The following is a 144,179-nucleotide window of genomic DNA, read 5'->3' as shown; positions in this document are numbered from 1 at the left end:
GAACAACTAAGGAATTACGTGTAGAATTACAACCACTCCTGCAAAAATATGAAGACCTTTTTCAGGAACCAACTGAGTTACCTCCCAGCAGACCATGTGATCACAGAAGTCCATTAGTGGAGGGAGCACAAGTAGTGAATCAGATACCTTATAGAATGCCCCATCACGAGAAGGAAATATTGGAGAAGATCATCAAAGAGTTGTTAAAGTTTTTAGTGATTAGGCCTAGTACTAGCCCTTTTTCCTTTCCTGTTTTGCTAGTCAAAAAGAAAGATGTATCTTGGAGATTGTGCACTGATTACAGGAAGCTGAACTTGATTACCAGCAAGAACAGGTACCCAATCCCATTTATAGAAGATTTATTGGACCAGCTAAAAGGAGCTAAGGTTTTATCCAAAATTAGTCTCAGAAATGGTTACCACCAGATCAGAATGGTAGAACAAGATATCTACAAAACATCTTTTGTTACTCATATGGGCTTGTTTGAGTATCTAGTCATGTCTTTTGGTCTTACCAATGGCCCTCCTAGCTTTCAAGCCCTAACGAATTTTCTCTTTGGCATGCCGAAATTTCTAGTGACATTCTTTGATGATATCCTGGTTTTCAGCAGCTCACTTGAAGAACATAAACAACGCTTGACTCAAGTGTTTGATATACTGCAAGAGAACAAGTTATATGCAAGATTGGGAAAATGTTCTTTTGGTCAAACTAAAGTTGAGTGTTTGTTCCACAATATTAATCAAGAAAGAGTGGCTACTGACCCATCTAAGATCAAGGCAATCCAGGACTGGCCAGCTCCTACCAACATTACTGAGTTGAGGAGTTTCTTGGGTCTGAGTGGCTATTACAACAGATTCATTCAGGGTTATGTCTTGATATGCAGACCCCTGTTTGATTGCTTAAAGAAGGATTCTTTCCATTGGGACAAGGATTAGGACAAGGCCTTTGCTGAAGAAAGGACAAGCTCACTCATTCTGAAGTCCTGACCTTACCTGGTTTCTCGAAACCATTTATATTGGAGGTTGATGCCTGTGGATATGGTTTGGGAGCTGTACCAATGCAAGAAGGAAGATCCATTTCTTATTTTCAGTAAAACAATTGGGCCTAGAGATGATGCCTTGTCCACCTATGATAAAGAAGCTATGGCAATCATTGAAGCTGTAAAAAAATGGAAGCATTTTCTCCTAGCCAGTTCTAGTTATTAGAGAAAATCAAGAGAGCCTGAAGTATATACAAGAGCAGAAACTCACAAAGGGAATTAATCACAAGTTGCTACTCAAGTTGTTGGGATACAATTTCACTATTGAATATAAGAAGGGCAATGAGAACAAAGCAAGAGATGCACTGTCCAGAGTGAAGCATTTAGCTTCCATGCTTATTGCTAGCAGTAATACTCCCACCTGGGTAGTAGAAGTGGTTAAAAGTTATAGCCAAGATGGAAATATTAAAGAGTTGATTGCTCAGTGCACTCTGAACAAGGATAACACTATGCCCTACTCCTACAGGAATGGTATCTTCAGGTTCAAGAACAAGGTGGTAGTGGGGAATGCAACTGCTCTAAGACAAGACCTATTGAAAACTTTACATAGCTCTGAGTTAGGTGGTCATTCTGGGGAAAGAGCTACTTATCAAAGGGTAAAGTTGGTGTTTCATTGGCTAGGATTGAAACAAGATGATATTTCATTTGTCAAAGTTTGCCCAGACTATCAAATAAAAAAGACTGAACACTGCCCTTATCCAAGCCTGCTGGAACCACTTCCTGTCCCTGACTTTGCTTGGGCTCATGTTAGTATGGTTTTTGTGGAAGGTCTTCCTATGTCCGAGAACAAGGATTTGATCTTGGTAGTTGTGGACAGATTTACAAAGTATGCTCACTTCATTTCCATGAAACATCCTATCATAGTGGAATCTGTGGCAAGGGCTTTCTGTGACACAGTTTTCAAGTTGCATGGTATGCCAATAGTAATTGTCACTGATAGAGACAAGATCTTTACTAGCAACTTATGGCAGCAACTGTTTAAATCCCTGAAGATTAAGCTGCACATGAGCACTAGTTATCGTCCCCAATCTGATGGGAAAACTGAGAGGGTGAACCAATGCCTGGAGAATTACCTGAGATGTATGTGCTTTCAGCCGCCAAAGAAGTGGCATGGATGGTTGGCTTTAGTTGAGTGGTGGTACAACACTAGCTTCCACACTTCCTTGCAGATGACACCTTTTCAGGCTCTTTATGGTGTTCCTCCTCCCATGGTAGCTGAGTCTGCATTACCTCATACTATTTCTATGGATACTGACAATTTACTCCAAAACAGGGAAGTAGCTTTGTAAGTGATTAAGCAAAACCTTATCAAGGCCCAGGCAAGGATGAAATGGTTGGCTGACAAGAAGAGAAAGGAAATATAGTTTTTGGTGGGAGATATGGTCTACTTGAAACTGCAGTCTTACACACACACTTCTCTCAGTCTCCACAAGCACTTGAAATTGCACTCCAAATTCATGGGCCCTTCAGAGTTCTTCAAAGAATTGGTCTTCATGCTTACAAGTTACTACTACCTGAGGATTGCAAGTTACACCATACATTTCATGTGAGTCAGTTGTAGAAGCACATTGCACCATCAGTTGTGCCTTCCAAGAACCATCCTTTAGTGCGTTCAGATGGGTTGATCAAGATGAAACCTCAGGCCATATTGGAGAGGAAATTAATTCCAAGAGTTCAGGGGGACATCATTGTTCCTGTGGTGAGATGGTTGATCAAATGGGTGAATATGCCAATGGAAGAAGCCACTTGGGAAGATTCAGCTTTTATACAAAAGGTTTTTCCTTCTTTTGCAGCTTGAGGGCAAGCTGCCGCTTGACAGGGGGAATTGTTAGGAACGCGAGGATCCTTTGTTCCAGCTTGACGGAAGTACCCTGGAGGGTAGATCGTCCATCCAATGGCCCAGGGAAGCTGATACTGATTCGCTGAAGAGGGAGTCGATGATCGTTGATCCTACATCCGACGGCTCTTCATCGCTCCCGCGTTGTTGTTTACTTTCCGACAAGCACTACTATATGTTTTACTCCTTTAGCTACTTTATGTGTGTTGGCTTATATAAGCCTCTCTTTCCAGTCCATTTGGACATGTAAAATATGTATGGTTAAAACCGTCGGTGACGTGCTATTGCTACTTTCTCCAATCTGAGAGCAATACAACTCGCATCTTAGCGAGATTCGATCTCTCAAATCAGCACAAATTAGCATTTCTTCTTTAGTTAGTCAGTTAGATCCTGACATGAGCTCCCGAGCGTGAGCGCGGCCATGGGACCAACAGCACCTGAATCGTTCAAAGCCATGGACCCACCCTGTGCACATAGCTCCACCGTCGGCGACTTCCATCAACATCGTTGACCAGGACCATCCTTCATGCTCCGTGACTTACCGCAGCGCCAGCTCCAGCCATCGTTGCATGTCGACGAGGCAACGACCGAGGACACAACAGCATGCCCATTGGCACCTCTCGGACCAGGCTGGCCCCCGTCTCGCCCCTCCCCTTCCTCGTGTTCTCTCTCTCCCTGAGGCTCTTTCTATTCCTCTTGTGTGTCCCGCAGGATCAGCTCCAAGAGCTCCCCACCACCTCCATGGAGGTCAAGGTTGGACCTCCCGCACACGGATCTGGAAGCCCCAACGCCCTATGCGCTGGCTCTGAAGGATCTTCCCATCCCCGTTCCATTGCCAACCACCACACGTCGTGCCAGCCCCGTCGTCCCGTTGCGCTGGCCATTCCCCTACATCACCATGGCCGCTGGCCTCTGATCCCCGCTGTGAGCCACGTACGTGAAGCTTCGCTTGTTTCTAGATCCGTTATTGCTGCACAAGTTAATTTGAACTGCCATTTGGTTTCCACAACAAATGCAGTAGCCGGAGTGGTTGTTCCATTTTGTTCTATCCACGAGGTCTATATTTCTATTCCCAGACGACACACAACTTTTGCACTGTTTCTTTCCTTTTTGCGTACACATTTACACCCCGCCGTTTAGGTGGTTCATCTAAACCGGATGTTATATTGTATATTACAGTACTGGAATTCAGTTATTTACCATCTGCCAGACCTTTGTCGTTTGCTGACTGATGGCAAAGTGAGTCTTTGCCGTCAGCTTTCACAAAGCGGAGGACAAAGAACTGGTTGATGGCATAGAACGTCTTTGCCATCAGTCACTTCTTTGCCGTCAGCCGCAGACGGCAAAGTGGCTCACAGCAGACGACAAAGCTACAGGTGGGGCTGTCCTGACTGCGGGGACATTAGGTCAAACTAGAATCTCTTCTTTGCCATCTGTCGCAGACAACAAAGAGCAGCCAGCAGACGGTAAAGAGCTAACGTTTGTAACGGCTCTTTGCCCCCACCCCGGCCCCTCTCTCTCACTCACTCACACACGCTCCACTCTTCCACTGCTCTCCCCAACGCACACCGCCGCCACCACCGTCCGTCGCGCCGCCGCCCCATCGCTCCCGACGCCGCCCCGGTGCCCCACAGCCCCGGCGCTGCTGCCCCACCGCCCCCTGTGCCCCACAGCCCCGGCGCCGCCCCGGCGCCCCGCCGCGCCCATGTCGCCCCCGTCGGTAAGCCCCCCCCACGCAATTTGTATGGTTAGGTAAGTTTTTCCTTATTTTTATTTATGTTAAATTAGTTAGGTTAGTCTTTTAGTTTATTAGATTTAGGTTAGTTAGTTAGCTTGTTAAATTAGTTAGGTTAGTTAGTTAGCTAGGTTAGTTAGTTAGTTAGCTAGGTTAGTTAGTTAGTTAGCTTAATAGAAAGAAGAGGAAGAAGAAGAAGAAGAGGAGGAGGAGAAGAGGAGAAGAGGAAGAGGAGGAGAAGAAGAAGAGGAGGAGGAGGAGAAGAAAAAAATAAGAAGGAGAAGAAGAAGAGAAGAAAAGAAGAAGAAGAGAAGAAGAGAAGAAGAGAATAAGAGAAGAAGAAGAAAAGAATAAGAGAAGAAGAAAAAAATAAGAAGGAGAAGAAGAGAAAAAAAGAAGAAAAGAAGAATAAGTAGAAGAAGAGGATAAAGAAAAATAGAAATAGAAATAAGAGGAAGAAGAAGAAGAAGAGGAGGAAGAAGAGGAGAAGAGGAGGAGGAGGAGAAGAAGAAGAAGAAGAGGAGAACAAATAGGAAAAATGAAAAGAAGGAAGAAGAAGAAGAAGAAGAGAAGAAGAAGGACAAGGAGGAGGAGGAGAAGGAGCCCTCCTTCTTCTCCTTCTTCTTCTCCTTCTTCTCTCCTTCTTCTCTCCTCCTCCTTCTCCTTCTTCTTGTCCTTCTTCTCTCCTCCTGGCAGTAGAAGAAGAAGAGAAAAAGAAGAAGAAGAAGAAGAAGAAGAAAATGAAGAAATGGAAGAAGAAGAAAAGGAAGAAGAGAAAAAAAAGCAGAGGAGGAAGAAGAAGAAAATGACACCCTGATACGATGCCCCGACGCCCAGACACGACATCCTGACACCCCAACACGAAACTCCACGCAACTATTTATACGCCGTATATTTGTGTTAGGTCGTATATTTTTTGATTTTATTAATGAACACATATTATTTGAGTTCATCGGGTGGATTTACATGTGACAGTTGTCTCGCCGCTGTGAGGTCTGCTGTGCGAGGACCTCCTCGTGCATTCTACGAGCTCCGCCCTTGCATTTGTGGGTTAGTACAAATTTCATCTCCTCCTCGCCCCTTCGTTTACCGTAGGTCGGTTTTCGGATGAAACTTGCTAGATGTAGGCAATTAAATTAATTTATCAGTATGCGTGACCAGTATGCGTCTCCTGTTCGAAAGGATTACATTTATAAATATGCATGCATTTGCTTATATTTATAACTGTGATTCTTTCGAATTGTCCATCGCCCGAGTATGTGTAGATTGGGTTTGTTTTCCCATATGCTTTGTTCCGGATCCGATGCATAATTTCGTCAGTGCCTCCCTGTTGTTCTTAGGATACACATCCTCTATGTTTATTGTGGAGACGTGTATCAGGAGAACAGTGGGGAGGTCGTGCCAAAATTTTGTGTTGGATCCGGAGCAGAGCATGGGAAAACGAACCCAATCTACACATACTCGTGTGGGATTAGGACTTATCTTTACCTATTAGCGTGTAGAATGCATGGACGTAATATAAATGGAAAACTTGATTAACTGATGAATAAATTATATTTAAATATATTTCTTGTGTGTTTAGTAGCTAGGCAAGATGAGTGATCGTGCGTGGATGTACACCGGTCACCCTTGTCAGAAAGAGATGACGAAAGAATGGTTTCTCAAAACCAAGGAATTTGTGAAAGCCACATTTACAAATGGCCAGGAAAGAAACTATTGCCCCTGTCCTGGATGCGACAATTATAAAAAGACGACAGAGGCTGTAATGATTAAACACCTGCAAAGGAGGGGTCTTAAGCCTAATTATACGGTGTGGACATTTCATGGTGAGTCTATACAACGCACCAGAGTTGTGGTGGTCCGTCGTCGCACCCACGAGCATGGTACCGGGATCGAAGATATGGTGCAAGACTTTGATGATGCTCGGGATTCGGAAGATGAGATGGAGGAATCTGCAAAGGCCTTCTATGAAATGTTGGAGTCTTCAAAACGTCCTCTCCATGAGCACACCAAGCTTTGTCAGCTGGATGCAATTGCACAAGTAATGGCTCTGAAGGCTAATTTCAACTTGGGAAGAGAATGCTACGACGTGATGATGACACTATTTGGACGCTTCATACCCAAAGGCCATGTCATGCCTGCAAACCTGTACCAGTCGGCCAAAATACTTCGTTTACTTAAGATGTCCTATGAGAAGATAGATGCATGTGAGAAAGGATGTGTCTTATTTAGGAAGGAGTATGCAAACTTGGATTATTGTCCCAATTGCAAGTCTTGCAGGTATCTTGTGGTAGACAACAATATGGGTGAGAAGAGGCAGACCAAAATCGCAGTTAGTGTTCTTCAGTATATGCCAATCGTACCAAGGCTTCAACGTCTTTTCATTGTCGAAGAGACGGCCAGACAGATGACATGGCACAAAATGGGCAAAAGAACCAAACTAGATGCGGATGGGAATAAGATGGCGGTACACACATCGGATGGGGAAGCATGGAAACATTTCGATGGATTGCATCAGGATAAAGCGGCAGATCGAAGGAATCCTCGAGTCTGCGCCACCACGGATGGTTTTAATCCCTTCGGCATGACGGCAACCCAATACAATTGTTGGCCTGTATTTGTCATTCCACTCAATCTCCCCCCAGGCAGATTATGCAAAGAAAGAACATATTTCTGACGTTGATAATTCCAGGGCCCAATTATCTAGGGAAGAATATGAATGTGTACCTGCAGCCGCTTAAGGATGAATTGTAAGAAGCTTGGGATGATGGGGTCAAGACATACGATGCTGCTAGAAAACAAAACTTCCAAATGCATGTGTGGTACATGTACTCTATGCATGACTTGCCGGCGTATGCGCTATTCTCTGGATGGTGTGTGCATGGAAGGTTCCCGTGCCCCCAATGCAAGGTAGCTCTTCAGTTTCATTGGTTGCAGGAGGGTCAGAAGTATTCTTGCTTTGACATGCATAGATAGTTCCTGGATCCTGACCATCAGTTCAGAAAAGACAAGAAGAACTTCACCAAAGGTAAAGTTGTAAAAAACATGGCACCACCTGCGTTGGCAGGCCAACAGATCTTGGATTAGTTAAACGCCCTCGAGCCTGATCGAGAGCGTCCAGGGTATTTCAATGGGTATAATTTAAAACACGCCTGGACTCACAAGCCACGCTTCTAGGATATGCCTTACTTGAAAGACCTCCTTCTTCCACATAATATCGACATGATGCACACTAAAAAGAATATCGGAGATGCTAATTTTGGTACATTGTTCGACATAGATGGGAAGACAAATGATATACTAAGGCTAGAATCGATCAACAGACACTATGTACATACCGTTACAAAACATGCGAGAAGTCAAAGGAAAGCAGAAGTGGTCAAAGCCAAAGGCCTGGTTCAATCTTGGAATGCCAGCTATGTGGGAAATTATCTTGTGGGTCAAAATGCACTTGATGTTCCCCGATGGGTTGCAGCAAATCTAAAGGGGGGAGAGAGTCTTGAAAAATTAAAAATCTTTGGTCTCAAGAGTCATGATTGGCACATATGGCTAGAGCGGGTAATGCTGGTGATGTTATGTGGCTTTATTCCTGAGGATGAATGGCTAGTACTGGCGGAGCTGAGCTATTTCTTCCATGTTCTTTGTGCGAAAGAATTGTCGCCTGGCGTGGTAGATGACATGGATGAGTTTGCACCGGAGTTTCTCTGCTAGTTAGACAAGATCTTTCCGCCGGGCTTCTTTAATCCAATGCAGCATTTGATTTTACATCTACCGACCGAGGCAAGATTGGGTGGGCCCATGCAAAATCGTTGGTGCTATGTAACTGAGAGGATGCAGAAGACGCTTTGAGCTAAATGTAAAAATAAGCGTATAATTAAAGCATCGATGGCTGAGGCATTCATTACTGAGGGGGTGGCAAACTTTGTGAGAGCACACTACGAAGCCAAAAATCATAATTTGAATAATCCGAAGCCTCGGCACAATGATGCAAACCCTAAAAAAGGTGGGTCCAAACTCAGCCTATTCAAAGGGAAGCTCGCACCAGCCGGTACTTCGAAACCAATAACGTTGGATGTCGAAGAATGGCGGAACATTTCGTTGTATATCTTCAACAACCTAACAGAAGTGCGTCCGTACATCGAGTAATTGCTCGGCACATTTTCCCGTATCTTCTAATTCCTTTGAACTGCTCTTATTCCTGGATATTTCATACGGCCGATACGTTGCCAAATTCTTAGATGGAACGCTGATTCAAAATGATTCCGTCGAAGAGTATGAGCTTCTAGCAAAGAGAGGAGGCGGCTATCCCGGTTTCATCTCTTGGTTCAAACAAACGGTAATTATCAATAATGGACCATTTCATTTCTTGGTCTAACTTGCGGCTAATGCAACAATCGTTTCGTATTAAACTTGTAGGCTAATTCAGAGTCTATGGACGTCGAATTGAGACACGCCGCTAATGGTTTTGAATATAAGGTCCGTTCATTTGAGAAATACAACATCAACGGGCATCTCTTTCGTACCTTTGGCAAAGAGCTATCTATGCCCGACCAGAAATCTACAAATTGTGGTGATTCTGCTGTCGGCGAAGGTGTTATCGAGTATTATGGAAGAGTTGAAGCAATTTATGAACTTCAATTCTATGATGAAAACCCACCGAACATCGTAGTCTTCAAATGTTATTGGTTCCAGCCGAAGGAGACTAGAAGGACTCATGAACATATAGGACTAGTCGAAATCAATCCAACACCCATTTAGATGTTCTCGATGTCTATATTACGGCTCAACACGCGACCCAAGTTTTCTATCTACTGTGGGCATGCCAAACTGATAAGAATCTGGAAGGTTGGTATGTTGATTATGATGTGCCGCCACGTGTTAGACCACCTCTCCCAAATGAACAGGATTATGAACCTCACATTAAACCACACACATATGATGGAGAATTATTCAAAGAAACACGTCTTTCCAAGAAACGTTTCAAGAACCACCGTGCTTCACCCCAGAACATGGAAGTAGACAGCAACAATGAATCCGACTTCACCCCTGAGCCGGAAGCAGGAGAGTTGGAACTAGAAGAGGTTAGTGATGTCGATAACCTGTCAATGCTTGACCTATTCCGGAAAGGCCTTCCACAACTTCATGCCATTGAACACGGTGAGCACGTCATTCATGAAGACATGCGTGATACTGATGATGATGATCCATTTATTGATGATGACTATTAGTTTGTAAGATTCCCAACTTAAATTATATATGTACATATTATTATTCATGTCAGTTATTCAATTTTTTTATGTTGTACTAATTTATTTTAATCTTTATCATGGCAGGTCAGCAGGTGTTAAAACATGGTGGGCGCGGGTCCAGATTGCTCGACAGGTTCTTCTTCGGCGGCCCGCACGAGGGGTGGTACTTCCATTCCACCCCTATCTCTCCGTAGAGCCTTGGAAGACAGTCTGACGACACCAACCGCGGGTGCTTCTTCGTCGGCAGCATTGCCCATTGGGAGAGGTGTTGGTCGGTTAGGGAAGAAGGGGAAGGGTACATGGAGAGGTGGTGGCCGCGGAAGAGGTAGGCGGACTGTTGCGCCGTCCTCGCCACCACCACCAGCTCATTCAGCCGAGCACAGGACTACTATGGTGGACCCGTTTGTGGAGGAGGCTACGGGGACTCCGGTCCAGGAGCCTCGGGTGGACAGGCACTCGACCCATGAGACTCCGGTCCAGGATCAGCCTCAGGTCAAGGTGCCTTCGGCCCACGAGACTCCGGTTCCTGAGGCTACGTCCCAGGAGACTCCTGCCACAAACGCTTCGGCCGACGTGGCGAGGTCCGGATGGGGTGCCTGGCTGGATCAGACCGAGGTGCCAGATTGGACCGAGGGTCCAGGTGGCTGTTTTGTTGATGAAGGGGATGAGTCTACGGATAGTGAGGGCGATGTGCAGGTGGACGGGGCCACCGTGTTCAAGCGTGGTAGTACACGTCTCCCGGTCGCGCCGGCTACCCGCGAGCAGAGGCCGGTGATTAAGCCTGAAGGGGATAGGTAAGTACATTTACTCTTTTTTAGCATCTGCCTTCAAGTTTCTTCAAATATCTAATGCATTGACCTTATCATACTGCAGGGTACGGAAACACCCTGGAGGAGTTCGCAAGCCGAACATCGTCCTTGGTGTGCTTTGTCAGACAAATTTCCCGGGGTTTGTCACGTTTCCTGGTGAGGGTCAGGTTCCTACACTAGGATTTACCTGGGAGCACTACCAGGATACGCAAGCCCCGCCGGAGGAGATTATAGGTGGTGTCTTGTGCCACACGAGGGCCGAGATGGTGATCAACAGCTTTTGGGTAAATTATCCTTTTACACAATCTAAAATTAACAATATAGCTAATTATTGTACTAATCAGTGTTGTCTCGTTTGATTGCAGACCTTCTATAGATGTGAGGAGGGATATGAGGAGGAGGCGGCCAAGGTTATCGAGGCCGAGTGTAGGCGGTTATTCTTGAACTTACGCCACGAGGCTCGGCCGCAGGCCTTTCCAGACTACTACACCATGCGTGGTATTAAGAAGTAGAAGAAGGAGTGCCGCGGAAAGTATCTGAAGAAGGAGCAGTACATAAAGGTAATTACCTATTCTTAAGGCCTTGTACGTTGTTTTCTTGATTTGATTCATAGGCATAGTACTCAAAATTCTTTCTAATAACTTATAGGTGCCCTCGAGATGGTGCGCGGATAAGATGGATTATTGGGAAGCGTTGTTGGATGAGAGGTGCACATGCAATTGGCAAGCTGCCCACAACAATGCGAAGGATCGACATAGCCAAATGGTTGGTGTGCCACACCATCAAGGCAGTGCCAACTTACTTCAGTTCGGACGAAACTGGGTATGTGGTTTTCTTCATGATTCAGGCAATTCATTCTTCATGCTAGCTTGACCCCTTACTAATAATTTGTTCCTCTCTTTTAGGCGCATCACAATAAGACGGAGATGCCAGAGTTGTATGACCTTTATGGCATGACCCATACCACCTCGTACAAGAAGGTGAAGGCATTCTCTAAGTCTGACATGGATGATCCAAATAACTTCACTAACATCTCATCCCACCACAAGCTCGTGAAATACAGGGACACGGGGAAGGCTTGGAAAGGGGAGGGCTTTAACCTGAGCCAGGAACCTTTGGATCCAAAGCTCGTGATGATATCTAGTGGCGGGAGGCCCCATAGCTCGATAGCCATTGGAGATGGGATAATACGTTGTCCACTCACTCTCCCGGAGATCAAGGCATGCCAGTCGAGCTCCTGTCCTGAGATAATGCCTCGTCCATGGCCAGTCGATCTTGCCATCGAGGTTAGTTGTACGGACTCAGAAAACTGTCATCCATTTCATTGTGTGTGTGGCCATCGATCATTACTGTGGTAACAAGGAATGGTATTGCAGCTTGCTCTTAAGAAAGAGAGAGCGGCAAATGAGGCATCTCTTGAGAAAGAGAGAGCGACAACCCAGGCTGCTCTTGAGAAAGAGAGAGCGGCAAGCCAGGCTACTCTTCAGGCTGCTCTTGAGGAGAGGGACCGGACCACGGCTCGGTTGATTGAGGAGGAGAGGGCTCGGAATGAGGCGGCTCACCTGGCCATGTAAGAGCTTATTGTGGTAAGTTTCTTTTTCACATTAGCCAAATCATGCGTGTAATGTTTGTTTCATTACTAACTAATACGACTGACTCTTCAAAACCGAATGTGCAGTCTATGTACGAGAAGACCGTTCAAGCCCCTCCGCCGATGCTCGTATTCTCTGTGATTGGCACGGTGAGTTTTATTTCAATGGTCATTATAAACTAGTATTAACAATTGTGTGTCATCATGCTAACTGAGACATTGCAAAATTTCTTTTCTATAGAATAATTCCCGAGTGGCATCGCACGACCCTTCTCTAGGGCAACCATCTCCAAACGAAGTCGACGCGAGCAACCCTAGTGTTTCTCCTCCTTGATGACCACTGTGGTAAGTTTTCTCTAGTTCATTTTGACATAATTAGCTAGTTTAGCTTAGTTAGGTAAAAACATCATAAGAACCTTGGTTAGCTCACAAGTTAGCTAATTTAGCTCCAAAATGACTTAGTTAGCCCATTTAGCTCCAAAAATACATAATTAGATAATTAGCTCCAAGAAGAGGAGAAGAAATAGGAAAAATGAAAAGAAGGAATAAGAAGAAGAAGAAGAAGAAGAGAAGAAGAAGAGAAGGAGAAGGAGGACTCGGAGAAGAAGGAGGAGGAGAAGAAGGAGCAGGAGGAGAAGACCTTCTCCTTCTCCTCCTTCTCCTCCTCCTCCTCCTTCTCCTCCTTCTTCTCCTTCTTCTTGATTTCTTCTTCTTATCCTCCTCCTCTTTCTTCTCCTCTTTTATATTGTCCGTACCTTATTTTCCCCAACAATGACATAATTAGCCCATTTAGCTTCAAAATGACATAATAAGCTCAAAATGGAATAAGAACCTTCGTTAGCTCGTGAATACTATATGCTTAGCTAATTTAGCTCCAAAATGACATAATTAGGCAATTTAGCTCCAAAAAGACATAATTAGAAAATTTAGCTCCAAGAATAGGAGAAGAGGAGAATAAATAGGAAAATGAAAAGAAGGAAGAAGAAGAATAAGAAGAGAAGGAGAAGGAGGAGGAGAAGAAGGAGGAGGAGAGGAGGAGGAGAAGAAGGAGAAGGATGAGAAGACCTTTTCCTTCTTCTCCTCCTTCTCCTCCTCCTCCTCCTTCTCCTTCTCCTTCTTCTTCTTCTTCTTCTTGATTTCTTCTCCTTCTCCTCCTCCACTTTCTTCTCCTCTTTCATATTCTACTTACCTTATTTTCCCCAACAATGACATAATTAAGCCATTTAGCTCCAAAATGACATAATTTGCCCATTTAGCTCCAAAAAGACATAATTAGATAATTTAGCTCCAAGAAGAGGAGAAGAGCAGAAGAAATAGGAAAATTGAAAAGAAGGAAGAAGAAGAAGAAGAAGAAGAGAAGAAGAAGAGAAGGAGGTGGAGAGGAGGAGGAGAAGAAGGAGAAGGAGGAGAAGACCTTTCCTTCTTCTCCTCCTTCTCCTCCTTCTCCTCCTTCTCATTCTTATTCTCCTTCTTCTTGATTTTTCTTCTTCTCCTCCTCCTCCACTTTCTTCTCCCCTTTCATATTCTCCTTACCTTATATTCCCCAACAATGACATAATTACCCCATTTAGCTCCAAAATGACATAATAAGCTCAAAATGGAGTAAGAACCTTGGTTAGCTCATGAATATTATGTACTTAGCATGTTTAGCTCCAAAATGACATAATTATCCCGTTTAGCTCCGAAAAGACATAATTAGACAATTTAGCTCCAAGAAGAGGAGAAGAGGAGAAGAAATAGGAAAAATGAAAAGAAGGAAGAAGAAGAAGAAGAAGAGAAGAACAAGAGACGGAGGAGGAGAAGAAGGAGAAGGAGGAGAAGACCTTTTCCTTCTTCTCCTCCTTCTCCTCCTTCTCCTCCTCCTCCTGCTTCTCCTTCTTCTTCTCCTTGTTCTTGATTTCTTCTTCTTGTCCTCCTCCCCCTCTTTCTTCTCATCTTTCATATTCTCCTTACCTTATTTTCCCCAACAATGACATAATTAGCCCATTTAGCTCCAAAATGACATAATAAGATCAAAATGGCATAAGAACCTTTGTTAGCTCATGAATATTATATACTTAGCCTGTTTAGCTCCAAAATGACATAATTAGCCCATTTAGCTCCAAAAAGACAAAATTAGATAATTTAGCTCCAAGAAGAGGAGAAGAGGATAAGAAATAGGAAAAATGAAAAGAAGGAAGAAGAAGAAGAAGAAAAAGAGAAGAAGACGTCAAAATGAGCTTGTACACCAAATTGGAGATTTGGTTGAGAAAATTTCCAATGTAGACTTGAAAACTCCTAGAAATAGGCATAAATGATTTTCTGAGGATAAAACAATGCAATTTAATTCCCACAAATGCACCACTTGGTGTGGTGACATTATTTAAGTACTAGAGCATGCTCAAAAAGTGTGGGATCAATTAAAGAAACATTTCAATGTAAAATTCCCCAATTCTAGTAATCAACACTGGTGGTTTTGAGGGTCCTCTGGCAAGTTCCTCTGTTCTCCTTGATGCACCACTTTGTGTGGATGCATTATTAGAGCGTTATAACATGTCTACAAAATTTGAGCACAATTGGAGATACTTGGCAATGTAGAGTTGCTCAAATTTGGATCTGAATAGATAGGGTTTTGGAATATTTAGGTGAACCAAATCAACTTGGAATGATATGAAACTTGGCAGGATAATCACATATAGCATGAGTGATATGCTAGAGTTTTACTGAAATTTATTAAGAATATTTCTTGTAGACATATTTCTAAAGTTTGACATAGGCAGGGAGGGCTTTGGAGGGTTTTGTCCAATATTTTGAACATGACCATGTCTTGAAAACTCTTATATATGGAATATATATGTCCACTGAGTTTTTCTAAATTTTCTCAAATATTTTGAAAGCAAAAGAAATAATCTTTCTATGTAAAAGAGCATTTTTTGCCTCAAAAAAGATATTTAAATAAAATAGGAAAATAACTTTTAAAATAAAGTTTTTGTGGTTTAGGGAAGTCTTTTTGATAATGGGATTTGAATAAAATGTTGGGTGCAAAACAACTTCTCTAGTTTGACGACTTGTAGCACAAATCCCAACTCACGGGTTTTTGAAAGATTAAATTAAATAAAAGCTTTTTGGTAAAAATAGTTTCTTTTCCTATACACATGGTATGGTCATTGGGCAAAGACTTTGGGCATGGCTGAGACTCTAAGAAGTAGTAGGAACTTTGTGATTTAAACACAAGCAAACAAGCAAGTAGGAAACAATCACATTGAGCATCACAAGCACTCACAAAAAATTTAACTCGTCCTGATTTTTTAGATAAGTTTATTTAGTCAAGAGAGCCAAAACAGAGGGTGTGATACGACCATACCCTGGGTGATGATAGAACTCGCATTGAGCGAGGGAGGTCGATGCCCGTCGTCCCTGTAAGTAAATTGTCAATTGGGGCTTGGCCTGCGGTCGTAGGATCGGTGTCCGAGTGAACCACTTCTCAGAGGAGGTGTCCAATTGTGAATCTGATCATCGTGCCTCCGATCTCATAGTGGCCTCTCGAAGGAGGAGGGTTTCTTCGGTGCCTTCCAGGTGCATGAGGGCTATGGGCCGACTGCATCGTGTCCGCCCGGATGGACTTGCTGTGAATACGGTGTTGCGATTGGGACATCGGACAGTTCTGGTGTAAGGCAGTCTTCAATAGAGCCTAAATCTACCGAATGCCCTCCCTAGCCGCGGAGTCACTCGCTTGAATAGATTCAACAATTCGAGTGGCCATGGCCAGGTTCTGCAGCGATGTATGCATCACATGTATGTTATGCTGGTGGTCGTTTGGGAACAACTACCTGCGGTCTCGACTATACCAGGGCTGATCTTCTACCACACGCTCGTCGAGTGACTTCTGGAGCCGCTTGAGATGCTCACGCTCAGTCATAGTGGCTTGATGCGCGTTCTCCAGTGTCATCTCCTCTCGGGTATTCCCGGTGATGAGGGTGAGAACGGTGTGTTCGTTCCTCCTCTTGACCTCCTCATGTTGCTCCTGAGTGAGCGGCTGGGGTATGTAGAGGTCGGAGTCGACATTGTGGTGATTGCCCACATTAGGCCCATGAGAATGAGCCACGGAGAAACCAAGAGCTCCTCCCCTGGTCGTGTCAACAATCAGGATCTCCATAGCATCTCGCAATCGGATTCGTCGAAACAGTCATCGCCCAAGGAAGGGAACAAGCTAAGGGTGGGCTTGCCGGAGTTGATCATGGCCACCTGTCCCATAGTGGCTTGAAGAGCCACTGCATGCTTCATCTAGCATTCTAGCCGTGAGGACCCAGAGCTCTTGCGAAGAACCACAGCAGGACGAGGGTGTGCTAAAAGGTGCAACACCGATGACTTCTCGAGAAGGAATCCTTGCATCACCGTGCTGAAGTGCATTGCCCCGTGTGCGGGCAATGCATTGGTATCTAGCGGTGCATCCTGCAGCGATGCCGAATCATCAGCGGTGAAGCTGAGGGAACTAAAGAGGATCTCGTCGCTGAATGTCAAGATGATGACCACTAGAATTGAATCTCCCACTGCGCCTAAATTTCCTAAACGCTCAGCCCCAAGGTGGGCGCCAACAGTCGAGGGACCGAGCTTGACAACAGTACCGGGGGTACGACTGAAAGGGTAAAGTCTAGCTATGGCATAGATGTAACACTCGGATGTACGAGTTGAGGCCCCACTTGGAAGTGGTGAAGACCCTACGTCTCGAGCCTAGATGCTTAGTGTTGCTTATGGGGTGTGTGAATACATAGGATGCTTAACCTGTGTCCGGCAGGTCAAGGCACGCTTATATAGAGTGCGCGTGGACCCACGACGTCCACTTCAAGGTCATTAAGTGACAAAAAGTATAGAAGTTACCTAAAACTACAGCTCTAACTGTGGCGTTACTAGTAATGTAAGACTTCACAACGCTTTATGTGAGAGGTCAAGTCCCTCGCCATTGTCGTCCCTTCGTCGTCCATGCCTCGCCTTAATATGAGTGCTCATGCACATCCGACTGACTGTAGGCTGTCCGAGTGACTCTGCATGTCTGAGTGAGACTTTGACTGCATCTGTAGCCGTGGGACTTTAATAATTATATGGGGCCCTAGGTGGGCCCTGGATAGCAGGTCCATGGCCCTACTACCCTTAGTAAATAACCCGATCATCGGGAGCTTGTGACCTTCGTGGTATGCGCCAACGAATTGGTTGCACAGATTTCCCACGGAGGAAATAGACCCCCCTGGCAAGTTCATTAGCCAACTACTCACGTTGGGCTTGAGCGCTAGTAGGAAGTAGTTGGCAAGCACTTTCTTGTCGCGCCCCTTGGCAACCTACACCTCTACGGACTAGATGCCAAGGAACTCCGATGGGATGATATTGTCGTGATATTTGTCCGGTAGCTCCGTCTTGAAGGCTCTCCTAGAAGGCCAGCAGACTTGCCACACCTCACGGACGAACGTCGGGCAACGAATCCAGTAAGGTACGATGGCATGGGCTCTCTATGCTGGCTCATCAATAGCTGGATCTGCATGACCATTCGATTGGCAACGCGTCTCTCGTCGCCTCTCGATGGTGCTGCGTCTGTCCTTCAAACCAGGCATTGGTCTTTCTTCCGCCACGGGTCCGTCGAGGCATGGGACATCTCATCCCGCGGGTAGGTTCTTGCTATTGTGGGGGCGACTGTACCATTGGTGCTCCACGTGCCCCGCATCCGGTGATGGGCCTCATCCGGCCGCCTAACGAGTCTGCGAAGGTTCTTTACATCTGGCATGTCGCAGTTTGCGAACCTCAGTAGGCTCTATATGGTCGCCCTCCAGTCCTGCATGTTTTGTGGCGTGGGCGGGAAATTCAGTTGCAGCAATGCCTATGCCAGGGCTTCTCTCTGGTTTTGGGCATGGAGCAATGCAATGCGTGGATGGCTCTCTTACTCCTGCCAATGCCAGAAGGAGCGCTTCCCCATGCCGTCACGTGCTATCCACTCTCACCAGGGGGTTGTTGATAATGTTGGGCCTGTGCGCCTTGTAATTGGTGCACAAGGGTCTTGTCCTCTTACCGGCCGGGGTCGTCTCACCCGGGGTGCTGATTGCAATTGTCTTGTCAACCAAATCACCCCTACCTAGAGTGCCAAAGATGTTAGGTAATCTCCCTACAATCGTCTATGGGACCGGCAAGGCCCCTTTGCGTGGTTCTACAGGTATTTTGGGTGCACCAAGGGCATCACTGGTAGCTGCATGAACGGGGGGTTAGCAAGTTCGGGCCTCTCGGAAGCGTAAAACCCTATGTCCTGTGTTTTGGTGGATTATGTGGTCTTCACAGTACAGGAGCGCTTGCCCGACAAGGATGCTCCAGGGCAACATCTACGCGCGTAGAGTGAACAGAGAGTCGATGTTTCTAAAGTTAACCCTGGACATCCTTTTATAGTCCAAGGGGTTACCATAGTGGCTGAATTGGTCTTTACATGGGAGAACAGTCCACACGATAGCTGCCAAGACTAGTGACAGAAGCTATAGTGGGAAATACGTAACTTTGGCATACTAAGACAGAACCTTAAATGCACTATGAGGTGGCGCGCTTGCGACGTTATTTAGCAAGGATTGCCTCTCCTTCTGTGTCGTTCGCCCAACTACCTTTTATTTACTTGACACGTCATGAGATGGGTGTCATTAAAGCTGTTGCATGTCTTTGACCGTTGTCAAAGGCCTCTCACTAGATCCACCTATCTGGCCGCCTGGTCAACACCTCACTTATGTTGACAATCAGCCTGATCTTCTTCCTCCCAACAACATGGCTTGTCGGGGCCTTGTTTCTGGCCTTTCCTTCATGTTGCTTGAAGTTTGATGTTAGTCGGCAGGGTCTTGTCAGTCTGGAGGTCACGGCTGCCTGTGTACAAGTCTAGTTCCTAAAGCCACCAAATTTTAGTACACCGACATGACCGTTACTCCAACCTTACATGTACAACCACTATACCCATTATAGGATGGGGATTTGTTGATTACTTTGCTTACTGCTAGCAGAGAGCCCGCATTACTTGTGGAGGGAGTGATGTGGTCACTATTGATATGGGGTCGTTCCTGACTGGACGACTATGATTGTTTTCAGATACACATGGCACATCATTGATCCCTCCAGAATGGTAATTGTGATGTACATAATGAGGGTTGGGAACCAACGAGTGGACTCTTTGTTTAGTGTTGCCAAGGGAAAGGCACTTTTCGGGTGCTTACCTCGGGTATGTAATATACCACGAGTTGTGGCTCGACACGAAAGTTCCCCGAGTCTTGTGGGTAAAGTGTGCAACCTGTGTAGAGTGTATAACTATTCGAATAGCCGTCTCCATAGTCAAGGACAGTTGGATGACTGCTCTTGGGATACGTCCATTGTTTACAAAACATAGTGTGTCGAGGGAGATACATGAGTTGAGTCGAATGACTTGATGTGATGATTAAAGTGGAGTTGTTCCAAACATTGTTCCTATTGACATCTGTAACCTGTTCATATGGATACTCGTGACCTCATGATGCATGTTTTCAGAAGATGATAGGATATGTCATTGCAATCAAAATTAGCTTTCTACAAAATTACGTACTTAGTGCTATATGATGCATTGTGGTACGTTGTTCCAAACATGGGTTACTTGTTCAAAGTATTCATTGGCTTGCCACTTGTTATTTAATTAGCTAGTGATGGAAGAATAAGAATATGATGAAGAGTACCTTGGTGACGATCATGTGAATTAGGACACTTCCCAGTCAGAATGCATGTAGGGTTAAGGCAGATGGCATGAGCCTACATTATCATTCATGATTACCAGTGCAAGTTTGTGTTTGAGGTTTGGCCTTTTGTGGCACTATCGATATAAGACTTGACCATAATGGTCATAATTTGTGTAAGACGGTATGTATGGATGTAAAACTCATGTTATTCAGCTTCTGTGTGTCCAGAGAGCATTGATCTCAGGGATCACTATACATGTGCATTCGGCGATCAGGACTTATGAGTCGGGGTCCCCGTGCGAAGAGAGAGAAGCAATTATCTAAGTACTAATTATGGACCCGTAGGTATATGGTGGACTACTCACACAATATCGTGGAGGCGGAAAGGTTGATGTAGATGGCCTTCTTGATCGATTCGCCCTTCGACAGGGCACCTGAAAAGGTCTCGAGATGGCCTCCCGTAGGAACAGAAACTGGGTGACTATAAAGGTTCTCTACAGGTATCTCCGAAGGTGTCCGTAGAATTAACATGGATCGAAACCGGGATTTGTCACTCCGTGTGACCAAGAGGTATCTCGGGGCCCACTCGGTAATACAACATCACAAACAAGTCTTGCAAGCGATGTGACTAAATTGTTAACCACAGGATCTTGTATTACGGAACGAGTAAAGAGACTTGCCGGTAACAAGATTGAAATAGGTATGGCGATACCGACGGTCGAATCTCGGGAAATAATACACCAAAGGACAAAGGGACTGATATACGGGATTGTGTGAATTCTTGACATAGAGGTTCAACCCATAAGATCTTCGTAGAATATATAGGATCCAATATGGACCTCCAGGTCCCGCTATTGGATATTGGCCGGAGAGTGTCTCGGTCATGTCTACATAGTTCTCAAACCCGCAGGGTCTGCACACTTAAGGTTCAATGACGTTTTCGGTATAGTTGAATTATTGATGTTGGTAACTAAATGTTGTTCGGAGTCCTATATGAGATCCCGGACGTCACGAGTGTCTCCGGAATGGTCCGAAAACGAAGACTGATATATAGGATTGTTGCATTTGGCTTCCGGAAATATTTCGGGCATTATCGGTAAAATATCGGGAGTGATGAATGGGTTCCGGGGTTTTACCGGGAGGGGTCACCCACCCGGGAGAGGACCTAATAGGCCCATGGGTGGCGCACCAGCCCTTACTGGGCTCGTGAGGCCATCCCAATAAGCCTATTTCGGCCAAAGCAAAAAAAGAAAAGAAAAAGGAAGGAGGTGCACAAGATGTTAAGGACTCCTCCACCAAACCGAACTGGAGGAGGAGACCTTCCTCCTTGGCTCGGCCAAGCCCTCCTACTTGGAGTAGGAGGCAAGGCAACCTCCCTCTTGGTCCTCCTATATAGAGTGGATGTTTGAGAGGGTTTTTGCACCTCAAGCCTTTGTGCAAACCTCTCTCCCTCTACTACTTCATGACACATCATAGCTAGATCGGTACGGCATGGCGAAGACCTGCCAGAGTAGCTCCACCATCACCACTGCCACGCCGTCGTGCTGCCGGAGAATTCATCTACCTCTTCGTCTCTCTTGCTGGATCAAGAAGGCGGAGATCTTGTTCGAGCTGTACGTGTGCTGAACGTGGTGGTGCCGTCTGTTCGGTGCTAGATCGGGACGGATCGTGGGACGGTGGCGATTTGGATCGCAAAGACGTTCCTGTTGGGGAAAAACAACACCTATGGGAAACTCGAGGAGTCCGAGATCGTTTAACGGGGAGAGGGGGGTATGGCATCCAGATCGGAACTAGCGATCAACACCGGCAAGGTTCCTTTACCCTGGTTCGGGCCGCTTGGCGCGTAAAACCCTACTCCTGCTTAGTTTGTATTGCGGGCTTACTCTGGTTGATTTTGCTACAGTAACTTAGTAGGTGATTAGGGAGTCTCTGATCCCCACAATATCAACCTCTAAGAATGAGCTTTGGGCCTTCTTTTATAGGCAAAGGGGTCACCAACAACATGCTCATAGGAGGTACAGTGAACAGTGTTCAGCGCTCTACTTCTTTGGTGGTGTCAAGGGCAGTAAATGCCTTGTCTGGCCTTTGACCTGCCGCAAGGTGGTTGCGACATGTACCCAGGTGAATCAACAACTGGGCCTTGAGCTGGCACACGAGGGGTGTGCTGGAGCGGTCGGATTGTGGTAGAAACTTGTGGGGACACCTAGCGAGCGAACAGGGACTTGCTGGCCTGGGGCCTCCTTCGGGTGACTTGGTCACCTCCCCGATAAGGAAGGCTTGCCGAAGGCCTTGAACACTTTCCCAGCAAGGAGGGTTTGTCGAGGGACTCGCCAGTCTATGCGAGTCTTCCCGGCAAGGGAAGCTTGTCGGGGCCTTGCTAATCTTCGGGTAGTCTTCCCGGCGAAGTGGTCTTGCCAGGGCCTTGGGAATCTTCCCGGCAAGGAGGGCTTGTCGGGGCCTTGCGTCTGGAGCCCTTGTATCCCACGCCCCTGGAAAGGGAAGGGCGTGGCCTTGGTGGGTCTTGGATTGCCTCCCTGTTGTTCTTCCCGGCACACTGCTGTCGGGGGCGTTGCCGATGCCCGTGCACAAGTCTGGGGCACAAGGTACCCCAGTCTCTAGTGCACCGACAGTTCCACTACATCAACCGCATTTCTTAACGCTTCCCGCTTAGCGATCTACAAGGGTATGTAGATCCGATCTCCCTCTCATAGATGATCATCACGATGATAGGGCTTCGTGTGCGTATGATTTTTTTTAGTTTCCCATGCAACTTTCCCCAAGAGTGGCATCATGAGCTAGGTTCTTGCGTAGATGATATCTCGAGTAGAACACAAAAGAGTTTGTGGGCGTTGTTGTTCAATTTGCTGCCCTCCTTAGTCTTTTCTTGATTCGGCGGTATTGTTGGATTGAAGCGGACAGGACCAACCATACTCGTACGCTTACGAGAGTCCGGTTTCATCGACTGACGTGCAACTTCTTGCATAAAGATGACTCACGGGTGTCCGTTTCTTCAACTTTAGTTGAATCGGATTTGCATATCCTTGGAGAATGTTAAATAGCAATTTGCATATCACCGTTGTGGCTTTGCATAAGTCAGATGTGATCGTACTAGATACCCATAGCAGCCACATAAAACATGCAACAACAAATTAGAGGGCGTCTAACTTGTTTTTCCACGGTATGCATGTGATGTGATATGGCCAAAGACATGATATGATATATTGGATGTATGATATTATCATGTTGTAATAGTTAAAATATCGACTTGTGTGTCGATGCAACGGCAACCGGCAGGAGCCATAGGGTTGTCTTTAAACTAACGTTTGTGCTTGCAGATGCGTTAGTTATATTTCTAGGTGGTAGCTTTAGTAGTAATAGCATAGATAGCACGACAACCTCGATGGCGGCACGATGATGGAGATCATGATGATGGATATCATGGTGCGACACCGGTGACGATGAAGATCATGCCGGTGCTTTGGTGATGGATATTAAGAAGCACAAGATCATGGCCATATCATGTCACTTATGATTTGCATGTGATGTTCATCCTTTTATGCACCTTATTTTTCTTAGAATGATGGTTGTATTATAAGGTGATCCCTCACTAAAATGTCAAGATAAAATTGGGTTCTCCCCGACTGTGCACCGTTGCGAAAGTTCGTCGTTTCGAGATACCACGTGATGATCGGGTGTGATAGACTCAACGTTCACATACAACGGGTGCAAAACAGTTGCACACGCGGAACACCCGGGTTAAACTTGACGAGCCTAGCATGCACAGACATGGCCTTGGAACACAAGAGACCAAAAGGTCGAGCATGAATCATATAGTTGATATGATCAACATGGAGATGTTCACCACTGAAACTATACTGTACACACATGATGATCAGACTTGAGTTAGTGAATTTGGATCATGCGACACTCGAATGACTAGAGGGATGTCTATTTTAGTGGGAGTTTATTAGTAATATGATTCGCTAAACTCAATTGTCTTGAACATAGTCTAAGTAATCTTTGCAAAATTTTATGTTGTAGATCAATGGCTCGCGCAATAGCAACCCTGAATTTTAATACGTTCCTAGAGAAAGCAAAGCTGGAAGATGATGGAAGCAACTTTGTTGATTGGGCTCAAAATCTGAGGCTTATCCTCACAGCTGGCCAAAAGCAATATGTGCTTGATGCTGCGCTAGGTAATGCACCACCCGCTACGGCAGAGCAAGATGTTTTGAACGCTTGGGAAGCACGTAAGGATGACTACTCACTAGTTCAATGTGCAGTTTTTTATGTCTTAGAACCGGGACTTCAAAGATGTTTTGAATGTCATGGAGCATATGAGATGTTCCAGGAGTTGAAGTTTATCTTTGAGAAGAATGCCCGGATCGAGAGGTATGAGACCTCCGATAAGTTCTATGCTAGCAAAATGGAGGAGAACTCGTTTGTCAGTGTACACGTGCTAAGAATGTCTGGGTACTCTAACCTTCTAGCTGAACTCGGGATTGAACTCCCGCAAGAAGCTATCACTGACAGAATTCTTCAGTCACTGCCGCCTAGCTATATGAGCTTCATGTTGAACTATAACATGCAACGGATGAATAAGTCACTCAGCGAGTTATTTGCGATGCTGAAAGTCGCTGAGTAGGAAATCCAGAAAGAACATCAAGTGTTGATGGTCAATAAGACCACTAGTTTCAAGAAAAACGACAAAGGCAAGAAGGGTAACTCCAAGAAGAGTGGCAAAGTTGTTGCCCCTCCGACGAAGAAACCCTAGGCTAGACCTAAGTTGGAAACTAAGTGCTATTATTGCAAGGGGACTGGTCATTGGGAGCGCAACTGCCCCAAGTAACTGGCTGATAAGAAGGCGGCCAACACCAAACAAGGTATATATGATATACATGTTATTGATGTGAACCTCACCAGCTCTCGTAGTAGTGCCTGGGTATTTGATGTCGGTTCTATTGCTCAAATTTGCAACTCGAAAAAGGAACTACGGAATAAACGAAGGCTGGCAAAGGATGAAGTCATGATGCGCGTGGGAAATGGTTCCATGGTTGATGCGATTGCCATCGACACAGTCTCACTTCAGTTACCATCGGGATTAGTAATGAACTTAAATAATTGTTATTTAGTGTCTGCGTTGAGCATGAACATTATATTTGGATCTTGTTTATTGTGAGATGGTTACTCATTTAAGTCAGAGAATAATGGTTGTTCTATTTATATGAGTAATAGCTTTTATGGTCATGCACCCAATATGAGGGGTTTGTTCATATTGAATCTCGATTGTGACGACACTCATATCCATAACATTGAGACCAAAATATGTAGAGTTAAAAATGATAGTGCCACTTTCTTGTGGCACTGCCAATAAGGTCATATTGTTGTTAAGCGCATGAAGAAACTCCATGCTGATGGACTTTTGGAGTCACTTGATTTTGAATCACTTGACACATGCGAACCATGTCTTATGGGCAAGATGACTAAGACTCCATTCTCTGGAACGATGGAGCGTGCAAGTGACTTGTTGGAGATCATACTACTGATGTGTGCGGGCTAATGAGCATAGAGGCGCGCAGCGGATATCGTTATTTTCTCACCTTCACTAACGATTTGAGTAGGTATGGCTATATCTACTTGATGAAGCACAAGTCTGAAATGTTTGAAAAGTTCAAACAATTTCAGAGTGAAGTTGAAAATCATCATAGCAAGAAGATCTAGTTCCTATGATCTGATCGAGGAGGTGAATATCTGAATTACAAGTTTGATTCTCATTTAAGACAATGTGGAATTGTTTCACAGTTGAGACATCCTAGAACACCACTGCGTAATGGTGTGTTCGAACGTCGTAATCGTACTTTGTTAGATATGGTGCGTTCTATGATGTCTCTTACCGATTTGCCATTATCATTTTGGGATATGCATTGGAGATAACTGCATTCACTTTAAATAGGGCACCATCAAAATCCGTTGAGACGACACCATATGAGTTGTGGTATGGCAAGAAGCGAAAGTTGTCGTTTCTTAAAGTTTGGGGATGTGATGCTTATGTCAAAAAGCTTCAACCTGAAAAGCTGGAACCCAAAGCGCTTCATAGGTTACCCAAAAGAGACAGTTAGGTATACCTTCTATCTCAGATCCGAGGGCAAAGTGTTTGTCGCTAAGAATGGAGCATTTTTTGAGAAAGAGTTTCTCTCGAAAGAATTAAGTGGGAAGAAGATAGAACTTGATGAGATTGTAGAACCTCAGCTTCAACAAGATGGTGGCGCAGGGCAGAAAGAAACTTCTGTCAAGGTAACACCAGTTGAAGAGGAAGCTAATGATAATGGTCATGCAGCTTCAGATCAAGCTACCATCGGACCTCGCAGGTCGACAAGAGCATGTACTGCTCCACAGTGGTACGGGAATCTTGTCTTGTCAATCATGTTGTTGGACAATAATGAGCCTGCGAGTTATGGAGAAGCAATGGTGGGCCCAGATTCCAACAGATGGTTAGAAGCCATGAAATTCGAGATAGGATCTATGTATGAAAACAAAGTATGGACTTTGGAAGTATTACCTGACGGTCGCAAGGCTATTCAGAACAAATGGATCTTTAAGAAGAAGACGGACGCAGACGGTAATGTGACCGTTTATAAAGCGCAACTTGTGGCAAAGGGTTTTTCACAAGTTCAAGGAGTTGACTATGATGAGACATTCTCACCCGTAGCGATGCTTAAGTCCGTCCGAATCATGTTAGCAATAGCTGCATTTTTCGATTATGAAATCTGGCAGATGGATGTCAAAACGGTGTTCCTTAACGAGTTTCTTAAGGAAGAGTTTTATATGATGTAACCCGAAGGTTTTGTCGAGCCAGAGAGTGCTGACAAAGTGTGCAAGCTCCAACAATCCATTTATGGATTGGTGCAAGCATCTCGGAGTTAGAATCAGCGCTTTGATGAGGTGATCAAGGCGTTTGGGTTTATACAAGTTTTTAGAGAAGCTTGTATTTACAAGAAAGTGAGTGGGAGTTCTATAGCGTTTCTAATATTATATGTGGATGACATATTGCTGATTGGAAACAATGTAGAGTTTTTGTAAAGCGTAAAGGATTACTTGAATAACAGTTTTTCAATGAAGGACCTAGGAGAAGCTGCTTGCATATTGGGCATAAAGATCTATAGAGATAGCTCGAGCCGCCTAATAGCTCTTTCACAAAGCACATACCTTGATAAAGTTTTGAAGAAGTTCTAAATGGAACAATCCAAGAAGGGGTTCTTGCCTATGTTACAAGGTATAAAGTTGCCTATGTCCAGTAACTGCAGAAGATAGAGAAAATATGAGTGGCGTCCCCTATGCTTCATCCATAGGGTCTATCATGTATGCAATGTTGTGCACAAGACTGGATGTCAGCCTGGCAATAAGTATGGCAGGCTGGTTTCAAAGTGATCCAGGAGTGGAACACTGGGCGGAGGTCAAGAATATTCTGAAGTACCTAAAAAGGACTAAGGAAATGTTTCTCGTTTATGGAAGTGACGAAGAGCTCGTCGTAAAGGGTTACGTCGATGCAAGCTTTGAAACTGATCCGGATGACTCTAAGTCTCAAACCGGATACATATTTATTCTTATCTGGGGTGCGGTAAGCTGGTGCAGTTCCAAGCAAATCGTCATAGTTGATTCTACATCCAAAGCGGAGTACATAGATGCCTGAGAGGCGGCTAAGGAGGGTGTGTGGATGAAGCAGTTCATGTCAGATCTTGGAGTAGTGCCAAGTGCACTAAATCCAATCAATCTGTTTTGTGACAACACTAGTGCCATTGCTCTAGCCAAGAAACCAAGGTTTCACAAGAGGACCAGACACATGAAACGACGCTTCAACGCCATCCTCGATTACATCAAGGAGGAGTATATAAATATTTGCAAAGTGCACACGGATCTGAATGTTGCAGATCCGCTGACTAGACCTCTTCCACGAGCAAAGCGTGATCAACACCAGAACTGTATGGGTGTTAGATTCATTACATTGTAAATCACATAGAGATGTGCGGCTAGATTATTGACTCTAGTGCAAGTGGGAGACTATTGGAAATATGCCCTAGAGACAATAATGAAATAGCTATTATTATATTTCATGTTCCAAGATAATCGTTTATTATCCATGCTATAATTGTATTGAATGGAAACATAAATGCATGTGTGGACAGATAGACAAAACAATGTCCCTAGTGAGCCTCTTTTTGACTAGCCTGTTGGTCAAGGATGGTTAAGGTTTCCTAGCCATAGAAAAGTGTTGTGATGGACAAGACCGAAACTATAAACGTAGCATTTGATCGTGTCATGTTGTTGCTATTGTTTTCTACATGTCAAGTATACATTCCTATGACCATCAGATCATGTAACTCACTGACACCGGAGGAATGCCTTGTGTGTATCAAATGTTGCAACATTACTGGGTGACTATAAAGGTGCTCTACAGGTATCTGCGAAGGTATCCGTTGAGTTAACATGGATCGAGACTGGGATTTGCCACTTCGTGTGACAGAGAGGTATCTCGGGGCCCACTCGGTAATACAACATCACAAACAAGCCTTGCAAGCAATGTGACTAAAGAGTTAGCCACCGGATCTTGTATTACGGAATGAGTAAAGAGACTTGCCAGCAACGAGATTGAAATAGGTATGGTGATATCGACGATCGAATCTCACGCAAGTAACATACCGAAGGACAAAGGGAATGATATACGGGATTGTGTGAATTCTTGACATAGAGGTTCAACTGACAAGATCTTCATAGAATATGTAGGATCCAATATGGACGTCCAGGTCCCGCTATTGGATATTGGCCAAAGAGTGTCTTGGTCATGTCTACATAGTTCTCGAACCCGCAGGGTCTGCACACTTAAGGTTCGGTGACGTTTTCAGTATAGTTGAATTATTGATGTTGGTAACCGAATGTTGATCGAAGTCCCGGATGAGATGCCGAACGTCAGGAATGTCTCTGGAATGGTATGGAAACAAAGATTGATATATAGGATTGTTGCATTTTCCTTCCGGAAAGATTTTGGGTACCAGAAAGATTTTGGGCATTACCAGTAAAGTACTCGGAGTGACGAATGGGATCCGGGTTTTACCGGGAGGGGCCACCTACCCCGGAGAGGACTTAATAGGCCCATGGGTCATGCACCAGCCCCTAGTGGTGTGGTGAGTTCATCACAATAAGCCTATTTTGGCCAAAGAAAATAAAGGAAAAACAGAAAATAAAAAAGATGGAAGGAGGTGGCCAAGGAGGACTCCTCCACCAAACCGAATTGGAGGAGGAGACCTTCCTCCTTGGCTCGGCCGAGCCCTCCTACTTGGAGTAGGAGGCAAGGCAGCCTCCCTATTGTTCCTTCTATATATAGTGGAGGTTTGAGAGGGGTTTTGCACCTCAAGCCTTTGTGCAAACCTCTCTCCATCCACTACTTCGTGACAAATCGTAGCTAGACCGGTACCACACGGTGAAGCCCTACCGGAGTAACTCCAGCATCATCAACGCCACACCGTCATGCTGCCGGCGAATTCAGCTACCTCTTCGTCTCTCTTGTTGGATCAAGAAGGCGGAGATCGTCATCGACTTGTACGTGTGCTGAACGAGGAGGTGCCATTCGTTCGGTGCAAGATCGGTATGGATCGTGGGACGGCGGTGATTTTGAACGCGAGGACGTTCCACTACATCAAACGCATTTTTTAACGCTTCCCTCTTAGCAATTTACAAGGGTATGTAGATCCGATCTCCCTGTCATAGATGATTATCACCATGATAGGTCTTTGTGTGCGTAGGAAATTTTCTGTATCCCATGCAACGTTCCCCAACAATGGTATATGGGTGGAAGAGAATATGGTGGCAGGGATCAAAAGGAGTCAAAGTGGAAAAGAAAGTCTCACATCAACTAGGCGTACCAACAGGCTATGGAGATGCCCATCAATCGTTATTAGTGTGAGGAGTAGGGATTGCCATGCAACGGATGCACTAGACCTACAAGTGTATGAAAGCTGAAGATAACCTAACTTGATGTGCAACCAACTTTCTTGGTCATGAAGACCTCGGGCATTCGAGAAAGCCCACCATCAGAACATACAAGCCAAGTTCTATAATGAAAATTCCCACTAGAATATGAAAATGACTACAAATGAGACTCTATATATGAAGAACACGGTGCTCCCTCTAAGCACAAGTGTGGAAAAAGATAGTAGCACTACCCCTTCTCTCTTTTCTCTCATTTTTATTTCTTTTTCCTTTCTTTCTTTTTTCCTTTTTAAATTTTTCGTCTGGAGTCTCATGCCGACTTGTGTGGTAATCATAGTATCCATCGTCCTTTCCTCACTAGGAAATTGCCCTAATTATGATGATCATCACACTTTTATTTACATACAACTATATATGATAAACTACTATACAAGGTGACTCTATATGAATACATTTGGCAGTGTACCAAGATGTCCAATGATATAGTGTAACATGTAGGTAATGATGAGTGGTGGCTTTTCCATAAATACTATGTGAGCTACATGATCATGCAAAGCAATATGATAATGAACACCCAAGTCATGTGACAGAACAGTGGAAGTTACATGGCAATATATCTCGGAATGGCTATCGAAATGCCATGATAGGTAGGCATGGTGGTTGTTTTCAGGAAGATATAACATGGATTATTGGTGATAGATCATATCATATCATGGGGTTTGGATGCACCAGCGAAGGTTGCACCAATCCTTGAGGTGACAATGGGTAATGCACATACCAAAGACGCTAGCAAATAGAAAAAGGTGAGTGTGTGCATATCCATGGATTCACATAAGTCATAAAGAAGTCATATACTTATTGCAAATCCTATTAGCTCTCTTTAAGCAAAGTATTACCACATACCCCTAGGAAGAAGGTTGGTAGCAGTTCACCATCGCATGCCTCCGAACCAAATAACACATAGGATTTCATTTAGACTAAGAACACTCACACATCATCATCATGCCATAACCAATATTTAGATGAATTAATAACATGCTGCAAAACTGATATTTCTACTAACGAATAATCATGTCTTAATTTCCTTTCATATTGCTACATCAATATAATTAAACCACAGTTCTCTTTTAGTGAGGTACATGGAAGTTTTATTATATCCTCTTTGAATACCTATCCTTTTTGGACTAGTCTTATAACCCATGCATATTTCTATTAGTATTCCAAATACTCTCAAAATGATTTAAGTGAAGTTTGAGAGTATAATTATTTCTATAAAATTTACACATTGTCATGCTCTAAAAGATATAATGAAGCACTAGAGCAACTGCCTAGCTCAAAATATATAAGTGAAACACATAGAGTATTCTAACAAATGCTGATGAACATGTGTCTCTCTCAAATAGGTGTGTCCAACAAACAATGATTGTGGAAAATTAAATAAAAGAAAATTATAATACACAATGCTCCAAGAAACACACATATCAAGTGAGGAATAAAAATATAGAACCAAGTGGCATACCGATAGAATGGAGATGAAAGAGGGGATGCCTTTCGGGGAATCCCCAAGCTTAGATGCTTGGGTCGTCATTGAATATTACCTTGGGGTGCCTTGGGGATCCCCAATCTTAGGGTTTTCTACTCCTTATTCCTCCATCCATCATTGTCTCACCCAAAACTTGAAAAATTATCACACAAAACTCAACAGAAACCTCATGAGATCCGTTACTATAAACTTAGGTACTATTCTAAATTGATTCATATTTAAATATTTCATACGGTATTGTATTATAACTTCTCCATGACTTATGCCCCCCCCCGCAATATAATCCATAGCATCATCCAAACAGGCAAACTATGCGAGCAAAAATAGAATCTAGCTAAAATAGAACAGTCTATAGTTGGTTAGCACTAAAACCGTACTTCTATAACTCTGAAAATTCTGAACAACTAGAACAACCTAGGAAATTTGTATATCAGTGTTGTGTAAAAATATCAGATTAAATAAAACTCCTAGTAAAATCATAGAAATTTTGCACTGCGCGTATACGTTTTTTTTACATAGGATCAATTCTTCTATCATCCAAATCATCCCAAAGGCTTTACATGGAAAAAATACTAATTAAATAAATGAAACACAATCATTAGAGTACAAATAATCATGTCAACACACTAAAACAGAAAGGTATTGGGTTGTTTCCCAACAAGTTCTTTCATTATAGCCATTAAGATAGGGTTGGGATAATGATGATGTTCACATAAAAGTCAAGAATTGAAGCACAAGGAGAGCATTATATAGCATGTGAAAAACATATATAAGTCTAACATACTTCCTATGCATAGGCATTTTATAGGCAAACAAATTATCAACACAAGCAATATCTATCATATGCAAAAAGTAAAAGTGAAGATTTAATATTTTTAACACAACAAGAGGTAATTTAGTGACATGAAGATTTCTATAACCATGTTTGCATCTCTCAAAGTAATTTGATGTAGGATCATAACCTAATTTAATAATATATCCATAACATAAAATAACCTCTTCATGATCCACATGCTAGCAAGTTTTATAATCTTCCAAGATAGTGGGATTAACATCAACTAAAGTCATGGCATCTCCAAATACACTTCTATGAAGAAAATAAGACTGATTATTCTCCAAATTATTGGTATCATTATTACCTAAAGTTGACGCCCTTACAAACCCACTTTTAGTAGTATTGCAAATATCATAATCAATAATAGAATCATCATGAATCTAAGAATTATCAAGATCGCAAGAAACAACATGATTATCACGCTAATAATTATCATTAGCACAATTGACATTCATACAACTTATATTAACAACAATAAAATTATGCTTTTCATTCAATAAATGTATGCCAACAGAATTTTCATTATTAGCGATTGGTTCATAATAATCAACAAGTTTAAAAACATTAGCAAGGGAATGAGGATCCATTTACCTTAAACTTTTGCTTAACTTCTTGTTTTGGTGTGACAAAGATAAAAATGATATAACTAAGCAAGTAGAACATGTGAATGATAATGTGTGTGTAGGTACTTGCTAAAAATTGGATGATATCTCGCCCGCAACGGCGCCAAAAATTATACCTGCTACTTGTAAACTACATTGTGATTTTCCCCAAAGAGTAGAGGAGACATATCACAGTACAAATAAGTATTTCCTCAATGAGAACCAAGGTTATCGAACAAATAGGCTGATCTTGCAAACTCTCGTCGTCATCACCTACACACACAAAATCAAATGCTTGCACTCAACACGGGCAAGAGAGTTGTCAAGCGCCTTGAACCCGTTACTTGCAAGGATTAAATACTGATAGATAGATAATACAAAAATAAAAATAAATGGCAACAATATTTTTGTGGTTTTAGTAATATAATTTGAGTAGATCCGGGGGGCACAGTTTTCGCCGTAGGCTTCTCTCTTGAAAATAGCATAGAGTGGGTAGATAAATTACTGTTGGGCAATTGACACACTAGCACATAGTTATGACATGTTATTCAAGGTAATGATCATGTATATACGCATCACGTGTGTAACCAAGTAGACCGACTCCTACCTGGATCTACTACTGTTACTCCAGTCATCGACCACTATCGAGCATGCATCTAGAGTATTAAGTATGAAGCAACGTAATGATCACAGCAAGATGACAAGATGTAGACAAAATAAACTCAAGAAATATGGATAAACCCCATTGTTTATCCTTAATGGCAGAAATATAATTACGTGACATGTCCCTTTTTGTCACTGGACTAGTGCAATGACGTGCTATACAAACGGTTTTAACCTCTTTCCATGACGAATGTTTAAACCATCGCCTTGCATGTGTGGGCGGTAGGGGGGCCCATCCCAAATGACACAGGAAAATCATCGGTGATGATGAACAATGAACAAAGACAATCTACCAAACATAATTGCATGTAGTGCAAGAACATATCGCACACACTATTTTCTGGGTGTACATGTGGGATTTGGGATCAATCACACACGTCTATCAAGAGTCAACCGCATCAAATTGCTCATGGAAAACAAACGGTGGTTGACCTTTTACCACTTGTGAAACATTATCTGATCCACACGAGCCATGGTAGAAAGTGTGTGAGATATATTCATCATCGCACACGAGATTTCCTACCCAATAGTCTGCCTTGAATGATATCATCACACACGTTTCCCGAAGAATTTACACATGGGGTCATCTTGTCATCAGGCATGGTTTTCGTATGGCTCACCTATGAGAAAAGGCGCTATCGCAAATGAGCGAGCAGCTCCTACGCACACACGTACAAGTGATGCAAATCATGTGCGATTTCTTATGTATCACCAATGTTTCATTTTATATCTTGTGTGCTTTTCCTGTAGATCACAGGCGGTTGCACTATGAGTTGCATGTGCTTTACATTATGGATCGCACATGATTAGTTGTTTGAATCATATGCGCTGAAATGATGAGGTTATTGTAAAATATCGCATTTGAATCACCCTACAAATATTAAATTCGCCACGGCATGCAATCAAACAAATAGTGTCCACATGAAGAACATTCATCGTAATTCACCACAATATGCAATTGAATAAACACTGTCCATGGGAAAAACATTCATCATAATTCGCGACAATATGCAATTGAGCAAATGCTAGATAAATTCCACAAATGTATGGACATGTGAAGTACCTAATTATATTGTGGAAATACGAAGACATGATCATAAGGGAAACAATGCATCTATGTGTATATGTGTAGCTGATAACACCATATGAATGCATATTTATTCTTGGGAGATATGAATGTTGAAATCTTCATAGGATGTACTGGGCTTGATATAGTGTTTCACAAAGAAGGCGTTGATAAATTTCGTAGCACACAATAATTCATCTGCGACCAGCGGTTTTGAGGTCATTAGTCCAAAGATATATTGCGGGTCTTTAGATAAGAATGTGACATATAGGTGGAGTAGAAGATAGTAATTAAGAAACAAACTTATTGGTTCTGTTCTGTCAGCATCGACACCACATAGAACATGTGTGCATAGGTTGATCATGTGTGCGTTAACGTAGTATCCACGTAGGCTGGTCCCTTGTTGTTGTTGGGGACACTGATATTTTTTGTATAGTATTAGTCATGTATTTGCCCTGTTAGGAACAACCTAACCAGTGCAAGTTGTTTCTTTTTCCTTGGAGATAAATAGAAATAGGATTACATAGAAACTTGAACATCTTACTAGCATTTTCTCTAAATAACGGATTTCGTTGTCTTAACGAAGAAACGATCACGTGTTGCAGAGGTAGTTGGCAGTTGAACTGACACCCTCCTATACTTGTGTACCTTGACAATACACTGCAAATAAGATGAATTTTCACATACTCGATTCTTGAACCAGATATGAACACAGTATATCAACATCAATGAATTAAATACCTATCCATGAATTCCTGAACATCATTCACATCCTGAGGCTTATTTGACTGTGTGAGAAAATTCAGGTTGTAAACCGTGTTCTGTTTTTGTACAATGAGCACCATGATCCTGTGATGCCTACAGTTTAAGTAAACATTGAACTTACGAACTTTGTTCAAAACTCAAAGACAATAAATGTATGTGTGGTTGTATATTAAACTTACCATTCATGATATGGCCACCTGAAGAATTCTCCTATCTGTAAGTCGAACAAGATCTTGGTGACATGATCAATGGAAGCCTTGTGTGTGTCATTACGACTTAACAAAATGTCGTTTGCTAAATCAGGATCTATGAAATATGCATGCACCCTTCTTGTTGTTAGTGTCGTTAATCCCCCGAGAGGAATACAATATAGTTAGTTTTTTTATTTACAGCCTTGTATGCAGAATTTGATCACAGTTTGTGAAGTACTTATAACATCAAGCATTTGACAAGAGTGGCAGCAAGCTCATTGAAGTTGAAGAAGAGATGAGAGTCCTCAAATTCCACATTGATGGTACCCCCACGGTGATTGAAATGCCTACTATCATAGTGAACTTGCAGAATGTTAGTATATTCTCCTTCTGACATTCTGTCCATGCAATATTTATGTAACTTGCGACAAGTGGAAGTGCAATCCTCATAGTATTCGCCAGAAAAGAAATGGCTGGCCATGCTTCTATTTGCGCGCTTCACATGGGTCTTCATCAGCCATGCCATGGTTCTGGTCAAAGAGTCTTTGTAGTAGGATGCTCTGGTTTTGATCCCTCCTCCGTTTCTTTCATGTGTAATAACAAATTGCCAGTTTTACCAGGAAGCTAAATATAAATGCAACAGTCTTTGTAGTACAAGATAACATGGTAGTGTTTGAATGAGATCAAATTAATGGTGATAGGTATGTACATTCTATTGTCAAACATGCCAATCTGTTAAAAATTGTTGCTCTTGCACCTAGTTTTTTCACAAAGTCTAAGAATCTATTAATTTCAAATTGCCATGTTGTGTTGATGCTGGTCATGTTTCTCAGCATAATTAGAACTTGTGCATGTTGAATGAAATGAAGTACATCATCTCTACTACCATGTTGTAAATTTGCATGCCATGACAAGTCATGTAGCATACTGTTTTCTTGTTGTCAATATGCCTTCAGGTTAAAATAGTTTATGATGGCGTAAAATTTTGCCACTCCCCACGTATTCCCTGGTTATAGAGACTCATCAGACACAGTTTCTCTTCTTTTAGCATGGGCGATGATGTAGAACATACAAAATTTCACCCCTCCCCACGTATTCCCCGGTTATAGTGCACATCCACGTCATTGCATAATTTAACACAAACTTCTAACTTAGGTATACAAATTAATGGACACATAGCTCGTAGTTACTAAACTAAACAAGTTCACTAAATAATCAACCTGCTTGAACTAGACATAGTTCTAACAAAAGACCAGCTCTCTACAAAAATGCTATTAGTACTACGCATAATTTTATCAAAGACGTCAACGAGCTAGCACTCTATGCCTCGTCGATGTTCGGTGAGATGTCGATGACTTGTTCGGGCGACATTTCACCGGTGCTGGACTAGGCATCCCCCAAGCTGAATTCGACCAAGGCGGCGCCCTGACCATCGGCGTCACCCTCATCGTTGTAGTAGTAGTAGTAGTGACGCCACAAGATCTCGCATTGGTACTCCATCGCCGATACTTCGACGGACAGGCGCTTCTCGGCCCCTCCTAAGCCAGACACAATTCCTCCAAGCGCTCGTCTCTCTCGGATGGCTCCCACATCTCCAGCTCTTGCTTGGAGGTCTTGTGCAGAAGGGGATCTATGGCCTCCGCCATAGCCTGGTCGGCATGTATCTCGGCATCCGCAACAGCCGCCTCTTCGGATGTGTGGAGCATGCTGGATTCCGAGGAAGCGCGGAGTATCTTGGTGTGGGTGTTCTCGATATTGGCTTGGATGGCCTCGACCCGGGCCAGGGCGGCCTCCGCAACATGGTATGCTGCTCGAGCGCTCTTGGCATTTGCAACGGCCGTCGCAGCAGTTGTAGTTGCCGTCTCCGCAGCTACACACGCTATTTAGGCTACAGCGGGGGCCCTGTCAATAGATGCGGCCACGCTCAAGGCGGATGAGGTTGCGCTCTCTACCGAGGCGATTGCGTTCTTGCTAGAGACGCCAGTGCTTGGGGTTAAGGGGGCAGTCGTACGCACCCTTACGAAGCGTTCTCACATGTAATTCTTTGCAAAAAGGGTTTGTTGAGGAATGGGGATTGAGGGTGAATGTAATCCGAGATAGACGAAGCCGACGAAGCTTCCCTCGTAAGCTAAAAATAGATCCGTGAATTTTCGTCACAAACTGTTCCCATATAGAACGGTGTGTATTCAGTTCACTTTTTGTATTGAATTGTACTATTTTGGGATACAGCGGTCAAGGATATTGTCTTATTTGTAAGAAAAAATCATCACTGCCGTGCTAATGCGTGATGGGCATCCTAAAATTCCAAAATATTCGGGGTTCAGTTGGCATTTTTATACATTAAGTTACTTTCTAGAAATTTAACGGCCACAATTCAAAACAGAAACACATGAACATGCAAGATGAAGCAAAAACTGTTGGAAAAACATATTTATGTACTACTTGATTATGTGTATATGACACGTGCAATAAATTTGAAGTAGTTCCAAACATGTTGGGTACTTGTTTAGATTCAAGCATTCAGAATTTAGGTTTTGCAATTAAAAAACTTAAAAAATGCTCTAAAATACATTAAAATATGCATGATTTCCTGACATGGGGCCAAGATGTCATGGTTAAAGTAAAGGTTTGTTCGACATAAAACTTTGACACATGAATCTCCCAAATAGAAGCATCACACAAAGGTTCGTGGTTCCGAGCGGGAACATTTAGCCTTGTTTGTTGACAAATCGCCAGGCGCTGCATCATTCGGCCTTCCTTCCCTTTCATCATTACAATGCACGAATATGATCGGCATCCTAAATTTGGACATTTTTCGGGTTCGGTTGGCATTTTTATACATTAAGTTAGTATCTAGAAATTTAACGGCCAAAATGCAAAACTAAAACACAAGAACATGCAATATGAATGGAAAACTACTGGAAAATCATGTTTATGTACTATATATAAATATGCAACACGCAATAAATGTGAATGAGTTCCCAATGTCTTGTGTAACGGTATGGACACAACATTGAGAATCTAGGTTTTTAAATTCAAAAAATGCTCTGAAGTTCATGAAAATCTACATGATTTCCCGACATGTGGCCAAGATGTCGCGGTCAAAGTAACGGCTTGTCCAAGATAAACTTTGACACATGCCTCTCACAAACTGGGGCATCACACCAAGGCTCGTGGTTCCGTGAGGGAACATGGGTCCTTGTGTGACGACGAACCGCCAATCGCTGGCTCATTCAACCTAGATTTTCTTTCATCGTTACTATGCACGAATATGACCGACATCCTTAAATTTTAAAATAACTTGGCGTTCTATTTGCATCTCTTTATACATTAAGTTAGTTTCTAGAATTTAATGGCCTTAGATAAGAACTGAAACACACAAACATTCAAGATGAAACAAAAACTGCTGGAAAAATCATATTTACGCACTACTTGCTTGTGTATATATGCCACACAAAAATCATATTAAATAATATGGTTTTGAAATTTGAGATAATAGAAAATGATCTGAAATACATGGCACCAAGATGAGATGGCATTTTTTTCATATTTTAGGCACACAGAAGTATTTATTTTTTACATATTACAATATTCTCAGAGTATAGTAAGTTAGTAGTAACACAAATGGCATGCATGCATTACATTTGGATATAAAATGTAAATATTTTGCAAGACAACCCGGTCCCACATGATTGGCACTCAGTTTCGCATTTTGAATTTTGGAAACAAATGCTATTAATCCCACATGGTCATGCCTTAGGAACCGTCGGTGATGTTAAGTCTAACAAGACCGTTGACCCAGCAATTGTGTGCAATTGAGGCCCTTGAATTCTGGCGAGCGGCTCGTCCATTGCAGTCTCCTCCATTTTTCTAGTGGTGTCGATAAAGATCCCCACCGCCTATAAACGTTGCATGTCGAGACATCATCTCGCGTGCATTCTCTTGTCTCTCTCCTCCACCCCTCGCACAAAACTCTGCCATGGCGCATCCGGTCTATGCACAAGCATAGGAGGAGGCGCCACCCCATGAGGAAACGGTGCAGTATAGCGACGAGGAGGATCTCTTTGCACCCTCAGACGAGGTCACGCCAGACTGCCCAACTCTAGATTGGTTTTGGGGCTAGATTGATCTGGCTTTGTGAAAGGCACTACTGCCAGCTAAGAGAGTTAGGCAGGTGGCGTTCAAGAAGGAGTGTCCTAAGGAGTGCGTCAGGAACCTCGTGGCCTCGAATGTCGTTAGTGCTGCATCGAAAAGGAGGAGCTGGAGCTTTGGCGGCGGGCGTGTCGACGAGCGGAGGAGCTGCGTGAAGATGGATGGTACCAAGTAGTGAAAGCTAGAGGCTCTAGGAGCCTCATCGTTGCATGGGTGTGGGCCGATAGGCTTAAGCGTGCCACCGCGAAGGAGATCCGGTGAGCGTCCAGTGAGATTGCTTGCTTGGTTGCATGCCTCCGCCAACAAGAGGATGATCGACACGTCGAGAGCGGTGAGGCGGAGGATTCGCCGAACTGCCTCCACGTTGGGAAGCTACCGTGCACCAGGGAGATGCTGGTGAGAGTCCGTCACTTTACTGCTCCCCACTCAAAGAATGGTTATTGTTAGTTTAGATTTTATTAATCATACATATTAGTTAAGTACTATCATCACGTATATGTGATGATATATGTATGATATATGCAATGAGCTATTGAACAATTAGTATGTATTACTAGTTTCACATTTCTATCTATTTTCATATTAATTTTGTGGCTCTAGTAGTTACACATATTGAAACATAACAATAGAACATAAATCATCCACTGATCGAAGCATATCAATATTATGATTGTTGTGTAGACATTGGGATTGTATCAAAGTGATTCAACAAAATAAAAGGTGTTCGTGACTACCACCCTAACCCACGGAAGCTCTTAGCTCTACGGGAACTTCATCACGCGCTCGTCCATGCGGTTGACACGCTCGCGGTATAGCTAGAGCGCGATCTTGAGCTCCAAGATCGCTATGTCGTTAGAGATTACCATCTCGAGGATGCGAGGGCCATTTTCTTCTACTGCTCCCCCTGGACACCTGGCCAAGGAGGCGCTCAAGCCTACTGACCAGCCCGTTGGCAATGAGGGGGCCATGGACAAGGCAAACAATGTGACCCATGCGAATAACCCGTCCGGCGTCCGGTGCAAGTATGATGCGGCCAGGATCTGGTGCAAATACGACGCAAACGGAAGCTACCCATTCCTAGCAAGAAATTGGGCTACTGGCAAGCTGTGGACATAGGTGCAATGTCATGTCTGGTGGGATAGCAGGCGAGCAGGGATGGGACCGCTCTTGCTGTGCCGCTCGCCGTGCCTCTCACCCTGCGACCCTCCAACAGTCTTGCTATGAAGCACGCATTTCCCTCTCGACGCAGATGTGCATGCTTTGCTCTAGGAAACACCACCGATGATCTTCTTGGGAGGCGGCTATGTTGCACGGCGGCGCTGTCGTGCAATGCACCAAGGGTCTGCTCAACCCTTGCATTTACACTCGGGGCAGCATTGTCTTACGTGTCACCGGGAACGCCGTTGGCCTCGACGGGGCATTACACATGCACCAGATCATTTTTCGTCATTGAGGAGGTTGATGGCAGGGGTGACACTTGGTCAGGTTGGCATGCTTGGTAGATGGGCTAGGCTGCACTAGGTGTGCATCGCGTGTGTCGCGCGCTGGTTCTTATGCTAATTCGCTTGTGACAGGAAACTGATGGGGAATCTTGCGCGGGAACTTGCGTGGTTGCGTGATGGAATGTGGCCAAAGGAAACGCATGTGCGGTGCCGAAGCATCCACTGGATTCCTCTGGCGGCAACACGGTGACAAGATGGGACAGAGGAGGAAGAATCGGTAAGTTCACAAACGATATTATTAATAATAAAAAACATGTGCGTTGCACTATCCATTTACGTACCGCCACATGCCCCCCTTATTAAATTAGCTAGGATATGTTGTGGGTGTATGTTTTATTAGATGGGACGCGTGCGAGGAGTCTGCCCCGCAGGTTCACACGGACGCGTGAGAGCAGTCCACTGCGCAACCTCAAAGGGACGCGTCCGAGGAGTCCGTCGTGCACGCACAGCTGGCTCACCGGGAATCAAACCCTTTGACCTCCACCCACACCCCGCCTCGCTTCCAAGTTCTCCATTAATGCCCCACCTTGTCCTCCAGTCACTGTTGAGAATTGCCTCCTTTTCCGATGGAGGACGGGGTGGCCAACAAGCGGGGGCGGGTCGAGGCTCAACCACAAGAGCCTCCAACGAGCGTGGACTTCATGAGGAGTACATATGTTGTTGTTCTATAGCACAACATAGATCTTGTGTAGACAGAGCAAATCATATTACACGCGGGCTAAATATGAAACTCGTTGGTGATGATTTCGTCAATCGCTGACAATTATATACCAGCAAGTGTTTCCCCACAACACACATAGGTTATTAGCACCAACCATCTGTGTTATTTCCCGTGTTCGCACACGGTTCTGATCACTAACTTGTTTACTATATATCACACACATCTTGTTGTGTCGAATGGTTTGTGTCGGCGTTCTCGTTATGGGGGTACCCAGACCTGCGTGCCCATGGCCCAGGGCTGGCCCACTTCATCAAGCAAGCAAAACCAACAGGCCCGGCAACACTCAATGCAAGGCCCTCGCGAGGGCCCGAGCCTCGCGAGGAGGAGCAGCACCAAGACCTGCACGGGACCTCCTCAGGACCCCTCCGGAGCGGCGGAGATTCCGAGGCAAGACCCGGCCTCACAATTCAAGGATGACGTGGAGGAAGGACAAGTGAGTAGCGGACAGTCGGACGGAGCATTTTCCCCTTTAGTGCAAAGGGGGAAAGGACGGACCAGGGTTCCGAAGGCATCTTCCAAAGGTTTCCTTTCTGGTGCAACAAGGCCACCACCACCCGCCAGCTGTACAGACTTCATCCCTAGACCCGTCCCTGTTGCGTTGACAACCACTTTGCAAGCGAAGACCACCTTTGGGCAGGGGAGCATGTTCCCCTGTTCCCCTTCAAAATTGGCCATTGTGGGATCCCTTCCCGTCCTTGCGATAAGGGAAGAGGACCCGGGCCACCACTATATATAGAGGATAGGTTACTTCGTAGAGTGGGCCGACCCAATCTAATTCATTCATTCACCCACTTGCACCACGCAAAGGCCACCCAGCCTCCGGAGGCCCTTGAACACTATACTAGTTCATCCACCAACCTCCACGAGAGGCAATCCACCAAAGAAGGAGTAGGGTATTACGCTTCTCAGCGGCCCGAACCTGGGTAAACTGTCATATTTTGTGTCTTCCTGACCATCTAGTGAGTTATCTACCATCCCCAGCGAGTAGCGAGTTAGGTGAGGCGAGCCCGAGAGAGATCTTCGCACACGCCCCTGAGTTCCAATCTTTAGGGTATTGCGGAGCCAGAACTCCGACATTTGTCGCGCCGGGTAGGGGACGTGTCAAGGTTTCCTCCAAGCTCCGACGGCTGACGCTCGATGGGCTCGCGCCGAGTGCCACGCCAAGCGCGTTTCTCATACGACGCCCGTGGGCCCCCCGACGCGCACGGGTCGCCATCGCCCATGGCGAACGCCGCCACGGGCCCCGACGCTTAAGAACAGCAAGGTTCCTCCTAGTTGGCTACCGAGCAGCCCGACGGCCGCATCCTCACTTTGTCGCTCATCCAGTCTTCCAGGTCGGCCTCGCGCGCCCAGCCGGAGGTGCCGCATGACCGGCGCACGCTTGCCATGGGCACCGAACTACTCCTCTACCGACCTGCCCCTGACCGCCACGACGACTGGCTCCAACGCGTCGAGGAGCTCCTCGCCGGTGTCGGTGATCCTGCGGCGTTCTCCTACTCGTTTCGACCCCAACCGTCCCTGGCGAACGACGAGGAGCAAGACACGCCACCCCCACCTCCGCAGCGTGGTGTGTGCCCCGTGCCTAGGCAGGAAGCGCGTCCCCGCTACCGGTCTCGCGAACGCAGGGCCGACGTGAGCGCGCTCCAGGCGCTTGAAATTCTGTGCCGCGAGCGTGCCCCGCTCGAAGTAGACCCAGTGGAGCACCAGGACGAGGTCGCCCCCGCGCGCTGCACCTGTCAGGCCGGTGGGGTGATACGTCTCAAACGTATCTATAATTTTTGATGATTTCACGCTGTTATCTTGCCTTCTTTGTATGTTTTATGTACCTTTTTATATCTTTTTGGGACTAACTTATTAATTCAGTGCCAAGTTACAGTTCCTGTTTTTTCCGTGTTTTTAACTCTTTTCAGATCTGATTTTGGAACGGAGTCCAAATGGCAGAAGAACCCTGAAATGATTTTTTCCCGAACGGAAGAAGTCCAGGGGGCTTTTGGGCCAAACCAGGTGGGCTCCAGGGAACTCACAAGCCCCCACTCCGCCACCAGGGGGAGCCGGCGGTGGGCAGGCTTGTGGCCTCCCTGGCCGCCCCCTGACCTAGGTCTTTGGCCTATAAATTCCCAAATATTCCGCAAAAAATCAGGGGAGCCTCGAAAATACTTTTCCGCTGCCGCAAGCTTCCGTTTCCGCGAGATCTCATTTGGAGACCCTTCCCGGCACCCTGCCGGAGGGGACTTTGGAGTTGGAGGGCTTCTTCATCATCATCATCACCCTTCCAATGACTCGTGAGTAGTTCACTTCAGACCTACGGGTCCGTAGTTAGTAGCTAGATGGCTTCTTCTCTCTCTTGGATCTTCAATACAAAGTTCTCCATGATCTCCATGGAGATCTATCCGATGTAATCTTCTTTGGCGGTATGTTTGTCGAGATCCGATGAATTGTGGACTTGTGATCAGATTATCTATGATATATATTTGAGTCTTTGCTGATTTCTTATATGCATGATTTGATATGCTTGTAAGTCTCTCCGATCTTGGGTTTTGTTTGGCCAACTAGATCTATAATTCTTGCAATGGGAGAAGTGCTTGGTTTTGGGTTCTACCATGTGGTGACCTTTCCCATTGATAGTAGGGGCAGCAAGGCACACATCAAGCAATTGCCATCAAGGGTAAAAAGATGGGGTTTTTATCATTGGTTTGAGATTATCCCTCTACATCATGTCATCTTGCTTATGGCGTTACTCTGTTCTTATGGACTTAATACACTAGATACATGCTGGATAGCGGTCGACGTGTGGAGTAATAGTAGTAGATGCAGAAAGTATCGGTCTACTTGTTTCGGACGTGATGCCTATAGAAATAATCATTGCATAGATATCGTCACGACTCTGCACAGTTCTATCAATTGCTCGACTGTAATTTGTTCACCCACCGTCTACTTGCTTTCATGAGAGAAGCCACTAGTAAACACTACGACCCCTGGGTCTATTCACATCCATCGCTTACAACTCCGCTTTTACTTTGCTTTATTACTTTGTTGTTTCAGTTCTCACTTGGCAAACAATCTATAAGGGATTGACAACCCCTTCATAGCGTTGGGTGCAAGCTTTTGTGTTTGTGCAGGATCTTGAGATACTCCTCCGCCGGATTGATACCTTGGTTCTCAAACTGAGGGAAATACTTACCTCCGCTGTGCTACATCATCCTCTCCGCTTCGAGGGAACACCAATGCAGAAGGATTCCTGGTGTCATCAACGTGCCCATTTCTGGCGCCACTGGAAGGTCTTTTGTGTAGTAGCAAAACGGACATGAGAAGCATTTCTGGCGCTTTTGCCGGGGAGGAGAAATCAAGATCTATCCAAGTAGGTCTCACAAACTCTTCTATTGCATTTACTTTTGTTGCAAGTTGCCTCTCGTTTTCCTCTCCCCCACTTCACATTTGTCGTTTTCATTCGCCTTTCGCTTTCGCTGTCTTCTTTTGCCCGTTTCACTCTCTCTTCCTGCTCGTTTGTGTGTGAGATTGTCCATGAATGGCTAGACCCACCCCTCCAAACGACACCCCTGAAAATGAAGTTCTCAATTTTAGGCAGAATGAGGAAGAAAATTTGAAGGACGCTTGGTACAGGATTTGCAATGCTCAAAGTAGATCTACTCGTAAGCAATCCACTACCGTCCTCCTTCGCAGTTTCTATGTTGGAATTTCTTCTTGGAATAGGTATATCCTTGATACCATTGTAGGCGGGAACTTTTTGGGGAGCCATACTGTTGACTCCTATAGAGCTATCATTAATTTGGTAGGCTCGCCCCCGCTCATGGTTAATGGTACTATCTTGACCTTGGAACACGTGATGCAAAATCTTGACGCTATTGAAAACAAAATTGCCACAGTTGAAATTATTGAGGGTTTGGATAGAAAGATCCAGAATCAAATCTCTCAATAAGGATCCAAAGTGGGAAACTTTTTGAAAATTTTAAAGGAGAAGGAACTTATAGTTAATGATTCTTCTAGCATTGGCAAATTAGAAGATGTCATAACCAACTTGGGTTCCGCTTTTGCCGCTGTGCAAAATACTCCAAATCTTACTCTCAAAAAGACCGTCAAGCCTGTTTTTGTTCCTAGAGCTAGTGGTGAGTCATCTAATAAATATGAAAATCTTAAGATGATAAATGATCACGCTACCTATGGTTTGAGTACCAAAGATGACTATACGTGTTTCCATCACTTTCGCCTAGCTAAGGGCGTTAAACAAAAGCGCTTGTTGGGAGGCAACCCAACGAATCTATCATTTTTATTTTTGTTTTGTGTTTTCCACACTTTCATAATTCTGTTATGATTGTGTTTTTGTGTTTCTTTTTGCGTGTGTGCCAAGCAAAACCGTTATGATTAGTCTTGAGGATGATCGTTTGGTCATGCTGGAAAAGACAGAAACTTTCTGCTCACGAAAAGAATTTTCTTTTTTTTATGTAAGAGATTTTGAGTTGATTATTTTTACTTCTGATTTCTACGCAAATTATTCAGACTGTCGTAATTGTTCAGAATGTTTTAAGTACCAGAGGTATATGAAACATACAAATTGCTACAGACTGGTCTGCTGTTAACTGATTATGTTGTTTGTTGTGTTGGTTGATTATTTTGATGAAACTATGGATAGTATCGGGGGGCATTAGCCATGGAAAATTGAAAGTATAGTAACCCAACAACAGCACAAGTAGAATTTAATTTTTCTACGGTACCTAAGGAAGTGGTGGTTTGCTTTCTTGTACTAATGTTATCACGAGTTTCTGTTTAAGTTTCGTGTTGTGAAGTTTTCAAGTTTTGGGTGAAGTTCTTATGGACAAAAAGATAAAGAGTGGCAAGATCTCAAGCTTGGGGATGCCCAAGGCACCCCAAGAGATTCAAGGATGCCGTAAAAGCCTAAGCTTGGGGATGCCCCGGGAAGGCATCCCCTCTCTCGTCTTCAATCCATCGGTAACGTTACTTGGGGCTATATTTTTATTCACCACATGATATGTGTTTTTGCTTGAAGCGTCTTGTATCGTAGGAGTCTTTTATTTTTGTTGTGTCACAATCATCCTTGCTGCACACCTAGAGAGAGAGACATGCACACACCATGATTTTGTCGAGCTTCACTTATATCTTTTGGTAGACAATTCAGCTCACATGTGCTTCACTTATATCTTTTGAGCTAGATACTTTTTCTCTATGTGCTTCACTTATATCGTATAGAGCATAGCGGTGCGTGGCTTGGTAGTTGATCTATGCTTTGGAAGTAGTCTCAAAAGGGGTAGTTATCCAAAGGGATACGAAAACTTCCACCTTCATGTGCATTGAATAGTTAGAGAAGTTTGATTCATCTCAATTAGTTTTGAGTTGTGGTTATGGTAATATTGAAGTCATGCTAGTAAGTTGTTGTGGATCTAGAAATACTTGTGTTGAAGTTAGTGATTCCCGTAGCATGCACGTATGGTGAACCGCTATGTGATGAAGTCTGAGCATGATTAGTATATTGATTGTCATCCTTTGCGTGGCGGTCGGGATCACGCGATGGTTTATACCTACCAACCCTTCCCCTAGGAGTATGCGTTGAATGCTTTGTTTCGATTACTAATAAAACTTTTGCAACAAGTATATGAGTTCTTCATTACTAATGTTGAGTCCATGGCTTAGATGCACTTTCACCTTCCACCATCACTATCTTCTTAGTGCCGCGCAACTTTCGCCGGTGCACAAAACCCACCATTAGCCTCCCTCAAAACAGCCACCATACCTACCTACTATGGCTTTTTCAAAGTCATTCTGAGATATATTGCCATGCAATTACCACCATGACATTTGCCACCACGTCTACATTGCCTTTGCACGATCGGAAGATAGCTAGCATGATGTTTCCATTGATGTCTATGCCATGCTAGATCATTGCCAGGGTACACTACCGAAGGCGTTCCATATAGAGTCATAGTTGCTCTAAGTTTTCAGTTGAAAGTGTGATGATCATCATTATTGGAGCATTGTCCCATGTGAGGAAATAAAAGAGGCCAAAGAAGCCCATAAAAAAGGAGGCCAAAGAGCCCACCAAAATAATATATATATATATATATATATATATATATATATATATATATATATATATATATATATATATATATACATATATATATATATATATAAATGAGAGAAAAGAGAGAAGGGACAATGCTACCACTTTTTCCACACTTGTGCATATTAAGCACCATGATCTTCATGATTGAGAGTCTCTCGTTCTATCACCACCATATAGCTAGTGGGAAATTTTCATTATATAACTTGGCTTGTATATTCCAATGATAGGCTTCCTCAAAATTGCCTTAGGTCTCCGTGAGCAAGCAAGTTGGATGCACACCCACTAGTTTTCTTTAAGAGCTTTCACATACTTGTAGCTCTAGTGCATCATTTGTATGGCAATCCCTACTCATTCACATTGATATCTATTGATGAGCATCTCCACAGCTCATTGATATGCCTAGTTAATGTGACTATCTTCTCCTTTTTTGTCTTGCAACCTCCACCACATTCCACACCATCTATAGTGCTATAACCATGGCTCACGCTCATGTATTGCGTGAGAGTTGAAAATGTTTGAGAAAGTAAAGGTGTGAAACAATTAATTGGCCAATACCGGGGTTGTGCATGATTTAAATTCGTTGTGCAATGATGATAGAGCATAGCCAGACTATATGCTTTTGTAGGGATGCTTTCTTTTGGCCTTGTTATTTTGAAAGTTCATGATTACATTGCTAGTTTGCTTGAATTATTATTGTTTCCACATCAATAGCAAACTATTGTTTTGAATATAATGGATCTGAACATTCACGTCACATAAGAGGAATTACAAAGGACACCTATGCTAGGTAGCATGAAAGCATCAAAAATTCATTCTTATCACTTCCCGACTCGAGGACGAGCAGGAGTTAAGCTTGCGGATGCTTGATACGTCTCAAACGTATCTATAATTTTTGATGATTTCACGCTATTATCTTGCCTTCTTTGTATGTTTTATGTACCTTTTTATATCTTTTTGGGACTAACTTATTAATTCAGTGCCAAGTGCCAGTTCCTGTTTTTTCCGTGTTTTTAACTCTTTTCAGATCTGATTTTGGAACGGAGTCCAAATGGAAGAAAAACCCCGAAATGATTTTTTCCCGAACGGAAGAAGTGCAGGGGGCTTTTGGGCCAAGCCAGGTGGGCTCCAGGGAGCCCACAAGCCCCCACTCCGCCACCAGGGGGAGGCGGCGGTGGGCAGGCTTGTGGCCTCCCTGGCCACCCCCTGGCCTAGGTCTTGGGCCTATAAATTCCCAAATATTCCGCAAAAAATCAGGGGAGCCTCAAAAATACTTTTCCGCCGCCACAAGCTTCCGTTTCCGCGAGATCTCATCTGGAGACCCTTGCCGGCACCCTTCCGGAGGGGACTTTGGAGTTGGAGGGCTTCTTCATCATCATCATCGCCCTTCCAATGACTCGTCAGTAGTTCACTTCAGACCTACGGGTCCGTAGTTAGTAGCTAGATGGCTTCTTCTCTCTCTTGGATCTTCAGTACAAAGTTCTCCATGATTTCCATGGAGATCTATCCAATGTAATCTTCTTTGGCGGTGTGTTTGTCGGGATGCGATGAATTGTGGAATTGTGATCAGATTATCTATGATATATATTTGAGTCTTTGCTGATTTCTTATATGCATGATTTGATATCCTTGTAAGTCTCTCCGAGTCTTGGGTTTTGTTTGGCCAACTAGATCTATGATTCTTGCAATGGGAGAAGTGCTTGGTTTTGGGTTCTGCCATGTGGTGACCTTTCCCAGTGACAATAGGGGAAGCAAGGCACACATCAAGCAATTGCCATCAAGGGTAAAAAGATGGGGTTTTTATCATTGGTTTGAGATTATCCCTCTACATCATGTCCTCTTGCTTAAGGCGTTACTCTGTTCTTATGGACTTAATACACTAGATGCATGCTGGATAGCGGTCGACGTGTGGAGTAATAGTAGTAGATGCACAAAGTATCGGTCTACTTGTTTCGGATGTGATGCCTATAGAAATAATCATTGCATAGATATCGTCACGACTCTGCACAGTTCTATCAATTGCTCGACAGTAATTTGTTCACCCACCGTCTACTTGCTTTCATGAGAGAAGCCGCTAGTAAACACTACGGCCCCTGGGTCTATTCACATCCATCGCTTACAACTCCGCTTTTACTTTGCTTTATTACTTTGTTGTTTCAGTTCTCACTTGGCAAACAATCTATAAGGGATTGACAACCCCTTCATAGCGTTGGGTGCAAGCTTTTGTGTTTGTGTCGGATCTTGAGATACTCCTCCGCCGGATTGATACCTTGGTTCTCAAACTGAGGAAAATACTTACCTCCGCTGTGCTACATCATCCTCTCCGCTTCGATGGAACACCAACACAGAAGGATTCCTGGTGTCGTCAACGTGCCCATTTCTGGCGCCACTGGAAGGTCTTTTGTGCAGTAGCATAACAGACATCATGGGGTGCCTCGCCATCACCCCTGAGCTCTACCCAACTGTGTGGCCTTGCAAGTTCAAGCCTGACCTACCCCCGCGCTACGGCGGGACCCTGGACCCGGACGAGTTCTTGCAACTCTATGCGTTGAGTATCAGGGCGGCAGGAGGGGGCGACAAGGTCATGGCATGCTGGTTCCTCATGTCGCTCAAGGGCGGCGCGCTCTCTTGGGTGCTCAACCTCCCAAGGGCGTCCATCACCTCCTGGGATGATCTACGTGAATGCTTTATCACCAACTTGCAGAGCACCCACGATCGCGCTCCCACCATGAATGACATTCGGCGCAACAAGTGGGAGGAGGGGGAAACCCTGCACAAGTTCATACAGTGCTTCATGGCCATGCGCCTCAAGATCCCCAAGGCATCGGACGAGGCCATCATCTCAGCCTTCCCCGACAGCGTCACCGACCTCAATATGAAGGAAGAGCTCGCCATGAGTGATGAACTGACCACTGCACTGGAGATTTTCAACATGGCAAACAAGTGCGCGAGAGCTGAAGAAGGTCGCCTATCACTCCTCGGGCCTCGGGCGTCGGAACCAGAAGAAAAGAACACTAAGGCCAAGGAGGCGAAGCGCAAGGCTCCAGTGGTGCTCACATCCGAGCCTGAGGAGAAGCACAACCGAGGGGGAGAGCATCCGTCAGGAGGGGGGCCAACATGCTTCTTCCACGGCACCAGCGGACATGATACCTCCGAATGCGACGAGCTTCGACTGGTCCGCGACGAGCACTTCAGCTGGCGCCCCGAACGGGGAGACAGAGGCCCCGTGTGTGGCGGTGGTCATAATGGAGGCAGTTGGGATGACCAGTGAACAGCCTCATGAAGACCGTTGGCGCGGCCAGCCTCAAGAGGACCGCTGGCACGACCCGCCTTAGGAGGTCCGCTAGCGCGATGACCTTGAGGAGGGGTAATGTTGCGGTCGGCCTCGTGAGGTTCGCCCTCGTGAGGCTGGGCAGCCTCCGCTGCCTCCGCCACCCTAAAGGAGGGATGAAGACAGGCAGAATGATGGGGCTGGGGGCTTCCAAGAGGTCAGGGCGGTGGCCTCCATCCCGGGCTGCGCCCAAACCCCGGCCTCGAACCGAGCCTTCAAACAGTTCGCCCGGGTGGTGAATGTCGCTCTCCCAAAGCCTGAAGCGATGTGCCCCCTCAAATGGTCCCAGACCACCATCACCTTCGACCCAAGTGATCAGCTCAACTACTCGTTCATGGCCGGCAAGCTCCCCATGATGTGCACCCCGACCATCAGCAATGTCCTCGTCACTAGGACCCTTATCGACAGTGGAGCGGGGCTCAACGTCCTCTCGGTTGAGACCTTCGAGATACTCCAGCTGTCGTACGAACAGCTCATGTCGACCAAGCCCTTCTCAAGAGACACGGAAGGGCCCACCATGCCCACCGGGCAGGTGCATCTGCCGGTCACCTTCGACGAGCGCAAGAACTACCACACTGAGATCATCTCTTCCACGCCGCGCACATCCACCTGCCGTACAACGCGATCCTTGGGTACCCGGCTCTCGCCAAGTTCATGGCAGTGACCCACCATGGCTACAACGTCCTAAAGTTGCGAGGGAGCGGCAACGTCATCACCATCACCTGCGTCGTCTGTACACTCGAGTGTGTCTACTGCCGCGACGGCGGAATGCTCGGACAACGAAGAAGACGAGCCACTATGCGGGGACACACGCAAGAAGAAGAAGCACCTCCTCCCGATGGAGCGCACTGGGGCTTCGGGCTCCGTGCCCGAGGACGGGGTCTTGCCTCTCATTGCATAGGAAGGCGCGCTTGGCGCCCTCCTTGGGTCAGGACTAGGTGCTCCCACGGGTGAGGTTCCCGGCCTGACCAATGAGGCGAGGGTGGCGCTCGAGCACAACCCGAGGGCGCACTCCGGCACGTGTCCGCCCAGCTCTCGTGAGTCCATCATCAGAGCAATCCAAGAACTTCGAGAGGCCCAGGCCGTGCGAGGCGGGGACTGCCCTGCATCACCAATCAGAGTCATCGTTGTCGGCACAGTCGATTGGCCCCGCATCTGCATCAATGCGCTCGCAATCGACACAGCCGCGGCTCAGGGCCCCTTGTGGCCCGTGCGAGGTGACCACCGATGGGTGTGCCCGGGCACCGGCACCCTCATGCCATTCAGGCTGGGGAACACAGCTATTACCTACTGGCGGCTCCAGCAGGCCATGGTCACGCCCTGCTTGCTGGGGCATGGTGAGGAAGAGCACCCGATCCTTGGGAGACGGCGGACCCATGAGGGTCGTGATCGTGGAAGGAGGAGATCGGGCGACGACGGTGCCCTCGGCCCTTCAGCGGCACGACCGCCAATTGACTTTTTGTTTGCTGGTGCCACACAACTTTTTGGCTCACTCTGTCCGAGGGTGCCCACAGGGCCATGTGGCCTCCAGGAGTTCAGGGCACTCCCCAGCCGCCACTTTCAATTACTCATCCTTTAGTTGTTTCAGTCGCACACACTTCGAACCCTAACGTTCTACCTTGCTTGCATCTTTGGGCGGTCGGCACCGCGCTTGGGGGCTCCAGCCGAAGCTTATCCTTGCAGGCCTCCTCAGGCAGCAGATACACTTCCTCACTCCCGAAGAAGAAGAAGTCATCAGGGTTTACCAATGACACAAAAGGAATCAGACGCCTATGCCTCGGGGGTAGGGACACTCGCGAGGCCAAAGCGTCCCCGCGACGTCCCAGATACACCCCCACCGTCACAGTCTCACATAACAATGAGCCGCGGATGTATACACCCGGGGCCCCCCGAGGATGCGGAGGTGTCCCTCCCATGCCGAGTGGATGACCTATGCTCCGCACTGGGTGAAGACCAAAAAGGAATCAGGTGCCTATGCCTCGAGGGTAGGGACACTCGCGAGGCCAAAGCGTCCTCGTGACCTCCCAGATACACCCCCACCGTGACACTCTCACGTGATAACGAGCCATGACTGTATAAGCACGGGTCTCACCAAGGACGCGGAGGGGTCCCTCCCTCGCCTAGTGGCAGCCCTACACTCCGCGTTGGGGAGAAGACAGAGGCAATTAACTCAGTCCGCCAATGACTATGCCCACAGCTGGCAAGGAAACTAACTCAGTCTACCAATGACTATGCCCGCAGCTTGCCAGGAAGTCAACCCAGTCCACCTACGACCACGCCCACGCCCAGTGTGAGGGACACACAATTGGAGGTACGAAGCCGCTCGTATGTCAAGGGGGACCAATGAGCATCGCGACTCACGGGCCTAACTGTGCCCGTAGCCCCTTCCCTCTTGGGCCGTACTGGAATCCGGTCGGTTCAACAGCGGTGGAGGTATGCACGGGGCGGGCCCTGCCGACGCAAAGCCTAGTGCACTCAACAAGCCACTTAAAATCTCTTAGGGAGAACGCTGAAGTCACTCCTACGTCAAGGGGGACTCCTGAGGACCGCGAATCAGGAGCCTGAATTGCGCCCGTAGCCCCTTCCCTCTTGGGCTGCCCAGACGGTCCAACGGAGGCAGAGGTACGCGCGGGGCGGGACCTGCCGAAGGAGTTCGGAGTCTCAAATTGTCAGTTTCTTAGGAGGGACATTGGAGTCGCTCGTACATCAAGGCGGACTCCTGAGCATCGCGACTCAGGGGCCTAAATGTGCTCGTAGCCCCTTCCCCCTTTGGGTCGTCCTGATATCTGGTCGGTCCAATCGCAGCGGAGGTACGTGCGGGGCGGGCCCTCCTGACGCAGAGTGCTGAAGGTGTTCTGAAATTTCAAAATCCTCGCCGCGTTCCCCTCATGAGGGCTGCTCGCATGTCAATGGGGACTCGTGAGCATCGCGACTCAGGAGCCTAACTGGACCCATAGCCCCTCACGTCTTGGGCCATCCTGGAATCCGGTCGGTTCAATGGCAGCAGAGGTATGCGCGGGCCGGGCCCTGCCGACGTAGAGCATCACAGCAAACATGAAAGAATCGAGGCGAAGAGAACCTTCAAGCAGTCATCTAGTTATTACAAGCCTTGACAAGTTCTTGAAAATTCAAATGAGTTTGACACCTCCACGAGGCATGATGTGCATTCTAGGGGCAAAACAGGAGGAACCGCCGCCTCCGGTCGCTCTATCTTTAGGGGGCTTGTCGTCGGCGTCGGTGGCGTCGTCTTCCCCGTCATTGGCTTCAGCGGCATCCGGAAATGCGGGAACTGCGACACTGGCGAACCTCTTCACCAACGCCTCCACGGGGCCCTTCACCGCCTCTGCAGCGTCGTCGCAGGCCTCATCGGGGACCGACAGGATCACGGAGCCAAAGTCAAACCCCGACTCACGAAGATGAAGGTGACTGAAGACGCGTGTCGCGGCCTCAGAAAAGAGGTCGCGGCACTCACTGTCCAAGACCTTGTCCACCTGAATGACATCGTCCTCCAACGCCACGGTGAGCTCCGCTGCGAGCACAGTGAAATCACCCTCTGGGGTGGCCAGATGCTCATCGAACCCTTCCCCGCAGAGGGCGTGGAGCTCCATGTGAAGCCTGAGCTCAACGTCAGGGAAGCCTACCAGCTCCGTGGCCTTCTCTTTCTTGGCCGCGGCGAGGGCTTCCCCCTTGGAATCGAGAAGGGTCCTCTTAGAGGCGATCTCCTTCTCATGCTCGTCCAAGCGCGCCTGCTTCGTGCCCAGGAAAGTTTCCTCCTGGGACTGCTTTGTCCTGCGGGCCTCGAGTTCTTCCTCCTGCAGGCGAAGATGGTCTGCTAGCTGGGCTTGTTTTTCTTGGAAGGCCCTCAAGCGAGCCTCTGCCTCTTTGCAGCGTTTGGCAGCCGCCACGGCTTCCTTCACCGCCTCCTCATGCGCGACGCAAGCGGATTCGGCTTCCTCCAGCGCCTCCTCGCGCGCAGCGCGAGCGACCTTGGCCTCCTTCTTGCCCTCCGGCATCACAACCGCGACCTTGCCCAGGGAACCGAAGGCCTCGTTCAGGAGGCCCTGGACGTATACCGTAGTCCTCAGGATCTACCCCTGAGGGGCCTCCAGCGCTGTCGCGGGTGGTGTCGCCAGGGAGGCAGCGTCACGAGGGACAGGGGGCTCCGAAGGTTGCTTGGAGATTGCGAGCATTGGCGCAGGAATGTATTGAGGGGCCTCAAGAGCGTGCCCCTCGGGGAACGATGCCGCCACGACCGCCTCGGGATGCTTCGGGAGATCGGGGGGCTCGACAACCAAGGCCTGGGAGGCCGCCTCGCGAATCTCGTCCTTCTTCCTCGGCAGGCGGCGACGCGTTGGGGAGGTCAGGCGGTGAGTTAGGAGTCACCTTCGGCTTGACGCCCGCCTTCTTCCTCTTCGCCCCCAGCAAGGCAACACCCGTGGACATCAGGCAAAATGGGAATCAGCCATGCGCGGACAATGGACACGCGGGGCTTGCCAAGATGAGTCACTTACTCTTCAACGTCGACCCATCTCCTCTTACTCTCTGCCCCGGCGATGGGAGGGACGACAGGGCCCCCCATGGAGGGGGGCGAGCTCGGCGCCTCAGACTTCTCGCCGGCGGAGGCAGGATGCACCACGGGCGACTCAGCACCGTGCCTCAGGGGGACGAGCACGCTCGCGGACCGCGTGGCGTGCGGGGCCGACGCGGGTCCTCTGGAGATCCTGGTCAGGAGCGGGGAGATCACCGCCGAGATTTCGCCGACAACGTCTTCATCTTCAAGCTCGCGCAGAAGGACGGCCTGTGACGGGAGAGGCGCGCTCGTTGGGCAATCGTCGACGGTCTTCTCCGAGTCCTACCCACCGGAGGTATTGTCCGATGACACCTCTACCGGACCAGAGCCCTCGGCTAGGAGTAGCCCCCGCTCATGAAAGAGAGGCAGCGCGGCGATCAGGTCCGCCGACCGTCGAGACGGTACATCAGAACCAGAGCCTAGGGCAGGTCACCAGGGTCACCGCCCAGCAGGGTCGCCACGACCGTGTTCAGCTCCTTAGCAGGAAGGTCCTTGGACCGGAGCCTGAGCTTGTCGTCACCGATCTGGTAGTCCCACATGGGATTGGAATGGGCCTGAAGGGGCGTCAGGCACTGTGCGAACAATTATTTTACTATCATCCCACCGGTCAGCCTCTTGGCGCTGATGTCGCGGGAGAAGCGCCTGGCGCCCCTTTAGGCTCACTCCAGGCCCCTGCGGGACTACCGGGCCGGTGACGATGAGCTTAGGCTCTGGTCTGAGGACCTTCCCACCGAGGAGCTGAACAAGGTCGTGGTGGTCTTGCTGGGCGGTGACCATGGAGACTTGCCCGAAGCTATGGGTCCGCTGTACCACCTCGACGACCGGGCCGATGTGATCCCCATGCAGTGTGTCTTCGATGAGTGGGGGATCTTCCTGGTCGAGGGCTCTGGTCCGGTGGGGGTATCGTCGAACGACACCTCCGGCGGGGAAGCCTCGGGGAAGACCACCGAAGACTGCCCCGCAAACCCGCCTCCCCCATCGCAGACCATCCTTCTGCGCGAGCTTGAAGATGATGATTCCACCGGTGAGGACTCCGCGGTGATCTCCTCGCGCCCGACCAGGACCTCAAGTGGACCCACGTCGGCCCCACGCACCACGCGGTCCGCGTGTGTGCCCGCCCCCCAGAAGTGTGAGGCTGGGTCATCCTTGGCGCATTCCTCCTCCGCCGGTGGAAAGCCTGAGGCACCAGGCTCACCCCCCTTGGTGGGGGGCCGTGTCGCTCCCACCGTCATGGGGGCGGAGAAGAAGAACATAATGATCGACCTCGAAGAGTAAGTAACTTGTCTTGGAGCGCCATGCGCGTCCTTCGTCCGCGCTTGGATGATTCCCTATTTTGCATGATGTCCAGGGGCATTGCCTCACCGAGGGCAAAGAAAAAGAAGACGGGCGTCAAGCCGAAGGCTACTCCTGACACACCACCGGCCCCCTCCAACGCATCGCCGCCAGCCGATGGAGAGGGGGAGGCTCACGCGGCAACCTCTCATGCCTCAATTGTCGCACCCCCGAGCCCCCGAAGTGTCCTGAGGCGGTCATGGCAACGCCTTTGCCCGAGGGGCAAGCTCTTGAGGGCCCTCAGCCCTCTGATGCGCCAACGCTCACATCCTCCGGGAAGCCTCCGGAGCCCCCCATCCTTCGTGATGATGCCTCCCTGACTGCACCGCCTGAAGGCCCTCCAAGAAGAACAAGCCAAGCTAGTCGAGCAGCAGCGCCTACGGGAGGAAGAACTCACAGCCCGCGAGGCCAAGCTCGCCGCCCGGGAAGAAGAGCTGTCTCAGGAGGAGGATTGCCTAGGCGCCAAGTAGGCGCGCTTGGATGAGAAAGAGAAGGAGGCCGCCCCGAGGAAGATCCTCCTGGATGCCAAGGGGTAAGCCCTCGCCGCGGCCGAAAGGAAGAAGGGCGCGGAGCTGGTCAGCTTCCCTGATGTCGAGCTCAGGCTTCACGCATCGCTCTGCTCCCTCTGCCGGGTCGGGTTCGACGAGCCTCTGGCCACCCCGGAGAGAGGCTTCGTCGCGCTTAAGACAGAGCTCGCCGTGATGTTGGAGAACATCGTCGTCCAGGTGGATAAGATCGTGGACAGCAAGTGCCGCGACCTCTTCTTTGAGGCCGCTACACGCGTCTTCACTCACCTTCATCTTCGTGAGCCGGGATTTGACTTCACCTCCGTGATCCTGCCCGTCCCCACTGAGGCCCGACATTGTGCCGCGGAGGCGGTGAAGGGCCCCGCAGAGGCGTTGGTGAAGAGGTTCGCCCATGTCGCACCTGCTTCATCTCCGGACGCCGCTGAAGCCGGTGATGGGGAAGATGACACTTCTGACGCCGACGACAAGCCCCCTAAAGACGGGGCGACCGGCAGTGGCAGCTCCTCCTGATTTCTCCCCCTGTTCTTTTTCCCTGCAACGCACATCATGCCTCATGGAGGCTTTAATCTTATTTGCGTTTTCATGGGCTTACTAAAGCTTGTAATAACCGGCAGACTGATTGAATGGTTTCTTCGCCTCGTTTCTTTCGTGTTTGTTGTGATACTCTGCGTCGGAAGTGCCCGCCCTGCGCATACCTCTGCCGCCAGTGAACCGAGTGGAAACCAGGACGGCCCAAAGGCGGGAGGGGCTACGAGCACAGTTAGGCCCCTGAGTCGCGATGCTCGGGGCTACCCCTTGACGTGTGAGCAGCCCTCATGAGGGGAATGCATCGAGGATTTTGAAACTTCAGACACTTTCAGCACTCTGGGTCAGCAGGGCCCGCCCCGCGCGTACCTCCCCGTGATTGAAACAAACGGAAACCAAGGAAGGCCCAAATGGGGAAGGGCTTACGAGCACAATTTGGCCCCTGAGTCGCGATGCTCAGGAATCCCCCTTGACATGCGAGCGACTCCAATGTCATTTCTAAGAAGCTAGCAATTTGAGGCTCCCAAACTTCTTTGGCACTCTCTGTTGGCAGGATCCGCCCCGCGCGTACCTCCGCTACGATTGGACCAACTGGAAACCAAGGACGGTCCAAAAGGGGAAGGGGCTACGAGCGCAGTTCAAGCTCCTGAGTCGCGATGCTCAGGAGTCCCCCTTGACGTACGAGTGACTCCAGCGTTCTCCCATAGAGAGTTGAAGTGGCTTGTCGAGCGCACTAGGCTCTACATCGACAGAGCCCGCCCCACGCGTACCTCCCCGCGATTGAACCGACCGGAAACCAAGGACGACTCAAAGGGGGAAGGGGCTACGGACGCAGTTAGGCCCCTAACTCGCGATGCTCAGGGGTCCCCCTTGATGTACGAGCGGATCCGTACCTCCAGTTGTCAGACCCCCGCGTTGGGTGTCGATGTGGGTGGGTTGGGTGGACTTCCTGGCCAGCTGTGGGCATAGTCTTTGGTGGATTGTGTTGGTTTCCTTGCCGGCTGCGGGCGTAGTCATTGGCGGACTGAGTTGATTGCCTATGTCTTCTCCCCAGCACGGAGCGGAGCGCTGCCACTAGGCCTGGGGTGGACCCCTCCGCGTCTTCAGAGGGCCCTGGGTATATATAGCCTCGGTTCATTATTACGTGAGAGTGTCATGGTGGGGGTGTATCTGGGAGGTCGCGAGGACGCTTTGGCCTCGCGAGTGTCCCTACCGTCGAGTCATTGGTGGACTGAGCTTCTCCCCAGCACGGAGCATAGGGCTGCCACTAGGCATGGGGTGGACCCCTCCGCGTCCTTAGGGGGCCCTGGGCGTATACAGCCTCGGCTCGTTATTATGTGAGAGTGTCACAGTGGGGGTGTATATGGGAGGTTGCGAGGATGCTTCGGCCTCGCGAGTGTCCCTACCCCTGAGTGATTGGTGGACCGAGCTTCTTTTGGGTCATTGGTAACCCCTGTTAACTTCTTCTTCTTCTTCTTCGGGAGGGAGACAGGGTGTCTGCAGCCTCACGAGGCCTGCAAGGATAAGCTTCGACTGGAGCCCCCATGCGGGGGGTCGACCGCCCAAAGACGCAAGCAAAGTAGAACGTTAGGGTTCTAAATGGGTGAGATAGAAACAACTGAAGGATGCTTAAATGAAAGTAGCGGCTGGGGAGTGCTCTGAGCTCCCGGCGGCCGCATGGCCTTGTGGGCGCCCTCGAACAAGGTGAGCCAAAAAGTTACCTGACAGCAGCCAACAAAAAATCACCTGGCCGCCTTGTCGCAGGAGTGCCGAAGGCACCGTCGTCATTCGATATCCTGCTTCCACGGTCGAGACCCTCACGGGTCTGTCATCTCCCAAGGATCGAAGCCTTCACTCGGCCCAAGCATCTCCTCCTCTTCCTCGCCATGCCCCAGCAGGCACGGCATAAGCATAGCCCGCTGGAGCCGCCAGTAGGTGGCAGCCGCGTTCCCCAGCCCGAAGGGCATGAAGGCGCCGGTGCCCGGGTACACCCACCGATGGTCAGTCATCGCGGGCTAGAGGAGGCCTCGAGCAGCGGCTCTGCCGCTTGCGAGCGCGTTGATGAAGATGCGGGGTCGGTCGACCGTGCCGACTACGGCGATTCCGATTGGTGGTGCAGGGCAGTCCCTGCCTCGCACAGCCTCGGCCTCTCGAAGTTCTCAGATTGCTATAATGACGGACTCACGGGAGCTGGGTGGACGCACGCCGGAGCTCGCCCTCGGGTTGTGCTTGAGCGCCACCCTCGCCTCACTGGTCAGGACTGTAATCTCCCCGGTGGGAGCCCCCAGCCCTGACCCAAGGGGCGCGCCGAGCACGCCTTCCTATGCGATGGGAGGCATGGAGCCCGAAGTGACAGGGCGCTCTCTGGGGAGGAGCTCCTTCTTCTTCTTGCATGGGTCATCGCTAGGCGTCTCGTCTTCTTCGTCGTCCGAGCGCTCCATTGCTGCTGCTCGGTAGGCTCACTCGAGTGTACAGACAACATCCTTCTCGTCGCAGGCGATGGGGATGTCGTCGGCGCTCCTTGGCATCTTGAGGGTGTTGTAGCCATGGTGGGTCACTGCCATGAACTTGGCGAGAGTCGGGTGCCCAAGGATCGCGTTGTACGGCAGGTGGATGTGCGCGACGTCGAAGATGATGATCTCAGTGTCGTATTTCTTGCGCCCGCCGAACGTGAATGGCAGATGCACCTGCCCGATGGGGACGGTGGACTCCTCCGCGACTCTAGAAAAGGGCTTGGTCGGCATGAGTTGTTCGTATGGCAGCTGGAGTTTCTTGAAGGTCTAGACCGAGAGGACGTTGAGCCCTGCTCCGCTATCAATAAGGGTCTTGGTGATGAGGACGTTGCTGATGGTCGGGGTGCCCATCATGGGGAGTTTGCCGGCCATGAACGAGCCCTTCAGCTGGTCGCTTGGGTCGAAGGTGATGGTGGTTTGGGACCAGTTGTGGGGGCGCATCATTTCAGGCTTCGGCAGGGCGACATTCACCTCCCGCGTCAACTGCTTGAAGGCGCGGTTGGAGCCCGGGGTCTGGGCACCGCCCAGGATGGAGGCCACCGCCCCGACCTCCTGGAAGCCACAGCCCCATCGTCCTACCTGTCTTCGTCTCTCCTTCTGGGTGGCAGAGCCAACGAGGGCAGCCTAGCCTCACGAGGGAGAGCCTCACGAGGCTGACCGCATCGTTGCCCCTCCTCAAGGTTGTCGCGCCAGCGGTCGTCCCGAGTCTGGTCACGCTAGAGGTCCTCCTGAGGCTGGCCGCGCCAACGATCTTCATGAAGCTGTTCATGCCACCCCTGACGCGACTCCCGGTCGTCCCAGCAGCCTCCACCACGGCCACCGACGCGCGGGGCCTCTGTCAACCCGCCTGGGGCGCCTGCTTAAGTGCTCGGCACGGACCAGTCGGAGCTCTTGGCACTCGAAGGTATCATTGTCGCTGGTTCCATGGAAGATACACGTTGGCCCTCCTCCTAGCGGACGCTCTCCCCCTCGGACATACTTCGCCTTAGGCTCGGCAACGAGCACCGCAAGAGCTTTGCGCTACGCCTCCTTGGCCTTGGCCTTCTTCTCTTCTAGTGCCGCCACCTGAGGCCCGAGGAGTGAGAAGCGACCTTCTTCAGCCCTGGTGCACTTGTTTGCCAGGTTGAACATCTCCAGTGTTGTGCTCATTTCATCACTCATGGCGAGCTCCTACTTCATCTTTAGTTCGGTGACTCCGTCGGAGAAGGCCGAGTTGACGGCCTCGTCCGATGCCTTGGGGATCTTGAGGTGCATGACCATGAAGCGTTGTATGAACTTGTGCAGGGTCTCCCCCTACTGCTGCTTGATGCACCGTAGGTCGTTCACGGTGGGGGAGCGATCGCGAGTGCCCTGGAAGATGGTGATGAAGCGCTCGCGTAGGCTATCCCAAGAGGTGATGGACGCCTTTTGGAGGTTGAGGAGCCGAGAAAGCGCTCCGCCCTTGAACGCCATGGGGAACCAGCACGCCATGACCTTGTCTCCTCCTCCTGTCGCCCTGATGCCCAGCGTGTAGAATTGCATTAACTCTGTCGGGTCCATGGTGTCATCGTAGCGCGGGGGCAGGTCGGCCTAGAACTTGCAGGACATGTAGTTGGGTAGAGCTCAGGGGTGATGGCTAGGCATCCCACTGGTCCAACGGGTGTAGCGTGTGCGGGGGCAACCTAGTCCTGTTGCTCCAATGGGTCTGCTTCGGGCGGGGAGCGTTCGCGGTCCGGGACTTGCAGCGCCGGGAGCGCGCGCGCGTCGGCAGGCTCTCGAGGAACCACCTAACACCTCGCTTCGTCTCCTGGCCACGCCCTAGGCTTTAAAGGTTGGTCGCGGGGACGCGCTTCCTGCCTGGGCTCGGGACGCACGTCACGCCGCAGTGGTGGGGGTGGCGCATCTCGTTCCTCATCGTTTGCTTAGGACGGTTGGGGCCGAAACGAACAAGAGAGCGGTGCGGAGTCGCCGACGGCGGCAACGAGCTCCTTGATGCACTGGAGCCAATCATTGTGGCGGTCAGGGGCGGGCAGGTAGCAGAGCAGCTCGGCGGCCATGGCAAGCGCATGTCGGCCGTGTGGCATCTCCGGCCGGGCATGCGAGGCCGCCCCAGAAGCTCGGACGAGTAACGGAGTCGCGGTGCAGCCGTCGGGGTGCTTAGTAGCCGGCTGGGAGGAATAGTGCTGTCCTTGAGCGTTGGGGCCTGTGGCGGCCTTCACCATGGCAATGGTAATCGGTGCATGCCGGCAGGGCCTGCGGGCACCGTCTGAGCAACGCGGGTGGCGCAGCGTTCGGCTCGAGCCCGACGAAAGTCAGCCATCGGAGCGGCGAAGCTTGGTGAAGGCGGAACCTGGACGAAACCTTGACACACCCCTACCTGGAGCACCAAATTTCGGATTTCGGACTCCGCAAAACCCTAAAGATTCGAACTCAGGGGCGTGTACGAACATCTCTCACTGGATCACGTCACCTAGCTCGGTACTCGCTGAGAATGCCAAGGAACTCACTCGATGGTGAGGAAGACACAGAACACGAAAGTTTACCCAGGTTCGGGCTGTTGAGACGCGTAAAACACTACTCCTGCTTTGGTGGATTGCCTCTCATGGAGGTTTGTGGACAAACTACTACAATGCTCAAGAGCCTCCAGAGGCTGGATGGCTTTGTGTGGGGCAAGTGGGTGAATGAATGAATTTGACCTTCTACGAAGCAACCTATCCTCTATATATAGTGGCGGCCCCGGTCCTCTTCCCTTATCATTTTGGTGGAAAGGGATCCCACAATGGACAATTTTGAAGGGGAACAGGGCAAATGCTCCCCCTGCCCAAAGGTGGTCTTCGCCTGCAAAGTGAATGTTAGCGCAGCAGGGTCGGGTCCAGGAATGATACCCGACCTGCTGGCGGGCGGCGACGGCTTTGTTACACCAGAAGAGAAACCTTTGGAAGATGCTTTGGGAACCTTGGTACGTCCTTTCCCCCCTTTGCACTAAAGGGGAAACTGCTCCGCCCTGCTGCCTTCTGCTCACCTGTCCTTCCTACGCATCATCCTTGACTCCTCAGTCTAGGCCTAGCCTCGGAATATCCGCCGCTCCGGAGGGGTTCTGAGGAGGCCCCCCTGCGGGTCTTGAAGCTGCTTGGCCCCTCGCGAGGGCCTTGCCTTGAGGGGTGCCGGGCCCGTTGTTTTTGGTCGATGAAGTGGGCCAGCCCTGGGCCATAGGCAGGAAGGTTTAGGTACCCCCATTCCCAGAACGCCGATACAAGCCCGACGAAGACGCTATGGAGGAAGAAGGGGTATACAACCTTTGATGCAGGCCGCTTCGCTGCGGCACCGGGCCAGATCAGGGTCCGCCCATGCTTGTTGGACTCGGCCGCAGTCCATGGGAGCATATGGGTGAGATCCACATCCTTGGAGAGGGTGCACTCCAGGAGTGGAGGAACCGGGGCAAGACCTTGTGTCTCTAGCTTCTGCTTGCCGGCGTGCACCATCGCTGAACCGACAAGGGAGCGGCGTGATGCTGGATCTAGGAGACGCCGGTTGGAGTTGGAGACTGAGGAGGAAGAGTGAGTGTGGGAGAAGGGAAAGCAGTAATGGACCAATGCAACGAGTTAGGTCCCCAATAGCTCGGGTGGAGACATAAGGCAAGGGAGATCCGATATCATCCGCGTGAAGCGCACCGGCCTGGCCCACAGGCATTTAGGGCCCGCGGCGCCTCAGGCCGCCCCCAAGGCTTCGCCCAGAAGCCAACCCGAGCGCGCCGTGGGCCCGGGGGCTAGTGTCGGCATTCTGAGAATGGGAGTACCCAGACCTGCCTGCCTGTGGCCTAGGGCTGGCCCACTTCATCAAGCAAGCAAAACCAACAGGCCCAACACCACTCAAGGCAAGGCCCTCGCAAAGGCCCGAGCCTCGCGAGGAGGAGCAGCACCAAGACCCGCACGAGAGCTCCTCACAACCCCTTTGGTGCGGCGGAGATTCCGAGGCAAGACCCGGCCTCAGGAGTCAAGGATGACACGGAGGAAGGACAAGAGAGCAGCACACAGCAGGACGGAGCAGTTTCCCCTTTAGTGCAAAGGGGGCAAGGACAGACCGGGGTTTCGAAGGCATCTTCCAAAGGTTTCCTTTCTGGTGCAAAAAGGCCACCACCACCTGCCAGCAGTACAGACGTCATCCCTGGACCCATCCATGCTGCGTTGATAGCCACTTTGCACGTGAAGACCACCTTTGGGCAGGGGAGCATGTTCCCCTGTTCCCCTTCAAAATTTTCCATTGTGGGATCCCTTCCCTCCCTTGCGAGAAGGGAAGAGGACCCGGGCCGCCGCTATATATAGAGGATAGGTTACTTCGTAGAGTGGGCGACCCGATCCGATTCATTCAGTCGCCCACTCGCACCATGCAAAGGCCACTTAGCCTCCGGAGGCCCTTGAACACTGTACTAGTTCATCCACCAACCTCCACGAGAGGCAATCCACCAAAGTAGGAGTAGGTATTATGCTTCTTAGCAGCCCGAACCTGGGTAAACTGCCATGTTCTGTGTCTTCCTCGCCATCGAGTGAGTTCTCTACCATCCCCAGCGAGTACCAAGTTTGGTGAGGCAAACCCTAGAGAGATCTTCGTACACGCCCCTGAGTTCGAATCTCCAGGGTTTTGCTGAGCCCGAAATCCGAGAATTTGTGTTCTACTATATCATCGCACACAGTTTATGGTAGTGAAGTGTGTGCCCTCCATCACACACATCTGGATCTGTGTAACCGTTCGTGTTATTTTAGCCAATCGCAAACACTTCGTATGAAAGAACAATCTGCCACGCATCGCACACGCAACTCATTTCTGAATCGTATTTGATGGATCTGCCATCGCACATAGTTCGTGTCATTGGCGATGGAGCTAGAACTTTACCGTTTGCGATTGGTGGATCGTACACAGTTTCGTCAAAGGGTATCTGATTGTAGTGTCACGTTAGCAGCATCCTACAGTAGTGTGGGATTGAGCAGCGCAAGATTGAACACATCATGACGCACCACTCCCACTAAAGATAAATAAATCTTGTTGGTCAAACCAACCGATAGATCGCAGATAAATATGATGCTATAATAATATTCATAAAAAATTCGGAGATGACTCAATTAATATTTATGAATAATCTGGACATAAACCAACAATTCCTCGGATCCCAGCAAACAGACTTCAAAGAAGATTACATCGAGTAGATCACCGCAAGAATGGTGGTGAACTTTGTATTGAGGATCAAAGAGAGAGATGAAGCCATCTAGGCACTAGCTATAGACCCATAGATCTATGGTGGACTACTCACAGAACAACATGGAGGTAGAAGGTTGATGTAGATGGCCTCTGTGATGGCAGGGCACCGAAAAAGGTCTCCAGATGGCCTCATGTTGAAACAGAGACTTACGGTGGTGGAAAAAGTATTTCGGGTGGCTCTTTGTTGTTTTTCCAAATATTTGAGAATTTATAGGGGTGGAATTAGGTTAGATGGAGCCACGAGTGTCCCACAAGGCAAGAGGTCGCACCTACCCCCTAGGCGCGCCTTGTTGCCTTGTCGTCTCCACGTTTGTCGTTTGGTCTCCCTCCAAAGCTTCCAGGTCTTATTTTGGTCTATAAAAAATCATCCAAACATTTCGTAGCGTTTGGACTCCGTTTGGTACTGATTTCCTAAAAAGCCAAAAGCGCAGAAAATAGCAACCAACACTGGCGGTGGGTTAATAGGTTAGTTCCCAAAAATGATATAAAATAGCATATAAAACCTCCAACATTGATAATATAATAGCATGGAACTATCAAGAATTATAAATACGTTGGAGACATATCAGTTAACCATACGCGTTGTTTTAGCCCATCACAAACAACTTAGCTGGGTTGACTGTTCACCATAGATCGCACACGGAGCTATGTTCTGAATTATATATGATGGATCTGCCAGCCCACACAGTTTGTATTATTGGCGACGGAACTTGAAAAATGTTGTTTGTAATTCAGGGATCGCACATAGTATGGTCGAAGGGTCAGTGACACATGTGTCGTCTTAGGACCTTCCTACAGTAGTGCGGGACTCCCCGTACACGTCCACATCTCATTTTTTCTAATCGGTTACACTGAGATGAGAAAATCTGATCAACCTAAATTCTTTCGGTGGGTCCGAATTTTTGGGGGTTAGTCACACCAAAAAATACTTAGGAGGTTTTCGAGGTTAGCCATATCGAATGGGCGGGTCCAAGTGCTCCTCACCCGAAGGGTCTGAAAATGTGCGTGTTCAGTTTTTCTGATGAATCATGAACAAAATTTAGACAAGATTGTATAGATAGCTAGAGGGGGTACCTTGACATTCTTCTACATACAACTGGCCAGAAAAATAAAACTCAAATGACCACAATTGGATGTCGTTGAATGAAGAAAAATATGCATACCAACATGCTCACGCACTAAAATGGCATAAGGAATATGTCAAACATGCAAATGAATCTAGTATCTATCAAGCAATTGTCAATGACGTAGTCATCCTATATGAGTATATTGAGTTAGCAGCAATGCGAGAACACTTGATCATAGGTCATACTCATCGTTTAAGCACAAGTGGGGTTACCACCTTTACATAATGCATTAATGTGTTCACATCATTTAGAGATGCTTTAGCTCGAGTCTTAGAGCAAATCTCCCCCGAGATGTGATATCCCCCCTAAGAGTGATGAACTAACCTTTGGTTTTGTCGTTGAAGACTTCAAGTAGGTGTTGTAGTAGTGGATGCTCATTGTTGATGAAGATCATCTAGAATTGGGAGCAGCCATTATTGTTTTTGTAATCTTCAGACTTACATGGGTTAGTCCCACACAAGGAACAATAACAAAGATATCTATCTACATGGAATGAAATGTTCATATCATGATGTCCATTTATGCATTGAGTACCTTGTCCCTTGCTAACCAACAAGGGGTTTTGTGACTCCTTGAACTAGTGCATTGGATTGGAGTTGATTGCACAAGGGCTTGCAAAGAAATGAATAGAAATGAAGTTTGTTGGCGGAGTCACCCCTCAACAACTCTCTGGTTCTTCTTCTTTAGGACCCACACAAACTTGATGGGAATCCTTGGAGTTGAAGTAGCACTTGATGAAGTAGAGCTGGTGGTGGCCTTGGGAACCCACTTTACCAAGGCTTGAGGTAGGTCTTCAAATGAGTCAAATCCTCTTGAAACTTGTCCTTGACTTTTAGCTTGTGGTCTTGTGGTGGAAGATGTAGGATCAAAAGTATGTATGTCTAGAGGGGGTGATTAGACTATTTGATGAAATAAAAACTTAACATTTTCCCAATTTTCTCAGTTGGCAGGTTTTAGCAATTTTATCAAGTATAACACACCCTACACATGTCAGTCTACGAGTATCGAAGTGGATAGTAAATACATGGAAGTGTCACTAGAGGGTAGGGATTGGAAAATCAAACGCAATGAGGACAAAAATATTTTTGGCGTGGTTCTGATAGGTGGTGTTATCATCCGTCCACATTGATGTCGACTTCAACCCAGGAAGGGTAACGGTTCTGCGAGTCCGCGAAGAGCTCCACCAACGAAGGGTCCATGGAGAAGCAACCTTGTGTATACCACCATGGCTTACATCATGAAGGACTAGCATCGCTCAGGGAAGATCTTCACGGAGTAGGCGATATCCTTGTCCTTACAAACTTCGTCGTTCAACTCCATATGACACCTATCCAATCTAGTAGACACCCCTCCAAAAGATAATATATGTCGTATGGATGATGGACTCCTTGCTCAAGTGCTTCAAAAGATAGTCTAATCAACACTTAGTCACTCTCTCAGAGAATTTTGCTTGGTAGAAGATATTGTTTTGGTGGAAAGCAACTTCGGGAGGCTAGAAATCAAGATTCATATGGTTGGAGTGGAAGATATTCATGTCAACCCATGAGTAGGTGGTTCTCCCTCAGAAAAGGAATGGTGGAAGTGTTTTCTTGAATTGAGTTCTCTCTTATCTCATGAGAGAGAGGTGGAGGGATATATATAGCCATCTCCAAAAATCCAGCAATTACAACTTTTTTCCCAACTCGATGGAACCGAAGTGTAAACTAGGTTACACCGAGTGGTGAAAAATGTCCTAACTTTTGGCGTTTCAGTGAAATCAGAAGATAACATCTCCGTGAGAGCGATTCAGTTGGTCTAGGAAGAACAAGTATCTCGGTGGCACCAAAAAGTAAAACTCAAAAATTCTGAATTTAAAAAATTGAACACCGGCAAGTTGTCACTATTTTTGGCTCTACTGAGCGAATCTTGGTGGTACCGAATTGCTAGGGTTTGGCTTGAGTTTTGTCTAGGGTGAAACTCAGTAGTGCCGATAGAGATTTGTTGGTGGCACCAAATTTGACATTTGGGTTTTGACAGAAACTTTTGTGAGAGTTTGACTGATGGTTTTGGTGGGAACTCTCTAAGCACTTTGAGCAACAAGATCATTGTCAATACCTCACCCCCTTTTAATAGTATTGGCTTTCATATGGACTCAATTGTGGTTTATGAGATAATATGGAATGTAGAGTCTTGAATCTCTTGCCAAATGATGTTCCTTGCATCTAGGAAATCTTCCTCACAATCCTAGCCAATCCATTCATTGATTTTTTACTGAAATATACTTGATAGGTTCAGTAGTTCAATGAACTATATGTTGTTCTTAATTACCAAAACCACCTAGGTAGAAGTTATGCTTTAAATCTCCCCATTTTTGGCAATTGATGACAACATATAGATCAAAGCTTGGACAATGATATAATCAATGCATATTATTATCGTTTCAGAAGTATGTGATAACAAAGACCTCCCCCTAAATTTGTGCATTATTTTTTATTTTCATTTTAATGAAAATGCACAATCGATTAGGATCATGGGTCACTCTTTCATGTCACATACATATTGGTGGAGTACACAAAGGATATGAATGAATTTCAATGCACATAACACCAAGCATAAAAGTGAATGGTCATAAGTTGAATATCACAAACGATAGGAAGTGGTAGAATCAATCAGAAAGCGTATGATCAAACACAACATAGTTTAAGTAACAAGACAAGCAAAAGATAGGTGAAATGTTCGGAAGAGCAAAAGAAGCAACAAAAAGGCAAGACACACACTCTCTCTCTCGAATCCCTATGATCTATACATTTCTTCCCCTTTGGCGACAAGTTACCTAAAAGTTTGAACCGTATAGAGCTATACATTATTGTGGACTAGATCTCCTCCACGTGGTGATGAAGTTGCTCCGGTGGTTGTCGAAGGAGTCAAGAGAAGAGCATCAGTGAACGCTTGTGAAGAAGTCCTCTGAGTTGGTGGAGTGGACACTAGAGGTGCTGAAGGAGGAACGATGATGTCACAGAAGGTGCAAACAATGACAGTCTTGTCTGTGGGCTAGCCACGTTAGTCACTCAAAGTCCTGAAGTGAGCAGTCACTCAAAGTGTGGGGCTATCATCATCTCAGTTGGTTAGGGGAATTTGTCGTGGTATTTCCAGGACAGATGCCATGGGGTGGCTTAGAGAGATGAGAGCAAGGACGATGTGGAGATCCAGAATGGGTTGGGCAACATCACGAGGTGGTTTACCCAGGTTAGGGGCCCTCGCATGGAGGTAACACCCCTACTCTTGCACGTGTGGTGTATATGAAGAATATATAGTTGTACATGATGCTCCTTGAGCTGTCTAGAGGAAGAAGTAGGAGGCTGGGAGCTCTCATCCTCTCCTGGAGAGTGGGGAAGGAGAGAATGGGGGGTTGGGAGAATCCTCCCCCCTGTGCATGTGTGTGTGTGTTTGCGCGTCTCTGGGGGTCTCCCCGTGGCTGGCTCCCTGGCTCACCTTATAAAGGGGTGTCCAGAGTAATAGGGGGGCCCACGGGGCCTTACTTTTACTGATGTACATGATGGGTGAGGGGGGCACGTGGCCTAACTTTGTTGTTGGAGGTGACCGGTGCACAGTGATACAGGCTGGACTACCGGGGCGCAGTGATGCACGCTGCAGCATCCTCCCATCGTGTCTGATGGGATGTTGTAGTTGTCCTTGCTGGGCTCCACCCTAACAGGTCTCTAGCCGGCAGGCTCTAGGCGACCGTGCTCCAGTCGGACAGGTTCTAGCCAGCCGGGTTCCAGCCGGCCAGACTCCAATCAGACGGGTTCTAGCCAGCCGGGTTCCAATCGGTCGGGTTCCAGCTGGACAGGTTCCAACCCGCCGGGTACTAGCCAGCCGAGTTCCAGTCGGCTAGGTTCCAAGCAGTCAGGCTCCAGCCAGCCGGGCTACAGCCAGCCGGGTTCCAGCTGGATAGTCTTCTCTCTTTACTCCTTCGATTGTCTTTGTTGATTCACGGGGTATGGCGTATCGCGGGCAACTCCCCTGATGTTTTTTGAAATGTTGTATCGTCTTCTTTAGCTTACCCGGGGTCATCTCCCCGACAGTAGCCTCCGAGCCTCCACTGGAGTCGAAGAGTCGCACGGAGGCTTTTAGTTGTTGTCGTAAAAAATGACTGTTTCGATACACGACCAGGTGCGGACAAGGAGTCCGTTGGCTCTTTCTGCATGAAGCGTTGCCGTGTGCGGTCACGGAGTCCGCTGGCTCTTGTGCGCGGGGCGCTGCCAAATGCGGACGCGGGCTCCGACGGCTCTTGCGTGTGAAGCGCTACCAAGTGCGGACGCGGAGTCCGCTGGCTCTTGTGGGCGGGGCACTGCCTAGCGTGGACGCAGAGTCCAGCAGCTCTTGCGCACGAAGCGCTGCCGTGCGTGGACAGGGAGTCCCCTGGCTCTTGTGCGCGGGGCATTGCTATGCGCAGACATGGAGTCCGATAGCTCTTGCACGCGAATCGCTGCCGTGCATGGATGCGGAGTCCATTAGCTCTTGTGTACTGGGCACTGCAAAGCGTGGACGCGCAGTCCGGTGGCTCTTGCGCGTGAAGCGCTGCCGTGCATGGACGCAGAGTCCACTGGCTCTTCTGCTTGGGGCACTACTAAGCGCGGATGCACAGTCCGGTGGCTCTTGCGCGCGAATCGTTGTCTTGCATGGCTGGCTCTTGTGCGCGGCGCACTGCCAAGCGTGGACGCGGAGTCAGGTGGCTCTTGCACGCGAAGCGCTACCGTGCATTGATGGCTCTTGTGCGTAGGGCACTACCAAGCGTGGACGCGGAGTCAGGTGGCTCTTACGCGCGAAGCGCTGCCGTGTATGGACGTTGAGTCCACTGGCTCTTGTGCGCGGGGCACTGCCAAGCATGGACGCAGAGTCCGGTGGCTCTTGCGCATGAAGCGCGGCCGTGCATGGACACGGATTCCACTGGCTCTTGTGCGCGGGGCACTGCCAAGCACGGACGCGGAGTCTAGTGGCTCTTGCGCGTGAAGCGCTGTCGTGCGTGGACGCGGAATCCACTAGCTCTTGTGCACGGGGCACTGCCATGGGCGGACGCGGAGTCCGGTAGCTTTTGCGCGTGAAGCACAACCGTGTATGGCTACGGAATCCACTGGCTCTTGTGTGCAGGGCACTGCCATGCGCGGACGCGGAGTCCAGTGGCTATTGCACGCGAAGCGGTGCCGTGTGTGGACGCGGAGTCCGCTGGCTCTTGTGCGTGGGGCACTGCCAAGCGCGGACGCGAAGTCCGGTGGCTCTTGCACACGAAGCGCTGCCGTGCATGGACGTGGAGTCCACTGGCTCTTGTTTGCGGGGCACTGCCAAGCGCGGACACGGAGTCCGGTGGCTATTGCACCCGAAGCGCTGCCGTGCGTGGACCCGGAGTCCACTGGCTCTTGTGCGCGGGGCACTGCCAAGCGCGGACGCAAAATCCGATGGCTCTTCCACGCGAAGCGCTCCCGTGCGTGGATGCGGAGTCCACTGGCTCTTGTGCGCGGGGCACTGCCAAGCGCGGACGCGGAGTCCGGTGGCTCTTGTGTGCGAAGCGCTGCCGTGCATGGATGTGTAGTCCATTGGCTCTTGTGCACGGGGCACTGCCAAGCGCGGACGCAGAGTCTGGTGGGTCTTGCGCACGAGTGTTGCTCGAGGTATTTTTATCTTATCTTAACAAATTAAGGTTAGAAACAAAGGGTTCTCTATAGAACAACTAGGTGAGCAACCTATATGATGCTAACAACCAGGACAACAAGTGCAAGCAAGGAATACACTACAACAATACTAGGAACAAAGTAAAGGTAAGAGATAACTGCAAGTGGAACCGGTGGAGACGAGGATGTGCTACCAATGTTCCTTCCCTTTGACAGGAAGTATGTCTCTGTTGGAGCGGTGTGGAGGCACAATGCTCCCCAATAAGCCACTAGGTCCACCGTATTCTCCTCACGCCCTCACACAATGCGAGATGTCGTGATTCCACTATTGGTGCCCTTGAAGGCCGCGATCAGACCTTTAGAAACAAGGTTGCGGCTATCTCCACACAAAACTTGGAGCCTCCCAACAAGACCATGAAGCTTCACCACAATGGAATGGTGGATCCGAGGTGACCTCAGCTGTCTAGGGTGCTCAAACACCTAAGAGTAACAAGATATGCAAGGGATTAGTGGGGGGAATCAAATATCTCTTGGTGGAAGTGTAGATCAAGGCCTTCTCAGGCAATCCCTGGGAATTCAACAAGTTTGATTGGCTAGGGTGAGAGATCGGGCAAGAATGAGCTTTAGAGCAATAATGGAGCTTGGGGAGGTAAGAGGTAGTCTTCTCAAGGAAGAAGACAACTTTATATAGTGGGGGGAACAATCCAACCATTACCCCCCACTTACTGCACTAGCCAAGCGGTTCTACCGCTAATAGGAGTGGTACTTCCACTGCTGGGAACGGTACTACCGCACGGCAGCTCACCAACCACGGTAGTAAGAAAATACTACCATGCCTACTACTGCAGAGGCAAAAGGATGCGCAAAAAGTCTGACGGGGGCGGTAGTAAAAAACTACTACCGCCCATAGAGCGGTAGTAAAAAACTACTACAGCCCCGAGGGCGGTACTACCGCTGTGCGAGCGGTAATACCGCTAGCCCTTTTGAACATACATGGAAAACATGGTACGAGCTCCATTTGAAGCAAGGTAAAGGTGATGCAATAGAAATGTGTATATGTTGATTCCACCCAAACCTTTCCGAAGCAGACCCCCTCTTAATAGTACGGCTTTCCTACGACTCAAATCCACCAAAGAGAAACGTAGAAAGCAACCGTCTTTGAATGACTCCGAGGGGCATCGAATTATCTTGTGCCTAGTCATGAATTATCAGAAATTCTCAATGCACATGATTAGTACGCACATGCATTGTCATCAATCACTAAAACCACTTACGTAGAAATATGCCCTAACAATCTCCCACATTTGGTGGATTGATGACAATACATGATTTGCACTAAAGGATATAGAAATAGCATATGCAAACCCAAAATCTACAAACTTGAGACAGGCTCTCCCTGGATGTGTGCATACTTTAGAAAATGGATATGGACCGCCCAGCACACAACCAAAGAAAAGCACTCCCCCTAGATTTTTATAGACGAGGCAATCCTTGCAACAAACTGAATAAACACTAAGCATGGAAGCAAGGCATAGCATGTGAGCATGAATATAAGGGCACATAATAATTAGACTCACAAGCTAGTAATAAACTGAATAATAATGAGACAATAAAGATAGAGCAGAGCTAGCATATGTCTCACACCATATGATAAAGTACGACGTCTCTTGGTCTCACACACAAAGCAAAGACAACCAAAGTAGCAACAAAAGTTCAACAAATAAAGCAACATAGAAAACGAGGAAACTCGCAAATCCTACACTCTCTCCCCCTTTGGCATCGGGACACCGAAATGGCAGAGAGGACACCTACAACACAGGTGGTACCTCGAACTGGAGAGGACTCAGCCATTAGACTCCTCAACATACTCCTCATCAGTATCGTCTTCTATCTCCTCATCAGACTCCTTGTCAGACCCATCCCACTGAAGATTGTTATTTTTCATCCAAGCAGCCTCAGGAGTGATGTCTTGCTTAGATCCACTGGAGATGTGCACATCAGCCTTCCTCATAATCAGTGTGTCGCGCTGACGGCTCTCCTTCTTAGAAACATTAGTCATGTACTACCCCTTCACCTGCATGCAGAACAAGGTCTTCACCTGGTCCTCAAGCTTCTTGGCCCAAGATGGCTCGGCAAAGGAAGGCACATGTGACTCTGGAACGACCTCATCCGCAGCCAGAGCCTCATCCTCATCACAATCCATAGTGGCAGCAACATGTGTAGTGGTGGTGTTGGCCCATTTGTTCTTCTGTCGCAGCTTGATAGGCTCATGGCGAATCCACCCGGGAGCATGTAACTCATTAATTGGGAAAGCCAGCGCCCACTTCTTCTTGATCAGGTAGAACAGATAAGGACCATAGATTGGGACCTTACAGTGGAAGAATGTTGAGTGAAGCTCGCTCCACATGACGTGAGATACATCAAGTGGTCCACAGGAACGAGTCCGCCCTTTCTAACACATCATCAGCATATCCACTAGGTATGAATGCACCTGGTCCTTGTTGCCAACGCGCGGAAAAAGAGTATTGTGAAAGATACAGTGCATGACATCAAGGAAAGGGTTCAGCACATGGGAGACCTCACCAGATGGGGATTCCTTCGTAATAAAGAATGACAACAACTTCTCCTTAGTTGTAGCGGAAGGCTTAGCATGTGGGCGCAAACCAACTGAGTGCTCAAGCCCCTCATCGTGGACGTTCAGGAAATCCATAAACTCCTTCCACGTAGCAGACAAGCTCTCCCCATTGGTCATCCAGGACATAGTGTGCACGTCATCGGAGTGAAAGTGGACAGTAACAAAGAACTGCGCCACTATCTCAGGATCAAAGTCATAATGAAACGTGATGAGCTCCTCAATCTGAAGCTGTTCCACCATGGACAGAGCCTCACCAAAGTATTTAGGGTCCTTCTTCATATGGGCCATGTCAATCCATTGAACCGGTACATATATATTCTTCTTCGTCTTGATCACATCTTCATAAATCATAGACTCCTCCTTAGACCAGAATATTTCACCTCTGGGGAACGGAACCCTAGCGCTGTCATAGGGGTTGACCTTTCGGCGAAGCTGAAACTCTGCAAGTAGCATAGCATCCCAATCGATAGTGTTTGTCTTGTTCTTGTGAGTGGGCCGCTTGAAATTGCGCTCCGGAGCCTGTGATCCCTCGGGTGCTTCTGAAGAATGAGGTCGCTTGGAATTGGCATCCCAAGGTGGGTTAGAGCGCCTAGAGCCACCACCTATGACACGCAATGCAAACACAAGAAAACGACAAAATAAGTCCAGGCAAGGACCAAAGTAAACCGGAAAATCCTAGAGCAAGGCGAACTCGTAGGACAAAACATGAGAATTCAGGGAACAGCGGTATACCGCTGCTCAAGTGGTAGTAAAATTTTACTACCGCTCTCGCAGCGCTAGTACTGCCCTAACAGCGGTAGTACCACTTCTCAAGCGGTTGTAAAAAATTACTAACGCTGTAACAGCGGTATAACCCATCCACAGCGGTAGTACCACTCTAGGAGGAGCAGTAGTGCCACACGGGTGACGAAGTGATAGATGTGACAAGGGAACTTGCACATCCGGTACTACCGGAGACCCCAAACCCACATGTTGCAACCTACACAGAAAAGGTTCTACCACACAATTACTGTCCAACTCTCCTTGCATAAGAAGAGGGTGCCATGAAACTATGAACGGACACACATGCCCCTAACCCTAGATTCAACAAAAACAAGGCAAAGAGAAGGGAACGAGGGGCAATATCGAGGTCCATGGCACGAGGGAGAGGAGGGAGACGATCCCACCAAACGGAATCGGAGGAGAGTGGTGAGAGAAGGAGATCCCGCAAGTCCCTCCGGCAGCGTATTGTGAGAAGAGGGAGAGAAAAAAGAAAGAGCCACGAGATAAATGGGTATGGGGGAGAAAGAATTGCCCCTGTCCTAAAATACCCCCCCCCCCCGTGGCCGTGGCGGCGTGGTAGTACCGCTTGGCCAACGGTAGTAAAATTTTACTACCGCTAGCTGAGCGGTAGTACCGCTCGTCCAGTGGCAGTAAAAGTTTGTTGTCATGCCTGGTGCGGTAGTACAATGCCCCTTTTGACAAAAACACATTGAATCTTGCCCCCTTTTTATGAAAACACTTCGAACCTTGCCAGAGGAAGAGAAAAAGCATAGCAAAACCCAAGGGAAGATAAAAATAAACACGCACACAACTTGAACACAGAACCGAATCTTTTGACGAAGAGAGGGCAGTGGCCGAAGCCACCAATGTTTGAGAGAAATGGGATGACACCACGAAGAATTATCCTTGGGTTGATGACAACAGCTCGTCTTTGAAGCACAAGTGCCATCAACAATGGCTAATGTGAAAGACGTGATCAATTTATGCATAATGGAGGGATGGAAAGTTCATTGAGAGAACAACACTCCCCCTATGCCCATGCCTACAACTAGAGCAAAATATAATGATGAGTGAGGTGTGGTGTGCCTAGTTTCATTCCACATTACTTGAATGAATGATATTTAGCTCATGCCTTAACTCGCGAAACCTTGCTTGGTCTAGAGATTTAGTGAAAATATCCGCAAGTTTCTCTAGAGTGTTGATGAAGAGGACCTCAATATCTCCTTGCTTGATATGATCTCGAATGAAATGATGACGAATATCAATATGCTTGGTCTTGCTATGTTGCACCGGATTGAGAGATATCTTGATGGCACTTGCATTGTCATGTAAAAGAGGCACTTTGTCACAAGTGACACCGTAATCCTTTAAAGTTTGCCTCATCCATTATAATTGAGCACAACAACTTGCGGCAGCTAGATACTCAGCCTCGATGGAGGAAAGTGACACACAGTTTTGTTTCTTCGAAGACCAACTTACCAAAGAGTGGCAAAGGAATTTCCATCCTCCAGAGTTTGACTTCCTTCCGACACAGTCTCCATCCCAATCTGAGTCAGAGTAACCTACTAAACTAAAGCTTGCTCCTTTGGGGTACCATAAGCCAAAGTTTGGGGTATGAGCCAAATATCGAAAGATTCGATTGACTGTCGCATAGTGACTTTCCTTTGGTGCGTACTGAAACCTTCCCACACTTAGCATGATATCTGGTCTAGATGCACAAAGGTAAAGTAAGGATCCAATCCTGGAGCGATATAACTTTTGATCCACTGCTTTACCATTGGGATCATTGTCGAGCTTGCATTTGGTTGGCATGGGAAATTTGACCGGCTTAACGTCCTCGAGCTAGAACCTTTTGAGCATGTCTTGAGTGTATTTGGCTTGTTTGACGAATGTTCCTTCTCTTCCTTGTTTGATCTCAAACCCGAGAAAGAACTTCAACTCTCCCATCATAGACATCTCAAACTTCTCAGTCATTAGTGCAGCAAACTCTTCATTGAAAGATTCGTAAGGACAACTAAAAATAATGTCATCAACATATAGTTGGCATATGAACAAATCCCCTTTGACCTTTTCGGTAAAAAGGGTGGAATCAATTTTCCAATTTCAAACCCACGATCTGGCAACAACTCAGTAAGGTACTCATACCACACACGTGGGGATTGTTTAAGGCCATAGAGTGCCTTCTTGAGTTTGTATACATGAGTGGGGAGCTTGGGATCCTCGAATCCTGGGGGTTGTTTGACATATACCAACTCATTTGAAGGACCATTAAGAAAAGCACTCTTCATAGCCATTTGTTGCACTTTAAAATCATGATGAGAAGCAAATGCAAGCAACATGCGAATAGATTCAAGACAAGCGATAGGAGCAAAGGTTTCACCGTAGTCGATACCCTCGACTTGGGAGTAGCCTTGAGCCACCAGTTTTGCCTTGTTTCAAATAACAACACCATTTGCATCCTGCTTGTTTTAAAGATCCATTTGGTTCCAATGACATTATGCTCCTTCGTTGGCCTTGTCACTAATTCCCAAACTTGATTGCACTCGAAGTTGTTAAGTTCATCATGCATGGCTTCAAGCCAACCCTCATAATCGAGCACATCATTTACCTTTTGGGGCTCAACACACGAAACAAACGCATGAGGAAAACAAAAGTTTGATAATTGTTGACCAATGGTTACTCCCTTATTTAAGCTTCCAAGCAAATTCTTGAAGATATGTTGTCGAACCCAGAGCCTGTTAGCTATCCTGGCAGCGCGGTGCTTCAAGACTTCCCTACTTGATAATTTAGGAGTGTCTTCTTGAACATCTTGAGCACTGTCTTGAGCTTGCTCACTAGTTTTCCCTTGATCTTGTGGTTGCACTTGATCTTGATCAAACTCGGAGCCTTGAGCATGATCTTGTATATCATTTGGTGCAACACTATCTTCATGAGGTTGTTCTTGTCCTTGGTCTTGTTCATTGGGTTGAGGGCCTTCACTTTGTTCTTCGGAAGCGTGTGGGTATAGCGAGGGTGATGGCTCCACTTGAGTAGAGCATTGTCCTTCTCCTTCGGCCACAAGGGGTTCCTCAATGGGGAATATTTGACCAATCCCCATTCTTCTTATGGCTTGAGGAGGAATTTCATCACCTACATCACAAAGACCACTTTGCTCCACTTGAGTGCCATTATTTTCATCAAACTCTGTGTTACACGTCTTCTCAATGAGTCCGGTGGACTCGTTGAGAACACATTAAGCATGAGAGTTTGTAGCATAACCAACAAATATGCCCTCCTAAGCTCTAGCTTCGAATTTAGACAAACAAACACTTTTCTTGGGTATGAAACACTTACAACCGAACACCCAGAAGTACTTGAGATTGGGCTTTTTCCCGGTAAGAATCTCATATGGAGTCTTGTTAGTGCGTTTGCGGAGGTAGAGCCGATTGGATGCATGACATGCGATGCTAATGGCTTCGTCCCAAAAGTTGTACGGAGATTTGAACTCTTACATCATGGTTCTTGCCGTGTCCATCAATGTATGGTTATTCCTCTCCGCCACACTGTTCTGTTGGGGGTATAGGGTGCTGGAATTGGTGCTTGATCCCCTCATCACTAAGGAACCCATTCAAGGTGTAGTTCTTGAACTCGGTGCCGTTGTCACTTCTAATCCTCAATATCTTTGCTTCATGTTGACGTTGAGCTTCATTAACGAAGTCGATGACAATTTGTTGTGTCTCACTCTTCCTCTTGAAGAAGTATACCCAAGTGTATCTTGAGTATTCATCCACAATCACCAAGCAATAATTTCTTCCACCAAGACTATCAAAAGATGGAGGACCAAAGAGATCCATATGAAGGAGATCCAAGGGCCTTTTAGAGTAGATGATAGATGTGGGACGGTGAACTGTTTCATAAAGCTTTCCTTCAATACAACCACTTCAAGCACGGTTTGTGGGAAAACTCACATTTGTTAGTCCACGAACATGGTCCCCTTTGAGGAGACTTTGCAAAGATCTCATATTAACATGAGCTAGCCAGCGACGGCATAGCCAACCCACATCAACTTTAGCCATTAGACAAGTCGCGTTCTTAGTAGGTCGCTCCATAAATTTCACCACATAGTGACCGTTCTTGACATGTCCAACAAATGTTACATTAAGAGTCTTGCTCCACAAAAGGACCACGGTATCAAGATTAAAGAATGTGTCAAACCCATAGTTGCAAGCTGACGAACGGAAAGCAAATTGTATGCAAGGGACTCAACAAGCATGATTTTCTCTACAGATAAATATTGAGATATGACCACCTTACCAAATCCCATTACCTTAGATGTTGAGGCATCAACAAATTGGACATGGGTGGGCATAGATTGTCGGATTTCGGGCTCCGCAAAACCCTAAGGATTCGAACACATAGGTTCCTCCATGCTTCACCCCGCCTAGCATGCTACTCGATGGTAACGGCAAAGAACTCACTCGAAGGTGAGGAGAACATGGAACACAACAGTTTACCCAGGTTCTGGCTGCTGCGAAGCGTAAAACCATACTCCTGCTCTGGTGGATTGCCTATCTACGAGGTTGAGGAACGAGATGGTACAATGCTTTTGTGCCTCCGGAGCCCAAGTGACTTGGTGTGTTGTTCTAGGGTACTGATAACCCACAAGTATAGGGGATCAATTGTAAACTTGCTCGATAAGTAAGTGTGTCGAACCCAACGAGGACCTAAAGGTAGGACAAATATTCCCTCAAGTTCTATCGACCACGGATACAACTCTACGCACACTTTACGTTCGCTTTACCTAGAACATGAAACTAGAAGTACTTTGTAGGTGTGAAAGGATAGGTTTGCAAGAAAATAAAGAACACGTAAATAAAAACTAGGGGCTGGTTAGATAAAGAAACAATTACGTTAGTTTGACGAGTGTGGAAAAGTGGTGGTAGGAGTTGCGGAATTGTCCCTAAGCAATTGACTACGTTACTAGACCGATAGCAAGTTTTATGCGGGAGAGGCCACTGCTAGCATGTCATCCCTTACTTGGAATTCTATGCACTTATGATTGGAACTATTAGCAAGCATCCGCAACTACTAACGTTCATTAAGGTAAAACCCAACCATAGCAATAATATATATTGCTCCCCCTTCAATCCCGTATGCATCAATTTCTATGCTAGGCTGAAGCTTCTGTCACCATTGCCCTCCAATACATAGTCCTATCAACATACTACTAACCCTATGGTGTGATCCACGCGCGCGCTCATATGATGGGCACCAAAGGACAGCAACATAACCACAAGCAAATTAAACCAATCATAGCAATTTATCAATCACATATAGGACAATGAAAATCTACTCAGACATCATGGGATGGCAACACATCATTGGATAATAATATGAAGCATAAAGCACCATGTTCAAGTAGAGGGTACAGTGGGTTGCGGGAGAGTGGACCGCTGAATATAGATGGGGGAAGGTGATGGAGGTGTTGGTGAAGATGACAGAGGTGTTGGTGTAGATCGCCGTCACACGATGATGTACCGGGCGGCATTCCGGCGCCGCCGGGAGAGAGGGGGAGACAGCCCCCCTTCTTCTTCTTCCTCGACCTCCTCCCTAGATGGGAGAAGGGTTTCCCCTCTGGTCCATGGTCTCCATGGTGGCGGAGGGGTGATAGCCCCTCCGAGATTGGATCTCTCTCTGTGTGTCCTTCTATTACTGCGCTACGAGATTCTGGCTTTCACCATTTCTTAAATTCTCGGAGATCCGTAACTCATTGAGGTGTCCTTTTAACACGATTTTATTCCGGATATTATCTTTCTTGCGGCTAAAGATGGGCCCGAAGAGCCTTAGGGATTGGTCACAAGCCTGCCAGCCGCGCCCTAGGGGGGTCGCGCCTCCTGGGCTTGTGACCCCCTCGGGCATCATTTCGCGTTGATTCTTCTTCCCAAAAATCATAAATATTCCAAAAAATATCCCCGTGGTTTTTTTTATTGTGTTTGGACTTCGTTTGGTATGGATATTCCGCGAGACAAAAACATGCAACAAACAGGAACTGGCACTGGGCACTACATCAATATGTTAGTCCCAAAAATAGTATAAAAAGTTGCCAAAAGTATATGAAAGTTGTAGAATACTGTCATGAAACAATCAAAAATTATAGATACGACGGAGACGTATCAGCATCCCCAAGCTTAATTCATGCTCGTCCTCGAGTAGGTAAATGATAAAAAAGATAGTTTTTGATGTGGAATGCTACCTAGCATAATCTTGATCATATATTCTAATCATGGCATGAATACTAAAACACGAGTGATTCGAAGCAATAGTCTATCATTTGACATAAAGACAATAATATTTCAAGCATACTAACAAAGAAATCATGTCTTCTCAAAATATCATGGCCAAATAAAGTTATCCCTACAAAATCATGTAGTCTGGCTATGCTCCATCTTCACCACACAACGTATTTAAATCATGCACAACCCCGGTTTTATCCAAGCAATTGTTTCATACTTTAGTATTCTCAAACTTTTTCAACTTTCACGCAATACATGAGCATGAGCCATGGACATAGCACTATAGGTGGAATAGAATATGGTGGTGGTGGAGAAGACAAAAAGGAGGAGATAGTCTCACATCAACTAGGCGTATCAACGGGATATGGAGATGCCCATCAATAGATATCAATGTGAGTGAGTAGGGATTGCCATGCAACAGATGCACAAGAGCTATCAGTGTATGAAAGTTCAAAAAGAAACTAGTGGGTGTGCATCCAGCTCGCTTGCTCACGAAGATCTAGGGCAATTTTGAGGAAGCCCGTCATTGGAATATACAAGCCAAGTTCTATAATGAAAATTTCCCACTAGTGTATGAAAGTGACAACATAGGAGACTCTCTATCATGAAGATCATGGTGCTATTTGAAGCACAAGTGTGGTAAAGGATAGTAGCATTGTCCCTTCTCTCTTTTCTCTCATTTATTATTATTATTATTATTATTATTATTTCTCCTTTTTTGGTGGGCTTCTTTGGCCTCTTTTTTTATTTGGGCTTCATTGGCCTCTTTTATTACTTCCTCACATGGGACAATGCTCTAATAATGATGATCATCATACTTTTATTTACTTACAACTCGATATTTAGAACAAAATATGACTCTATATGAATGCCTCCGGCGGTGTACTAGGATGTGCAATGATCTAGCGTAGCAATGACATCAAAAAATGGACAACCCATGAAAACATCATGCTAGCTATCTTACGATTATGCAAAGCAATATGACAATGATGGTGCGTGTCATAATAAACGGAACGATGGAAGTTGCATGGCAATATATCTCGGAATGGCTATGGAAATGCCATAATAGGTAGGTATGGTGGTTGTTTTGAGGAAGGGTATATGGTGGGTGTAATGCACCGGCGAAAGTTGCGCGGTACTAGAGAGGTTAGCAATGGTGGAAGGGTGAGAGTGCGTATAATCCATGGACTCAACATTAGTCATAAATAACTCACATACTTATTGGAAAAGTATATTAGTCATAGAAACAAGGAACTACACGCATGCTCCTAGGGGAAGGGTTGGTAGGAGTTAACTATCGCGTGATCCCGGCTTCCACACAAAGGATGACAATCAATAAATAAATCATGCTCCGACTTCATCACATAACGGTTAACCATACGTGCATGCTACGGGAATCACAAACCTTAACACAAGTATTTATACGAATACACAATTACTCACTAGCATGACTCTAATATGACATCTTCATGTCGCTAAACTATTGCAAGGAATCAAACATATCATATTCAGTGATCTACAAGGTTTATGTAGGATTTTATGACTAACCATGTGAATGACCAACTCCTGTTAACTCTCTAAATAGGTATAAGTGAAGCATGAGAGTTTAATTCTTTCTACAAAAGATATGCCCCGCTCTAACAAATATAAGTGAAGCAAAAGAGCATTCTAAAAATGGCGGTTTTCTATGTGTAGGGAAACAGGCAATCCAAACTTCAAATGATATAAGTGAAGCACATGAAGCATTCTATAAAGCCATACTCAAAGGATATAAGTGAAGTGCAAAGAGCATTCTATAAATCAACCAAGGCCTATCTCATACCAGCATGGTGCATAAAAGAAAAAAGGGGAAATAAACACAAAGGACGCTCCAAGCATTTGCACATATCATGTGACGAATAAAAATATAGCTCCGAGTAAAATTACCGATAGATTGTAGACGAAAGAGGGGATGCCTTCCGGGGCATCCCGAAGTTTAGACGCTTGATTCTTCCTTGAATATTACATTCGGGTGCCTTGGGCATCCCCAATCTTAGGTTCTTGCCTCTCCTTATTCCTTCATCCATCATCGTCTGACCCAAAACTTGAAAACTTCAATCACACAAAACTCAACAAAACCTTCGTGAGATCCGTTAGTATAATAAAGTAAATCACCACTTTAAGTACTGTTGTGAACTCATTCCAAATTCATATTAGCATTATATCTACTATAATCCAACTTCACCATGGTTCATACCCCCAGATACTACCCATAGATTCATCAAAATAAGAGAACAATGCATAGAAAACAGAATCTCTCAAAAACAGAACAGTCTATAGAAATCTGAACTTATACCATACTTCTGATACTCCAAAAATTCTGAACAATTATGACAATTAGGACAATTTGCATATAAGTCATCAGCAAAAAGAACAAACTCTAAATCTCTATCTGGATAGGAATTAAAAATAATTTCGTGAGCACAAAGATTCTGTCTTTTTCAGCATGATCAAACAACTATCACCCAAACTAATCATAAAGGCTTTACTTGGCACATTATTTTTATAAAACAATGGAATTGTACAAGGGGATAATTATTTTTGCGAGAAACTTCCATGAAAAATTCTACATTGTTTCCATGAGCATGAACACAAGTGTTCAAGGTCGACCCTCAGTTCCGCAATGCCTCACCTTTCAATCGCTTCTCTTTTTGAAAAAGTTTTAAGTTCCCCTCTATATCTTTTTGTTTTTAAACTAAATAAAAGCACCCAACAGAAATAAATGACTCTCTAAAACTTCCAGTTTGTCTCCCAGGCAGCGCTTTCTTTAAAGCCATTAAGCTAGGCATAAAGTGCTCAAGTAATGGATCCACCCGGATCCCAAGGTATATCAAAGCTAATTTTAATTAACAGTGATTTGTAATTTAGTAGTGATCAAAAGGTAACATATATCATGCAATGACGAAGTCTAACTCTCTTCCTATGAATTGGCATGTCATAAAAGAACAATTCATGCACAACAAGTAAACGCCAATACATAGCATAAGCAATTTCTTGCAATTTTATCGTATTGGAAACATAGAGAGGTGGAGATGTAGTTCCTCTCTCATAATAATTACAAGTAGGAGAAGCAAGCACATCCATATTATATTCATCAAAATCATCATGTGTAATAGTAGAAGGCCACCCATCTATGTAATCCCTGATAAGAGCAAACTTCAGCGATATAGTGTAGTTGTGAGAGTTCAAACAGATAATAGGACTATCATAAGTGGGTGCGATAGCAACAATTTCATGTTTAACATAAGGAACTATATCAAGTTCATCTTCATAAGCATCATTCATATTTTCATCATGGCCACAAGCATAGCAAGCATCAAGTTCATCAAAAATGGATATTTCAAACGAATCCAAGGGATCATAGCAATCAAGATAGCATTCATCCTTCGGTAAGAACGAAGGGAAATTAAACAATGTATGAGTTGAAGAGTTACTCTCATTAGAAGGTGGAACCGGGTAGCTAGTCCGATCTTCCTCCTTTTATTCTTCGCTCTCCTCGTCATCTTTTTCATCTAATGAGCTCACAGTTTCAGCATTCTCTTCTTCCATAGTTTCCTGCAAAATATTAATGTTTTCTTGGGAAGCGTAGAATTTCTCCATAAATCGATAGATATCGGCATTATATTCATAATTAGTATAAAAATAATGAAGCATAACCAAATTTTCAGATCGGTAAGCAGCATCATGATTATCATCACACTTTTTAAACATAGCTTCAATTTCATAAGCACCCATAAAAGCAACAAACTCTTCTATTTGTTCCACATCATAATAATCATATATACCATTAGAATAAGAAGCCAAGGTTTCATTAGCATTATATTTACAAGAAAAGGGAAGGTTTTTAGCCTTCATTCTAGAGCAACAAGTAATATCATATCTCGAGCATAGCTCCCAAGCATACCATTTCAACATATGAATTTGATCCCATAATAGTTTCCCTTTTTGAGTCAAACGATAATCCCTAAAGTATTCATGTTCATCCAACGTGTATCCCATTATATAATTTAATGGGGTTTTCTCAGGATTATTAAAGAAGTGCATAATATTTTCCACATAACGAGCATCGAGGGTTTTAGGAGGTTCCCCATCTCCATGAGTAGCAAGTACACCTAATTTTGTTGGTATTTCATGATCCATATCCATAACTAAAGATAGATAACAAACTAGAAAAGCAAATAAATCTACTTAGTGATAAAGAAAACAAGCACATACGAGAATATTCACCCCACGCTATTGCTCCCCGGCAACGGTGCCAGAAAAAGGTCTTGATAACCCACAAGTATAGGGGATCAATTTTAGCCTTTCTCGATAAGTAAGAGTGTCAAACCCAACGAGGAGCTCAAGGTAGGACAAATATTCCCTCAAGTTCTATCGACCACCGACACAACTCTACGCACACTTTGCATTCGCTTTATCTAGAACAAGTATGAAACTAGAAGTACTTCGTAGATGTTAAAGGATAGGTTTGCAAGAAAAGAAAGAACACGTAAATAAAAACTAGGGGCTGGTTAGATAAAGAAACAAGTACGTTAGTTTGACGAGTGTGGAGAAGTGGTGGTAGGAGTTGCGGAATTGTCCATAAGCAATTGACTACGTTACTAGACCGATAGCAAGTTTTATGTGGGAGAGGCCACTGCTAGCATGTCATCCCTTACTTGGAATTCTATGCACTTATGATTGGAACTATTAGCAAGCATTCGCAACTACTAACGTTCATTATGGTAAAACCCAACCATAGCAATAAGATACATTGCTCCCCCTTCAATCCCGTATGCATCAATTTCTGTGCTAGGCTGAAGCTTTTGTCACTATTGCCCTCCAATACATAGTCTTATCAACATACTACTAACCCAATAGTGTGATCCACGCGCGCGCTCATATGATGGGCACCAAAGGACAGCAACATAACCACAAGCAAATTAAACCAATCATAGCAATTCATCAATCACCGATAGAACAACATAAATCTACTCAGACATCATAGGATGGCAACACATGGTTGGATAATAATATGAAGCATAAAGCACCATGTTCAAGTAGAGGGTATAGTGGGTTGCGGGAGAGTGGACCTCCGGATATAGATGGGGGAAGGTGATGGAGGTGTTGGTGAAGATGACGGAGGTGTTGGTGTAGATCACCTTCACACGATGATGTCCCGGGCGGCGTTCCGACACCGCCGGGAGAGAGGGGGGAGAGCTGACCTTCTTCTTCTTCTTCCTTGACCTCCTCCCTAGATGGGAGAAGGGTTTCCCCTCTGTTCCATGGTCTCCATGGCGGCGGAGGGGCAAGAGCCCCTCTGAGATTGGATCTCTCTCTCTGTGTCCTTCTGTTTCTAAGCTCCCAGATTTTGTCTTTCACCGTTTCTTAAATTCCCGGAGATCTGTAACTCCGATTGAGGTGTCCTTTTAACACGATTTTCTTTAGGATATTATCTTTCTTGCGGCGAAGGAAGGGCCCCAACCGCCTTAGGGATTGATCACAAGCCTGCCAGCCGCACCCTAGGGTGGCGCGCCTCCTGGGCTTGTGACCCCCTCGGGCATCGTTTCGCGTTGATTCTTCTTCCCAAAAATCATAAATATTACAAAAAAATACTCGTTGGGTTTTTATTGCATTTGGACATCTTTTGGTATGCATATTGTACGAAACAAAAAACATGCAACAAACAGGAACTGGCACTGGGCACTGGATCAATATGTTAGTCCCAAAAATAGTATAAGAAGTTGCCAAAAGTATATGAAAGTTGTAGAATATTGGCATGAAACAATCAAAAATTATAGATACGACGGAGACGTATCAGGTACCGATGGTCGGATGACCCGATCCCTCTCTCAAGTATCCTACCCTCTATATTTATAGTGGAGGCCGGGGTCCTCCTCCCTTATCGTAGGCGGGAAGGGAACCCACAACGGCCAGTTTCAGCGGGAGAGAAGGGAACATGCCCTCCCTGTCAAAAGTGGTCTTCGCCTGCAAAGCCGCTTCCAGCACCGGAGAGGTGAGCGCAGGGATGACGTCCGTCCAGCTGATGGTCGGCTAGGGTCTTGTTGCACCAGAAGGGAAACCTTTAGAAGATGCCTTTGGGGTCCTGATTCGCTCCAGCCTTCTTTGCACCAAAAGGGGAAGTTGTCCTATCCTCCCACCTTCTGATCGCCTGCCCTTTCCACGCGTCACCCATGACTCCTGAGGCCCATCCTTACCTTGGAATATCCTGAGGAGGCCTCCGTGTGGGTCTTGACGCTACTCCTCCACGTGAGGCTTGGCCCCTCACGAGGGCCTTGTTCAGAGTGGTGTTGTCCCTTGCCGATCTTGCACTGACGAAGTGGGCCAGCCCTCGACCGCAGGCAGGCGGGTCTGGGTACCCCCATTCCCAGAACACCGATAGTAGACCCCGGGCCCAAGGCACGCATGGGTTGGCTTCCTGGCGAAGCCTTGAAGACGACCCAAAGCATTGTGGGCCCCATTTTCCTACGATTCTGGCGACCCTCGTGTCTCGAAGCTGCAGGGTAACGCCCTCGTTCCTTGAGGTGCCCGAGTGGTGTTAGGCCACGACGATGCGATTCCCGAGAATTGTGCAGGCTATCATTTTTTCCATTGAATGCGACCGCACCCAACGGCCCCAACGGAGGTGACCGATCGATGGACAGGTGAGGCGGCGTGACTGGAAGCGCTTCCACCGGCCCGCCTCGCGGCCCTTGCGAGGCGTGCGATGCCCATGCTCCCACGACAGTTGGTGGCTAAGGGTCGCCCATAAGTACACCCTGCCTCCTGTGGGGGAAGGTACCGCAACCTTGGGCTCCTTCTCTGCTTCCCCATCCGCCACGAGGAGACTTCTTCCCTTTCTTCGCTCTTCATCTTCATGGAATCCCTCGGAGATGGCTCTGGCCAGGGAAAGCGTGTGGCGCCTCCTACACCTTCGTCCGCCGTCGGGGGCAGCGGTGGAGGACCTCCGGAACCTTCGCGTTTCCGCTCTCACTGGGTGATGGCTGAGGAGTAAGTTCTTCGTTGCGTTTCCTTTGTTTGTTGCTCTGTCTGCTTTCCTTGGGTTGATATTCCTTCTTCCTCAGCACGCCCTCCTCCAAGAAGAAAAAACTCGACGGGCTCCAAGAGAAGGTGTTAGAGCTTTGGGCCCGGATTGAGAGCGGCCAGGTCGCCCTCGATGCCGCTCGCCAGGGCGAGGCACGGGCCAAGGAGGAGCTAGCATTGCTGCAGCTGCAGGTCCAGGAGGTAGTGGACGTCCTGCAGGTTGCCCAGGACGAGGCATCATATGCCAGGCTAATGGCGTCCCAGCGTGCCCTGTAGTTCGCTGACATCGCCGACCGGGCAGTCGCCGCGACACGTCGGTTTGTGCGAAGGGCACCGGCGCTTCCCATCGTGAGGAGCGATGGGGCTATCTCGTCTTCTTCCAGGAGGTCATGGAGGCACTGGAGGCCGGCGTCCACCGTGTGGAGGAGGATAGCGCATCCAGCGCACGCGAGCTTTTGGGCCTTGCCCTGACGCTTGTCTTCACCAACCTGTGTCGCCTTGCCCCGGAGCTCGACCTCCGGCGTGTCGTCGAGCCAGCGCCCTCTGAGCCTCGTCACCTTCTCCAGGATGAGGTCCGCCTGCATGTCGACGCCATGGTGGGGCGGTACGTCCAGGTGCCCGCCTCGAACGAGGAGGGAGGTCCTGATGTTGGGTCGGCCGACGAAGTGGGTGATGCCGGCACCCCCTCCCCTTAGTGCTCCAAGTTCCTTCATTGCTCTCCTGTAATGGCGAACCAAGAACTCTACCCTGTTTGGTGTTAAGCTTTTGCTGTTATTACCTTTGTTGTTTTCCTTTTCTCTTTTGCTCTTGGGATGATGTTTTGCATGTTGATGGTCGTTGTAGCTGAGCTGTAGAGCTTAGGGCTCGTCGCCGCTGCTACCGTTTCTTGGGGTTGATAGGGGAGGCGCGTCCTTCCGGGTGTTCTACCCTCTTGAGGAACATCGTATGTTGTCGCGTGCTTGGGCGTTGGGTTCGCTCCATGCTACGCCGAATCCTTAGGCCCTTCATCTTTCATTAGTTTGCATATATCGATTCATCGTTAGTTTATCGTAGATGAGGGGGGTCTAGGTCAGGGCCTGTGACGCGCTTAGCTTATGAGTTTGTGTTGGTTCCTCGCGTAGTTCCTCCAATGCAGCTCCTGTTTCATAAGCAGGGCGAGGTGAAGACCCTTTCGGCACCCTATGTCCGTAGGTCCCAGTCCCGCACATTTCCTCGCCTCCGAGAGGTCCAACACGTTACCAAGGTTGTCCCCCACGGGGCAAGGTCCCAACAACCTAGGGGAGACGAGTGGCTTTGCAACCACTAAGGCTCCTGAGGCGTGCTGCTCAGGAGCCCCCTTTGACACTCGAGCCACTCTGGGTCATCATGCCCCAGTCTTGAAGACCAGTAGGCTCCTGAGGCGCGCCCAGGAACCCCCTTTCTAGCGCCCGAGTGATTCCGCACCTCGTCCCTTTGGTCATTGCCCCGGGGGGCCTTGAGGCCTCCCGAAACTCTTTATGGTGGCACGGAGTAGTTGTCTCCGAATACGTCCTCCGGACAGTAGGTTTCAAAGCCAGTGAAATGAGAAATGCCACAGAGAGTTTTTTCCTTCTTTTCATTTTCAAACATCGGGTATTAAGACCAGAGAAAACCAACTTAAGAAATCACACTGTTCAAGCTCTGTGAAAAGTAGTCCGAATCCAAAAGAAAGCAAGTGTCGCGTCCGGCATTTAAAGCTTGCATAGTCATTGGTGGACTATATGGGTTTCCTTGCCATCTGCGAGCATGGTCATTGGCAGGCCATGCAGATTTCCTTTATCTCTATACCCAGCACGGAGCTGAGGTCTTCCACTAGGCGTGGGGTGGACCCCTTCTGTGCCCTCGGGGGGGCCTGGGTGTATACATCCTCGGTTCGTTATTACGTGAGAGTGTCACGATGGGGGTGTATATGGGAGGTCGCGAGGACGCTTTGGCTTCGCGAGTGTCCCTACCCCTCAGGTATTGGGGCCTGAGTTTCTAGAGTCATTGGGGACTTTGTTGTAGCCAGCACGGAGCTAACGTCTTCCACTAGGCGTGGTGTGGACCCCTTCGGCATCCTCGGGCGGCCCTGGGCGTATACAGCCTCGGCTCGTTATTACGTGAGAGTGTCATGGGATGAAGTAGGTTCTGGAAGGATTGAAGGACGATGCAGAGTTGCACGGGTCGGTACGGATCTTGCGTGCTTAGCCTCCTTCCCGGGAGGCCTATTGTAGGGCTTTTATGAATCTACGTTGATAGGTCCCAGTCTCTCACATATCCCCACCGTCGTGAGGCGCCTCACGAGGCAAGGCCTTAACACCCCCTGATGCCGACCGAGATTGGGCGGCTCCAAGATGATTAGGTGGCTTTGTGACCGGTAAGGCTCCTGAGGCGCGATGCTCAGGAGCCCCCTTTAACATTCAAGCAGCTCTACGTCTCTGAGACCCAGTCCTGCGCATTTCCCAACCGCCATTGCGTGTGACCGACTGAACAGATGTAGTTGCTGGGTCGAGCCTTGTCACCCGTGATAACGACCGAATGTCCGCGGATGATATCAAGGGTGGCAAGTGGCCTTGTGACCGATAAGGCCCTTGAGGCACGATGCTCAGGAGCCCCTCTTTGACGCTCAAGCAACTCAGCGTCACCAGGACCCGGTCCCACACATTTCCCGACTGCCGTTACATGTGACCGAGTAAACGGACATAGCTACGAGGTCAAGCCCTGCCGCCCCTGATAATGACCGAATGTCCATGGACAATATCAAGGGTGGCAGGTGGCCTTGTGACCGGTAAGGCTCCTAGAGCACCATGCTCCGGAGCCCCCTTCGATGCTAGAGCGACTCTGATTTTATCCTGTTGACCGCGGTCCTGAGGGGCCGCGGGGCTCCCCAGTTCCTGCGATGGCGCGGTGCGTTGTGGCAGGATGGTTGCCGCGACGCCATCACAGCAGTGGGTTAGGTTGCCAAGTGGTCGTACGAAATTGTAAACGTAGCAACTTGCAGGAGTATGCCCTAGGTAGTTGGAGTCCGTGCGGTAAGCAGACACTCCTTAAGGCAGTAAATCCAAAAATTTACCTTGCCGAATAGTTAAAGCCCCCTTGCGCCTCAGGAACACCCCATAGGGCCCGATCCCCGACGCCCGTGCCTGAATCTTGGTCGTCACGGATGATCCCTGCGGCTAGCGTCTCGTGGGGGTGTTGGATTCGCTCTCCCGAGGCCCGTGAGTTCGGCCTCGTGTAGTCATCCCGCGGGGAAGATGGCTGGTGCCACGCCCCACGGCTTGAGGGCCCCCCAATTTGGGCCCTTTTTGGGCCCAGTCCAGGGTGGAGCCCCCTAACGCCCTTCACTCCTGAGGAGCGTAGGCGCCCCGGGGGACGCCTGAAGCTCTTCCTCATTTGGGGATCACGCATCACCACGTACTCTGGCACGTACGGCTCCTCGTAGGCGCTCGCCTGTCCCCCGCGTCCTGCCATCAGTGCGACGGTGGCGGTCCCCCTTGGCAGTGGACGGGGATCTTCCCTGTCATGATGTTCGAAGATCTTCCTACGATAAGCCTCCGGTCGGAGTGGCTTGTTCGTGTTGCCGTCGCGGGCTGGTCCTGGCGCCGCCCGATGTTGGTTCCCTCCTTGGTGTCCCGGCGTGTCTCTGTTGTCGTAATTTGTCTGTGCCATCGCCTCCACCTTCTGCTGGCTGCGTCGAAGGGAGTGTTCTTGTCTATCCGCCCTGGGCTGTCAGGGGGCGACATGGTCTTGGTGATGCGCGCTAGCGTGCGCGTCGGTCATCCCGCCGTTGGCTCGTGTCCCTGGTGGTTGTCGATGTGGTGCGCTTCAGGGCCGGTCGGTACGGTCGGGACGAGGTGGAGGGCATCATGGAGCGCGTCTCTCTCGGGCCCGCCCAGAGCATGCAGGGCCCCGAAGCTTGCTGGATCGAGAGCCGGCATGCGGTGCGAGCCCCCGGCTCCTGGCGCCTGTGGCCTTGAAGATGTACCAGATTGAATGGCCTTCTGGGCGATGGTGATTAGTTCCATGATGTGGTCCGCCCAAGCGTCGAAGCCCCCGGGTGTTGGTTGTTGACGGAACATCTCTCTTGCAATCCGCAATGCATCGTGTTCGCTGATGTCCCAAAAGTCGATGCGGCGCACTGCGGGTGCCCGGGCTGCCGCCCAGCCCACATGCCCCTGGGTGGCACGGGTGGCCGTCATGGCGGAGACGATGTTGACGGCCTGGTACAAGCCGCATGACCCCGCGATGCTGGTATGCGAGCTTCCAGCCGTGGTGACATGGTGGTCGGAGATCAGCTCGACGAGGCTCGGAGGAGCCGGTAGGTCACCGTCCATCGGTGCAGCGGTCCGGGACGGAGGAAACTGGAAGAAAACCTTCACACGCCCCCTACCTGGCGCGCCAAATGTCGGATTTCAGGCTCCGCAAAACCCTAAGGATTCGAACACAGGGGCGTGTGCATAGGTTCCTCCCTGCTTCACCCCGCCTAGCATGCTACTCGATGGTAACGACAAAGAACTCACTCGAAGGTGAGGAGAACACATAACATAGCTGTTTACCCAGGTTCAGGCCGCTGCGAAGCATAAAACCCTAATCTTGCTTTGGTGGATTGCCTATCTCCAAGGTTGAGGAACGAGATGGTATAGTGTTTTTGTGCCTCCGAAGGCCAACTGACTTGGTGTATTGTCGTAGGGTACCGATGGTCTAATAATACGATCCGTCTCTCAAGTATCCTACCCTCTCTATTTATAGTGGAGGCCAGGGTCCTCCTCCCTTATCGTAGGCGGGAAGGGATCCCACAACGGCTAGTTTCGGCGGGAGACAAGGGAACATGCCCTCCCTGTCAAAAGTGGTCTTCGCGTGCAAAGTCTCTGCCAGCGCCGCATAGGTGAGCGCAGGGATGAAGTCCGTCATGCCGATGGCGGCCAGGGTCTTGCTGCACCAAAAGGGAAACCTTTAGAAGATGCCTTTGGGGTCCTGATTTGCTTCTGCCTTCTTTGCACCAAAAGTGGAAGTTGTCCTATCCTGCCACCTTCTGATCGCCTGCCCTTTCATGGCGTCACCCTTGACTCCTGAGGCCCAGCCTTACCTTGGAATATCCGCCGCTCCGGGGGGTCCTGAGGAGGCCTCCATGCGGGTCTTGACGATGCTCCTCCTTGTGAGGCTTGGCCCCCTCAAGAGGGCCTTGTTCAGAGTAGTGTTGTCCCTTGCCGATCTTGCGCTGATGAAGTGGGCCAGCCCTGGGCCACGGGAAGTTAGGTCTAGGTACCCCCGTTCCCAAAACACCGACATAGATTGAATTGTATGCACATCCACCACCAAGTCCTTGCTCCCGGTCATATGATTTGTGGCTCCACTATCGAGCAACCATGACACTCCACCGGAAGCAAACTCCAACAAGAGATCAATGCTTGGATTTAGGTACCCATTCTTGAATGGGTCCTTTGATGTTAGAAACAAGGGTCTTAGGAACCTAAATAGCCCATTCGATGTACTCATAATAAGAACCAACAAATTTGGCATAAACATGCCCATCACTAGCACGACATAAAGCATAAGAGGGGTTAAAGTTGTGGGCTTTGTTGGTAGAGGTGGTTTTTCCCTTCTTGGCATTGTCACCCCTTCCCTGTTCTTCATCTTCTTATGAGTACTCTCACCCTCTTTGACAAAGATGTCCTTGAGAGGGGGAGAAAGCTTGGTCTTGTTCTTCTTTTTCTTTTTAGACTTGGGTACAAAACCAAGTCCTTCCTTTCATACCACTTCCTTTTGATTACTCAAAAGGTCATTTAGATTCTTCTCGCCTTGGATCATGATCCAAGGCCCTTTTCAAGTTGTTCTTTCAACTTGGCATTCTACTCCACAAGATGCACATGCTCACAACAAGGATTAGTAGCACAAGCAATATCAATTAGAACAAAAGGAGGACAAGTAGAGATCTCCTTGGTTAGTTTTACTTGGAGTTCATCATGAGACTCCTTAAGAGAGAAATGGGCACCTTTCAAGACCTTGTGGACCTTGTCCAGTGTGTCAAATTTTTCCTTGAGTCTATCATGGCCAACCCCAAGTGCAACTTTCTCGGATTTAAGCACACGTGTAAGAACAATAGCATGATCAAGATTTTTTTGTAATTTAGCATGATCAACGTTGTGTGACTCCTCAAGAGCCAAAGGAAGACCACGGTATTCTTCTAGAGCAATGGATTGTTCCTCTATCTCATCGGCGTAATCATGACTATGTTCTTGCAACTTGGAGATAGTATCGTCATAAGTCTCAAGGAGATCATTGGCCTCACCAAGTTGTTCCAAAAGAGAAACAAAGTGCTTCTTTGTTTCACCTTTGATCTTACACGGGAATTTGTCAAACTAATTCTCATCAAGATCCACTACTTCACTATTATCAACACAATCTAATAAAGAAGGAGAAGTAGTGATAGTGGTCTTGATGTTAGGGGTTACCTTATTGATACCCTTGGCCATGAGGCACTTGGCGATGCGATTCTCGTTGGTGCGCTTGTCGGAATTCGGGCTCCGCAAAACCCTAAGGATTCGAACACTGGGCGTGTACGAAGATCTCTCCTTGCTCAGCCTTGTCTAGCCCACTACTCGATGAAACGACGAAGGACTCACTCGATGGCGACGGTAGCACAGAACACAACAGTATACCTAGGTTCGGGCCACTGCGAAGCGTGAAACCCTACTCCTGCTTTTGGTGGATTGCCTCTCGCAGAGGTTGGTGGATGAACTAGTACAGTGCTCTCGAGCCTCCGGAGGCCAAGTGAGTTGGTGTATTGCCCTATGATTCCAATGAAATCCCCCCACGAAGTGTTCTACCCTATCTATTTATAGCGGAGGCCCGGGTCCTCTTCCCTCATAGCTTTTGCGCGAAGGGATCCCACAACGTCCAATTTTGAAGGGGAACAAGGGAACATGCTCCCCTGCCCAAAGGTGGTCTTCGCCTGCAAAGTAACTGTCCGCGCTGCAGGGACGGGCCCGTGGATGTCGTTTGCCCTACTGACGGGCAGTGGCCGTTTCGTTGCACCAGAAGGGAAACCTTTTGGAAGATGCCTTTCGAACCCCTATACGCTATCGCCTCCTTTGCACCAAAGGGGAAACTACCCCGTCCTGCTATCTGCTGCTCGCCTGTCCTTTCCTCGCATCACCCTTGACACCTGAGGCCTGGCCTTGCCTCAGAATATCCACCGTTCCGAAGGGGTCCTGAGGAGGCATGTGTAGGTCTTGATGCTGCTCCTCTTAGTGAGGCTTGGCCCATCATGAGGGCTTTACCTTGAACGGTTCCAGGCTTGTTGGTTTGTTCCGGTGAGGTGGGCCTGCCCTCGTCCACAGGCACGCAGGTCTGGGTACCCCCATTCCCAGAACACAGATAGTAGCCCCCGGGCCCGCGGAGTGCTCAGGTTGGCTTCGGGGCGGAGCCTCGGGGGGCAGAATGAGGCGTTGTGGGCCCTCAAATGCCCGTGGGCTAGGCTAGCACGCGTCACGCGGCTCGTGTCGGGTCCTCCTTGTCCTTTATCTCTGCCCCCCTTAGTAGGTGCCATTCTTGTAGCTTCGGTGCCTTAGTGCTTTCCTTCTTCCATACTCGCTGTTCCTCATTGGTCTCCGACTCCAACCAGCGTCTCCTAGATTCAGCGCCGCATAGTTCCTTGCCAGTTCAGCAATGGTGCCTGCTGGCAAGCAGAAGCTAGAGGGGCATGGTCCGGCCCCGACTTCTCCGCTCCTGGACTACGCCCTCTCCAAGGACGTGGATCTCGTGCCTGTGCTTCCATGGACCGCGGCAGAGTCCAGCGAGCACGGGCGAACCCTGATGTGGCGTGGCGTCGTAGAGGAGCGGCCCGTGTCCGGGGTTGTATACCTCTTGTTCCTTCATAGTATTTACGCTGGCCTCATGCCGCCCTTCTCCCGGTTCTTCACTGCCGTCTTGGACCACTATGGGATCCAAGCCCTTCATCTCCAGCCCAACTCCATCTTGCTTTTGTCTGTCTTTGCTTTATACTACGAGGTTTTCATTGGTGTTTAGCCTTCGGTTGCACTCCTCCGCCACTTCTCCAGCTTGTGCTTTCATGACAGTGCTCATTTGTTGGCGTGTGTCTCTTTCGTGGCGGCCCAGAGCGGCAACATGCTCTTGAAGTCCGGGAAGAAGGTGGAGAACTTCACGCACCGTTGGGTCCTTATGTGCCTCAAGGATGCCAACCCTCGGCTTGAGGAGCCAAAGGAGTTGTCGAAGAAGACCTCAGCATGGATCTCGGCGAAGCTTTCCGACCCTAGGGTTGTGCCCGTGCTGGAGCGCTTTTCCCGCGACATCAGCGCCAAGAGGCCGACCGGGGGAGTGATAGTGAAGGAGTTCCTAGCGCGGCGTCTGGCGCCTCTCCAGGCACACTCCAGTCCCCCGTGGGAGTACCGGGCTAGTGACGACGAGCTCTGGCTCTGGTCCTGGGACCTCCCCACAAAGGACCTGGGTAGGGCCTTGGCGATCTTGCTGGGCGGCGACCCTGGCGACCTTCCCGAGGCCCTGGGTCCATTATACTGTCATGACGACTGGGCCGACCTGGTCGCTCCGATGCATGTCTTCAACGAGCGGGGCTCCTCCCGGTCGAGGGCTCCGATCCGGTGAAGGTGTCATTGGCGACACTTTCGGTGAAGGAGATTCAGAGAAGACCGTCGACGACCGCGCGGCGAGCGTGCCTCTCCCGTTGCAATCCGTCTTTCTGCGCAAGCTCGAGGACGATGACGTCACTGGTGATACCTCCGCCGGGACCCCCTCGCGACTGGACAGGGCCTCTAGGAGGCCCGTGTCGACCCCGCGTGCCACGTGGTCTGCATGCGTGCTTGCTTCTCAGAAGCTCGGGGCTGAGTCATCCCCGGTGCACCCCGCCTCTGCCAGCGGGAGATCCAAGGCGCCGAGGCCGCCTCCCTCCGCGGGGAGGCGTGTCACCTCTGTTATCGTCGGGGCGGAGAGGAGGAAGAGATGGCGCGATGTCGAAGAGTAAGTTACCTGCTTGGGAACGCCTTGTGTGTCTATTGTCCGTGCTTGGCTGATTTTCTCCTTTTTGCTTGACGTCCAGGGATGTCGTCTCGCCGGGGGCGAAAAGGAAGAACACGATCGTCAAGTAGAATGGGACTCCTGACGCCCCGCCTGCTCTCGTCAGCGTGTCGCCTTGTGCATGTGGGGAAGAGAAGGCTCGTGGGTGCTCTCCCTGGCCTTGATCGTCGAGCCCCCGAGCCCCCGATCCCCCGAAGCATCCTGAAATGGCCGTGGGGATGTCGTTGCCTGGGGGCAGGCCTGCGAGGGCCCTCAGGATCCCGAGGTGTGGATGCCCGCAATTGTTGAGCAGTTTTCGGGCCCCTTGTTCTTCATGGCGCTGCCCCTCCAGCAGCATCACCCGCGCCTACGATGGAGACTCTTCAGGAGGAGGTCCAAAAGACATTGATGCTCACCCAAGGTGTCTTGGATGCGGCCTTCACTACCCTGGGTGATGTCGCAGTTGAGATGAGGAAGGTCGAGAGGGAAGCCGAGGCCGCCCATGCCATGCTGGAGAAGGCGCTGAAGGAAGCCAAGGCGGTTGTCGAATGTCGTGAAGAGGTGGAAGCCAGCCTGAACGTCCTCCAAGGAGAACAAGCCAAGCTGGCCGAGCAGCGTCGCCTGCAGGGGGACGAACTTAGCTCCCGCGAGACCAAGATCGCCGCCCGGGAGGGAGAGCTGTCCCAGGAGGCGAGCAGCTTGAGCATGAAGCAGGCGCACTTAGAAGAGCATGAGAAGGAGGGCGCCTCGAGGAAGGCCCTCCTTGATGCCCAGGAGAAAGCTCTTGCTGCGGCTGAGGAGAGGAAAACCACGGAGCTGGCATGCTTCCCTGACGGTGAGCTCAAGATTCGCACGGCGTTCCGCTGCCTCTACCGGGATGACTTCAACGAGCCTCTGGGCACCCCGAAGTAGGTGGACAAGATCTTGGACACTGAGTGTCGCGACCTCTTCTTCGCAACTGCGACTCGCGTCTTCAGCCACCTTCATCTTCGCGTCCCCGGATTCGATCTAAGCTCTGTGATCGGCCGGTCCCCGCAGAGGCCCGTGACTGCTCAGCGGAGGCGGTAAAGGGCCATGTGGAGGCGTTGGTGAGGAGGTTCAACCGCATCGCAGCTCCTTCGTCTCCAGGTGCCGCTGGAGCCGATGATGGGGAAGACGATGCCTCTGACGTCGACGACTAGCTCCCTGCAGAGGGGGTGACCAGCGGCGGCTCCTCATGATTTCTTGTCCCTGTTATTTTCCTGCAATGCACATCGTGCCTCGCGGAGGCGTTAAACTTATTTGCATTTTTATGAACTTGGTCCCGGTTTGTAATAACTGAATTCTTGAATGTTTTCCTTGCCTTGTTCCTGTCATGTTTGTTGTGTTACTCTATGTCGGCAGGGCCCGCCGTGCGCGTACCTACCTGTGATTGAACCGACCAGAAACCAAGGACGACCCAAAGGGGGAAGGGGATATGAGCGTAGTTAGGCTCCTGAGTCGCGATGCTCAGGAGACCCCCTTGACGCGCGAGGTGCCCTCATGAGGAGAACGCAACGAAGATTTCGAAACTTGGAACATCTTTAGCACCCTGCGTCGGCAGGACCCGCCCCACGCGTACCTCCCTGTGATTGAACCGACCGGAACCAAGGACGGCCCAAAGGGGGAACGGGCTACGACCGCAGATAGGCCCCTGAGTCGTGATGCTCAGGGGTCCCCCTTGACATATGAGTGACTCCAATGTTCCTCCTAAGACACCAATAATTTGAGACTCTCGAACTCCTTCAGCACTCTGCATCGGCATGACCCGCCCCACGCGTACCTCCCCGCGGTTGAGCCGACCAGAAAGGGTGGCTCAAAAAGGGAAAGGGCTACGGGCGCAATCCAGGCTCCTGAGTCGTGATGCTCAGGAGTCCCCCTTGACGTACGAGTGACTCAAGTGTTCTTCCTAAGGAATCTGAAGTGATTTGTCGAGCGCACTAGCCTATGCGTCCGCAGGGCCCGCCCCGCGCGTACCTTCCCGCGATTGAACCGACCAAGGAGGAACCAAAGGGGGAGGGGCTACGGGCACAGTTAGGCCCCTGAGTCGCGATGCTCAGGAATCCCCCTTAACGTGCGAGCGGCTCCGTACCTTCAGCTATTTTACCCATGTACTGGGCATCGGTGAAGTCGTGGGTGGACTATCCTGATCTCCTTGCCGGCCGAGGGTGCAGCCGCTCGCGGCTGTGTTGGTGCTAGCTGTGGTCACAGTCATTGGCGGACTTCATTGGTGCCAGCTGAGGGCGTAGTCATTGGCGGGCTGCATTGGTGCCAGCTGAGGGCGTAGTCGTTGGCGGACTATGTTGATTGCCCCTATCTGTACCTAGCGCGGAGCATAGGTCTTCCACTAGCATTGGGGTGGACCCCTCCGCGTCCTCGGGGGGCCTGGGCTTACACAGCCTCAGCTCGTTATTACGTGAGAGTGTCACTATGACAGCCCGATGCCGACGTTCCAGAAGATTCTCCCTTCTATTCCGTTTTCGTCGTGTGTTATTTTTATTTGTTGCATCTTCATTTAGTTTGCATCGTCGCATCATGCATGGCATCTTGCATCATCTGTTGCGTGTGGTGTTTTGAGTGTGTGTGCTTCAAGTGATCTCGGTGTCTTTGGTGCAATAGGAACTCCCCTTCTCTCCCCTCTTATTTCATTTTTGTGGTTTTGCTAAAGTTTCCGTTTCAACCCCTATTTAAAAAAGGTTCATCTTCTTTTAAATCCTTTTATTAAATGTGGGGGCAACCCTTGGGTTTCATTTATTTTCTTCCTTTTGTTTATTTTTAAAACAAGAGACCCATTTTATTTATACAAGGGTTTTATTTTATTCTTCAAAAAAAGGTTTTAGTTTTATTCGTTAAAAGTGCCCAATCTATTTTATAGTTGGGGTATATTTTTTTTCAAGAAGTCAAAAGCATTTATTTTTATTTTGTTTAAAACATTTTCTTTTTGTTTGAGTTTTCTGTTTTTAAAAGGGAAAAATCAAAAAGAGAGGAAGAGGGAGCCAGCCGGCCAGGCCCAGGCCCAAGATCCCCCAACCCTAGCGCCCCAGCCCCTCTCATCTCCTCCCTCGTCCTCCCTTGTACGCAGCCCTCTCTCCTGATCCCCTTCTTCCTCCCGCAACGACTCCCTCCTCCAGCCCGAAGCCCCTCCCGAGCTCGCCTCCCGATCCCCTTCCTTCTCTTGCCCCGCCGGTGCCCGACCTCGCCGCGCTCGCCTCGCCGCCGTAGTCTCATGCTGCTCGCCTCTTGTGCTCGCCCCTGCACCCGCTCGTCGCCCAGCCCGCCGTGCTGGCCGCGCCACCGCCTCCAGCAGCTGTCCCGCCGTGCCGCCTGTGCCGGTTTCCCGCCTCATCTCCCTTGCCCCGCCGGTGCGTCGCGCCCGCCTCATCGCCTTCCTACGTCCGCTGCCGTCGCCGCCTTTGGCCTCCCGTCGCCAGCGCGCCGCCCGCCGTGCTGTGTTCCCTGCCATCACACCGCCATGGCCGTTCTCCTCTGCCGCATGTGCTCGCCGCCTGAGCCGCCCTGTGCTCTCCCCTGCCGCCGCTATTGCTGTCAATGTGCATGTTGTCGACCTATGCGTGTAGCTGTAGCTCGTTGCCTAATGTTGTTCATGCTGCTAGGCTATTGCTGCTACTTTCTTGATGTGCCATAGCTGCTGATGCCTTGCCGATGCCGCCTTGTGGCATGTCGTAGTTGCTAGCTTGCCTTGCCGATGCTTGCTAGCTTGCTCTTGCTACGTGTGTTTAGCTTTGCTGCTAGTAGATGCTCTGCTACCTAGTGCTTGCTGCTGCTAGATGGTGTTGCTTGCTTGCTTGCCTTGCTAGTTGTTGTTGCGTAGTAGCTGTTGCTGCTCTTGCTTTTGCCTTCTTTGCTGCTAGTGCTAGTTGCTAGGCCATTGTAGGTTGCTAGCTAGCGGTGCTAGTGGCCGTAGCGTGCTGCTGTTGCTATTCCACCGTTGCTTGCTCGCATTGCTTGCTTGTGCTGCCGCTTGTCGTCGCCACGTGCACCATCCCGGCCACCGTGGGTCGTCGACAGTTCGCCGAGTCCACGACGTCCTCGACGATACCCGGACATCTTCGGAAAACGTGTTCGACTACCGTCGCCGAAGACCCGTCTACTGACGCAAGAGTACGACTACCGTCAACGAGACCCGAGTACCACGACGTCCACGATGACCCATGTTCTTCTTTGCCGCAACGATCCAAACCGCTCCGATATGCACGCTTCGAAGGTATACCGATCGGACCTGTCGTGTAACGAATGCAAATGTTGTATGAGATGTACCATTTGTTTGCATCGTATGTTGCCCGTTGCACGTCGTCTCTCTTTCGTCGCGCCCTCGACACATGGGAACCCGGTAACCGAGATCACCCCATCTTTATTTGGTTCGTCACGCACGCACTCCCTATACGTTGGCACGTTATCTCGACGAGTTATCGGGATAGGAACGTTGCCATGGCATCGTTTCCGTTTTTCCGCCATGGTCCCCTTTCGCTCGCCGTGGCGACTCATGCTTCTTTTCCCTTCTTGCCGTGATGTAATGAACTTGCATGCATGTCACATTCATGGCATAAGTTCTTGTGTTGCATGTCTCTTGTGACGTAGCTCCGTTCTATGCTCCGCGTGTTAACCGACTAGGATGACAGGTAGAATCACCGCTTCACCCCTTGCCATGTTAACAACAATTTAATATTGCGTGTAATAAGAGGGAGCGAACTAAATAATCAATCGTGGAGTTTCGTCGATATGCAACTCGTTGCATATCGAGCTTCACTTAATGTGTAGTGTTTGCGTGAGGTGAATTGCCATGCCATCCCTTGCATTTTTAAACTGATCATGCATCATAGTAGGTTGTGCATCATGTGGTGAATATTTGTGTTGATGTTTGTTTCCGGTTTGCTCCGTCTCGATAGAGTTCCGCAAGCGTGTCGGAATGTGAGGACAGTTCGACTACATCGGTTCGACTGCTTCTCGGAGTTGCTCTTCTTCCAAGCGGGATCTCAGGCAAGATGACCATTTCCCCACATACCATTACTATCGTTGCCATGCTAGTTTAACCGTTTCTACCGTTTACGTCTCATTGCCTACCACATGTTATATATGAGCCTCTCTACAATGCCATGATAACCTTCAACCTGTTCGACCTAGCAAACCACTGATTGGCTATGTTACTGCTTGCTTAACCATGTTGTTAGCGTTGCTAGTGTAGGTGCAGTTGCTTCCATGTGAAAACATGGGTTCCTTGTCATATCACCATATTATTGCTATTTAATTTAATGCACCTATCTACTTTGTAAAAGGTGGAAGGCTCGGCCTTTCTAGCCTGGTGTTTTGTTCCACCTTTGCCCCCTTAGTTTCGGCTACCGGTGTTATGTTCCATAAATGAGCGCTCCTAACACGGTTGGGGTTGTTATGGGGACCCCCTTGATAATTCGTTTTAGATTAAAGCTGGTCTGGCAAGGCCCAACTTTGGAAATACATTTTCCTAATAACTAATGAACTACATAGGGAGTAATTAACGAGAGGAAACTTAATCAACCCCCGGGCAAGTGCTCCTCAAGAGTGTTGGTCCAAATTGGCAGACTACGGGGCCACCGCGGGGCAACCCGAGGTTTGGTTTCTCCTAGTGTGACCCATTCGTCGTGTCCTGAGAACGAGATACGCGGCTCCTATCGGCATTGTCGACACGTGGGCGGCCTTGCTGGATTAGTTTTACCTTTGGTGAAATATCTTGTGCAATGGGATTCCGGTGATGCTTTGGGTAATCTCACAGTTGAGGTTTTCCACTAAGGAATCCGACGAGATCGTGAGCTTCGTGATTGACGATTTCTATGCGGCTTGTGGTAATTTGTGATGGACTAGTTGGAGCACCCCTGCAGGGTTAAATCTTTTTGGAAAGCCGTGCCCGCGGTTATGTGGCAACGTGGAAACTTTGTTTAACACTGGTTCTAGATAACTTGAAGTTAACTTAATTAAAAGATGCCAACTGTGTGCATAACCGTGACTGTCTCTTTCGCGAGTTCCTTCTCCGATCGAGGACACGGTGGGGTTATGTCTGACGTACGTAGGTGTTCACTGTCATTCATTTGATCCACCGTAGATCACGTCAGTTATGCGTAGATCTTCCCCCTCTTTATTTCTTGGACTCTTAAGTTAGCCACCATATATATATGCTTAGCCGCTGCGGCAACCTCACCACTTAACCTTACCTCACCCATTAAGCTTTGCTAGTCTTGATACCTTTGGAAATGAGATTGCTGAATCCCCTGTGGCTCACAGATTACTACAACACTAGTTGCAGGTACAGGTAAAGGGTACTTGACGCGAGCACGTTGATTGTTCATTTGAAGTTGCTTCTTCTTCTTCTCCTTCGTCGATCTAGAATGGGTTCCAGGCCGGCAGCCTGGGATAGCAAGGATGGACGTCATTCTTCTTTTCTCGTTTGTTTTCGTCCGTAGTTGGACCCTGCTCTTCTTCATGATGTTGATGTATTGTACTAATGTGACTCTGATGTAGCTTGTGGCGATTGTAAGCTAATTCTATTGTATATCTCTTCTTTTCAGTACATGTACTTGTAACGATATCCATTCATGCGACACGACGAGATGGCTTCTATCCCTGACAAGGCCCTCATGCCAAATTGAGGATAGGGTCGCATCTTGGGCTTGACAAGTTGGTATCAGAGCAGTACCGACCTAGGAGCCCCCTTGTTTGATCGAACTTGGTCGAGTTGAGTCTAGTGAAAAACTGCTTTGAGTCTAGTTATATATCGGGGAGTAGGATTCTATTTTCTCCTCTACTATGCTCTGGTGAGGTATCTTGACATAATAATTTAATTCTACTCCTCTTCTCACTCAAAAAGATTTAGGATCACGCGGATATTTTTGGAATCTATATGATGCCGATGTGACGGAGTTCTGTCTTGGTGCCTCCTATCTGACTTGATTTTCTTCCGGGGAGTTGAGCTCCAGGGAATTCTCGAGCGCATCGTTATCACTCAGGTTTCTTAGTATCTCATAACGAAGGATGTTCGTAATTGCTTCAATACTAGTAGTGGCGAGATAACCCCGATGTCCCCAGTACTGGTGCAGATTGTTCGGGAGTATTGTCATACTTTGTTTCGTTGTGATCACGAGGGTCTGTTGTAGATGAAGGTCCGAGATTCTGGTTGTGTGTTGATGGATGTGATACAGGTGACGGGTTAGTATAGGAGTTGTGTGAAATATTACTCCTTGTATCCATGTACCAGATTGCATGACCAAATATTTCCAGAATTCTTAGGTGGGAATTGAAGTAGTTACTTATAGGACAATCTTCCAACAAATGCATGATGTTAGGTTGGGGTTCGACATCTGGTGGATTCGTTTGTTGATGGTCTACTACAGCGGTTCTCGTTGTGTCTTAAAGAGTCCTTGTAACTTGCTACGACTCGGGGACACTTCGTATGTCGGGTGCACTGCCTTGCACTTGATGGCTTCTGTAAGGTTCGAGCTCGTGCGATCCCGTCCACGAAAATATAGAACGGAAATCTCTCTCATGAGTTTGTTCTGGCTAATTGCAAGCCGCATCCTTTGTTTTTGTTGGAATATTGTAATTCAAGTTGCTTCGATGTCAAGTGGTGATTTCAGATCTTTTCTAAGTAGTGTTCTCATATTCATATGAGAGTGCTATTCCTTTTCCTTAATCAATTGTCTTGTCAATTCTTGTCTACCGGAGTTGTCATGTCTATTCTTTTCCAACCGGTGTGCTTCTCTTCAAGTGAATTCAATCCTCTCCAGTTTTTGCAGATCATTCTCTCAATTCTTTCCGGAGTTGTCTCATCTGTCTCAAGTTGTCTTTGTTTTTCCCCGCCCTCCCACCCTTTTCTTCAGTGAGTCAATTTTCATCCAATAGTTTTCATTTCATTGTCGTTTCCGCTATCTTTTCTTCCGTGTCCTATCCGGTGTTTCGTTGTGAAGATTTTCAGGAGCTTCATGTTCATCTTTATTCAGTCTTGCTATCTTTTCTGGTGAATTCAGTTCAGCTATCCGTGTTCCTCATATCATTTTCATTCTTTGTAATTCTTTCCTATGTTGGAAATTCTTGTCAGCCTATCATGTTTATTCATTCCTCTCTTTTCTATCCGGAGCATTGAAGTTATCTCAGAATTTCTTGTTTTCAATCCTTTCAATTATTTCGAGGTGCTCAACCTCATCTAGTCTTCATTTGTACCGGTGCAATATCTCTCTTCCAAGCAATCTTTTCTAACTGTGGAGTCTTTGAGTGGGCCCATAACCCACAGGTTCTTTCCCACGACCTTACCTGGCTCTTTTAATCTTCTCCGGAGATCTCTAATTCTTTTCAACTATGACGGAAGTATCAATTTCATCAGTCATATCACTTCTCCAAGGCCTATCGAATTAATTCTCATATTTGGCTCAACCTTGCATTCTTCATTATTCCGGAGTGTCTCAGTATTCTTGGTGTTGTTTCTCGTCATCATTCTCAGCTTGCAATTTCGAAGGAGTGTTTCTCTCAAATCTTGGTCCATTCTCTTTAAGATATCATTTCAGCTTCGTGTTGTCTTCTCAGTTGTTTTGTTCATGAGTAATCCCTCTCATGCTATTCGGTGCTTCTCTGAGTTGTTTTCATTCTCGATCCTCCGAAGGCCATCATTTCAAAAGATTCTTCGTTCTCAGCTTTCAGCTTTCGTCCTCAATTCTTCTCCATTGTTATCTCTTCGTTCGTATCTCGTTTATCCGGTGCCTTGTTTAAGTTTGTTTTCTTTTTTTCATCTCTCAGGTGGCTCATGATCTCTTCATTCTCATGTATCTCCATTCATTCATGGTTGCCTCGTTCATTTCAATTCTCACCGGTGTTTCTTGCAACAATTCTTCTGGGTTGTGCTCATAACTCTCCTCAATCTTTTCAGAATAATAAGTTGTATGCTAAATCCGTTGCTTATCATCAATTAAACTTGATGAAGGATAAGCATAACATAATTCTTATTCCTGTTTCATACTGATTCCATTCTTTTTCCAGAGTGGCTCATGATATCAATTCCTTTTTCTCAAGTGTTCTTATCTTTTCTTTTCCGGAGTACCAAGTTTTCTCAAGTATCTCTTTGTGAAGCTTCATCTAAATCTTGGCAAGGTCATAATCTTATTCTTTTTTACCTTCATATCTTTGCATCATTCATTTGTATACGGAGGTCCTTCTTGGTGGTTCGTCAAGATTTCATTCATTCTGAAGTGTTCTTCAAGATTCCTGTTGGAGTACCTCAAGTATTCTTTCTCTTGCATTTCCAGTGTGTTTGTTTTCCTTTATCCTTTGAGGTGGTATTATAGCATTCTTGTTAGTGTAGGAGCCTCGAAGAGTTCTCCTTCAAGAATGAGATAATTAAACCCACCAATTCTTTGATCATGAGATATTTTCAACCCATGATTTCTTCATTGAGCTATCTTGGTTTAGACTCCACCTAAAGCTTTTCCTATGGAATATGCTATCATGGTGCTTGTCATTAATCCAAGTTCTCAAGGTATCCTCTTGGTGTAAGAAGTGTTCATATCTTGTTTCTCTAATTCTATCCTTGTTTCTTTTAGTGGTTGGTTGTCACCTCATATATGTTGACATGATTTTCATAAGCCCACTACTATCTTGTTCTTTTTGTTGTTGGTTTTCCAACTACTACGTCTATTCTTCTGTACGGAGGCTCTTCAATTCTATTGTGATGATAGTTGGCATTCTTTTCTTCATTCTCTTCTTCCGCTTGAGCTAGTTCATATTCTCTTGTTCCGGAGGCATTGTGATGTTGCTCTTTTGGGTCTATCATCTTGTTCTGTCAAGATCATGGTGTTCCCTTGTTCTATTTAGTTGTTTGTTATGAATATTGTCTATTTCTTCCATCTTATTGAATTTTTTGTCCCATTTTCCTACCGAAGTGCTGCCTAAATTTTCCGTGAATTCTTGCTTGTTTCTCATATCAGTCCTCATCTCTTTGCAACCTTCAAGGATTGTTGGTTTCACTCGTTTGTCAAGAAGCGACCTAGTTTTTACCTCTTGTTCTTTCTCATCCTCTCCCCCCTTTAATTCTTGGATCTCGGGGCGAGATCCTCTTGTAGTGTAGGAGAGTTGTGACAGCCCGATGCCGACGTTCCAGAAGATTCCCCCTTCTATTTCGTTTCCGTCGTGTGTTATTTTTATTTGTTGCATCTTCATTTAGTTTGCATCGTCGCATCATGCATGGCATCTTGCATCATCTGTTGCGTGTGGTGTTTTGAGTGTGTGTGCTTCAAGTGCTCTCGGTGTCTTTGGTGCAATAGGAACTCCCCTTCTCTCCCCTCTTATTTCATTTTTGTGGTTTTGCTAAAGTTTCCGTTTTAACCCCTATTTAAAAAAGGTTCGTCTTCTTTTAAATCATTTTATTAAATGTGGGGGCAACCCTTGGGTTTCCTTTATTTTTTCCTTTTGTTTATTTTTAAAACAAGAGACCCATTTTATTTATACAAGGGATTTATTTTATTCTTCAAAAAAAGGTTTTAGTTTTATTCGTTAAAAGTGCCCAATCTATTTTATAGTTGGGGTATATTTTTTTCAAGAAGTCGAAAGCATTTATTTTTTTTATGTATAAACCTTTTTCTTTTTGTTTGAGTTTTCTATTTTTAAAAGGAAAAAAACCAAAATAGAGGAAGAGGGAGCCAACCGGCCAGGCCCAGGCCCAAGACCCCCCAAACCTAGCGCCCCAGCCCCTCTCATCTCCTCCCTCGTCCTCCCGTGTGCGCAGCCCTCTCTCCCGATCCCATTCTTCCTCCTGCAGCGACTCCCTCCTCCAGCCCGAAACCCCTCCCGAGCTCGCCTCCCGATCCCCTTCCCTCTCCTGCCCCACCGGTGCCCGACCTCGCCGCGCTCGCCTCGCCGTCGTAGTCTCATGTTGCTCGCCTCCCGTGCTCGCCCCTGCAACCGCTCGTCGCCCTGCCCGCCGTGCTGGTCGCGCCAGCAGCTGTCCCGTCGTGCCGCGTGTGTCGGTTGCCCGCCTCATCTCCCGTGCCCCGTCGGTGCGCCGCGCCCTCCTCGTCGCCTCCCTGCGTCCCCTGCCGTCGCCGCCTTTGGCCTCCCGTCGCCGGCGCGCCGCCCGCCGTGCTGCGTTCCCCACCACCGCGCCGCCATGGCCGTTCTCCTCTGCCGCAGGTGCTCGCCGCCCGAGCCGCCCTGTGCTCTCCCCTGCCGCCGCTATTGCTGTTGTTGTGCATGCTGTCGACCGATGCGTGTAGTTGTAACTCGTTGCCTAATGTTGTTCATGCTGCTAGGCTGTTGCTGCTACTTGCCTGATGTGCCATAGCTACTGGCCTTGCCGATAGCTGCTGATGCCTTGCCGCTGCCGCCCTATGGCATGTTGCTGTAGTTGCTAGCTTGCCTTGCCAATGCTTGCTAGCTTGCTCTTGCTGTGTGCTTTTTGCTTTGCTGCTAGTAGATGCTCTGCTGCCTAGTGCTTGCTGCTGCTAGATGGTGTTGCTTGCTTGCTTGCCTTGCTAGTTGTTGTTGCATAGTAGTTGTTGCTGCTCTTGCTTTTGCCTGCTTTGCTGTTAGTGCTAGTTGTTAGGCCATTGTAGGTTGCTAGCTAATGTTGCTAGTTGTCGTAGCGTGCCGATGTTGCTATTCCACCGTTGCTTGCTGCCGTTGCTTGCTTGTGCTGCCGCTTGCCTTCACCGCGTGCACCATCCCCGCCACCGTGGGTCGCCGACAGTTCGTCGAGTCCACGACGTCCTCGACGATCCCCGGACATCTTCGGAAAACGTGTTCGACTACCGTCGCCGAAGACCCGTCTACCGACACAAGAGTACGACTACCATCGACGAGACCCGAGTACCACGACGTCCACGACGACCCATGTTCTTCTTTGCCACAACGATCTGAACTGCTCCGATATGCATGCTTCGAAGGTATACCGATGGGACGTGTCGTGTAACGAAGGCAAATGTTGTATGAGATGTACTGTATGTTTGCGCCGTATGTTGCCCGTTGCACGTCGTCTCTCTTTTGTCGCGCCCTCGACACATGGGAACCCGGTAACCGGGATCACCCCATCTTTATTTGGTTCATCATGCACGTGCTCCCTATACGTTGGCACGATATCTCGACGAGTTATCGGGATAGGAACGTTGTCGTGGCATCCTTTCTGTTTTGCCACCATGGTCCCCTTTCGCTCGCCGTGGCGACTCATGCTTCTTTTCCCTTCTTTCCGTGATGTAATGAACTTGCATGCATGTCACATTCATGGCATAAGTTCCTGTTTTGCATGTCTCTTGTGACGTAGCTCCGTTCTATGCTCCGCGTGTTAACCGACTAGGATGACAGGTAGAATCACCACTTCACCCCTTGCCATGTTAACAACAATTTAATATTGCGTGTAATAAGTGGGAGCGAACTAAATAATCAATCGTGGAGTTTCGTCGATATGCAACTCGTTGCATATCGAGCTTCACTTAATGTGTAGTGTTTGCATGAGGTGAATTTCCATGCCATCCCTTGCATTTTTAAACTGTTCATGCATCATAGTAGGTTGTGCATCATGTTGTGCATCGTATGGTGAATATTTGTGTTGATGTTTGTTTCCGGTTTTCTCCGTCTCGTTGCCTAGCACATGTTATATATGAGCCTCTCTACAATGCCATGATAACCTTCAACCTATTCGACCAAGCAAACCACTGGTTGGCTATGTTACTGCTTGCTTAACCATGTTGTTAGCGTTGCTAGTTGCAGGTGCAGTTGCTTCCATGTGAAAACATGGGTTCCTTGTCATATCACCATATTATTGCTATTTAAATAATGCACTTATATACATGGTAAAAGGTGGAAGACTCGGCCTTTCTAGCCTGGTGTTTTGTTCCACCTTTGCCCCCTTAGTTTCAGCTACTGGTGTTATGTTCCATAAATGAGCGCTCCTAACACGATCGGGGTTGTTATGGGCACCCCCTTGATAATTCGTTTTAGATTAAAGCTGGTCTGGCAAGGCCCAACTTTGGTACTACATTTGCCTAATAAATAATGAACTGCATAGGGAGTAATTAACCCGAGGAAATTTAATCAACCCCCAGGCCAGTGCTCCTCATGAGTGTTGGTCCAAATTGGCAGACTACAGGGCCACCGCGGGGCAACCCGAGGTTTGGTTTCTCCTAGTGTGACCCATTCGTCGTGTCCTGAGAACGATATACGCGGCTCCTATCGGGATCGTCGACACGTCGGGTGGCCTTATTGGATTAGTTTTACCTTTGGCGAAATATCTTGTGCATCGGGATTCCGCTGATGCTTTGGGTAATCTCAGAGTTGAGGTTTTTCACTAGGGAATCCGACGAGATCGCGAGCTTCGTGATTGAGGATTTCTATGCGGCTTGTGGTAATTTGTGATGGACTAGTTGGAGCACACCTGCAGGGTTAAATCTTTTCGGAAAGCCGTGCCCGTGGTTATGTGGCAACGTGGAAACTTTGTTTAACACTGGTTCTAGATAACTTGAAGTTAACTTAATTAAAATATGCCAACTATGTGTGTAACCGTGATTGTCTCTTTCGTGAGTTCCTTCTCCGATCGAGGACGCGGTGGGGTTATGTCTGACGTAGGTAGGTGTTCAGGGTCATTCATTTGATCAACCGTAGATCACGTCCGTTATGCGTAGATCTTGCCCCTCTTTATTTCTTGTACTCGTAACTTAGCCACCATATATATATGCTTAGCCGCTGCTGCAACCTCACCACTTAACCTTACCTCACCCATTAAGCTTTTCTAGTCTTGATACCTTTGGAAATGAGATTGTTGTGTCCCCCGTGGCTCAAAGATTACTACAACACTAGTTGCAGGTACAGGTAAAGGGTACTTGACGCAAGCACGTTGATTGTTCATTTGGAGTTGCTTCTTCTTCTTCTTCATCATCGATCTAGGATGGGTTCCAGGCCGCCAGCCTGGGATAGCAAGGATGGACGCCGTTCTTCTTTTCTCGTTTGTTTTCGTCCGTAGTCGGACCCTGCTCTTCTTCATGATGTTGATGTATTGTACTGATGTGACTCTGATGTAGCTTGTGGCGAGTGTAAGCCAATTCTATTATATATCTCTTCTTTTTAGTACATGTACTTGTAACGATATCCATTCTTGTGACACGACGAGATGCGCTTCTATCCCTGACGAGGCCCTCGTGCCAAATTGTGGATAGGGTCGCATCTTGGGCGTGACAGTCACGGTGGGGGTGTATATGGGAGGTCACGAGGATGCTTTGGCCTCGCGACTGTCCCTACCCCCTTGTCATTGGTGGATTGAGCTTCTTCCCAGCACGGAGCATAGGGCTTCCACTAATCGTGGGATGGACCCCTCCGTGTCCTCGGGGGGCCCTGGGCATATATAACCTCGGCTCGTTATTGCGTGAGAGTGTCACGGTGGGGGTGTATATGGGAGGTCGTGAGGACGCTATGGTCTCGTGAGTGTCCCTACCCCCGAGTCATTGGTGGACTAAGTTGATTGTGCTTGGGTCATTGGCAAACCCTCCTGACTTCTTTTTCTTTGGGAGCGAGGTTGCGTATCTGCATGGACAAACTTCGACCGGAGCCCCCAAACGGGGGCCGACCGCCCGACAATGTAAGCAAGGTAGAATGTTAGGATTCTGAACGGGTGAAACTAAACAACCAAAAGATGCATAAATGAAAGTAGCAGCCGGAGGACTGTCCTAAGCTCGGGGAGGCCGTATGGCCCCGGGGGCGCCCTCAGATGGGGTGAGCCAAAAAGATACCTGGCAGCAACCAAAAAAAGTCACCTGGTGGCCGTGCTGCTGAAGTACCGAAGGCGCCATCGTTGCTTGGTTTCCTGTCACCACGGTCGCAATCCTCACGGCTCCGCCGCCTCCATAGGCTCGGGGCGTTCACTTGGCCCGAGTGTCGTGGTTTTGTCACGGCAGATGTCCTCGTGAAAGGACTTAGTACTGGAGCCATCGCACCTTGGTGGCGACTCAAAGGGGTTAAGCGGGAGAGACACGGCGATTTACCCAGGTTCGGCCCCTCGTGAGGAGGTAAAGGCCTACGTCCTGCTTTGGTTTGTATTGATGTAGTTTCGATTACAAGGAGGGCGTAACTCGCCAAACCTAGCACTCGATGATTTCTAACCTGCCCTCTCCTTCCCTGGGACTCGCCTTTATATACAGGTCGAATCCTTAGGGTTTACAAGGGTACTTTCCTTTCCTACAAATCGTGACCCCTGTGGTCTCTAAATCGCCGTCCTTCAAAGCTTCGAGACCTTCCGCAAATCATAAACCGCCATACGGCCTTGATCTGACCGGGCCAAGGCCCAAACCAAGCTCAGGTGAATCGCCTGATTTGGTGACCCGGCCCTACTAGGGCGGGTTATTAACGGGTAATATCCCCCAACATTAGGCCCCAGATTGACTTGAACTCTTTTCACGCCAATATTTCTGCTTAGTTAAAGGCGATTCTTCCTTCATTCTTCTCCATTCGTCAAAAATTGTAACCCGCCATCCGGCGCTGAAAATCTTTAAGTCACCAAACCATTTCTCGTTGGCATCTTCTTATCCCTTGAATTCCGGGAAGACTGACATAACCCCAACGGATCCTGGTGCATCGTTATCCCAAAATTTTCGGAACGCCATTATGGCGAATCTTTTTATTCGCTGGCGGTTCCCGCTCACGGCGCCTCGATTCCAGCACCCGTCTGTTAAATAGATGGGGGGGACAGGACCGGCACTTCCCACCTACCAGTCTCGTCAATCTCCTCCCCATTATCACAGCGAGGAAGCCTCGTCGTCTCCCGAGGGCTCCGCCGCTGACCGCACTTCCTGTCTTCGCCCGAGAGGCTTTGGCGCCGCCCATAGATCTCCACCGTCGTCAAGCTTCGTACCGCGGCCAATCCGCTCGCCGCCATTGACCACCGCGTCATCGTCGACAACCTCGCCATTCGCCAAAAACTCCATCGCCGCCGAAGATTTCTTCGCTCGAGAGGAACTCCGTGCTTCTGCAACAGCCTCCGTCGCCGCCGACCACTTCCGAGCGAAAGCATCAGGTTAGGCCACCGCCCATTTAAGAACAGATCTAATCTTTGTTCGAAGCTCCAACACTGCCATGTTCTTGATGTTCTTCGCGAGCATGTGTTGCTTGTCCTTAATTTATTAACGCAAATGTCGACGAGATAGCCAACGTTTTGAATACATTCATTTATCCGCTCTTAACTTGCGAATCTAGAGTAATATTTCGTCAAGCGAACGACATCACCTTGTCCTGGTAGTAAATTGCTGCATCCAGCCATTTTTCTCACGTTTTTTCATCTGTCCAGTAGATCCATAATTTACCCACTGATTGCATAAAGCTGTTTGTAGTCTTCACACTTTACTGTTTTGAACGAACGTCTCCAACACTTTTAGAACGCAGCTCTTGTGAAATAGGCAAACGTCGTAAGTCGCCATAGCAACCCAACTCGGCTCTTAATATGGCGGGTCAAGTTTTTCCCTCAGTCCGTGAACAAATTACCTAGCGAGTCAAATGAACTTATTTCACCCCTTACAGTAGATGTTCGAGGCATGTAAATTCATCTGTACTTTACTTCTTTGTAGCATGGGCACTGTCTTCAAAAGTGACTGGCTCCCTACCAAAGTCAACGACACCATACTAGTAGACTATGTGAAAACGGGCAACTTGGACCCTCAGAATGTTATCGGCTGGCGTACCGGGTTCGGAGAGGATCTCCCCAACCCCAAGGAAGGGGAGATAGTCGTTTTCGTTGAACACCTTGAGCGAGGTTTTAAGCCGCCCGGATCGAAGTTTCTTAGAGACGCCATGGCTTTCATGAACGTCCGCCTCCAGGATCTGGGACCTAACTCGATAAGTAACCTATGCCAATGCCAAGTGTTCTGTGAGGCTTATCTGCGGATTGAACCCTCAGTTCCTTTATTCTGGCACTTTTTCCACCTAAATCGCCAAACGGAATTTCACAACGGCCCCAGCCTGGAGCTTGGCGGTGTCAATATTCAGTGCCGTAGGGATAGCCCGTTTCCCTCACTCGCCATGCCAAGCCATCCCAAAGGTTGGGGCGAGTCCTGGTTCTATTGTCAAGAGACCTCACCTGCAGGCGAAAACAAGCTTCTGGGCTATAGGAACGATCGCCTTCCAACGAACTTCAAGCTTCCAGACAAACTCACCGAGGAGGAGGAATCAGACTTCATCCCAGTATTGTCCGAGTTAAGATCTTTGACAAACAACGGCCTTACTAGGGTTGACTTGATCCGCTGCTGGGTCGAATGGCGCATCCTTCCTCTGAGTCGCCGGGACGGGCTAATGTGCGAATTTGATGGCACCTTAGATCATCCTCGATGTTATTTCCATACGGCTTTAACAGAAAAGGATATTGTCACCATCATCAAGAAACTGACTGGCGAGCCTGCGGGGAAATGCGGCCAAATCGGCCTCAAGCCTTTCTGCAAAATTAATCCGGCGCCCAAGGAAAGCAAATCTAACCCGCCTTTTGTCTTTACTTCTTATGTTTCACTTGTATTGTGGCCTTTTGTAACATATGCTATTTTAGAAAGGTGATAAATTTTGGTCCAAGAAACCCAAAAAGCCAGCCATGAAGCACGCTAAGCCGCCCCCAAAGAAAACCAAGGGCAAGGGCAAAGCTGTTGCGGCCGAGCCATTCGAAGCCGATGAATCTCAAGTCGGCGATGCACCTTCGGAGGTAAAAAACTATCCTTTTTTCACTCGCCATCCACTACTGTTAACTTTGTATTTATATCTCTGCCTCTTTTGAATAGAATGAAGACAAGGAAAGCCAGCAGGATTCTGTAGAGGTAATTTCTGTTTCCTCCGATTCATCTCCTTCTCCACCTAAGCCGGCCAGGGGAATTTGTGGGAAAGTTCCCTTCTCACATCCAAATTCTTGTCTGACCCAAATTTCCTAGTGAAGAAAGCACAACATACTTCAAATCGGAAGACCCGAAGTCATTCCGGTGATCTGGTGTCCGGCTTACCAGCAACGAATAAGAGGAAACCAAATGAGGTACCCATGAATAGCAATTCTTCATGTTTCTTTGGATTACGTCTCTAACCCGCATGTATCTTTGACGTATAATTCTTGCAGAACTCTCCTCCTACATATGGCGACTCGGTAATGTCGACACTTCCGCCAATGATTCGAGTCCCTGGGTAACTCTTTTGATAATCTTACTCTGAATTTGAAGATGATAAACTTTCGGTTCTTTAATGCGCTTCTCCCCTCTTTTAGGGCACAGGCCAAGAAAAGGAGAATTGGCGGGTCAACTCCTGTCATAATTTCAGAGCCCATCAAAGAACCAGCGTCCCAAGATAACCCGGATCAAGGCGAGCCCGAAAATCAAATGGATCCTCCAAACTCTCCCAAGGAAACAATGAATGCCTCTAAGCCGCCAAGTCCATTGATGACAACAGAAGACCCGGATGCTGTAATTATTACTGGTACCAGCTTCTCCAAACCGGCGACAACGGTTTTGTTGAAGCATGTGGCATCCTCCTCTCAAGCCGTTCCTGAGTCTAGACTCTCCAAGGCTAAGCTTTCTGAATATGAAAATCTGGAGATCAAAGAACTCTGCTCCGGTTTTGCAAGTCGCCTGGAGGCGAGTTATGAGATGGAGAAAAGCCTGCTCCGGATGCTAAAAACAAACATGAGGTAAGCTTTGTTATATTGTATTATTCCCATTAACCCCCAAGGGCCGGGTCATCAGTAAAAAGATGAGCCGGGTCTTGATAAATTTAGAAAAACTTTCGACCAGTAACCCCCAAGGGCCGGGTCATGAGTAAAAAGATGAGCCGGGTCTTGATAAATTTAGAAAAACCTTTCGACCAGTAACCCCCAAGGGTCGGGTCATCAGTAAAAAGATGAGTCGGGTCTTGATAAATTTAGAAAAAACTTTCGACCAGTAACCCCCAAGGGCCGGGTCATCAGTAAAAAGATGAGCCGGGTCTTGATATTATATAATTTCATCTAAAAAGAAAAATTATACATTAGCCCCCAAGTGTCAGGGATATTGCTTGCAATAGTTCTCAGACTTGCCCCTTATTATGTACTTTCAACAAGAAACTCTTGCTCAGACTGAATCGGCGCTTGGCAATTTAAAGAAAAACTTATCTGGTCAGCAAGATGCCCGAGCTAAGTTAGAGGAGAAGCATCAATTGGTCATGGCTGAGCTGGAAAAACTCAAAGCTGATTTGAAAAGAGCTCAAGCTGACCAAGATGCTGCAACAAAAAGAGCACAGAAGGATGAAGCCACGCTGGCTACTGTGCAACAAGAATTGTCCGGCTTGAAGCGTCATATCTCAAACATGACGCAAGCCGTCTTTGGTAAACTTACTCAAACTTTTGATTTTTTTATATCAATAACTCTTATTGTAAGTCGCTGATTATCATGACCCTTTTCACAGGTCCGAGAGCCACCAACCTTCAGGATGATTGCTTGCTGATGCTGAAGGCGATTTACATGCTGACAGAGCAGCTGTACACCGACAGTGTTTTAACTATTAAAGCTGTGATGGGTGCCAAAGAGCCCATAACTTCCAAAAAAAAGATGCTCGGCTGCCTATCTACGCTTCCCCCTCAGATTGGCGAGTTGACTCGGTCAGCCGCCCGGAAGGGGGCACTGACTGTCTTGAGTCGCTGCTTGGCGTATGCTCCAGAGATCAACCCGGAAGAGGTATCGACAGGCTTTCCTCAACTCAAAGATGATGGGTCAGAATTCATCGAAGAGGACTATCAACGTGTTGTCAAGGACTCCCGGCTGGCGGCAACCCAAATTGCAGCAAGTCTGGATTTATCAAAGTATCAGGCTGCTTATGACAGCAAGAACAAGAAGGTCAACCCGCCAACCTTTGTGACGACCAGTTTAACTCCTCGGCGACCCAAGAACCCTTTTGACTTGGAAGCAGATCTGGCATCAATCCTGACCAATGAAGATGACTTCGCAGCTCTGGCCAAGTGTAACTGGGTACTGGGCGACTTGCAAATTGAGGTCGGCCAAAGCTCGCAGCAAAATGATCCGAAGGCGCCAACGGAGTAAACTTCATCGATTTGGCCTCAGAGCCATGTAATAGGTCTTTTCCATAAGTCGGTACTGCTTTTGTGATACTCTCGAAAGAATCTTTATATCGCCCTTAAGGCGATTTGAAATATTTGATCCGCCATTTGAGAATAATTTAAAATGCTTAATCCGCCATGGATGAAATGACTTTGATCATCAACCTGACTTAGGCTTTCAAAACAACATATTTGAAACCAAATAAATGATAACAAATATTTTCAAGATGAATCAGGAAAAAGGTTTTGAAACCCTCGTGGCCATGCCATGAAGGAAAATAAAAACAGCAATTTCGTCGGCTCATAAGGTCGCGACAGGATGGGGTGAGTCAGAAAGCTCGAGCGCACACCCTAAATGATGGTTTCGTCGGCTCATAAGGTCGCGACAGGATGGGGCGAGTCAGAAAGCTCGGGCACACACCCTAAAATGCTGGTTTCGTCGTCTCATAAGGTCGCGACAGGATGGGGCGAGTCAGAAAGCTCGAGCACACACCCTAAAATGATTGTTTCATCCGCTCATAAGGTCGCGACACGATGGGGCGAGTCAGAAAGCTCGAGCACACACCCTAAATGATGGTTTCGTCGGCTCATAAGGTCGCGACGGGATGGGGCGAGTCAGAAATCTCGAGCACACACCCTAAAATGCTGGTTTCGTCGGCTCATAAGGTCGCGATGGGATGGGGCAAGTCAGAAAGCTCGAGCACACACCCTAAAATGATGGTTTCGTCCGCTCATAAGGTCGCGACAGGATGGGGCGAGTCAGAAAGCTCGAGCACACACCCTAAATGATGATGATTTCGTCGGGTCATAAGGTCGCGACAGGATGGGGCGAGTCAGAAAGCTCAAGCGCCACCCTAAGATGATGATTTCGTCGGCTCATAATGTCGCGACAGGATGGGGCGAGTCAGAAAGCTCAAGCGCCACCCTAAATGATGGTTTCATCGGCTCATAAGGTCGCGACACGATGGGGCGAGTCTGAAAGCTCGAGCACACACCCTAAATGATGATGATTTCGTCGGCTCATAAGGTCGCGACAGGATGGGGCGAGTCAGAAAGCTCTAGCGCCACCCTAAAATGATGATTTCGTCGGCTCATAAGGTTGCGACAGGATGGGGCGAGTCAGAAAGCTCAAGCACCACCCTAAATGATGGTTTCATCGACTCATAAGGTCGCGACAGGATGGGGCGAGTCAGAAAGCTCGAGCACACACCCTAAATGATGATGATTTCGTCGGCTCATAAGGTCGCGACAGGATGGGGCGAGTCAGAAAGCTCAAGCGCCACCCTAAGATGATGATTCTGTCGGCTCATAAGGTCGCAACAGGATGGAAAAATTGATCTTTAATGAAGAAGCCCCCAAGTCGGGGAGTATTTTTAACTTTATTACTTCATAATGAAACTGAAAAACTTACAAAACGCAGAGCTTAAGAGCACAAGTGTAATAAGGCCGCAGGTGGGCAATATTCCAGGGGCGAGTTGACTCAGCCTCCGTGGTTGGCCGGTTAGGCCGAAGATCCACGAGATAATAAGAGCCATTGCGGAGATTCTTGCTGACGACGAACGGTCCTTCCCAAGGCGGTGACAACTTATGCATGCCAGCACGATCTTGTATCAACCGAAGAACCAAGTCGCCTTCCTGAAAGGTCCGACTCTTAACCCGGCAGTTGTGATAACGCCGTAGATCCTGCTGGTAGATAGGTGAACGGGTCGCAGCCAGGTCACGTGCCTCCTCTAAGGCATCCAAAGAGTCTTGACGCGCCAGCTCATTGTCTTGTTCCACATATGCGGCGACTCTAGGTGAGTCATGCCTTATATCAGTAGGAAGAACGGCTTCTGCTCCGTAGACCAGAAAGAAAGGGGTGAAACCTGTGGACCGGTTCGGGGTGGTCCGAATACTCCACAGTACTGAAGGTAATTCTTCAACCCAACACCCTGGGGTTTTCTCCAGGGGAACCATGAGTCGGGGCTTAATTCCTCGCAAAACCTCCTGATTCGCCCACTCCGCCTGCCCATTAGATTGTGGGTGAGCGACTACAGAAACATCAAGCCGAATATGTTCTCGACGGCAAAACTCCTGCATTGCCCCTTGGGACAAGTTAGTACCATTATCAGTAATGATACTGTGCGGATATCCAAACCGGAAAATCAGCTTTTTCAAGAATTTGACCGCTGTCTCCGCATCGCAAGCTCCAATAAGTTCCGCCTCAACCCACTTGGTGAACTTATCAAACGCCACCAGCAGATGGGTCTTCTTGTTAGAGGACATTCTAAAGGGGCCGACCATGTCCAGCCCCCAGACCGCAAAAGGCCAAGTGATGGGGATCATTCTTAATTCTTGAGCCGGCACATGAGCCTGTCGCCCATAACGTTGGCATCCTTCGCACCGTCGAACTATATCTTCCGCATCTGCATGGGCCGTCAGCCAAAAGAAACCATGACGGAAAGCCCTTGACACCAAAGAGCGTGACGCGGCATGATGCCCACAGTCTCCGGAATGAATGTCATTTAAGATTATGCATCCTTCTTCGGAGGAAATGCATTGCTGAAAAACTCCAGAGGCGCTCCGCTTATATAACTCGCCATTGATGATGACCATGGATTTGTTGCGCCGAACGATTTGACGAGCCGAAACTTCGTCTGTTGGTAACTCGCCCCAGGCGAGATAAGCCAAATAAGGAAGAACCCAATCTGGCGTGACGTGGAGAGCCGCCACGAGCTGAGACTCAGGATCTGGTATTGCCAACTCCTCCTCCGATGGTAGAATCACAGATGGTTTATGCAAAATATCCAGAAAAACATTGGGAGGAACTGGCTTTCGCTGGGAACCGAGTCATGAGAGGGCGTCAGCTGCCTCGTTGAGGCGCCGATCAATGTGGTCCACCTGATAACCATGAAAATGACCCGCCACATCAGACACAGCTCTTCTGTAAGCCGCCATCATGGGGCCCCGAGAATCCCAGGTACCCGAAACTTGCTGCGCCACCAAATCAGAGTCGCCAAAGCATCTGACTCGCGTTAGATTCATCTCCTTGGCGAGTCGCAAGCCATGAAGCAAAGCTTCGTATTCCGCCGCATTGTTAGTGCACGGAAACATGAGTCGGAGAATGTAACAGAATTTATCTCCTTGAGGGGATACCAACACCACACCAGCCCCCGAGCCTTCTAGCTGCCTAGATCCATCAAAGTAAATAGTCCAGTAAGTGAGATCAGGCCTGTCATCCGGAGCCTGCAACTCCATCCAGTCGTTGACGAAATCAACTAAAGCCTGAGACTTGATGGTTGTGCAGGGGGTATACTGTATGTGATGCGGCCCAAGTTCAATTGCCCACTTGGCAATCCGCCCTGTTGCCTCCCGATTCTGGATGATATCCCCAAGGGGGGCAGAGCTAACCACTGTGATAGGGTGTTCTTGGAAATAATGCTTAAGTTTCCGACTTGCCATAAACACCCCATATACCAACTTCTGCCAGTGTGGGTACCGCTGCTTGGAAAGAGTTAACACCTCGCTGATAAAATATACCGGGCGTTGCACTGGGTACTCCTTCCCTTCCTCCTTTCTTTCGACGACCACTGCCACACTTACTGCTTTGGAATTTGCCGCGATATACCGGGCGTTGCATGGGCTCTTTTTTAGTCGGGGCGGCCAGGACCGGCGGGTTAACCAATTGGCGTTTTAGGGCTTCGAGCACCTCGTCTGCCTCATTCGTCCAAACAAACCGATCAGATTTCCTTAGTAACTGGTAAAGAGGAATCGCCTTCTCACCCACGCGACTTACGAAACAACTTAGGGCCGCAATGCGACCCGCCAGTCGTTGAACTTGATTAACGTTCGCCGGATTTCCAAGGGATGTAACTGCTTCGATCTTGTCCGGGTTAGCTTCCATGCCTCGCTCCGATACCAGGAAACCCAGCAATTTCCCTGCAGGCACACCAAAAACACATTTGGTGGGATTTAACTTCATCTGATATACCCGTAGATTATCGAATGTTTCCTTGAGATCCTCCAGTAGTGTCTCCCCCTGGCGGGTTTTGATCACAATATCGTCGACATAGGCGTGGACGTTGCGACCGATTTGGTTGCGGAGGCAATTCTGGATGCAGCGCTGATAAGTCGCCCCCGCACTCTTGAGTCCAAAAGGCATGGACACATAACAAAAAGCCCCGAAGGGGGTTATAAAGGCTGTTTTCTCTTGATCCTCCACGGCCATCTTGATTTGGTGATATCCTGAGTAGGCGTCCAAAAAGCACAATTGTTCGCATCCCGCCACCGAGTCAATGATCTGGTCGATGCGGGGAAGAGCGAAGGGATCTTTTGGACAAGCTCTGTTGAGGTCTGTGTAGTCAATGCACATACGAAAGGTACCGTTCTTCTTGAGTACCAAAACCGGGTTAGCCAGCCATTTGGGGTGAAAAACTTCCACGATGAATCCAGTGGCTAAGAGACGGGCAACCTCTTCCCCAATCGCCTTGCGTCGCTCCTCGTTAAATCTGCGAAGGTACTGCTGGATGGGTTTTGCCTTTGGGTCAACATTAAGATGGTGCTCAGCGAATTCTCTCGGCACACCAGGCATGTCAGAAGGTTTCCATGCGAAGATGTCCCGATTCTCACGGATGAATTCGATGAGCGCGCTTTCCTATTTGGGGTCCAAACCCGTCCCAATGGTGAACTGCTTGGATGAATCGCCAGGAACGAAATCGATTGTCTTAGTGTCATCCGTTGGCTTGAACTTGGGGGCGACTCAGCATCTGTAGTTGTCTTCTTTAGGGGTGACATGTCCGCCGGGTCAACATTGGCCCGATGGTGTTTGAGCTCCTCTGGAGCGCAGGCGACTTCCGCATAAGTCGCGTCCCCTTCTTCACATTCCTTTGCAATCCTTCTATCTCCATCAACCGTGACAGGTCCTTTGGGACCAGGCATTTTGAGCTTGAGGTAGACATAGCACGGGCGAGACATGAAGCGGGTGTAAGTCGGCCGCCCAAATAACGCATGGTAGGGGCTTTTCAATTTGACCACCTCGAAAAATAGTGACTCCGACCTGTAATTCTGCGCAGTTCCAAACGCCACTGTGAGCCTGACTCGGCGTATGGGGTAGGCCGACTTGCCCGGAACAATTCCGTGGAAAACCGTGGTTGAAGGCATCAGGTCCTTTTCCAATATGTTCATCCTTTGGAAAGTGTCAAAATATAAGATATTAATGTTGCTGCCACCATCCATTAGTACTTTGGATAGGGTGTAACCCCCAACTTGGGGAGCCACGACCAACGCTAAATCGCCTGGGTTGTCAACTCTTGGTGGGTGATCCTCCCTGCTCCATGATATGGTTTGCTCAGACCAATGGAGGTATCTGGGAAGTGCTGGTTCAGATACACTATACGCCCGGTGACTCACCTTTTTATTGCGCCTGCAAGCATTGGTGGTGAAAACATGATACTGCCCATTACTTAACTGCTTGGGGTTGCCGCGGAAACCCCCGTTATCATCCTGACCCTGCGGAGCCCCCTGTGGGGGTGGCTGCTGAAAGGCTCCTGGCGGGTTATACCGTCGCTGGTGGTGCACCGGGTACTGGCCGCCGCCTGGCTGTGGGCCTCCCTGAGCCCCCTGTTCAGGAAAGCCGCCGAAGGGGTTCTGTCGTTGGTTGGGTGCGGCGAACTGCTCCTGGCGCTGGTCTGGGTCATCGTTTTGACTTTTCTTGATCGCCTCTGCCCGAAACTCCCGCATTACGAAGCAGTTCTCCCAGTAGTGAGTCGCCGGACTGTCTGCCGTGGCATGGTGCGGGCAAGGGCCTTTGAGTAGCTCTTCATAGTTACGCGGCCTCTTCCCGCTAAACCCCCTGTTTTTCTTCTGGCGTTGGTTGCCATTGTTGGCGTTGGTATTGGCGACGAAGTCCGAGGACTCCTCTTGCGGTCTTCGCTTGCCATTGGCCGCTTGGTTGTGGCGGTTACGTCCCTGGAACCGGGTATGGTTTTTGGATGACTCGCCCTTCTTGGGCGAATTAACCTTACCGTCCTCACCAGGATCTTTGGTGTCATCTGCCTCAGCGTACCTAGTGAGGGTGTCCATCAGCTCTCCCATGTCTTGGACCTTTCTCTTGAGTCGCCCCAATTTTTGCACCAAGGGTTCATAATGGCAATTCTGCTCGAGGATCAGCACAGCCTGAGCCGCCGTAATACCATATGACGAATGGATAATTTCCGCAACCCGCCGTGACCAATGGTGAGCCGACTCATCAGGGCGTTGAACACAATGTTGTAGACCGACGATCGTCATCGGACGTTTGCAAGTTCCTCGAAAGTTTTTGATGAAACGCTCTTTTAACTCGGCCCAGGTCTGGATGGAGTTGGGAGGTAAGTTTTTCAACCAAGTACGTGCTGACCCCTCGAGCATCATCGTGAAGTATCTCGCGCAAGCCGCCTCGTTTACGTCGAGCATGTCCATGGCGATTTCATAACTCTCAATCCACGATGCCGGCTCAAGGTCCGGGGTGTAATTAGGCACCTTTCTTGGTCCCTTAAAATCTTTGGGCATCCTCTCATTACGAAGGGCGGGGGCCAAGCATGGCACCCCCACTCGCCCACCGCCCCCGACGAGGGGGGCCGGGGCGTCTTGGGTGTTCGGGAGATCCCGGCCCGACGGGTTCTGATCAGGCGGGTTGTCCTGTGGGACGTGTCGCGGCCCGCTGTTTACGGCGGGCTGGTCCTCTGGCCGACTCCTGGTGTAACTTGCCTGGGGAGTGGAATGCAGCCTCTCGAGGCTGTGTGAGAACTGGGTGTTTTGAACCACCGCCGTCTTCAACATCTCGATGGCGTTCCTTGCTTCTATCTCGGCAGGAGTGTTGCCGTGAATCGGAAGAGATTCCAGATGGCGAGTTGCGGCAAGGACGTTGTCCACCGAGTTGGAAAAGTGGCCTTGAGGCGTTCGGAATCGGGGAATGCGATCCTCAGCCGGCTGAACCGGCGGGTTAGGCGGACGACGCGGTCCTCCCCCCGGGGCGGCTCCCGCCCTAGGGGGTTCTTGGAGTGTCGAACAGGCGGGTCGGGTTGAGATCATGGGGCAGGTGACCCTGGTGTATCCGTTGATGGACGGCGTCAGATGCGCGTTGTTGTCTTTCGAGCCGCCAGTTGTCAGTGTTTAAACGCATCCTTTCGGCCGCAATTTGAGCTTGCCGAGTCTCGACCCTCGCAGACTTCACCTCGGCATCCCGATGAGCCTTTGCCACTGCTTCTTTGAGTTTCGCCAGCTCCGTGTTTATCTCCTCCTGGTTTTCTGGTGTGAGGGGAGTCGCCGTCAGCCTTGTGATTTCTGACGCTAAATCCACCAGGACTGCGGCCGGGCTACTGGACGTCTCGCCGGCTCCATCGCCTCCGATGGGGTTTTGTGTGGGTTGAGTCGCCCCCGCCATGTAAATGGCGATCTGACGGCGGGTTCGGTCAAGGACTTCGGGGTCCATGGCCAGTGACAAGCCCCCAAGACAATCCCCATGTAGAGACCGGATTGAATCTGAATCGCCCATGGATGATTCGTCATCAGAGTTGACCGGTGTAGTTTCGTGAGTCGCTGAGCGCTCTGGCTCCTCCGATCCCTGCGTGAACCCCACAAAGACCGGGCGAGTCAGTTTTGGCATTATTATTGGGCGGACGTACCTGGCCGGCTCGATGATGTCGGTGGAGATGTCCGGCTCAGGCACAGATGATCCGATCATGCCGATGAAGATGTTGATCTTGCCGAAGGGGACCCTGTAACCAGATTCAATCGAATCCGCTTCAGGCCCCCATCGCTGCTTGTCGATGTAGGTTTTCCCGCGGCGGCTCCGGGTCATGAGCCCCGTCGCGTAACTCCCAAACCCTGGTAGTGCTCCCTTTGAGAACTCAACTCCTCCGTGCGTAGGCCCAACGGTGGGCGCCAACTGGCGTGGTTTTGTCACGGCAGATGTCCTCGTGAAAGGACTTAGTACTGGAGCCATCGCACCTTGGTGGCGACTCAAAGGGGTTAAGCGGGAGAGACACGGCGATTTACCCAGGTTCGGCCCCTCGTGAGGAGGTAAAGGCCTACGTCCTGCTTTGGTTTGTATTGATGTAGTTTCGATTACAAGGAGGGCGTAACTCGCCAAACCTAGCACTCGATGATTTCTAACCTACCCTCTCCTTCCCTGGGACTCGCCTTTATATACAGGTCGAATCCTTAGGGTTTACAAGGGTACTTTCCTTTCCTACAAATCGTGACCCCTGTGGTCTCTAAATCGTCGTCCTTCAAAGCTTCGAGACCTTCCGCAAATCACAAACCGCCATACGGCCTTGATCTGACTCGGCCAAGGCCCAAACCACGCTCAGGTGAATCGCCTGATTTGGTGACCCGGCCCAACTAGGGCGGGTTATTAACGGGTAATATCCCCAACACCGAGTATCTCATCCTCTTCCTCGCGGCGCCCCAGCAAGCGGGGTACGAGCATGGCCCGCTGGAGCCTCTCGTAGGTGGCAGCCGCGTTCCCCAGTATGAACGGCATGAAGGCATTGGTGCCCAGGTTCTCCCACCGGTAGCGAGCCAGCATAGGCCAGAAGGGTCATATGTCGCGGCTATGTTGGTTGCATGAGTGTTGATGCAAATGCGGGGCCGGTCAGCCGTGCCGACGACGGCTACTGCGATTGGTGGTGCAGGGCAGTCATCGGGTCGCATGGCCCGGGCCTCTCGAAGTTCTCGGATTGCTCCGATGACGGATTCATGGGAGCTGGGTGGACGTGCTCTGGAGCGCGTCCTCGGGATGTGCTCGAACGCCGCCCCCACCTCACTTGTCAGACCAGGGACCTCCCCGGTGGGAGCCCCCAGCCCTGACCCAAGGGGGGCGCCGAGCACGCATTCCTATGCAATGTGGGGCATAGCCACGTCCCCCGGCACGGAGCCCGAAGCCCCGAGGTGCTCCGCTGGGAGGAGCTCCTTCTTCTTCTTGCGTGGGTCCTCGCGAGGCAGCTCGACTGCTTCGTCGTCCGAGCGCTCTGCCACTGCCGCGCGGTAGGCACGCTCCAGTGTGCAGACAACATCCTTCTCGTCGTAGGGGATGCTGATGACGCCGTCGCTCCCGGGCATCTTGAGGACATTGTAACCATGGTGGATCACCGCCATGAACTTGTATGGCAGGTGAATGTGCGTGATGTTGAAGACGTTGATCTCAGTGTGGTAGTTCTTGCGCTCGCCAAAGGTGACGGGCAGATGCACTTGCCCAATGGGCACGATGGACCCCTCTATTACTCCTAAGAAGGGATTGGTCGGCATGACATGTTCGTACGACAACTGGAGTTTCTCGAAGGTCTCGACTGAGAGAACGTTCAGCCCTGCTCCACTTTCAATGATGGTCTTGGTGACGTGGACGTTGTTGATGGTTGGGGTGCACATCATGCGGAGTTTGCCGGCCATGAACGAGCACCTGAGCTGGTCGCTTGGGTCGAAGGCGATGGTGGTCTGGGACCAGTTGAGGGGGCGCATTGCTTCTGGCCTCGGGAGGGCGGCATTCACCTCCCAGGCAAACTACTTGAAGGCGCGGTTGGAGGCTGGGGTCTGGGCGCCGCCCAAGATGGAGGGCACTACCCTGGCCTCCTCGAACCTCCTAGCCCCGTCGTCCTTCCTGTCTTCATCCCTCCTCCTGGGTGGCGGAGGCAATGGGGGCAACCCGGCCTCCCAAGGGCGAGCCTCACGAGGCTGACCGCGTTGTTGCCCGTCCTGAGGGTTATCACGCCAGCGGTCCTCCTGAGGCTGGCCACACCAGGGGGTCCTCCTGAGGCTGTTCACGCCACACCTGACGCGGCTCAAGGTCATCCCAGCGGCCCCCGTTGCGGCATCCTCCATGCGCGGGGCTTCTGTCGAACCGTCTGGGGCACCTGTTGAAGTGTTCGGTGGGGACCAGATGAAGTTCTTGACATTCGGAGGTATCATGGCCGCTGGTGCCATGGATGATGCACGTCGGCCCCTCTCCGGACGGCTGCTCTCCCCCTCGGACATGCTTCGCCTCTGGCACGTCTTCGAGCACCACCAGGGCCTTGCGCTTCACCTCCTGGGCTTTGGCTTTCTTCTCTTCTGAGTCCGCTGCCTGGGGCCCGAGGAGCGACACGCGTCCTTCTTGAGCCTTGGCACATTTGCTTGCCAAGCTGAACATCTCAAGTGTGGTGCTCATTTCATCGTTCATGGCGAGCTCCTCCTTCATCTTGAGGTCGGTGACTCCGTCAAAGAAAGCCGAGATGATGGCTTCGTCCGACGCCTTGGGGATCTTGAGGCGCATGATCGTGAAGCGTTGTATGAACTTGTGCAGGGTCTCTCCCTCCTGCTGCTTGACGCGCCGCATGTCGTTCACGGTGGGCGCGCAGTCGTGGGTGCCCTGGAAGTTGGCGATGAAGCGCTCGTGCAGGCCGTCCCAGGAGGTGATGCACGCCTTCGAGAGGTTGAGGAGCCAAGAGAGTGTGCCGCCCTTGATCTCCATGGGGAACCAACATGCCATGATTTTGTCGCCTCCTCCCGCCGCCCTGATGCTCAGCGTGTAGAGTTGCAGGAACTCAGCCGGGTCTTGGGTGCCATCGTAACACGGGGGCGGGTCGGGGTTGAACTTGCAGGTCCACACAGCGGGGTAGAGATCGGGGGCGATAGCGAGGCACCCCACCGATCCGATGGGTACAGTACGCGCGAGGGCCGCCAGGTCTTATTGCCCAATGATTCCAATGAACTCCCCCACCAAGTGTTCTACCCTATCTATTTAAAGCGGAGGCCCGGATCCTATTCCCTCATAGCTTCAGCGGGAAGGGATCCCACAGCGGCCAATTTTGAAGGGGAACAGGGGAACATGCTCCCCTGCCCAAAGGTGGTCTTCGCCTGCATAGTAAGTGTCCACGCTGCACGGACGGGCCCGAGGATGATGTTTGCCCTACTGGCGGGCGGCGGCGGCTTCATTGCACCAGAAGGGAAACCTTTGGAAAATGCCTTTCGAACACATGTACGCTCCCACCTCCTTTGCACCAAAGGGGAAACTGCCCCATCCTGCCATCTGCTGCTCGCATGTCCTTTCCTCGCGTCACTCTTGACTCGTGAGGCCCGGCCTTGCCTTGGAGTATCCGCCGCTCCGGAGGGGTCCTGAGGAGGACCCCTTCGGGTCTTGACGCTGCTCCTCCTCGTGAGGCTTGGCACCTCCCGAGGGCCTTACCCTGAACGGTGTCGGGCCATTGGTTTGTTCCGGTGAGGTGGGCCTGCCCTGGGCCAAAGGCAGGCAGGTCTGGGTACCCCCATTCGTAGAACGCCAACAACGCCGAAGAGAGACACCTTGGGGGAGGAAGTGGTAATGGCCACTGTAGCCGTTGCCACCCCCTCACGGTATGTATCATATTCGTCATCATCCTGAGATGTACTCTTCATGGACCACCAAACCCCTTGGAGGAGTCTTCTTGGTGAAGGTGTTCTTGCTTGGGAAGGACTTGGCTTTGTCCTTGCGAATGAGCTTGCCCCCGTTGTCTTCCCTCTTCTCGTAAGGACAATCTGCCACAAAGTGACTCACATTGCCGCAGTTGTAGCATGTCCATACTCGTTGCTTGTTATTGGATCCACTTGAGTTGTCCTTGGAGAAGTTGGGCCTCGAGTTTCTCTTGTTGCCCCAAAACTGCCTTAATGTAAGACCCATATGCTCATGATAAGCATACTTTGTGTCTTCGAGGCAGCAATGTTCTTCCTCTTCTTCTTCATCAACAATGGCCTTGGCTCTTAAAGCAAGGTTGGTCTTCGACCGGACACGAGCAAGAGCATTGTCGGCGGTCTTGTTCATAATATCCATAGCAATGAACACATCCAACACTTCGCCTGAGGTCAAGGTGTGGAAATCTAGCCTTTGACGAATGACGGAAGACATGGCTTTGTTGAATGGCATGATGGCCTTGAGAAATTTGTGCTTGATCCAAGTGTCATACGTATCCTTGCTCCCATGGTCTTGGAGAGCAACGGCAAGAGCAGTCACCCTTCGATATAGATCTCGGGGGTCCTCATCTTCTAGCATCACAAACTCATCGGACTGATCAAGAACCACTTCAAAGTTAGACCGACAAATGCTTGAGCTCCCCTTGTACAACACCATGATGTACTCCCAACAATGCTTTGCACGGGAGAAGGGGGCCAAGTGAGGTAGATATTGTGGAGAAACCGCGGATTGAAGGATGAATAACGTGCAATGATTGTATTGATTGTCCACCTCTTCTCTTGGAGTGAGGTTCTTTGGATCATGTGGGTAATAGCCTTGTTCGGTGATTCTCCAAAGATTTGTTGAGTTGTGATTCAAATGAGACTTGATGGAAAATACCCAATTAGCGAAATCACCTTTGACAAGTTTAGGAGGAGGACCAAGGTTATTAATATGTGGTGTAGGGACCAGTCCTCCATAGACCAGGGGAGGAGGAACCGAAGTAAAAAAGGTTCCCGTCCCATTCTTGTCAAGAACGGAAGAAGTTCAACTACCTTTAGTTGTTTCCTTGTCGAAATTGGCCTCCGACTCCGATGTGGTGGGTTTAACCACAAGCAACGGGTCGGGAGAACTCTTCATCCCCTCAAGTAATTCTTTAAGCATGGATTTGACTTCGGTCATCATAGACGTCTTGAGTGAGGCCATGGCCTCATTCAAGTCGTCCCGTGTGATCGAAACCAACTCCACGGCCTCGGACCCTTTGGGCCCAACCTCACCGTTGTCAACCATACTCTTCGGGTGGTGAAACCATTAATAAAGAGACATGGCTCTGATACCAATTGAAAGGATCGATATGGTTGACTAGAGGGGGTGAATAGGCAACTACCAATTTTTAGCTTGTCTTAAGAAATTAGGGTTAGCAACCAAAGGTTCTCTATATGAACAACTATGTGAGCAACCTATATGATTCTAACAACAAGGACAACAAGTGAAAGCAAGGAACACACTACAACAATCCTAAGTACAAAGTAAAGGTAAAAGATAACCGCAAGTGGAACCGGTGGAGACGAGGGTGTGTTACTGAAGTTCCTTCTCTTTGACAAGAGGTACGTCCCCGTTGGAGCGGTGTGGAGGCACAATGATCCCCAAGAATCCATTAGGGCCACCGTATTCTCCTCGCGCCCTCACACAATGCGACATGTCATGATTCCACTATTGGTGCCCTTGAAGGCGGCGATCGGACCTTTACGTACAAGGTTGGGGCTATCTCCACACAAAGCTTGAAGGCTCCCAACAAGACCATGAAGCTTCACCACAATGGAAAATGGCTCTAAGGTGACCTGAACCATCTAGGGTGCTCAAACACCCAAGAGTAACAAGATCCACATGGGATTAGTGGGGGAATCAAATATCTCTTGGTGTAAGTGTAGATCAAGGCCTTCTCAATAAATCCCTAGGGAATCAACAAGTTTGATTGGCTAGGGAGAGAGATCGGGCGAGAATGAGCTTTAGAGCAACAATGGAGCTTGGGGAGGTAAGAGGTAGTATTCTCAGGGAAGAAGACACATTTATATAGTGGGGGGAACAATCCAACTGTTACCCCCCCCCCACTTACTGCACTAGCCAAGCGGTATTTCCTCTGCTAGGAGTGGTACTACCGCTGCTGGGAGCGGTACTACCACACGGCGGCTCACCAACCACGATAGTAAGAAAATACTACTGTGCCTACTACTACAGAGGCAAAAGGATGCGCAAAAATTCCGACGGAGCGGTAGTAAAAACTACTACTGCCTAGAGCGGTAGTAAAAAACTACTACCACGTCGAGGGCGGTACTACTGGTGTGCCAGCGGTACTACCACTGGCCCTTTTGAACATACATGGAATACATGGTAGGAGCTCCATTTGAAGCAAGGGAAAGTTCATGCAATGGAAATGTGTACGTGTTGATTCCACCGAAACCTTTCCGAAGCGGACCCCCTCTTAATAGTACGGCTTTCCTACGACTCAAATCCACCAAAGAGAAACAAAAGCAACCATCTTTGAAAGACTCCGAGGGGCATCGAATCGTCTTGTGCCTAGTCATGAATTATCTGAAATGCTCAATGCACACGATTAGTCCGCACATGCATTGTCATCAATCACTAAAACCACTTAGGGAGAAATATGCCCTAACACGAGGATATGCTTTATTACTTCTTTGACAAATATTTTCCTACTCATAAGAAACATATTGTTGTATAGAAATATTTAACTTTGTGCGAATTGAAGAAGACAGTTTCCCTCATGCATGGGAGAGGCTTCTCCGGCTACTAAAATCTTTGCCCAGTCATCCTCTTAAGAAAAATGAAATACTTTATATATTTTGTAATGGACTAACATATGCTTCTAGGGACTACCTAGATAGTTGTGCTGGTTGTGTTTTTGGGGAAAGAGAAGTTGAACAAGCTGAAGAAGTATTGAACAATATATTACAAAATGCTGATAATTGGACACTTCCTGAGCCACCACCATGACCTATTGAAAAGAAGAGAGGTATCTTATTCCTCAGACCGGAAGATATGCAAGAAGACAAAAGATCTATTAAATAAAAAGGTATTAAAGCTGAAGATGTTAAAAAATTACCACCTATTAGAGAAATATATGGACTTGACATCCCGACACAACTAGTAGAGGTAAATTCTCTCTATACCTTGAATGGAAGTGATATACCTTATACTAAGACTCCTAGTGAGCGCATGGATGAATTTGATAATCACATCGTTAAGCAAGAACATTTCAATAACTATGTTAAAGATCAATTAAGATGTAATTCTATGATGATAGACTGCTTGGGTGACTTGATGTTTAGAATTTCTAATAATGTTAAGGGTGTAGGTAGACATGCTTCATGGTTCCTACTCAACTAGATCAAGTTTCTATGTCACAAAATGATTTGCTTCTCGAAATTAATGAGAATATGAATGATCATGTTGTTAGTGTAATGACTAGGGTGGGAAGAATGACTAGGGAACCTCTTTCGCCCAAAGGTCATCCTAAAAGAATTGAACAGGATTCCTAGAGAAATGATGATAGTGCACCTAGTCCATCTAAGAAGAAAAAAAAGAAAAATGATAGGACTTTGCATGCTTCTAGCGAACATGCTATAGAGAAACCTACTAAGAATCATAATGATGTTTCTGTTTCACATGCTGAGACACAATCTCGTAGTGAACATTCACCTAGTTATAATGAAAACAATAATGATGATGATGATGTTCACACAGATGCTCAACCAGACACTAATAAATAAAACAATGACGATGTGGAAATAGAATGTGTTGAAAATCTTGACAACCCACATGCCAAAAAATATATGGTGTGAGCAGAAAGACTTTGTTGCTAGAAAACATGGTAACGAAAGGGAGCCATGGGTCCAAAAACCCATGACATTCCCTCATAAGGCTTCTGAAAGTAAGTATGAGGAAGATTTTGAATGGTTTGCTCAAATGATTAGACCTATATTTTGTGCACTCATTTGACTGATATTTTGAAAATGCCTCCATATGCTTAGTATATGAAGGATATTATTACCAACAAAAGAAAGATACCTGAAAATGAAATTGGTACTATGCTTGCTAATTATTCTTTTTATGGTGGAGTGCCTAATAACTTGGGAAATCCGGGTATACCGATAATACCCTGTTCCATTAAAAGAAATTATGTCAAAACTGCTTTGTGTGACTTTGGAGCAGGTGTTAGTGTTATGCCTTTCTGTGTGTATAAAAGACTTGATTTGAATAAGCTTACACCTACCGAGATGTCATTGCAAATAGCTGATCAATCCACTCCTCTACATATTGGAATTTGTGAGGATGTTCATGTTGTGGTTGCAAATGTTACTATCTTAACATACTTTGTTATTCTTCATATGCCCAGGGACGACAACATGTCGATCATCCTAGGTAGACCCTTTGTGAACACTAGAGGGGAGTTATTGATTGCAACAAAAGCAAAGTCACTTTTCATGTCAATGGAAACAACATACCATGCGTTTTCCGAAGAAGCAAATTTGGTTAATAATACTAATATCATTGAGACAATTGCCAGAGTCACCATTGGAGGTTTTAAAATTCCTCTTCCTACTCCCAAGAAGAAGTATTATACCCTTATTGTCGGGGATATGCATATCCCCATTGAGGTAACTTAGTGTTTCATGAAAATTCTTCGGTTTCATCTCAATCAAAAACGGTTATTAATAAGACTTTATCAACCTTATTAATGGATCCTTTGTCAAAAACAGGTGGTTGATAAATTTAGTAAGCACATCTCACTCTATTATTTGCTTTCTCCATGTCCTACTTAGTTAGATAAAATAAAATGCCATGATTATCATATTTATTGAGTTTCCCTTGCAATAAAAATGACCCAAAAATAAAAAGTCTTAGATTGCCACAAAATTTTAACCTGAATTTTTTGGATTATTTAAGAATTCTTGTGCTAAAAACACATCAAGGGGAAGCACGTGTGGGCCACAAAGCCAACATGGCGCACCCACCCCCGAGGCACACCCTGATAGCTTGCGGGGCCCACACGGACCCCTGCCTTATCTCTTCAGCCCATGTCATCTCATACATCGAGAAAAAAAATCCACACTCTCTCTCTCATTTTCTTTCTTGTGAGACTGAAATTTTCGATCACTTTGCTAAGAACTCCATTTCTAAAAATGTTTTGACGAATTGATCCTTTGTATGTGACTCTCCCATTCCTCCAATTTGTTTTTGCTTTAGTGATTTATACTTTACATATTTTGCTGCACTTGGTGCTACAAAAATTGATCTTGCTTCTTGAATTCTTTGAGTTCCAAGTAGTATGATTGCTTGATATGACCTCTATGCATCTATATGAGTAGTTGCTACCAATCTTGCAAAGTTTTACTAAAATAATTTTGTGGCCCAATTTTTCCAGAATTTTGTGTGTAGGAAAATGAATTTCTTTAGGAAAACTTCCTCAAGGAGGCGTTCTTCGGGTGAGTCGTCGATCGAGGGCTCAATACGGCAAGCTTATGTTGAGCTGAGAACAAGTGTGATAGTCAAGGACGATGTTAAATCATTTCGCTCGCCATGAGATGAGTTCTTGAGAGGTCCAGGTATTAAGGAGGAATTCAATGAGTACATTTACAATACTCGCCTCACTAACTTCCTTGAATATAAGTGTGTCTAACACTACAACCTTACCCTTTCATTCATGCATGGATTTATATATGATCCTCATACTTCTAGAGTGTTGTTTAATCTCTACGATAAATCTTATAGTTTATCACTTGTTGCGAGAGGAATCAACGATGATCTATGGAACTAGCGAGGTCCCTTTACGGTTCTGCAGGGGGGCTCCATTGCGTGAAGAGCATCAATCGATCAGATCACATGCGAGGGTTTATACAGGATCGGGCGGCTCAGGAGCGTAAGAACCTATGTCTTGTTTTGGTGGTATTTGATTAGGTGGGTTCAAGTACAAGACCATGATCGCCCGACAAGGATACTCGAGAGGTGCAATTGAACAAAGTGTCGACCCCTCTCAATGTAGCCATGGTCATCCTTTTATAGGGAATGGGGTTACCACAGTGGCTACAACGGTCTTTTTACTAGGTGTACAATGCGTACTACAATGATGGCCCTCTTTTCTAGGATAGGTAATGGGAAATACCTAACTCTGGTGGACTGGGACAGGCGCATTGAATGCACCATAAGGTGGCACGTGGGCGACATCTGCCGGCAAGGATTGCCTCTCTCTTCGTGTTGTCTGCACAGCTACCTCCTATTCCTCTGCCACCCCGGCGGGTGTCATTGCGACTGGAACGCGCCCGCTACCACGGCCATGTGCCCCTGTCAGCTCTGCCTGCCTGCCTGTCCACTTGACACCTTGGCTGATGTAGACAATCAGCCCCCTGGTGAGGTGGAGCGGCGGCTTGGCGTGCTGGATTCTTGCCAGGTGCCACGACCGAACGACTACATAGGCCGGTGGGACTCTTGCGCCCCGCCTTAGCCTTGGTTTGCCTCGTGGCTCGGAGTGATCTTGGCAAGGAGTTGCCGGCCTGGGGGCCGCGCCTGCCTGTGACTAAGTCAAGGGGACTAAGGACCCCATTTCTTAGTATACCGACAGTATCCTCGGGCGTGGGCCATACACACGCGCGCACATCGTTGTTGGGCTAGGCCCAAAATAGTGCACATGCATCCATGGCCGTGCTTCTTCGTAGTCATGATGATTGCATAGATCGTTCCCACCGGGCCCAGCCCTGGGAGGGATGGCGTTGTGGAGAGGGGTCGTCGCCCAAGCAACACGCTCCGAAGTGAGCGGTCACGTCGGTACACGGGCGGCCAGCCCCCTAGCCTTCCTCGGGGTATGCAGTGAGGACACGACACGGCGCGTGCTCACCTTCCACCATTAAACGACGTCCTTCCCCCTCCTGTCTTGACTGTGCCTTGGGTGACGCACGCTTCACCATTGGTCGCGGAGGGCAGCCACTAGGGTCGCATGCGCGCGCAGATGCGCGTTCGCCCTAGACCACGAGGAGCCAGCCCCCCTCCCCACTTGTCCTTGTGCCCGTCCCTATAAATAGGGGGAGGACCAAAGCGAGGGACCAGCTCACTCATGATCTCTTGCTCATCTCTGCTTCCTAGCGTCTTCGTCTTCTTCCTCTGTCGTTCCTTCACCGTGGTCCCTCCGCGATGGCGAGGGGTCGCAGATGGGCCCGAGGCTCTAGGGGTGCTGGGAGGGGTAGCTCCCATAGTCTGATGCACATCGTGGTGATGGCGGTGGGGGACGGACCCAACTCCCATGGACGGGAGGTGTTGAGGGGCCGTGCGAGGATGGTCCCATCGACTCGCGGCACTCGCAGTGGAGTTCCTCCCCCGCCACCCCATATAGGGTTCCATGCAGGGGAAGTGGTGCACGAGATCGTCATGGTGACCCTGTGCGGGCACCAGAGTTGGTTGCGACTCCCAGACCTTTTTGCGATGGCTATGGAGGACAACCGACCCCACGGCTTGCGGCTCCGGGTGGACGGTTGTTGTAATGGACCCGTGTGGGCAGCAGACGACCTCACCCCCGAAAGCACCATATTCTTGATGCGGGGGTAAATTCGTTTGCCCGCTCCCAGTGGATTGGCCCCGATCATCTCCTCCACTTCCGGTTCGACAGCTCGGCCACCTTCTTCGTGAAGTTATTCGGAGCGAGGGGCATCCGCCTAGAGTGTTGCGCCGAGAGTTGAAGCGGCAGTGACGTGGACACCTTCAGTGATAGTGGTGACGACAACAGCGTCTTTGGCATCAAGCAGGAGGGCGACCACTCCAAGTAGCATTGCCGGCTTCATGGGATCCAGAAAACAAGGCCCCATATGTGGGGCGTTTACGAATCGATCACCATATCATAGTGGCAGATCTCCTCCTAGGCGTTGGAGGCGGTGTTAGAGGAAGTCGTACTCCGACTTAACCTCGTCACCGCACCGCTGACTTCGTAGAAGCTCCTTTTCTCTTTAAATAGCACCAATGTAATCGTGATAGAAAATCAAAGAAAAATGTTGGAAACTACTATCGTGCCAATAACCTGGCTTGTCTCTCCTTTTTTTAATATGCGTGTTAAGTTCCTTCCGAACGCAAAGGGTGCGCCCGGGCACCCTGCCGACTTTGACGTGTAATGGAAATGTCTGCCGGTGAGTGCCTTCTTGCCATGGGACGCTTATAAGGATAAATCATGTGAACCCCCTCGGTGGCATTACGCCCGACAAGGCTGGCCCATCATCCTTGTCACAATAACCCGGGGTACTAGGCATGCTTCAAGTCCCCCCGGTGGGCAAAAATTCTGATGAGGGCTTGATCCGCGTTCAAGTCTTCTCATACAGAGGATGATTTAAGTAACACAGAGGAATTTCACTTCTCTTTTCCTTCCTGTACCGACTCGCTTGCCTCGAAGTGGTCGCATTGAACACATCCGCATCTGCTCACCCCCTCCTTCTTCCTCCAGGATGACTTGTGCATGGGGAACGCTCTACCGGTAGAAGCCTTCTTCCTTTTGATAAAAAGAAAGAAGAGAAAATAGTATCCATTGGGGGCTCTTAGAGGTTCGGCAATGTAACGCCCAAGATGTGATCCTATCCTTATTTTGACACGAGGGCCTCAACAGGGATAGGAGCGCATCTCGTTGTTTCACGAGAATGGATATCATTACAAGTACATGTAAAGAAGAGATGCGTATATGGAATTACCGTACACTCGCCACAAGCTAAACATGATCATCTCAATATAAACATACATTCAATCACCATTCACAAGAGAAGGGTCCGACTATGGACGAAATCAAATGAATAAAACGACGTCCATCCTTGCTATCTGAGGCTGCCGGCCTGGAACCCATCCTATGATCGATGAACAAGAATAAGAAACTCCAATTAAAACAATCATCGCGATCACGTCAAAGTATCCCTTTACCCGTACCTGCAATTGTTGTTGTAGTAATATGTGAGCCACACGGACTCAGCAATCTCATTTAGAAAGGTATCAAGACTAGCAACGCATAATGGATGAGGTATGTTAAGTGGTGAGGCTACAACAAGAACTAAGCATTTCTTTGAGTGGCTAACTCACGAGTACAAGAATAAGAAGGGGGTGATCTACGCATAAACGGGCGTGAACTAATAATGATCCTGAACACCTACTTATGATTCAAACATAACCCCATCGCGTCCTCTCTTGGATTCATAATTCACGAGTAGAGACAGTCACAGTTACGCACAAAGTTGGCATATTTTAATTAAATTTGCTTCAAGTTTGCTATGACCATATGTTAAACAAAGTTTCCAAGTTGCCACATAACCGCGGGAACGGATCTCACAAAGATCTAACCCTGCAGGGGTGTTCCAACTAGTCCATCACAAACTACCACAAGCTGCACGAAATAAACTCAACCACGGAAAACACGTAGTGTCCTCGAAAATTCTGATGGAAAACCTCAAACTCGAGATAGCCCAAAGTATCCTCCGAATCCCGCGCACAAGATATTCGAGAAAGGTAAAACAAATCTAGCAAGGCCGCTCGACGTGTCGACGAACCTGATAGGAGCCGTGTATCTCGTTCTCGGGACGTAACCGGATGAGCACATCATACAGTGGCCTGATAGAAATTACCCAAGTTGCCCTGGGTTGGCCCCGCACACGACTCTGTTTAGGACTAACACCATCAGCAGAGGCCCTCCCTTTATTATGATGCATTAATCCTCGGGTTCATGTGTTGGAATTATGCCCTAGAGGCAATAATAAATATAGTTATTATTATAATTCCTGTATCAAGATAATCGTTTATTATCCATGCTATAATTGTATTGAATGAAGACTCATTTACATGTGTGGATACGTAGACAAAACACTGTCCCTAGCAAGCCTCCAGTTGGCTAGCCAGTTGATCAAAGATAGTCAGTGTCTTCTGATTATGAACAAGGTGTTGTTGCTTGATAACTGGATCACATCATTAGGAGAATCACGTGATGGACTAGACCCAAACTAATAGACGTAGCATGTTGATCGTGTCATTTTGTTGCTACTGTTTTCTGCGTGTCAAGTATTTGTTCCTATGACCATGAGATCATATAACTCACTAACACCGGAGGAATACTTTGTGTGTATCAAACGTCGCAATGTAACTGGGTGACTATAAAGATGCTCTACAGGTATCTCCGAAGGTGTTCGTTGAGTTAGTATGGATCAAGACTGGGATTTGTCACTCCGTGTGACGGAGAGGTATCTCGGGGCCCACTCGGTAATACAACATCACACACAAGCCTTGCAAGCAATGTAACTTAATGTAAGTTGCGGGATCTTGTATTACGGAACGAGTAAAGAGACTTGCCGGTAAACGAGATTGAAATAGGTATGCGGATACTGACGATTGAATCTCGGGCAAGTAACATACCGAAAGACAAAGGGAATGACATACGGGATTATATGAATCCTTGGCACTGAGGTTCAAACGATAAGATCTTCGTAGAATATGTAGGATCCAATATGGGCATCCAGGTCCCGCTATTGGATATTGAACGAGGAGTCTCTCGGGTCATGTCTACATAGTTCTCGAACCCGCAGGGTCTGCACACTTAAGGTTCGACGTTGTTTTATGCATATTTGAGTTATATGGTTGGTTACCGAATGTTGTTCGGAGTCCCGGATGAGATCACGGACATAACGAGGGTTTCCGGAATGGTCCGGAAACGAAGATTGATATATAGGATGACCTCATTTGATTACCGGAAGGTTTTTCGGAGTTACCGGGAATGTACCGGGAATGACGAATGGGTTCCGAGAGTTCACCGGGGGGGCAACCCACCCCGGGGAAGCCCATAGGCCTTGAGGGTGGCGCACCAGCCCTTAGTTGGCTGGTGGGACAGCCCAAAAGGGACCTATGCGCATTGGAAGAAAAATCAAAGAGAAAAGAAAAAAAAAGAGGAGGTGGGAAAGGAAAGAAGGACTCCACCCACCAAACCAAGTAGGACTCGGTTTGGGGGGGGAGTCCTTCCCCCCTTTGGCTCGGCCGACCCCCTTGGGGCTCCTTGAGCCCCAAGGCAAGGTCCCCCCTCTCCCACCTATATATACGGAGGTTTTAGGGCTGATTTGAGACGACTTTTCCACGGCAGCCCGACCACATACCTCCACGGTTTTTCCTCTAGATCGCGTTTCTGCGGAGCTCGGGCGGAGCCCTGCTGAGACGAGATCATCACCAACCTCCGGAGCGCCGTCACGCTGCCGGAGAACTCTTCTACCTCTCCGTATCTCTTGCTGGATCAAGAAGGCCGAGATCATCGTCGAGCTGTACGTGTGCTGAACGCGGAGGTGCCGTCCGTTCGGCACTAGATCGTGGGACTGATCGTGGGATAGTTCGCGGGGCGGATCGAGGGACGTGAGGACGTTCCACTACATCAACCGCGTTCACTAAAGCTTCTGCTGTATGGTCTACAAGGGTACGTAGATCACTCATCCCCTCTCGTAGATGGACATCACCATGATAGGTATTCGTGCGCGTAGGAAAATTTTTGTTTCCCATGCGACGTTCCCCAACAGTGGCATCATGAGCTAGGTTCATGCGTAGATGTCTTCTCGAGTAGAACACAAAAGTTTTTGTGGGCGGTGATGTGCGTTTTCCTGCCCTCCTTAGTGTTTTCTTGATTCCGCGGTATTGTTGGATTGAAGCGGCTTGGACCGACATTACTCGTACGCTTACGAGAGACTGGTTTCATCGCTATGAGTAACCCCGTTGCTCAAAGATGACTGGCAAGTGTCGGTTTCTCCAACTTTAGTTGAATCGGATTTGACCGAGGAGGTCCTTGGATGAGGTTAAATAGCAACTCATATATCTCCGTTGTGGTGTTTGCGTAAGTAAGATGCGATCCTACTAGATACCCATGGTCACCACGTAAAACATGCAACAACAAAATTAGAGGACGTCTAACTTGTTTTTGCAGGGTATGCTTGTGATGTGATATATTGGATGTATGAGATGATCATGTTGTAATAGAAAATATCGACTTGCACGTCGATGGTACGGAAACCGGCGGGAGCCATAGGGTTGTCTTTATACTAATGTTTGTGCTTGCAGATGCGTTTACTATTTTGCTAGGATGTAGTTTTAGTAGTAATAGCATGGGTAGCACGACAACCCCGATGGCGACACGTTGATGGAGATCATGGTGTGGCGCCGGTGACAAGAAGATCGTGACGGTGCTTTGGTGATGGAGATCAAGAAGCACGTGATGATGGCCATATCATGTCACTTATGAATTGCATGTGATGTTAATCCTTTTATGCACCTTATTTTGCTTAGAACGACGGTAGCATTATGAGGTGATCTCTCACTAAAATTTCAAGACGAAATTGTGTTCTCCCCGACTGTGCACCGTTGCTATAGTTCGTCGTTTCGAGACACCACTTGATGATCGGGTGTGATAGACTCAACGTTCACATACAACGGGTGCAAAACAGTTGCGCACGCGGAACACTCGGGTTAAGCTTGACGAGCCTAGCATGTGCAGACATGGCCTCGGAACACATGAGACCGAAAGGTCGATCATGAATCATATAGATGATATGATTAGCATAGGGATGCTTACCACTGAAACTATACTCAACTCACGTGATGATCGGACTTCAGCTAGTGTAAGTGGATCATGAACCACTCAAATGACTAGAGAGATGTACTTTTTGAGTGGGAGTTTAGCGAATAATTTGATTAAGTTAAACTCTAATTATCTTGAACATAGTCTAAGTCCACTTTGAATATATTTGTGTTGTAGATCATGGCTCACGCGACAGTCACCCTGAATTTTAATACGTTCCTAGAGAAAGCTAAGTTGAAAGATGATGGAAGCAACTTTGTAGACTGGGCTCGTAATCTTAAGCTAATCTTACAAGCTGGGAAGAAGGATTATGTCCTTAATGCTGCGCTAGGAGATGAACCACCCGCTACGGCTGATCAGGATGTTAAAAACGCTGGTTAGCACGTAAGGAGGACTACTCAGTAGTTCAATGTGCAGTCTTGTATGGCTTAGAACCGGGACTTCAACGTCGCTTTGAGCGTCATGGAGCATTTGAGATGTTCCAGGAGTTGAAGTTTATCTTTCAGAAGAACGCCCGGATCGAGAGGTATGAGACCTCCGATAAATTCTATGCTTGCAAGATGGAGGAGAACTCGTCTGTCAGTGAACATGTGCTCAAAATGTCTGGGTACTCAAACTGTCTAGCTGAGCTGGGGATTGAACTCCCGCAAGAGGCTATCACTGACAGAATCCTTCAATCACTGCCGCCAAGCTATAAAGGCTTTGTGTTGAACTACAACATGCAAGGGATGAACAAGTCACCCGGCGAGTTGTTTGCGATGCTGAAAGTCGCAGAGTCTGAACTCCATAAAGAGCATCAAGTGTTGATGGTGAATAAGACCACTAGTTTCAAGAGAAACGGCAAAGGCAAGAAGGGTAATTCAAAGAAGAGCGGCAAGCTTGTTGCCAATCCGACGAAGAAACCCAAAGCTGGACCTAAGCCTGAAACAGAGTGTTACTATTGCAAGGGTATGGGTCACTGGAAGCGCAATTGCCCCAAGTATCTGGCAGATAAGAAGGCGACCAAAGAAAAATCAGGTATATTTGATATAGATGTTATTGATATGTACTTAACCGGCTCTCGTAGTAGTGCCTGGGTATTCGATACCGGTTCTGTCGCTCATATTTGCAACTCGAAACAGGAACTGCGGAATAGGCGAAGGCTGGCGAAAGATGAAGTGAATATGCGCGTAGGAAATGGTTCCAAGGTTGATGCAATCGCCGTCGGCACAGTTTCACTTCAGTTACCATCAGGATTAGTTATGAACTTGAATCATTGTTATTTAGTGCCTGCGTTGAGCATGAACATTATATCTGGATCTTGTTTATTGCGAGACGATTACTCTTTTAAGTCAGAGAATAATGGTTGTTCTATTTCTATGAGTAACATCTTTTATGGTCATGCACCCAATGTGAGAGGATTGTTCATATTGAATCTTGA

The sequence above is a fragment of the Hordeum vulgare genome, chromosome 3H (assembly GCF_904849725.1).
Source record: "Hordeum vulgare subsp. vulgare chromosome 3H, MorexV3_pseudomolecules_assembly, whole genome shotgun sequence".
Lineage (NCBI taxonomy): Eukaryota > Viridiplantae > Streptophyta > Magnoliopsida > Poales > Poaceae > Hordeum > Hordeum vulgare.
The sequence above is the reverse complement of the archived record's forward strand: the minus strand, read 5'-3'. Positions refer to the sequence as shown.